Source organism: Coturnix japonica, chromosome 18 (assembly GCF_001577835.2).
Source record: "Coturnix japonica isolate 7356 chromosome 18, Coturnix japonica 2.1, whole genome shotgun sequence".
Taxonomy (NCBI): domain Eukaryota; kingdom Metazoa; phylum Chordata; class Aves; order Galliformes; family Phasianidae; genus Coturnix; species Coturnix japonica.
This window is the reverse complement of record NC_029533.1, coordinates 3,221,495-3,365,673: the sequence shown is the minus strand read 5'-3', so window position 1 is coordinate 3,365,673 and position 144,179 is coordinate 3,221,495. Positions and strand designations below refer to the sequence as shown.

The 144,179-nt window shown below is 49.8% G+C and overlaps 1 protein-coding gene across 3 annotated transcripts; it reads right to left on the bottom strand.

Moving 5' to 3' along the window:
- Positions 1 to 51,114: 51,114 nt before the first annotated feature.
- On the bottom strand, positions 51,115 to 140,628 carry SEPTIN9 (septin 9). 3 transcript variants are annotated; one of them, XM_015880018.2, is made up of 11 exons: positions 113,983 to 114,134; positions 84,145 to 84,804; positions 60,849 to 61,040; positions 59,281 to 59,409; positions 58,867 to 58,948; positions 58,215 to 58,352; positions 54,825 to 54,942; positions 54,021 to 54,116; positions 53,737 to 53,833; positions 52,968 to 53,019; positions 51,115 to 52,606 (listed from the first exon to the last, which is right to left on the bottom strand). In XM_015880018.2, the coding sequence occupies exons 1-11, from the start codon at positions 114,074 to 114,076 to the stop codon at positions 52,471 to 52,473; spliced, it is 1,794 nt and encodes a 597-aa protein (XP_015735504.1). In that variant the 5' UTR covers positions 114,077 to 114,134; the 3' UTR covers positions 51,115 to 52,470. The 3 variants fall into 3 exon arrangements, with proteins under 3 accessions (XP_015735504.1, XP_015735505.1, XP_015735503.1); XM_015880019.2 differs by lacking the exon at positions 113,983 to 114,134 and adding an exon at positions 96,341 to 96,497; XM_015880017.2 differs by lacking the exons at positions 51,115 to 52,606; positions 52,968 to 53,019; positions 53,737 to 53,833; ... (1 more) ...; positions 54,825 to 54,942; positions 113,983 to 114,134 and adding exons at positions 123,624 to 123,680; positions 140,217 to 140,628 and having other exon boundaries at positions 57,516 to 58,352.
- Between the last annotated feature and the right edge of the window lie 3,551 nt (positions 140,629 to 144,179).

Below are 144,179 nucleotides of genomic sequence, written 5' to 3'. Positions count from 1 at the left end.
TTCTGTCATTTCTTTAACAAGACTACTTGGTTACTCTTATGTTGAAAGAAAACCTGGACAAATTCCACAAAAATATCCTTTTTTGAGTCTCTAGTGTAACTGGCACCATAGCAATTCCCTTGTTTAGTACTGAAAGATCCAATGGAGAGAGGATACCAGGGTCCCCCTCCCCTCAGTACCCACCTCTCGTCCTATTGCTGCTACCTGGGAGCAGAGGCCAACCCCCATCTCACCACCACCTCCTGTCAGGGTGATGTTGAGTCTCCCCTTCTCCAGACTGACCCATATAATTCCCTCAGCTGCTTCCTATAAGATTTGTCCTCTCCAGACCCCTCACAGCTCCATTGCCCATCTCTGGACACATTCCAGAGCCTCAGTACCTTTCTTATAGTGAGGGGCCCAACACTGAACACAGTACTTGAGGTGCAGCCTCAGCAGTGCAGAGCACACAGGGACAATCACCTCCTGCTCTGCTGGCTGCACTGCTTCTGATACAAGCTCTTTTATTTGTATTTTCCTACCTCTTTCTTTTTGTAAGATGTAAAGAAGCATAGCAATGCTTCCTAAGCAGGTGATGTTGTGTACAAAATATTAATGCTGCTTATCCCTAAATTGATATTTCTTTGAAGACTTCCAATAAAGCCCAGTTCCTCCAGAGCCCTAACCATGACAAACGTCAATAAACGTTATGAGTCCCTGAGGCTGAATTTTAAAGGAGCATTAAAGATTAAAGAATGCACAGGTCAATTACTGAAACAAGCAAATGACTTTAGGAGTAATTACATATAATTTTGCCTTGTTTATTTTGCATTAGTTATAAGTGTCCATAATCCCATGTCCCCCCCCTGGGGTCTCTTATGGTTTGGGTTGAAAAATTCCTTCATCTCATTTGATTTTATGCACAGTTGCTAAGGCCAAAGAGTGGCTTTAAAAATGATGTTACGTTACGTCCTAGATAGATATCTCCAGTACTTCATGGATGAGGTTTATATTTGTGAGTCTCCTTGCTCACCTATATCTCTCTTGGCACAGCTCATCCCAATGCACGCCTCTTTACCTATGGGAATAGCCAGCCATGCCCATCCATTGGCCAAACCAAGGAGAACACCAAGCCCAGACCCAGCACAGTGAATCTGGAGGAACAGGCACTGCCAAACAGGGCCAGAAGGGCTCGTGTTGGGCTTCTCCCCATTCCTCATTTCTTTGTGATCTCAGATGGTAACGAGACAAGCAGACTATTTACATACCCCTTATGAAGCGCATTTGATGTTCAGGGCAGACTCAGCATCTCTCACGTTGCTGTGCTGCCTCTAAGATCATTTTACAGCATGCTTGCTTGTAAGAAGGGTAATAAAATAAAGTTTGGGGCGGGGGGCTGAGGAACACATTATGCAGGAATCCGGACCTCTCTGCAGCCAGCACTGAGAAGAAGCTCAGTAATGGACATGTCATAATCTTTCTGTGCCAGTTAATATACGTCCAGCCTTACACTGATGTTTTATTGCACTCCACACATTCAGCAGAAGCCCATTTCTTTTAAGTGATTTTGATAAGCTGATTGATGCAGCGCCTGTTTTTCTCATATGTGTGTGTTTGTAAGAACCCGTCTGCCTGATGCCATGGGCTTCTATCTAATAAAGGACCTATAATGTACTTATTTTCCTCGACCATGACTTTCCTCCACTTTCCCCTGCAATTTACTACTTTAGAGAAATTTAATCTGCTGCTGAAATTCACTGTATTATTAATGGAGAGTCGGTGCACAGCCTCACCGTAATTAAACTACACACCAAGAAAAAGAAATCTCAACGCACCCGGCGTTCAGAAAGCACTGAGGGTCTGCAGCCAAGATATGCAAAGCTGGGTGGAACAGCTCTGGCCCTGAAGTGCTGACACACGTACCAGCCTTGTGAACACCCCCCCAATAAATGGTTTGAGATTCCCAGGAATAAATAAATAAATGGATAAATAAAAGGATCCTCTCCTGTCTCATTTGGTGTCACTTGCGAGGCAACCTCCATGCAGTCAAAGGTTGGAAGGGTGAAAGTAGCATCTTCCACATAAAGCTAGGCAGAGCTTAGCATCAACACAGCCACCCATGCATCACACCCAGGAGCACAAACACTCTCACTGAATACTCAGAGGACACTGAAACAATGCTAAAACATGGCACCAAACTCAAGCAGGTGAAAGCTGAAAGTGTTACTGCTATAAATGGCCAATTGTCCCAATTTAGGTTGACAAAGGAAGATGTTGCATTACTGAAAGCAGCCTCCTGGCTGTAGAGTGGCTTCCTCTCCCTATTTATTCAGCAGGCTCCATCCCTGTGCTTCCCTCACTCATTGGGAAGATTTTGTAGAGTGTATTTGTGCGGGATGATTGACTACAGGGAGTCTTTGTTGTACTATCTGCTGTAATTATTTTAATTCAAACACATTCCCTTATAGGACTGACATCATAAACGCTGTTTTCTATAACAAATAGCTGTCAAGGCTGTCAAGCAGATCTGCTTACTGTTTTATATCATTACGATATTTAATTTCAACTCGGAGTACTTTGTCAAATGTTCTCAAGATTTCCTTTCCCTGGGAGCAGCTCAGGCAGACGCCTTCAGTTTCCAGCAGCTCACGTTGGAGGCTGAGGTCAGGGAGAGATGGAGGGAACTCACTGCAAGGCATACACATCCCATTGAGAACTCAGGGCCATTCCCAACTTCCCAGGGCCAAGTTGGATGGGCAGCCTGGTCTGGTGCCTGATGGAGTGGTTGACAGCCCTGCCTGTGGCTGGGGATTGGAATGGGAGGTCCCTTCCAACCCAAACCACTATAAGATGCTGAGATCCCTGCAGCATGTTGCCGTGTGAATGGGTGTTATTAACTGCCAGGCTGCCTTGGTTTTGCAACATGTTCAAACTCAACCCTTCTTAGCTATAAGATCACTGAGAACCCAGTCTATTATCAGGCTTTAAACAGGACCAGGAACCAATGGAAACAGGCTGCACTTAATTCCCAGCTCCTTCCTGTATTTCTCATTTATCTGACTTCCAGCCTTCCTCATTCAGTGAAAAGTCGCGGTTCAGAAACAAACACTTCAACATCCCCAAAGGAGAAAGGCTGTGGCATAACCCAGAGCACCACAACTGAATTCTGAGGGCATTTGAAGGCTTTGCCTTAGAGTGCAGCACGTTTTGCTCAGAAAAAGGCAATTTCCCATCTCTTTCTCATGCCTGCTCTCTTTCCTGACCCAAATACCTGGAAAGCAAGTGCTAGAAGCTCCCAGAAAGCCATTCCCCTGCTCCTCCTATGGGGCAGAACCCCAGTGGCAGCCAGCTGTGGGGCACACAGGGACCCCACATCCATCAAAAGGCCGAGGTGAACCATGTCCTCACCCTGCCCCTGCATTAACAACAAGAATTTGAGACAGTGGGTAAAGGAATGAGGAAAAGGAAGATAAACTCCAAAAGGAGGAAAGCAGCAGCACACTCCAGGTGCGCTGCACCAGCACAGAGAGAGGTGGTGCTGCTCCTCCTCCCCTCTCTCCTATTCTCTGTGCCTGCAGTGCTCTGCTCTACAATACTGTAACCTTGCATTCGAGCACAAAATAAATGCTATAACCATCAATAAATTTTACTGACTTTTCAGTGACCTTCACGAGGATGGGGAGAGCCACATCTCCCACCAAAGATGGAGCTGTAAATATTTTATCTGTGCAGTAAACACAGAGCCGACAGCAGCAGCTCACTCATGTCCCGGAGATGGGTCTGTGAGCATTGCTGCAGTGCTGAGCTGGAGATTTATCTGCTGTTTTGGGATGAACCTGGCCACGGAGGCAGAGCACCTTGAAGAAGCTGTCTTACTACATAGCAGCTTCATGTCACCCAGCAGGCTGTCACCTGGTCACAGAGCCATTCCCAGCCCTGCAGGACAGGCATAAAGTCTGGTACTCCACTGCAGAAGACGGGGTTTGGTGGCATGGAGGTGTTTCCCCAGATGCTGTAGTTTATGGCACTCAGGGATTGGCTTCTGCAAAGCCCAAGAACTGCTGGAAGTGAGGAGGGCAGCAGTAAGCCCGTTCATGACTGATCTCCCCTGTAATGGTGAGGGGCATCTCACAGAGCCAACCCAGCTCTGTGCCTTCAGAGAGGGCTCAGGGTTTCATTCTGTCCTGGAAATAGGGCTTCTTAGGGCCCCACCACCTCTCTGAAGGACAGCGCTTGAGCAGAAGGGTGCTGAGAGCACAGGACCCCAGAGAGATCCCAAATCCCCTCTATACCTTTGCTTTTCCCCACCACCACTCTGTGACCCGAAACCCTCTCACACACCATCCCACACTCAAGCACCAAACCTGGCCACACTGTTGTTCCATAATATTCCTTAAGGCAAAAACACATCTCCCAGACAATCCCCAAGGATATACCCCTTTGTTTTCCAGTGTCTGCTGCCAGGAGACTCTCACGTGAAATGCCTGCTGCGATAATTGCACTCAGAATCAACAAACCTCCCAGGGTGCAACCAACATCCTACACAGCTTCTCCAGCTCCATCACCCACTGCCAGGCTGGGAGCACTGGGAAACATCCCGAGGGATGCTGGGGAAAGAGGGGCTGCCCCCACCTCCTGTCCTCAGGTGTCCTTCCTTATTTTGCTGGCTGCTCCTTAGTAACCCAGCTTGCCCTGGCACAGCCCTGCTGCATGGGATCATCCTTCCCATTTACCCTGGGGAAAGATCCCAGCTCTCCCTCCTATTAAATACACCTCCAGCAGCATCAGAGATCAGGGCCAGCCCAGTCTTCCACCCCACGGAGCCTTTGCTTGGCAAGCATCAGCAAATAGTCCTGAGCCATTCCCCTGCGGACACAAAGCCACAACGCTCCCATAGATGTGCTTGGTGCAGTTGATAAAGGGTTAGCTCTGTTTGCAAAGGGTTAGTTTTGTCTGGCAAAGACTCCCAACCACCACCCCCATCCCGATTTATTTCTGCAATTGTAATTAAGGCCCTGACAAAGTGGTTTAGCTGCCTGAGTCTTTTGTTCAATTTATTGATTAGCTATTTCTCAGAAGTTCATTACCATCCAGAGGCTGGGAATTGGGAATTGGGTCTATGTGGTTTTTCAAGGCTTCATCTCTGCTTCAGATGATTAAATGCAGCCACAACACATCCATCCTGCATTGAACAGCTCTGCCCAAGGTCAAACATTCATGCAAAACAGGAGTGCATATCTGCATGTCTAAATATCATCTGCATGAATTTCCAAGAGGATGTTTTTAAAGCCTTCTCAGCAAGTAAGGAAAAAAAAAAAACCCACACATAAAAAACGAGGAGCAATGGAGGTAAGGCAGGTCAGATCTTAACGCTCTCAATACAGAATCCTTTAATTATAAACTAATACCTAATAGAAAAATAAAATCACAAGACCAACACTCTGCAAAGCAGGAACGGGGAAGGTAGGAAATGGGGACTGACACAACATAAGAAAAGCAACGCCTCGCCATGGCAGCAGGGAGCTGGAGATGGCACGGGATGAATGGGGAGAGCTTAGGGTTGGGAACTGGCCCAAAGCTCCACAGCAGAGATGAGCTCCAGTGGTGTCAGATGTACGACGCACTGCACAAAACCCAACAGTTTCTGCTGCTAATGTTGCCACTTGGAAGTGATAGAAGGCATGAAAGACCGCTGTGATGCCTGAAGGCATCGGGTATTTCCTGCAGAGCCACATGGTCCTGCAGAGCACATGGGGAATATCCCAATGATCCTCACACCACTCATGCCCAATAAAGTCACACCAACTTTCAAGGCTACAAAGAGAGCAGAAATTGAGGCAAAGGAGAAGAACAGAGGGTATAAATTCTGTTTATAAATATATGCAATGGGGACAAAGTAACCAGTTTGCATGCACAGCACTGCCCTGCTCCTCAAAGGATTGCCATAGGATCCTTCCCCTGCACAGTAAGAAGGCCAGGCACCAGCTTTGCTCACACTGAATACCCAGGCTGCCTTCCACAGCCCAGCAACGCAACACAGAGATGCAAGGAGCAAGCCCAGCCCTGGAGGCAGTAACATCCTCAGCAGCCATGTCCACACTGACCAATAACGCTCAGCTTTGGGTGCCAAGAAAGAAGGAGAGATAACAAACCCAATGAAGAAGTCACATGAATTTCTAGAGAAACAGCTTCTCATCTCAACACACTGCTTCTCTGATGTTGTGCTTTCCAAAAGTGCAAAAGTCCCTCTTAAATAAATATAATATGTATGAAATAAATAAAATCATTTTCACCTGAAGGATGGGAGATGAGCACTTGACTCATTTCAGTTTCTTTTCAACCAGATGCATTGTTTCCCTCCCCACTTAAAAACAAAACCAAATATCACCTATCAGCAGACAATACCATTTCCTGCTCCCCTTTTGAGTCACTGTTTGCAGCGCTGCAATTGCAGCCCCTGTGATGGGTGGAATCCCAGCTGGAGCACTAAAGAACCACACAGACCTTCATGCAGGGATAAAGTGCTGCTTATTGGTAACAAGGAAGGTGAAGCAGAGGCAGCAGTGCTTTTCTCCTCCACCTCCCAAGTCATCCTTTCTGAAGATTTTGTCTCCAATTTCCTCCCCTTGCCTTGGGGTCCCTTTCAAGGGATGTAATTGATATAGTCACTGAAAATAATGGAATTTATAGCCCGGACTCAACACTATAAATTTAGCTATTACATTCCTGATGGGAAAATGAAGAACAAAATGAATTGAGACAGAATATTTGTCTTAATAATTGTCTCTTCTCCGTGCTGTATGTGTTTAATACATCTGTGTGTATATACTTATGAACACAGACATACATACAACCATATTTAACAAAAAGGGTTATTTCCCCCTCCTCCCTTCTTAAATGACCACATCAGCAGGAGCACGTGGCCAGGCAGACAGCATTAAGAACCCATCTGCAGCAAAGCAACAAGGCAAATTTCCAATCCCAGAGCTCTTTGACGGTGGAAAGCCAAACCCTGTAGAACCCAGGCATGCTCTCAGCACACTGTTCTGTGTTACAAGAAGTAGGTAGTGGCTGCTTGAGGCTCTTTTACAGATTTATTTCATTCTTAGCCATCAACGCAAGAGCTGAGCCAGCACTGCTCTGCTCAGAGCCATCGCCTTGAGCCTCCAGTGAGGTTGATGGTTGGACTACGTGATCTCAGTGGTCTTTTCCAATCTTAATGATTCCTACTGAAGCTTCCCTTCTTTCCCCCCCTTTCCTCCTTTTCTGCCCACTCCAATGAGTGCTGCTTTGGGTTGGACCATAGTCACCTCCATCCCACCACCAAAACAAGGTACACGTCCAGGCTGCGATCATTTGTCATTTAGATAGGCCCTATGATATGAACCATGGCAAACACCGTAATGACTAATTTCAAACATTTATTACGATACTTGAGAGACTTGAAAGCTCTCCCTGCTCTTGATTTTAATAAATGCAGTCTTGAAGCAGCCGCTTATCAAAGTGACACAAATTGTGTGGTAAATAGATTATGGCACAGCTGAAATACTGGAAAATGAGATCAGAAATGCTACTATCTTCCATTTAAGGCTTTGCAAGATGCTCCGATCAAACAGATCCCAGAAAAGTGGCATGAGCAGAGCTGGCGGGATGGGAAGCAGCCAAAATGCCAGAGGATGAATGCAGGGCCAACCTGGCTGCTTATCGCTGCCTGTTTGTGAATGTGCCATTCCCTGCAGCAAAGGACTGGAGGAGAGATTCCAATGCTCCTTGAAGCCATCAATTCAGTGCCAAATGGAGACAGAGGAGAGGCCCCAGTAGAAAGGAGGTATCACAGCAGCACCAAGGCTTTCCTGTGCTGCTCTGTGCCCCCCCCATCACTGCCCTCATGGAATAAAACCAACACTAATCAAAACTCACCAACAGCACCAGAAAGGGAGATACGGTGTTCATCAACAGCGATTTCAATATGCAGATACACTAAAGCAGATTTCCCCCCTCCGAGTTCTAAAGTTTAAGGTGCGAGATGGGAGATGCTTCATTTTTAAATGAAGAAATTATATAAAAATTAAAAAAATTGATTTTTTTTTTAATCTTATAAGGATCCCCAATAGACATGGAGAGGAGATGTAGCACAGTCCCTGCTTTGCAGCCAGTCTCTGCTTTCTAGCCCAGCTGGTAAAGAAACTTAAGTGTGGAAGACTGGAAAAATAGACAGGAGAAGTGAGAACCTTTCACCACATGGGGATTCTCTTCACAACAGCTATTTGTTTCCAAGGTACCAAGAGAAAAGTAGCAGGTATCTGGCAATACAGGATTCTTCTACCAGTGTGGCAAACACCGTGTGTCATATCACAGCTGTATTTACAGCCCTCTCTTCCTACTGAAGCCACTACATCATGGTGAAACACAAAGCAAGCACTTCCAGCTCCAGCAGGATGGGAAGGGTGAGAACACAGGGTTCAACTTGGGGAATAAGAGCTGTCTATAGAGGCTCCATCAGCCATGGCAGATGCCTAAATTAGGAGCGCAGGCACCTAACTGAGATGATTTAAATCTGATGGAGAGAACAACCCCCACTCCGCTAATTTTGGAAGATCTTTGCCTAAATCCCCCAGGCAAAAACAATATATATATATATATTTTACCTCTTTACGGTCCATCCCTTTGAATAGATGCTGCCTAAGAATAAGGCTGCATGTTCTGAATATGCAAAGCAGGAATATTCCCCCATCAGATATTCCTTTGCTTTATTCAAATGATTGAAACTCCTGCTATGGTTCTTGCAAATCCAAGGAAATGTGTTTACAGTCTCATCAGCTGAAAAGAATTGGATTCCCACGTTGTGGCTCAGGGGATTTTCTGGGGTTTCTATCAAACACAGTGACTCTGGCAGCAGAAGGCCACTTTAATAAGCACCTATATTGCAGTTTCATGTTAGAATATGTCATTAAAAGGAAAAAAAATACACGTATTCTTAATCTCCCTTTAGGAAAAACTCCAGAAATCTGGGAGGAAAGCAAATAGATTTCTCCCAGTCACCCTAAGAACGCTGCTGTGTTTCTCACGCCCTGTTTGGGAACAGCACAGGTGAGGTACTCATGGCACAGGACCAGGCAGCTGAGCCCATTTAACACTTGACCTTCTGGCAAAGCCCTTCATTCCTAACTGATCAATGAGCATGAGAACAGGATCACATACACAGGATGTGCTCACCCCGAGCACTGGATATGCCTGAAGGACTGAGATTGAACCGGGCACACCAAGAGATGGCAAACAGCCCATTGCAGTGATGGGCTCATTCTCAGTCACTAAAAGAACCCACGTTCAGTGGGAATGACTGGAAAAAAAGGTGAGCTTTAGAATAAAACAGGGACCCATCTGATGCTGCAAAGCATCCCATGAGCACATTTTAAAGCTCAGCTTTGCTCCAGTTGCCCTCCTGCAGAGCACTGGCAGCCCCATCCCCTTCTCCCAGCATAGCACAGGGGCTGTTGCCATTTCTAGCTACACCATGCTGAGATTTTCACCCCACATTATAGGGCTTAAGGCCTTATAGAGGACTGATAATGAGCTTGGGCACACTGGTCGCTACATCTCCCCAGACACACCTCACTGCTTTGGGATCTCCTCTCAGGGTCAGGCTGGATGGAGCCCTGAGCACCACAGGAGCTGTGATTGTTCCTGCTCGCTGCAGCGGAGTTGGACTGGATAGCTTTTAAGATTCCCTTCCAACTCAAACAATCCTATGATTCTTCTATTCCACTTTATAGCCTGGAAACAGAGCAGGCATTTGGGGGGGGGGGGAACGACACAAACAACAGCTATTACCATGTTCATCCCCCCTCCTCTTCCCCCTTCTAGTTTTCTATTTAAGGTACCTTTGGCAGCAGCTCCCTACCGAGCAGCTCTCTGGCTGCCCGCTGCCATGCAGGGCTGCAGCCTGGGGCCGCCCACATGCAGGCAGCGACCCTGGCAGCAGCAATGGCTTTGGGATACGGAGAGATGCTCACACCAAGACGTAGCCATGGCAACGTGCTTGTGCAGAGCAGGAGGCATATCTGCCAAGGCTCAGAGATTTGCCATTTGATCGCACGGATTTCCATGCTCTGGATGCGATCACATCACACAAAATCCAGGTCAGGCTTGATGCCTTGAATAATTCTTTACCCTCAGGGGCACAGAACTGATGTAGGGAGCTGCGTCTCATAGAGGATGTGGTGGGATTAAGCAGATTAGCTTTCTGGCCAAAAATAAAGGTGAGCTGTGCAAATGGAAAGACACCCGCTTGGGTTTTTATGGCAGGGGAGGCTGCAGAGCCCCTGAGCTGTGCATTGCGATCCATGTCTCCTGGGGGGAGATGCAGGAAAGGCCCCAGAAGCAGGGCATGAGCCTTGAAATGAAAATCCCTTCCTGTCATCCTTGTCACCATTATTTGCAGATGGAGTAACCGTGCTCCCAAAAATCACAGCAGCAGTTCTGAGCTTTTTGCACGTGTTCATGTATGTGGCTGCAGCCCCACACTGCCCTCATCCCACGGGGCAGCCCCTCCTGCTAACCCCACAGAAACCGGGACCAACACAGAGCACAAATCGATGACAGAGGGACAAGCAAGGAGAACATGATGTCCTAAGAGAAAAAGGCAAAGAGAGAGGAAAAACCTCAAACTCTTCAGGACATTTGTAACAAAGCCTGGGACAAAAGAGTTCTCTCTGGGCTTTGCCCCTGGACCAGTTCTGCTCACCCTGAGGCATTTGCTCTGAGTCTGGCAAGAACATGAGGCTCAAGAACAAACAGCACGGAGCAAGCAAAGGGTGTGCTAAGCACTTGAATTCTGCAAACTCTAAGCCCTTCAACTGGGAGAAGGGAAGAAAGGATGCATGCCCCACTCAACCTCCCTCTCCCCACAGTACAGGGCAGGGCAGTGCCAAGGGAAAACACAGCCCTGCAGCAGAACTTCACCCTGGCTGCTGTTACCTGTGCGCTCACCTCTGCAGCATGGAGAGGATGTCTATGGGAGAACACCAAACCTGAGCAGAAATAGGAGTCTCTGAACCAGAGCTCATCTATGTCAGAAAAATATATCTTTTAAAGCTATGAGACCAGTGGCTGATTTCACATTTTGAAGGTTTTTTCCCCTCCCTTTTACGTTTACCAGCTTGAATCTGCTAGAAATCATAAAACATTCTCCACTCAATGCCTTTTAACAGCGTCCCCATCCTCCAGTAGCTCCCAGGCTTTAACCTTTTGAAAACAACAGGTCCTGAGACCTTGAGAAGAAAGGGCAGTGAGGCAGAGATCACCTCCATCAGAGCAGGGACAGGGAGGGAGGGGGGTGTACCCAAATAACACAAACCTTTTGGAGAGATTTAATTCACTCTCATGTCAGGTCCTTCCCTGCCCACCCCGCTTCTCTCTGAACCAGTCTCTTGCTTTTCACCTCTGTAGGTCTGAGCATGTGATAAACATGCCCTAATTATTTCCATCTTGCACAGCTGAGCCCTGCAGCCCTTCATTTCCTTACCTGAATGCTCTCGCTTCAAGTGGGTTATATACAACAAAGGCTTTCGAGCAGATTTGTTGTGCAGCGGAACCAGGGCAGCTCAAAGCTCCCTTTCCTTGGCACAGACTAATAAGGGATGGGAATTACGGAGACTTCTCACAGTCCAGAGGGCTGAAAGACTGAGGTAGGGAAGGAATAGGGTCACAGAGCCTCTCTCCTCACCACAGATTGCACAGGTACCACACTGGTTTGCAGAAATTAGGATTTACCTATAGCTGGTGCTGGGAGATGAAAGGCTTGGGCTGCATTGTGACTGCCTGAGCACAACCACAACATCCTGCACCAGTGCTGCTCTGCTCAGGGCAGGGTGCAGCAGAAGCAGCCATGTCCCATATTACCATGACACTGTGCTGCCCTACGAGTGCTCCAGCAAAGCCTCACTTTGCTCTGAGCCAAACAGGTCCCACAGAGCTGGGCAGTGCAGGAGTCACTGGTGCTTTGTATCATTTCTCAGTGTGCTTTTCCAAGTGATGAACTGCAGCGTGTCCAACCACAACTGCTGTCTCATTGTACAAGTGCAGAGCAGCACAAAGCCCCTGTAGTTGACACTGTCCCTGCTTGCACATGCAAACACAAAAGGCAACACAAGATAAGAAGAAGTGGTGGTCAGACATCAATGCCTCACTCCTTGCTGATAAAATATATCAGGGAAGACGTTCATATAAATTATCCATGTCTTTTAATCTGTATCCATATTAGGTACAGAACGCACAAAGACCAGACTGTTGGTCAGCACAACCCCTTCAAAATTCTCAGACTCTCAGTGTTCCTCAAAACCAGCTCCATCTGCCTTGCCTGCTTACACACAAACCTTCCACGACAACGCCCTGAGCCCTCCTATCTCCTCACTGAGATCTGTTTCCATCTCCTGAGGTGTCTGGGGATGGTGCACCAAGGACCTGGTTGGCAGCAAGGAGGTCCCATCCACACCTCAGGACAGGGATGGTCGTACATGGGGATGGCCATGCCTGGCCTTATCCAGCTCTTCCACAGTTCCTGTAGGGATCATCTGAGCTGTGCAGCTTTTAGTTTCTTTTTAAAACCCACCACCACCAGCTCCGCTTCCAGATCAACCCCCCCCCCCCTCCCCATGTCCCATTTCTCCCAACGTTAGGGAGTTTCTGCTGCATGGCTTGTAAGATCAAAAAGGTCGGCCAGGCTCTGGCTCAGCTCCATCTCCTCTTTGAAGCTCTAATTACTTTGCTAATTCTGAGCCCGGCATTAAGATGCTCTGAGCACACCTAAAGCCTTCCTCACAAAAATCAAGCTGCAAAATGTCTCCTCGGATCAAATCCCCAGTGAGAAACGCTCTAACCTCTCTCAGTAACCAAGAGTAGAGCTTGTCTAGTCATTTGCAATTAAGTTCCTGAGTTAATGAAGCTGCTTTAAAAAAAGAGAGAAAAAAAAAAAACCCTCAACAACCTCAGGTCAGTCTAATTAAGAAATGTTGTACCTTGCAGTCCCAGTGTATCTTGTGGCAAACAGCTGCACATGCTTTCAGCTCTGACAGCAGAATAAGTGTGATTATTTATTTATTACATGGATGTGGGGAAGCTTCAGGAGTACGAGCATTGTGCTGCAAGAGAGCTGGGAGTACAGGAGAAAAGAGATGACATTCAGTAATGAGAAGGTGGATACTGACCATATAGAACACTGTTTGGTAATGAATACTCAAGCATTGCTTTTTCTTTGAGATTAAAAGTACGCAATCAAATCAAGGCCAAAGCAGAGCTTGCCCTCAAGGAGAGACGGTTTGGAAGACAAATGCAATTATACCTTTGCTATTTGCAACGCTACAGGAAGCGATGAAGAGACCTCATGCAAAAAAGAGAGTTTGGAAACAACCACGCACTTGGAATTGAGTCACCCTCAGCTCTTCAGGACCCCACCTGCTTGCACAGAGCTGGGATCTCAGATCTCAAATGCCCGCTGTGCTGTAGGCATGTCACCAGTGGCCAGCATGCTGACCCCTGAGCTCACCCAACAAGCAGACAATGACAAAGCGTTAAGCAAAAGAAGTCATATTTGTGCCTAGTTTTCTTTTTTTAGCCAATTAGATCCATTTCACTATCTGCAGAGATGCTGAGGTTAGGGGGCAGCTGCCAGCACTGCTCATCTCAAGCAGTTATTAAAATTCTGCTCGTTAGTTGGGGAGGAAAGACGCATCTGAGTGACCCCACACTGCCAAGAACCCATCACATCACTTCCACATACAGAATCTCCCCACCAGAAAGAAAAGCAAAACAGATTGTCCATGGCCACAGTTAATGGAGGGGCACCTTGGGTTCCCCGTTAGAGCTTTCTTTGAACAAATATCCACAAAGGCACACAGCAATGCTGTACCATCAGAGCCATGAGCACTGACCGTGGACATTGGCTGGAGCCATTGGGTGGTGCTAGTGACAAATCACTGTGCTGCACTCAGATGGTGGCTAAACAACCCCACATCACAACTCTGGCCATCATAACCTTCAGCCAGAGTCGTCCTACAACCTGAGAGCTCAGGATGACTAGAATGACTGGCCTGTTTGCACAAAGGGGGCGGCAGGGGGAGGAGAACTGCAGGCAGAGGACGGGCTCCTAAAACCATGGGGGCTGGGAGAGAGGAGAAAAAAATAGTGGTTATATAGAGAGGACAAGCAGCTAAACGTGGGAAACAGGAGGGAAGAGGGGGAAAAACCTCTCAAGAGTATCCACTTCAGCCCTGAATTGCCTGGCTTTGTCTCTGCTCTGCACAATAGAAACGTACAGTAGCAACAGACAGATGCTGAGAGCCGGTTTGCTTCTCATCTGCAATTCCAAACACCCTGTCAGGAACAAATATTTGAAAAGACATCTTATCCAACCATTAACGGATCTAGTGGGGCGCTTTCTCTTTATTTTCCTTTACAAAAGAGAAATAACGCTGCATTCACTAGAGATGTTCAGGCGCAGGGATGCCAGCAGAGCCACCCAGGGATGGGCAAAGGGCTGAGGACAGCTATTGAGCTTAGAAGGTGCAGCTGGTGAACTGTGTGCTGTGCAGGGAAAGGAGGAGGGGGAAATAAAACCTCAGACAGCTGTATTTTTAACTGATCATGTGCTTGCTTCTGTTTCGTGAGATTTATTCCCTCATTAATCACTGCCCTCCCTTCATTCATGTTAAATATAAAAATGATTAGGAAAGATCCTCATCATGGTTAAAAAAATAATTAGCTGCTACATCATGTTGCACACATTCAGACAGAAAGGAGTGATTAAATTAGGAATATTAAAACCCCATTAATCTGTGCTCAACTTAAGCTCTGCTTGTTCATCTCACTGTGGCACTTATTATTTCTGACACTGAAAGATACTTGAATTACTCGCTGAAACAAGGTCACTATCAGAAAGATGTCAGGTCAGCAATTAGTCAAAGGTGGGAGAAGCTACCAGAGCTGAGCTGTGTTTGACATGCCACAACCGTGTCACCAAGTGTCCCATTCCCAGTGGCTCTTGGACGAGTGGGTCAACGCCAGGAGCACAGTGAGCGTGGGTCAGGAACAGGGATACCCAATGCACACTGCACCAGTTGTAGGCTGGATATTAGGAAGAAAATGCCACAGGTGGAGCCAAGTGCTTCATGGGAGATAACTTTGATGCACTTGCTGTATTTGCCCTCATTTAGAGGAAAGCAAACAAATTCTTATCCATAGATCTCCTCAAGCCTTTCTTAAGCACAACGTTGCAGTATGCAAACTATTTACTGTGTATTTCTACCAGCACTGACAGACTCACCTCTGAGCCTCTATAAAAAGGAAACAGATAATAAAACAGCTAACAAGCCGGCACTCTAATTGACAACACAGAAAGGAGGGGAAAGTGCTGCAACAGCCAGCAGAACTTTGGGGAAGCAGCGTATAATTAATCGAGGTGGGATTTCACCAAGATCCCCCAGTCTTACAAACAACACTGCAAGATATTTAATGACCACAGGTGAGGAGAGTCTTGGCTTTATCGCTCGTTTGAAACTAAGCTTGGAGAATATAAAGCGATCCAAAAAGCCGCAAGAAAACAAACCTCAAAACCCCACAAATACAAACAAATTGCCCCAAAAACGGTCTTTCCACTTTGCTTTTGGACACCCTGCAGCTCCACGTGCTGCAGAACCTTCTGGAGCGGGATGAACAGACCTGCACCATGCAAACCCTCCAGGAACTACTTGGGGAAGAATCGACATATATATCACTCCATTTCATTCCTACATCTCTATAGACGGATGCAGCTGGGATGGGAAGAACGCTGTGACTGAACCCACCTGGCAAGACCTCTGCTCTTCATGGATGCACTTAAAAACCTTTTCACACTAAAGTACAGCGCTCAGTATAGAGCGAGACAGAGCAAATCCACCTTTTACACAGGCCCTCTGTAGTTGTTAGCTTGGGTACTATGTTGCGTGCACATCATTGTTCTTGTTTCACCATTACAGCTTAAAAACCGAATACAATGTCCAAAATACCAATAGCTGGGAAGATTTTAAGAAGACTCCCAAATGATGGGAGTGCTATTGTGGCCAACAAGAGGTGAGCGAGCCCTCCCCAGCCCCGGGCTCTTTTAAGACACTCTTAAAACCCTGCCCTGGAGAAATAAAAGAGGCTTTGAATATAACCTGCCCTTGCACTTTGTACAGCACAGAGAGCAGCAGAACAGTGGGGAAAAGGACAGACATGATTGCTGGAGTCAAACAGAGAAAACTGCAGGTAAATACCAGCTAGGTGCAGCTCAAAAACCTCCCGAAGGCTGTGATGGCTCTGTGGGTAACGCCCAGGGAAGGGGTTGATGCATGCATGGGTCAAACAGAGCTGGAAAAGGCACAGCTAAATGCACGGTAACTCAATATCAGAGCCTTGCTGCTGGGACCGCGTGGCTGGGTGAGCTTTTGTACAGCTTTGGCACTTAAAATGGTGTTAGGAAATGAGGAGCGTTCCAGCTCTGTAGGAGCTCAGCCAGCACAATGAGTGGCATTTGTAGTGCCTCTTCCAGCATGCTGGCACAACAGCCTGCTGTGTATTCACACCACCATCCCATAGCAGGGATGGGGAGGCAGAAACCTGGAAGAGACGGGGGTTCAAAATGCCAGATCTGATGAGGAAGAAACCAGGTAGAGATGGACTCAGAAGATGGGGGGAAAAAAATGAATTAAAAAATATCCTTAAACAACCACACTGATGTTCCTCCTCTCTCTGCCTCCCAGCCCAGCTCTGTGTGATGCCAGACATCCCCACTGCCACCAGGCAGCCCTACAAGCAGAGCAGCTCACAGGGGTATATCTGGGAAGGGTGATCCTGGAGCAGTCGCACTGTGAGAACTTGGTGTTGCCAGGGAAACAGCTTACTGGGTGATGGAAGGAGCATTCTGGGCTTGTTGTTTTTCTCCTTGTTGGTTTTGCACCCTCACAGCATCAGCTAACAGCCCATCACCAGCCATGGCATCAGCCATGGGATGTGGGGTAACACACTGCAAAGTCTGGCACAGAGCGAGCAGGGAAGGGAAGGGTGCACATCAGAGCTAGAGGCAGCAAGCTTTCATCTTTAATAAGTAAAGAGCTGCCTAATGCTATCAAATGAGTCCTCATTAATCAATAATATGAAATCAGGCAGTATTCTTAATGACCACACCAGCCTTCAGGTCCAGCTCCATACAACCAAACACATCCCACACCCTGCTCTCTTACCCCAAAGAAAAGAAAGATCTTTGGCACCGTTCTCCCAGAACCTCTCCATCCTCTTTGCTTCACACTAATAGAGATGCCAGCACATTCACACTTCTCTGAATGTATTTCTCATGTTTAATCACAATGCTCAGCCTAAGCCTCAACAAAGTGCAAGTCCTCCATGGGGAGTTACCAGGGCTGGGAGCCGCACCAGCACGAGGAGACAGCAACATCTCCATCTGAGCAAGGGGAGCCTCGGGCAGCTTACTCCACTAGAAGTGCCTAAGAAAGGGCTAAGTCTCATTTCTCAGTCACATCCCAGTCTGATCCCTACAAAGCTTCCCATACTGTAAGCATGAAGGGGCTCTTCATGGAGATGCTCATGTGAGCACCCAGGCACCCTGCAGCACAGCAACCAGCTTGCACCTAGGTGGCCCTTTGCTAAATACCATCTGAGAGGGTAAAAGGATAGAATGGGGAAAATTCACCCATGTTTTCTGATGCCTTCCTTGCTGGAGAAAATCTTCCAGTTTTAATGATTTAGAATTTGCTATTCTGGGGTGTTGGTTAAATTGGAACACTTTTGAACAGGAGGCCACATTCAAGGGGATTTCTAAAGTGTTTCAGCTGGGGCCCCTCAAGGCATGGGAAAGGAAGCTCTCCAGGCTCCTTCAGCCGTCCCAGACACAGAAGTAGAGAGCAGTAACCTCCTCCCCCCCCCCAAACACAAACACCCAGCACACCGCAAGTGGCTCATCACGAGGCCCTGGGAAGGAGGTGACCACATCCTGGCAGCACTATGCAGACACTACAACAACAGGAAGGGACTGGGGGTGCGGGGTGAAACCCTCAGCACTGCAGGACGGGACAGGGAGGGGTAAGAGGATAAGAAGCAGCTCGGAGCCCCTCTAAGGAAATGCAGCTCTGGGAGGTCCTCCCAGCCACAGCTCAAGCAGATGCAAAGCAGCATCACCAGCTCTATGCCAATTCATTACCAAATATGCGATGTTCGTGCCATTGACTTTGCTCACGTCCCCCTCTGGATGGGCTCCTGCCCCCCCAGAAACACCAAACAGCGCAGATCATTCCCTCCGTAGCACAAAGCAGCTTCCCTCCCTCATCTGCTTTATCCCCCAACCGGAAGAGCTCCGTACTTTGGGGGAATCAAATTGCACTGGAATATTAACAGGAGAAGAAAAAAAAAAAGGCATTCCTCTCCCTCAGCTGCATGAACAACAGCTGTTGTTTTACAGCTCGCCAGGAGAGAGCAAGATGAACGTTCTTGTGGTGACTTTCATTTCTTGAGTTAAGACCTTCTCACCATAGAGGGAAACCCCAGGCAGGAGGACCCTGCAGCACATGGAGGGAGTCAAGTGCTCAGAGGGTGGAAGAACAGCAAAGCACACTGCCACCAAAACACTGACAGTAAATAAAGTAGTACTGAAGGATGAAGCATCCTAACACAAATCAACTTAGAGAGTATCAGTAGCATAGAATAACGGGATGGTTGGAGTTGGAAGGGACCCTAAAGGCCAGCTGGTCCCACCCCCTGCACTGAGCAGGGTCACCCACAGCTCCATCAGTGCTCACAGCCCATCCCCTGACCTTGGCTGGCTGCAGGGATGGGGCACCACCATCTCTCTGTGCAACCTGTGCCACTGCCTCAGCACAGATCTCAGGGCTCTGCAGAGCAGAGGAGATGACTCACCACATCTCACCCAGGCAGAGGTCCTGACATATTATTTATTTCCCTTCCTCAGGCCCAAATTTCTGAAATCAAGACTTTTATTAAACCCCAGCGCGGTGCAGATCACAGCCATAATTCTTCTTCCCCCCCCCCCACCTTCCCACCACAAATCCATTCAAAGTGAGTGACATTTGCAAAGTGTATTTTCACGGCCCTCCGTAATCCCTTCAGAATATTAAGACTGCATTACTTTGTCTTTGGTTACATTAACTTCAATTTTCCTTATGAGTAAGTATTTGGCTAAAAATTAATATAGTGAAGTTGAAAAGAATCTTATGATAGGAAAAAGACTAATTTCATCTCTGGCTGCTCAGATACCAGAGTACACTGGGGTTAATGTAATTAACTTACAATTTTAGCCTAGGTTGTGTACATACACTGAATCTCCCTGCTGGAAACAAGATTAGATTTTATTACACTATATATCCTGGTTATCTTCACCATGCCTCCAATATTACTTCCCTCAATGACTTCAAGGCTCTCTGCTGCAATGAAAATGCAGAACCATCTGGTTTTGAGCCCATGCAGTTTATTTAAGGATTTAATTAAATGCTCTAAATGGAGAGCTTCTTTGAATTAACATTTTAAATGTGACTTATTGCAGGTTTAATATTGTCTTAATGCCAACCTGGGAAACTCCATAGCCAAGTTGTTGACGTTTAAATTGAATTCATTTGGGTGGCTCCAGGGGGACTCATTAATTAATCTAAACAACTAATGGGGATTGGTTCTGACTTTTGATGAAGATTATTTACAGAGACAATTTGCAGTGAATAAAGAGTCACAGTAGGCAAATGTTTAATTGAATTTAAAAAAAAAAAAAAACAAAAAAAACAAGGGACATCTCATTGTGTTCAATATCAAGGATGCATCTTGTGAGCAAGCTTTGAAATATCAAGAAAGGGCCAATAGCTCGGAGCTTCGGAGCTGCACACTAATAACAAAGAGAATGGGTAATTACATTTGCCTGTGTAATTTAAAGCTGATAAGAGGACAACAGGTCCGTCTGGTTTACAGTGCACATAGAGCCTCTGACACAAAATATTCTGTGTTTTGATGACAAAGTTACCCCACTTGCTTTCACTTACGTACCAGAAAATGCCATTTTCCAGCCAATAACCAGCAGGAAAAACAGAGCCAAGCCCTCCCTGTTGCATTTGCAAACACCTGGGATAACTGCAAGGAGCTCAACAGAGCTGCCTTAATTTATAACAACTTAATTTCTAACATTTATTCTTTGATGATACTAACTTTGGCAGAGGCTATTTGTCCTTTGAGCACCCCATGAGCCCAGCAGTGACACTAAGATACGTGGCTGTGGCTTACAGGGAAGCAACAAAACATGACCTGCCTCTCTGTACTTCCATGCTCATCAAAGCAACTCATCCTTCAGTGTTTTTCACTGCTGTTGTCATTATCAAATCCCATCCCAAAGCCTGCAGTAAACCAGAGTTTCCCACCAGCATAATGCATTGTGGTGCTTGGTCTCCATTGCCCAGTGCTTCTCCCAAGTGACTTCTGCTCATAAAAAACTCCTTAAACTATAGCCTGGGAATGCCATCAGATCAGACAAAACCACTGTGACATCCTCATTGCAGAGCCCAGCCCAGCCATGATTTTACTTTCAGTAATATCACAAACCACGCCTGAAATGAAGAGCCTCCAAACTTCGTTTCTTTCAAGGCTGGACACATCCTGAATGCTAATTTAAGAGGCAATTGAGGGGGAGGGTACATTAAGAAAATGCACATAACCATTAAGCCAGGGAGACTAAAGCATCCTGCTTGGCTCAGCACTGCTGGATACTGTCTAGAGCATCGCCAGCTGCTCTCAGATACCTATAGTGGAGCTCTTTTATGCAAACACCTCCAGTAACAGCTTTTGTGGATCTGACAGCCAGAGTGGTTAAAAATTAGGCATTCAGTGGGTATCCAGTGGAGAGACATTGTACAGCACATCTGAAGAGGGGAGGTGCGCTCCGAGAGGAAACTCTGAATTGCCTGCAGGGGGAGGGGCTGCTCAGGCAGGCGGGACAGAGCCCAGCAGTGGGCAAAGCTGCTCAGTGAGGCATTGATCCCACATCCCACGGTCATTGGGGGCTGTGGCTCCAGGGAATGGGGTGGGCCGACAAGAAGAGGGTCACATCCCAAAAGCAGCAGCAGCAGCGAGCGTTCTGCAGGAGGAGGTGGTATTTTTCCTCATCATATCCCAGGATTTCATAAGGAATCCTACCTGCCTGAGTTTGACATGCACAGGATACAATGCAAGAGCTTCTCTTTCCAAGGCTGTTAAACAAAGCCAGACTTCCATGGACTCCTTATGGTTTGGGCACCAACCACTGAAAGCATCTGCCAAGGGGTGACCAGGTACATGGGCCAAAGAGCTGGTAGGTGTGGGGCTGCCACTTAGGTTATGACAACATAAAGTTCTAATCAAAATGTACACGTATGTCTTTGTATACACATATAAGATGTAATAACAGTGCATATGCATGTAGACAGAACTAAATCTGGAAGCAGGCTGAGAGAACACACATTTTTATCTGGCAGTTTCTTCTCTCATTCTCCTTTCCACTGTTTGGATTAAAATGCATCGTTTCCCCATCCTGCATGCAAATGGAATATAAACTGTAAAAGCGGAACATTTAAACAAATATTTGCTAGGGGGGTTTGTTTGTATTTGAACACTTGTCCTACACCAGAAGGAATCTGCAGACCACAGATAGAACACCTCCCCTTTGTTCCCCACAAAAAGGCAGCAGGGATGGAGATCTGGATGAGTGCAGGATCTCCTGCAGGACTCACACAAACCAATCTGCCTTGATCTGCTTCCGTATCTTACATCAAAGAGCTTCATGGAGAACTCATACCCATCCTGAAACTGAGTTCCAAGTCAAAAAACATCAGCCCATTCTGGTGCCTTTTCCATAATACATCTCAGCAATGATAAGGATTCATATTTGCAAAACAGGACATGCAGAAGGCATGGACACAATCAGTGCCAACTGCACAATTTAGTTATTCATTTAAAAAACAATTAATACAAGAGACTGACCTGTCTGTCATTGATCACCCAGCAGAGCCAGGATGGTGCTAAAGCCAGAGTTTCACACCATTAGCTAGAATATGAGATAATACCCCTATGGCGGGCTGCAGGCTTGTGAGGCATAACAAAGAGTCATGAATGGGACATCCAGCACTACCGAGATGTGTTTCAATAAGGCTAAGTAATAAGGCACATGCACATGGATGGACACTGATGAGACAGATGAGGCCGCATGCCTGCACACACTCAGGGTTTGTACATGGGATTTCCCCTTGCTTTCCTGACAAACACAAATTAATAGCACAGCAGATATCAACTGACTACTTATATCACTGCACATCAAGCAAGCAATCTACGTCCCAGATTGGCTTACAAACAACAAAATCACTGCATTCAATGCTGGGATGCAAGCAACAGAGCTGGCTCAGAGCTGCCTGGGTTGGAAGATGGGAAATTCCAACTAGAAAGGCCTTTTACATGCAGACATGGGATCTCATCACATCAGGTCCGTGGCAATGGTTTGATAACCAGGTTGCTGCAGGCTCCCTTTGCACCCTACCACACTGAGTTATGTAAGGCAACAGGTAAAAGAGAACATGACTAGTGTGTTTGTAGAGAAGCAAACTGAAGGGCAGGGAGGTGGAATTAGAAAGATGCAGCTCTAAGAAACAAAGCATGCCCATTATCCAGCAGAGTTCTCTACTTTCGGAGCCATACACATCACTTGGATTAATTTTTTGAGAGAAAACAGGCTGTCTCAACAGCCGCCTTATGGTCTCAGCAATGCGCTTCACAATTAGTCACTAAACTACCTTGATTTAATTATTCGAGGAGAATCTCACCGCTACTGATAACTGCTTAATTAAAAACACAACTTCAGAGCTATAAGAGAGTCACATTATGTTGGAGCTGAAAGAGGTTTCGGGCTGAAAGCAGTTGCTGTTCATTTTACCCAGCTCAATGTTCAACGCACTCAGAGTCTCAAGGATTTTAAGGGCGACTCAAACAACAAACAGCGCTCCTATGTTGGCTGTTCTTCAGAGCCAACACAACTTTAGTAAAACCTAATTAAGAGAAACGTCGCCACAGTGGAGTCAAAGAACAAGCAGCCATCCCATACAGATGGTGGGAACACCTCTCCAACACTCTCCATGTTGGAGACCTTTGCCTGAGGACAACAGCCCAACAGCCACTCCTTTGGGAGAGCCTCGATGTACCAACATGCCATTTCCTACATGGTTATTCCAAACCCTTCTCCTTTGCTGGGAGGTGCCAACTCCTTTGGTTTTTATGGGCTTTTAGGATAGCTGAAATTATACATGTATTTATATACAAAAAAGAAATAAATAAAAATAATAATAAAATATTAAATGACTGCCTTGTTGACTATTATCTTCCTGGTTTATTGTGTGCCCTCTCTCCCCTTCTCTTCCCGGAGAGACCAACCATCACATGAAAATGCTTTTCATCATCTGTAAAATTTGATGCCCAAAATAGCCCCACGGTTACCCTGGCAACTAGCATTTATTCCCCCCTCCCCCAACAGCTCCCCCTCCCTTTGCATATTGCTGCATATTTCTATCATCTCTTTCCAGGCACAGTTCATAAACACGGCTGCATAATAAAGAATGTTATCACCAATGACTTACAGCCCAGCTGCTGCAAATAAGATATGAAGTGGCAGGGAAATACAATTTCATGCAGCTAGGACAACAGATTGATTGGGTGCCCTTCAAATTTGATGCCACTTCTTTAAGTCTGTCCAAATTCAAAAAAAAAAGAAAGAAAAAAAAAGTTAGTTTCCCCACCTCCCCATCTTTCCATGGTAGCAACAGACAATAAAAGTGGGAGATAATTCACCAGGACACTCATTATGTCTGCAACAACCTTGCCCTGAGAGATTGACAATTTAAAGAGACGCGCTGCTTTTCTCCGCCACCTCCTCTACTTTTTCCCAAGCCACCCTCCTTCATCAGAAGTCTTATTCCTCCAGTTTTGTTGCCTGTTTAATTCAATTATCTTCCCTTTTGAGTTATTATTTCTGTCCCGATTGCTAGCCAGAATGTTCATATAGGCAGAGACAAACAAAATCCTTCATTTCATTGCTTCCATCTCCAAAATTTTATCCTTATTTGCATTCAGATATGAAAAACCTCCCATAGCGTTCCTATCAGAGATCACCTCCGCAAGGACAAGAGGTGTGCTTCTAAATCCTTCTTCTCCCTTGTCACTTCTGACAGCTCAGCCTTCAGTGACGAGGAGCTGCTTTTTGGGGGCTGGTCTGACCCTGCTGAGATCACCTGGTGGCACTGAGGTGCAACACAACACATCGAGGACCAGCAGGGCTGAGCTTTTGCACACACTGTGCTTCTGCTTGCACAAGAGAGAAATGGGTGCACACAGAGGCAAACTCTGCACATTGGTGTAGTGCAGAACTTTTTCTTCTCCCCACTCCCTCCACTGCTGTAGAGGCTCACTGGGTTTTTCTTCTGTTCAGGGAAGTCTTGCATCCCTGAGATGCTGCTCTTTCAGCTGCAAATTACTTTCCCCATGGGCTGTTCCTTCACACGTAAGGGATGCCTGGAAGGCTGGCAAGGATGATTTTGTACTGGGGATGCTGGCACTGGCCTTAGACACCCTGACAGTTGGAGGGTTCTGGAGCACAAGTCTTATGGGCAGTGACTGAGGGAACTGGGATGGCTCAATCTGAAGAATCACAGAATCACAAAATGACCCGGGTTGAAAGGGACCTCAAGAATCATGTAGTTCCAACCCCCCTGCCTGGCAGGGCCACCAAACATACACTTTTACTAGATCAGGTTACCCTGGGCCCCGTCCAACCTGGTCTTGAACACCTCCAAGGACGGGGCATCAGGGAGACTTTACTGTTCTCTACAACTCTCTGAAAAGAGGTTGTAATGAGGTAAAGGTTGGCCTCTGCTCCCAAGTAACAGCAATAGGAGGAGAGGAAATGGCCTAAAATTACACAAGGGGAAATTCAAGTTAGATATTACGTAAGATTTCTACTCAGAAAGAGCAGTGATGCACTGGCACAGGCTGCCCAGGGAGATGGCAGAGCCACCATCCCTGGAGACACTCAAGAAAAGGATGGATGTTGCATCAAGTGACACAGTCTAATGGTATGGTAGGGAAGGATGGATGGTTGGACTTGATGACAGTGGTCTTTTCAGCCTTAGTGATTCTATGACTGCCAAGAGTCAAGATGTGCTACAGGTGCATTGCTTGGAAATTTGCCGAAAAGAAAAATCTAGTTTGGTTCCTCTTAACAAGAAGATAGAGACCCATTGTAAGTGGCCTCTGGTTCTAAATCTTACCTAGGGTTACATAGCACCAGTCAACCAAATCAAACAGAGAGGGGTGAAATCACTCCTTGCAGAAGCTGTTCTCAAGTGCTGGGTGGTAGGGAAACCCTTCCCACCCACCATAATGTTTTTCCAACACTGAGTCCATTTGGAATAGGAAACTTTGTTTGTCTGATGCTTTAACCAACAAAGCCCTGACCTGCAGGCAGAGAAGCTGAAGGTGTGAGGACAACCATCTCCTTCATATACAGTGAAACTGAACTGAACCCTCCTTGCCCCTCAGCTCATCTTTTCACACCAAATTGCCACACTGGATCTCCAATGAGGTTTCAAAGCTCAGATCCATGCAATATTTAAGCGCTGGATCTGAGTTAAAGGAGTCTGTACTCATTGACCCCATGATGTTGTGATGTTTAAATGCACAGGATGTTTGCCAAGCAAAGCAGTTCAGAGCAGAATTACCGTTATTAAGATGAGAGATGAGGTTTTAAACTCCAAACTGCAGATCAGGAAAGTTAAAGCTGCTTTCAGCATCCATCTTAGAATATGCTCAGTGATGAAAAACCAAAGTCAGCTTTGAAGCAGCACCCACAGGTCACGAGATGAATGCTTAGGAGCAGAAGATACCAAAGAAAAGTTCTTATTTCTCTTTCTTTTCCATGTGGTACATTTAGTGAGAAAAATATAGAGTTAAGGAAAAGCGGAAAATACAAAAGGAGGAAACATTTTCACACGCTGATTTCTACCACCTCCTTCAAGGCACAAGCAGGTCTTTAATCTAAGGAGGGCCATTACTATGTCATTTCTCTGCCCTAAGTGGAGGCCAAGTTCAAGAGGACTCTACTCCTTTTAATTTCCTCTGGATAAAAGCACTGGGATACAGAATCCCATTTATCTTTCTTGCCTCAAGTAAATAAATTATAAAAAAACTTCGCATGTCCTATAAATACTCCATAATATAGAGGATCCAACACCACTTTGCTTTTTTTGCACCTAAAACCTTAAACCCTACTGACACCATAAAACACCAGCGCTCCGCATCCCATGATTGTTTCCCATAATCTAGGGGAGCATTAAAAGGGAGAAAAACTGTGCTGAAAAATGACATCTTATCTATTTCCTTCCTCCCTACCACCACTTCATGTTGCTGTCATCGCAGGTCAGACACCTGCTCCCCACGTTGTAATCTGCAGAAGTGATAAATGCTCGCGGGCAGTGATTACGAGTGGCCACATTCACTTGGTGTCAATCTGGAAGCCAGCACTGCGATGCTGTTGCTATTCTTTGCCCTGCCAATAGGGCAAGAAAAAAAAGGATGAAAAAAAAAAAAAAAGAGTATCTAATAACAGGAATTTTGCTCCTACCTTCTCCTGTCTGGAGGAGAGAGCTATTACCAGGACCAGGCTTTAACCAAGCCCCATATTGGAGAAGGGATGTTGCTTGAAATACTGTGGGGTAATCATGGAATCATTACAGCTGGAAGAGACCTCTGAGATCATCCATTCCAACCATCAGCCTACCACCAATATTGCCCACTAAACCGTGTCCAAAGGTTTACTATAAGGAAGATAATTTACGTGATCTGCAATCTCCTGGATTTGACTGTGACCTCCAGGAGGCTACGGATATATTTACAGAGGCAAGAGAGATGGGCAGCAAGCCAGATCACAACACAGCAAAACCTGACAAAGCACCATGGAGTTCTCAACACACCAGCCACAGGGTGGCCCCCATTGCCCCATCTTATTATTAGGCAGAATCATGCCATCCTCTTGGCAGAACTTGGATCATCTGGTGGGGTGAAACTGATCAAGGGAGAGGAACCTGGCTCCTCACATGCTGCCTTCCAACCAAGAATTGCTATTTTTTCAAGATATGGGGAAAATCTTGGGAGTCAGCACTCATGCAGGTAGAGAGGACACAGGCTTTGGAGTCATTAGTTACACTGTGGCTGCACATCACAAGTGTTTATAAATGTTTGTACACACACGTGCACCCTTTGTTCTGCCTGTGTGTGACAAAGAGAAGCTGGACTCTGCTCTCTCTCCCTCACCTGGGTTTGTTCTGCCCTTTCTGCTGCCTACATGGGATTTGATTGAATTAACTTAATTGGCAAATGTATTGTTCAGACAGCTGTGACAGAAGTGACTTGGTGCATTAGTCAGAAGGTTAAGGAGCTCATGGCACCTCCCAACACTTTTCTTTGCTGCCGGATACCTCAGTACCAACCAAATCATTGCATCTTCAAGACAGACATTTGTACACCATCCTTCCCCAGCACCACAGGCACTTGAAAAATACAACTGAATCTCATTCTTCGCATGCACAGGCATAGAGAGAGGAAATTTTCATAACCATTTTGATTCCTACTAACTGAAGCCAGCGTAAATCTCTGTCTTTTATGAATTTCACTTACATTTCGTGCCTGACTTGTGCATAAAACTTCCCCAGATTTACACAAGCTAACTCCATAAGTCATCCCCTTCCCAATCGGGCCCTATATCTTGATGACCTTTTAGAAACCAATGACTGCTTTCCTGTTGTTATCCATAATTGGAAAAGCACTGGAGATAAGAAAATTTATAGCACCGAGTGATCTACCTGCAAGAGACAATAAAGAACACCAGGGGGTGAAGGAAGGGGGAAGCAAAATCCCACGCAGAGAGAAGCACACAGCCATGCACTGCTCGGGCTGAACATCCTCTGCCCATACTAAATCTCTCTGCCCTCTCTCTGGACTGGGTAATCTCAGTGGTCTTCTCCAACCTTAACAATTCTATGGCATTAATCACCCTGCCATCAGTCACAGCAAAAGACACAGGAATCATCACATGTGATGGGAACACTGAAGTGCTCCTGGACATCACAGGACTCCTTCCTAGGAGGCCCCTTCCAACCCAAGCCATTCTATGATTCTAGGAGCAGAGCAACCAGGACCCCAGAGCACCATAGGGAACAGAAACAGGGACCCCTGTTCCAGATGGAGCTCTTTGTTAGGGTCTTTTCCAGCTTCCCTGCTCCGGTTCTGCTGAGTTCACTCAGTGCAAAGGAAGTCTCCTTCAGACATCTGTATTTTCGGGTTATTCATTATGAACTGATTAGTTCATCCCACAGTCACCCTGATCATATTCTTCCTATGTACTAACATCTCAATGAATGAGCAGTCAAGTAGAAAATGAATGCATTAGTGCCTGATTGTGTTACTAAGCTCTTGTAAATGCTAACGAGTGCAGCGGTGTTTAATTCATCCAAATAACAAACAGGTAGTTACAGAGTTAAACAGCACAGGCTTTCCAAACAGGAGTAAAACATCCAGAAAAATCTTAATAACTTTCACATTTAGCACTGAAATTAGCTATGGATGTGAGTGCTTGAGAATCCTTTTGTCCAAGTACAGAGACATTTCCCTGCTTGTATTTTTTCTCAGTTATGACACTGAACCTGCTGTTTTCATGCCCACTAGGGTAGAATTGATTACAAACCACCAGGTAATTAAGAACCAGGTAACAATTTGTATTCAAGCATGCTTGCTTTTTAGCAGAAATTTAGCTTAGAAAATTATTAGTATTATTATTTTTAATAACTCCATTGGATTTGCAATTTGCAACTCCATATGCAAGATACAGTTTCCAGTTCTGAGTGTTCCCCATCTTCAGCCTCAAGCAACCATGATGGTACATATGAAAAACAGAAGCCCAGAGCTTCTATTTTTGGTTGGTGTGCTGCCCTCTTAAAAGCAATGGATGCATTTTCTAGGCAGGGTGGCCACTCAGGAACTTTGTTCTCATTACACAGGCTGACTGCATGATCCAGAGAATAGCAGCTCTCTGGATCACAATGCATTCATCAAATCTTTATGAGCAATAGATTAAAAAGACTGGGAAATTTCCACACCGACCAAGCCTCAGGCTTGCCTTATTTCTCTGCCATAGAGCATCCCTTCTGCAAACAGGAGAGCCAGGCAGCCTGGGCACACACTGCTGCTGTACCCAGACCTACACATGCTCCTCACATTTCCAGGATATTTATTCACTGAGCTTTTCATTCATTTGAGCAGACAGGTGTGGGTTAGACAAGCAGCCAGAACCCTTGTGGGTCCAGGTTATACCACTCACCAGCTGGTTGCCATTAAAATATAATACAGCATTAGAGAAGCATTGTACTTCATCCTCAGGAAGAATCAGCTACAACACCAAAGATGCTTCAACAGCTGTCAGTGCATGCCTGGGCATCATCCCCCTCCACAGAACTGAACACTGGCCCTCCCTCCCCCTTGCAGAAGCCAAGTGTTGTACAAACCACATAGGCATGATGCTCCTCTGCTACTGCTCCAATATTGAATCAGTTTTTTGAGCAAAAGCCTCCAACATGGAGAATTAGCCTGCCTCTGTCTCAGAGGTGGGCAGTTCTCTTAAAGGCTGGCTGAGGAGATTTTTATTTCTTATGTCTGCTAAGCATCTAAGACTGGACTTGGTTGGGTAAAGATGACCAAACCCTGTGGCTATAGAGCTGTCCTACCATGAGCAGCAGGGCAACTTGGAACCAAGCACTCAAATCCCCCTAAGACGAGACCGTGTCAGAGCCTGCAAGAGGTGCCTATAACAACCTGAGCAGAGAAGACTGACTCATCCCATTATTTTCCCCAAGCACAGACTGTATCTGCTTGGCAACAGACCAAGAAAAATGACAGTATAAACTACCAGATCTCAGCAAATCTCTTCCTTGACTGCCCCTGCTGTTCATCTCCAAGAGACAGAGCTGGTTGTGCTGCTACCCCACAGGACAAGGTTCACTTTTTGGTCTAGATCTGCTTCCCTCATCCTCTTGAAAGGCAACGTGACAGAGGAGCTGGTCTTGTACAACACTATAAAACCTCTCAGTCAGAGAGAATCAGTGCTCTACATTCTTTTAAGGTCTCCCAAATCAGTTGGAAAGCCAAATAGGGTTCCAGATACGCCACCTCCTCAGTGTCTGGGGTACAACTAGTCTTGGAAATGGGGTGTTAGCACAGAGCAGGAGTAAAAAATTCCCCCTCAGCAGCATATTAGCCCTGATGTAAGGCTTGGTTTTGCACTTTGGGAATGTTTCCACTAAGAACCACAGTGAGAGTGTTACTCTTCTTATACAGCCCACAAAAGAGCCATTTAGTGATAATGACCCAACTTGGCTTTCTCCTGGAAACCTTTAATAGACTTCTGTATATTTCTGAGGTTTAAATGGATCTGGTAGAAAAACAGAGAGAGTAGTACATGATGTAGAGAAGCTGGGCTTGGTTTTCTGTACACACAATAAACCACCACTTTTTCTACACTTCTCTTATTGAGAGAAGTTCCAATTTTCTATCACATCTTTTCTCTTTCCCCTTACTGTTTCTCCTTCTATTTGGCTCATTTGCCATTTTTCCTTCCTGACTGAGAAGGGCAACAAGGTCTTGAAGCCTGTGTGAACAGTAACAGACCCCAGGGAAAGGAGGAGCAGAGCCCTCCATGTAAGCAGATGAAGGCAGCAGTGGATTAGCTATCTAAGAAATATTTGCCTTGCACAGAAACAAACAGCAGTGCCTACCTGGTAACTCCATAGTCCCAAGACTTACCCTGTACACAGGATAAGCCTCTCCATAGAAATTATCTTCTTCACACTAGGGAGGTAGTCCTGAGCCAGAGGAACAAATTCCCCCAAGAGTAGAGATAAGACCTCTCCTACAGCTGGCAACAACCAGGTTATCAAATATTTATGGTGATCAAAAGAGCAGGTGAATACATTCAACCCTGATGGGTTAGCATGAATATCAAACAACATGGGCCCAAGTACTCATTATTATGGGTTCCTGGCTTAATAAAACAGATTAGATATAAATAGAGGCATCTGTGGCAAATGAAACTAGGAGCTCTGCTCCTATACACAACTCTACCCATTGAGTGAACTTAACCTGAGAGCTGGAAGAAGCAGAACTGCTTCAGAGGAGAAACGTGTTTGGCAAACACATGGCTTACTCAACACATCCCACTTTCACCCCATGTGTGGAGAAGGGGAAGTCATGACTTTTGCTCTTGCACAGCGCTGAATTTCAGAGGCCAGCTCCCTGAGAGGAAACCTTCACAGCAATGAGAAACAAGGTTTTGTACACTGGAAAGCAAAGTTAAATGAACTGCTTTTAACAAAAGGAAAGCCTTGCCCTGCTTCACTGGAGTACAAAGCACAGGTCCAAGATACCTTATAAAATCTGCAGGATTTACCCAAAGCAGCTCCAAAAAGGAGTTTGGGACTGGTCAAAGTCATCAGAATAAAGGGCTTGAGCATTAACAGACTTCATAGACTTACAGAAAAAGACAGCATGGCATGAGAAACAAGAGACCCCAACACCACTGGGATTAACCTGTATAAATAATCTCTGCAAGTGTCTGTGCCCCTGTCTAGCTTTCAAGCAGCAGCAGATACTTGAGAGCTTTCTAAGCTCTCTAGTCCCTACACATTCCAGATCTGTTTTGGTTGGTTGGTGAGTTTTTGAATCAGATGAGAAGTCCTCCTGATGGCCACCAGACAGACCCAAAAACCACTTCTGCCTTGTCTATGAGCTGCTCAAAGTAGAAGTATAGAGCATTAGTCAAAGAAAAGAGCCGCATTTTCTTTGAAAGGAGCAAATGATTCAGTTCTTTGTTAGCAGCTACATCCAGTCTCCAACTTATGGTGTTACTTATGGCCTCCAAAAGACAACAAAGAGACAAGACAAAAACAAGTTAAGCTCTGTTAGTATGGGCAGCAAGCAAGGTTAACTTCACAACAGACCTTCTAGAGAGGTGCTCCTCATTAAGCCATCACCAAACAAGACCATGCAACTCCAAAAAACACACAGCTCCACATCCCCACAACAGTGCAAGCCTTCAGCAGAAGTGTTGGGGTGAGATTATGGGTCCACAGCCCCTACAGGAGGCAGCAGAAGCTCCATAGGGATGGCCAGGACACCAGAAAACCCTCAGTGAGATGGATGCTTTCAGCCTGTGTGTGGCAGTGGAGAGTCTCTATAGCACAGCACTTGCTGCTCCTCCCTGCATAAAAAGATGCCCAGACATCCCATAAGAACACCATAGGAGCTTTTATTTTTTATCCTTTTCAGAAGGAACTGTGGTGTCATCTTGCTTTATTTTTTGACATTGCAGCCTGCTGGCAGGAGGACTCTGTTGCCAGGGAAACTGCTGCAAAGGTGCACGGGGCTGCTGCCCACAGCAAGGCAGGGAAGTGCCTGCTGGCACCAGGAGCATCCACAGAAACTGCCCCAGGCAAGGATGCAGTGCAAGCAGTGCTGAGACAAGCAGCTGCTCCACCCCTCCCAGGTTCAGTGCTCACCCCTCACTCTCTTGCACACAGGGGACAATGGGGTGGAACAGCACCTATTTATTTGGATTATTATTTTTCCTAAAGGCAGCTCTATTCTTTCTTAAATTCCCTATTTAGATGGCTGCCATCAGTAGAATTATGGTTGCAATTTGCAATAATCAATTTGAAACCAGGGTTTGATTAGTTAATGCACTTGTAGTCAGTCTCTCCTAATTTGATCAGGAGGGGAGCGGGAGGGCTCCGTTTGCATGCTGCAGCTCTTATGGTGTGTGCACACAGCAAACCCATCCCTGCTCCTCACCTATCTCCACCAGGCTGCACACCCTGTTGCATTCCAGCAGTAGAACCAGCAGAAATTTGAATCATGCTACAGACAGAAGGATCCCAAGTCCCTCAGCTCCATAGCCAGCCCTATAACTTGCAAGGGATCAGCTAAAGACATCACAGGGATGGAGGGATAAAATAAGGATCAGCTGAGGGCATTCCAGCGCTTAGGAGTTATAGGGCTGGCTATGTGTCTCTTGTAGTCTTTCTTCACTCTTTTTCCCTTCCAACTCACACTATTCCCATTCCTTCTCTACCCACCTTTCCCCATCTCCAAAGTTCTGGGCTGTAATTCTCAGCACCATGTACCAAAGAAACCCCAGAGAGAAAGGCTGACACCCTACTAAGTGGGCAAGCTTACATACATTGCATTAAAAGGGGGAGGGGAAAAAAACCTCAACAAATCCATCTTTTTAAGGACTCTGTACATCCCACCTGCTTGCAGAGCATCCTTGGGAGAAATCTAGATGTTGCAATTGACATTACCTGGTGCAATAATTAGAAGCTGTATTTACAGCCATGATACCATTTTAATGCTGTTTTGCATCTGTTGTGCTTCCACTTAGAGAGCAAATGTAGTGGGGAACATCTGTTTTCCACTGCTATCTGATGTGACTGTCCCTGGCCAGTGATTTTACCTCCATTACAGTGGGCTTTAATTATTGCAATTACTGTCACAGAGCAATGTCCCTGCAGCAACAGGTACAAGGCCTGGCCCAGCTTTTCAAGCAGATGACATCGCCTAGCTCTGCTCTTTTTCTATTTCATTTATTCCGTGTGTTACTGCAGTGAGTGAAAGTCCTGAAGTAGATGCTGCCTCTGCTTTGCCTAGGGGTGCCATCATCAGCCCAAGAAGTACATTGCCCAGCAGCACCCACACCTGGGACTTCATACCCCACAGCCAAAGGGTTTCCACATTCATTGACATAGGAGGAGACTTGAGGCAGTTCATGTGTTTCTCAGGAGGCCCAGCAGGATGCATGGACTTTGAGGGTACCAGCAGGTCTCCAGGTCACACTGCACAATAGATCTCCTACCTCCTTCAAGGCATCTTCCTTAGCCCCATTTATTCGCCTTCGTACTCATGTAACCAGTAATTAGTCAAATCTGAGGTCACATTAAGCCCTGCCATAAGGCTACAACTGAAGCACAGCCCAGAGCTCCACCTGAACAAAGTCATGTGGTGACCTGAGCATCCCAGGCCAACTCTGCCATCAGCGCCCTCTCTCCCAGTACCTTCAGGAGTACTAAGAAGGAACAGCAGTGACCATGGAAAGCCATCCCCAGCTTTCTGACTGAGCATCTTGCAGCCCAGCTCCTCACTTCCTACTTTGCTTGTAGAAATAGTTATTGCAGAAGGGTTTCCCACCCAAACCAAAGCCAAAATCATTCTGATGGTTCCCAATAACCCCTTGCTCCAACATCAGTATGACAAAGGAAGTACAACCAGTGTTACCTACTAATATTGTCTGTCTGTAAATTTACAAGGCCTTTAACACAGTCTCGCACCACATCCTTATCTCCAAAGTGGAAAAACATGGATGTGAAGGCTGGAGCATTTGCTGGATAAGGAACTGGTTGGATGCCTTTAATTCAGTTTTATCTTCCTTAATGCACACCAAGAAATCCTCACCACCAGAGGGCTCCCACACCTCCTCTCACCCCTAGTTCCTACAAACTGCCCAAAGAGAGGTCTGGCTGAGAAAAGCACACTTATCTGTCACATTCAAACACTCCTGTGTGTTGGATTTAAGCCTGTGATCCCGTCTTACTGCATCACTGTGAGTCGAGCATCCTCCAGCCTAGCCCAGGGAGGATGGTCTAGAAAAACGGTATCAATACAGTCAAAGAGCAACTTCAAGTCAGCACAATGGCACTATATGGACACAGCCCCACTCATTTCTGAATGACAGAAACAATGCCATGCTATAAAAGCTGTTAGTAAACAGCAGCAGCTTGAAATCACACTGTGAAAACCATTCTGGCTGAGGGAAGTTAGGGTTACGCGGGTTTCTCCTTCCATCAAGCCAACAGAAGGCTCTTAGTTTATTTAGGTCAATTAATTTCAGCTTTCAAATTAAGTTCTCGTCTCATTTTACAGACAAGCTGTAAGCAAAGCATGAGAAAANTCCCGTCTCATCCCCACCCTCAGACACTTGCTCATCCTGCAGTACTGGCATTGATTCCGGTGGGGTTGATCCACGGGACAGTCCCGACCCCCCCGGCAGCTGTAACTCAGGTTTCGTCTCACGGATCGTTTAAAGAAGCTCTTACATCCCTCGCACGTTCTCTGCCCGTAGTGCCGCCCGCTCGCCCGGTCCCCGCACACCACGCACTGTCCTGCTCCTCCTCCTCCTCCTCCTCCTCCTCCTCCTGCCCCCCCCGGACCCCCTTGATCCGATGCTTTAGAGGGGGGTTGAGTGGGGTCCGGCCACGGAGAGGAGGTTAGAGACATAACGGGGGGTGTATGGGGAGGGTGGGGGGGGTAGGGGGTGAGGTCAGCTGAGGAGACCACGGCCCAGGATTTCTAGACTTAATTTAAACCCAAAGGGTAAGAAGAAAATTGAGATCAGGGAAGAACACAGAGCACCTCATGAGTGCTTCAATCCTTGCTGCTTCTCTGCTCTGTTCACTGAGCTCACAGGCTGGTAAAAGGCAGAAGGGAGCAGCGCAGAGGAAGCCATTTGTGGTACACAACAACACGTTTTATTGCTCTCACGCACCCAAGAATGATGCTTCATATTCTTGAGTGCCATCTACTGGCATTTTTATCTCTTTGCTATATATTAAACCCAACCCCAGTGTTGAAAGAGCAGTCAGGTTGCAGTCAAGCACTTGGAAGTAGAAAAATGCCAAAATCTGAGCTGTGCATCTAATCCTGACCCCATCCCCTTGCAGAGATCCATCAGAACAAGCTGCCTAACCATGGCCGCACACCACTTTCTGCATTAAAAAGCCCCATCCGCACACCAGATGGATGGTGCTCTCCTAATGAGCAGCTATTCAATATTTTGCTTTATCCTCATCACTCAACACATAGCTCCATGTCCTGTGCATGGCATGCTATTGAAGTCCTGCTCTAAATAATGAGCTATTAATTTTCTCCTGGGCTTTCCCAGCATTTATTATTGTAGTAACCGAGTGGTTTGCAAACATTAATTCGCCTTACAACAGCCCCACTAGGAAGGGTGGAATTATTCTCGTGCAGATGGGAGACCAAGGGACAGCCTCAGTGAAACCAGAAGGGATCGGTGTGGTGGGGTGCAGTTATTCAATAGGGATAGGGTTTGAACCCCCATTCTGCAGCCAGTACATCCATTCATTCTGCCCTAACAGAGGATTTCCCAGCTCACAATCACTATTTCCATTCTGTTTCACACACCCAGCAGAGCTACAAGACCTTTTCAAGGGGTAAAAATCATTATTATTATTATTTTCTGTATTCACAGACAGCAGCTCTGCTCGTTCGCATCATGACAACATTACATTTCCTCATTACTTTCCATCCCTTCCACCTTTTCAGACCTTATTTGCATTTTTGATCAGACCCGAACACTGAGGAGATGCCTGCAGGGATACAGCTGTAACAGTGCCCAGGTCTTTTTCCTGGGCTGAATCAATTAATTTGCACCTCTGGGAATAAGACAATTTTCCCCCCTGCAATATGTACAATCCTCCCCCCCCAGTTTCCATTGGTAAGAAAGGGGGAGAACCAGGCTTTGAAATGCAAAGTCATGTGTGTAAATCATCATATCCTACAGCAAGAGTTGCGTGCTGCCATCCCAGACGGACACACCTTACCTGGGCACAACGGACCACAACACTGACTTGTTCTGCTTATCCTCCCTGCAGGCCCACAGTGTTCAGCAACAGCCCTGTGGAAGATGCATGGGACTCTCAATGAGATCAAATCACCCCATGTCTGAGCATCAGGCCAGCCCCACCACCCAGCACCTTTCCATGTTTCAAGCTTCTATCTCAAGGCTGAAGGCTGCAAGATGCTTCACAACACCCCACTGCAAAATGAAACTCAGGGCATGGGCTGCCTGCAGGTGTGGGAAGCATTTTGCTGAGCTCAGGACCTCCAGCCCAACTTCTCCCTGTGCTGCTGCAACAGTCAGGGTTGTGTTTCATCCTCCATTAAGCCCCATCCCCCAGCAGCCTGCATGGGAGTACTTTCATTGACTGAAGTTCCTTCTGACCACATCCCTCAGTGCCACATCTCCTAAACACCCCATATGATGGTGACTCCATCACCTCCCTGGGCAGCTGTGCTGATGTCTCACTACTCCTTCTGAAGAGAAATCTCTCCCAGCACCCAGTCTGAACCTCTCCCAGCACAACTTCAGGCCCTCACCTCTCATCCTATCACCATTAACCAGGAGTAGAGACTGACCCCCACCTCACCACAACCTCCTTCAGGAAGGAATAGAGAGCAGTAAGGTCTCATCTTCCCCTGCTTCTCTCAACAAGAGATAAAACAAAACCAACATACCCCAGTTCTTCCTTGCAGGAGCAATCAGTCCTCACCCAACACAAACACTGAGAAGCTCTCCTCTACCTACTTTTGTAGTGAACAAATTAGTACACATCATTATGGGCTGGATGACTTTCAGCTGTGAATGCTGCTTGTTAACCTCACATGTTGGCCATTCCCTCTCTGCTGTTGCCTTTTTCCACTCCATGCCATGCTTCTTACATCACATCACAACCCCCATCTTCCAGCTGTGTCCCATGGGGACTGGATCCCCAATCCAAGGGGTTTGGCTTCCCAATCTCGGCTTCCACTTCCCATCCTTACAAACACATCCCAGCTATTTGGACTCTGTTTCTCCTGTAGATCTCTACATGACATTCTGCAGGTTCCTAGTTGGTTTTGGCTCCATGTCCTTGCACCATCTTCCTGGTGGCCAACAGAGGTGCTGGGGGCTGGGTCTGTGTGCCACAGTTTCCCTCTCACAAGGCAGCACAAACACACTTTGGAGGGGCAGTGACACCTCTGGGTGCAGCACAGCCTCCAACCTCGAGTAGAGCAAATCAAAGGGGAAGTTCCCCTTCTCAGACAAGGTCAGGGCACGCCACCTAGGTTGAACTCTGTAGAAAATAGTTAATTAATCTCTCTTGCCGTGGCCTAATTCTCTTTTCAACATGTGGCTGTCACTTCCCTGTCATCACAGCTGATTTACAATGGGGTTTAATTAAATCCTCTGTACATTATTCAGCATTCTCTGAAGACAACACCAAAGCAGCCAAGGGTATTTAAAATGTCACCTGCTGAGACGTATCATCTTCTTCTAAATAAATATGACAGTGATCAAACTTTGGCTAATTACAGTGACTTCGTTATTTGTTTGTATGTTTTAATATTTAATTGCTTTCGTGTTCACCCAATTACAAAGCAACAGCAAATAGAAATTAACTTTTTATCAGCGTGTTCCCAGCCCAGCTAATCAGCACTTCAAAGGCCAGGCACAATAGGAGGCCATCCAACCTGAGAGCGCTTTACAATATATTCTCTGCTGAATGGACCGTTCGATTAAATTAAGGCAGAATTGTGTTTGTCAGTGTATTCCCAGCTCCCACCCAGATTCCCTTTATGTGGTCGTTTATGGGCCTCGTTGTGGCATCCTTGCAGCAGGGCAGTAAATTGTTTGCATTGCTCCTGCCCTCGTTCAGGCAGTGCTGGTTGCAGCCTGAGGTAGTGGTGCTAGCTCTGCATCAGCTGAAACATGGAGAGCATCCCATTGCTATTGTGCTTGGATGTGCAATGGGTGCAGCTGCACTGGCTCCTGTTGCTTCCCTAGGAGGTCTGCATCCATTCTAGCAATTAGCAAGGGAAAACTGCAAAAAAACCCCAAACCTCAAGGGCACATAACCATCACAGTCAGGATGATTTCTGCAACCATCATAAAATCATTAAGGTTGGAAATCATGCCCACTAACCACATCCCTCATTCTGATATCCACCCTTTTCTTGAGCACCTCCAGGGATGGTGACCCCACCACCTTCCTGGGCAGCCTGTGCCAATGCCTGACCTGTCTGACCATTGACAGTGAACTACTGATATTGTCAGACATACAGTGTGGAATCAGAGAGGTTAAGCAAAGCTGGTTTCCCTCTGCATACCTCCTGATGAAGTGGAAACTTGCTGCAAAGAGTGATTTAGGGTCAAAGAAAACAGATAAATAGCATATCTGCCTAACATCAGGGGAGAAATACAGCCAGATAAACACATGCATAAATGACCCACATTAAGGAGAATTGATCTGTGTTGTATCAGTCCTGCTCTGCAAACAGCCAAGCCTTTTATTTACCACAGTAAAGGTCTGGACAAGAGATTGGAGGTTGTGCCTCAAACAAACACGGCTTTAGAAGCAGCCTATGCAATAATGATCATAACAAAGCACAATCTCCTCATTTTAAAACTGGAACTGAACAAATGATGCACACATTAACCCAGGTCATGGTTAGAGGAATTCACGAATTCCAGTGTGATCCTCCAAACCTCACCTTTCTGTCTCCTGGAGTTCATAGAACATCTCTCAATGACAACACAAAGAATAAAGAAATCATACATTTGCACAGCAGAAGACTGGAGCAGTTGGTAGACTCCTTGTTGCATGGGCCAGTGTCCCATAAGCAAGTAGTATGAAAAGGGAAAGACCCAAAGAGCCATGGGCAACTACCGGTTCTCAGGGCAATAGGAGGTGCTGCAGTGATTGCCATGCCTTGGTCTTACTTATTTATCCAGCACTACTGCAGTAAGATCATGGGAAAAAGAAAACATGACATAGACCTATTTCTCTAGGGGGGAGGTGGTTCATATCGGATTTGTGGGACAATTTCTTCTCCAAAAGAGTGGTGATGCAGTGGCACAGCTGCCCAGAGAGTGGTGGAGTCACCATCCCTGGAGGTGTTCAGGAACCATGGAGATGTGGCCCTGAGGGATGGTCAGCAGGCATGGTGGGATGGGTTGGGGATCTTACAGGTCTTGAATTGGAATTCTCAGTGTGGGGAAAAATGATACTGGGAAAAAGTACTTTTATCAGATGTTTTTATTAAAAAAAAACAACAAACCACAACGTTTTTCCCACTGAGAAACAACTCTGTGGTTAATTTAGGCTTATCTCATGAAATATTAAATGAACAAAGAAATGTGTTGGAAATACTTTGATTTTATTGAAATAAAATATATAATTTGACCCAAAATGCTTTTTCAGTTTTATTGGATCTCCGAGACTGGTTTCATTTGAGAAATCAAACATTGCAGAGCTTTTCATGCAAAAAGCAAATCTAAGTCCTGCCCAGCTTCAGTACCAACTTATTCACCATCTTGACTTACAATGGCTTTTGTTGTCATCATTTTTCTCCTGCAAAGTGATATCATTCATTAAAAGACAGACAAACCAGGCTCACCCCAAGGAGGAAGCTGAATAACTTTGATGGGCCCTTTGAAAGAGCTGAGTGATGAGCAAAGTGGCAGCGATGCAGAGGTTTGGGTTGGGAGGAGCCCAGAAGGAATCCAGAAATATGCGTGTGAAGGAAAACAGAAACTTTCTGCTTTGATGAAAAAAATCCAAGCATTTTGAAGTCTATGCACAAAGTCTACAGCAAAGTTTGCTGCCAGTGACATGAGAAGGGGCAGCTAAGGAAAAATAAACTTCCAGCTGGAAAGACACGTTCGGCATCACAGAAAAGTCACTTCTTTCTCAATAGAAAGAGGATGGGAAAAACCAGTCAAAGGGCTTCAAAGTGTTTAATTCTGAACAGATTCTTGAGATATCCAGCTTTCAATCGGGAAACTGAAAAGCAGAAAATGTCCCATTTTTCCTATCCAGCACTAGGAGCCATCGCTGAGAATGCCATAAGGAAACACAGGGAGCAGCTCTCATCCTATGGGAGAGATGGGGACAATGACTTCACAGCACTGTTGGGCCCTACCTAACATGGCCACGGGGCTTTTACATAGAAACATGCCATGCCTCTTAAGTTAATTCCCAGCAAAGCCCTGTTTTGAATCACTTTAGTATCGCTTGACAAAGAAACCGCTGGAGAAAGCTCTGAAGTCATCACCATTTCATCTTCCAGCACGGAGCTCTCCCATATACGCACACAGCTTGCAGGGAATTCATGTCCTCAGGCTTAAGCTAACTGCAAACTGAAACACAAAACCCCAGGCTCAGCCACAAAAGCCAGCTTGGACCAAACCAAAGGCTTCAGCTGGCACAGCACCTTCCCTTTGTGACTCGCTGGAATTTCAAATCATGATTTAATATCCACATCTGGGCCAAGAACAGTACCGATATTACTATTATTATTGTAGCTTGATCTTGAATGTTTTCCAGGGTGGCAAAGATATCTCCCACTCAATTTTATTGCTTAGTTCCTGCATTTTTCAGATCTAATAAATGGGGTGACCAAATCAAGGGCATATATCCAGATTTCTGAAGCTGCCATGTCATTGAAACATAGGAAATAATAACATGTATGCTGTGGATAGCATGAGAACTGTTCCCCTTGGCTCCCCATTTCTTTGTTCTTGGGCTTTTGATCCAGAGATATTAACTTTTGGACTGGGTCCTGGATCCCAGGATCACAGGGGCATCTCAGCTCTCATTCACCTAGAACCAAAATTCTAACCTTTGTGCTGCAGAGAAAGGTAAGGCTTTGAACTTTAGGAAGAAAAAATCAGTTGGGATGGTTTGGAAGAGATCCATTGGTGAAGTCCATAACTTGGAACAGCCCCAGGGACATGAGGGCAGTGACCTCCAGCACTGAGCTCCAGCAGTGCTCTGTGCCAAAGCTGTTTCAGAAAGAAAAGCTGCCAGGAAAACCAGAATCCACGACACAGAAAGGGACGGATCGCCCTCCAACACAAACAGAAAGAAATCAAAGCAAGCGCTTTGCATACAAGCCTTGAATTTGCAATTCTGATGCTCTAATAGGAAATGGCTCCCAACTGGGGGAGGGGTAGACAGGAAATATTACAGCTATGTTATTTTGTTACACTAATTGCCAATAATGGCACATACTAGGGTACAAACCACAGTCAATTCATTTTGAAAGCTATATAATAATGTTTAGGGTAAAGGAATTAATTTTTATAGCCGCTGAAGCAGATTTACTTGTACTGTAATGCAGATTTATTACAAATTAAATTTCCTAACTCAAAGTTGGAGAGGCTCAGCAGGACCTGAGGGGACACCCACCCTGTTGTATGAAGGAGCTTCATGCCTGTGGGCCATAGACCACTGTTAGCACAAGAGTTTGGATGTGCCCTACAGTATGAACATGAGCAGGCAAGATAGCATGACCGCACTGGGTGACTGCCATTCAGATAACTGCCTATGAAAGTTATTATTATTGGTTTTTAATACTTGTTTTATAGCTTTAAAAGTTAAAATTTCAGTGCTACAGGCTTTCTGTGTGAAAGAAACTTCATAAAGAAATCATAAAGTGGAAACTTTGATGTAAAGACAAGAAGATGCAGCCATTATTTTACAGAATAATTTCTGGTGTCAGTCACTGACTATGGCACATTTCAGACCACTCAGGATTTGGAGAGATGTTCATGGAACCAAAAGCAGAGATGGCCATGGATGAGGGAGCTGGACAGGGCAGGGAAGGGCCCTCATGCAATCCCAATAGGAACTTGGCATCACCATTTCCAATTACCAATTCCATTTCCAGTTACGGTGATGATGGATCAATGGTTGGACTGGATGATCTCAGTGATCTTTACCAACAGGAATGATTCTGTGATTCTACCACCCAATATCCAATAAGCTGAAATGTGGTTTTGTTATGATCAGTACCCATGATGGGCACACACCAGGATGCCTTTCAGGGTGCAGGACAAGGACTAGGCAGTTCCCAGCTTCTCATCTACAGCTTGGGAAAGGGGTCTCAGCTTACCAGCTCAACATGTGGCATTATGATGCCTTTAAAGAAATAAAAGCTTGTTCAGCCCAAGCTTTGCAATAGCTTCAGTGACAAGTGGCAGTGCAGCAGCTGAGAAGGGTGAGAGGGGCGCACAGCAGTGCTTACACATCAGCCCTGCACCAGCAGATGGATGGAGGCACCAAACAAAACCTACCCAAGTTCCTTGGGAGGCACAGACAGAGCTGGAGCTGCTCCAAACCTGGCTCAGGGATCTCCCTATGCACAGTGCTGCAGAGAACTGGAACAATCCTGCTCACATGTTGGCTCCTAATGACAGCCACAGAGATCCCATCACATTAAACCTCATCCTGGGAGAGGGATGCAGAGGGAGGAGAGTCATTAGCTCAGCCCGGGTGCCCTGCGAAGAGGAGGAGGAGTGGTTTCCTGTGATAATACTGCACAGGCTGAGCTCCCACCAATACCCTTCTGTGCTCCAGGATAAATGAGTCTTCCCTAATTCTTTCCCCACTGCAAATAAACAGACGGGGAGCCTACACCATGCGGCTTGTAGTGCCCTATTCATCACAGCATCCCGACTGTAGGTAGCAGTGATTACAGCTAATTATTGGCAATTACCTCCACTGAGCTGGCAGGTGTGTTTCCCCAGTAACTTTCAGCAGCTCCCAAATCTCTTTGACAGCTTCTCCACGCAGGAAGGAGGACGGCAGTGACTCCCCCTCTGCACTGCAGCCAGATTCTCCTCCCAAATCTCTCCCCATTGGGCATCATGGTACGATCAGAGATAACATGGGAAAAATACTCAACCCCATGAGACTGCAGCATCAGCGACACACCGACAGGTTGGTGGGAAGCTTTCTGCCTGGAACGACTCTTTCTGCCTTTTGCTCCTGTGATCAAGCCTGGATCCCTCCGCCCCTCCTTGAGTGCATCATTCAATTCATACAAAAACACAACAGAAAAGCACACACACAGCCAATGTTTTCCCGCATATAAAGTAACACGGCAGCGGGTGAGGGATGGATCCTTTGAGAAATTCTTATGCCAGCCTTCCCACTATAGTAATTTCATTCAGTCTTTGTAATTGTCTGATATTACATTGTTCCCTGCCGGAAGATTAATTAGCTAGTCTTACCCTCCAACATACCATCCCTCTGCAACCCTCAAAGAAGCTGGAGTGGTGCCAAGCTGTGTGGATTTGCTATTCGTGCTGGCAGCTGCTACCGCAGCCACGAAAGCCTCCTTTTGTCACCGAGTAGCAGTTGCTGTGCCAACTGACCCCCACGTCCCCAGCCCTCCCAAAGCCACCACTGAGGAGCTGGCCAAGGTTCAACATTATGGGCTAAAGGTTGGGAGAGAAGGGTGGGGGGAAGGGAAGAAATAAAACAACAGAGAAAATGCAAAAAAAAAATAGCAACACAACAAAACACCAAAAAGAAGAAATCAACACATAAAACACACACAACCCTGACCGCCCCCCACACCTCAGCCCTCCGCCTGGCATAATTACTCACGCTTGTTAAGCATGGCTGCATTGCGTATGCGAGTCACGCGGGCCGGGCGCATGTCGGTGATGCTGGCTGGCAGTGGGAAGGGCACGGCGGCACCGCGGGGACACCACGCCATGGGGGTCCATAACTGAAGGTCTGCAGCTTTTGTTCCCATCCTTTCTCCCTCTCTTCCTCCCTCCCCAGGCATGAGTATGAGTGGGTCTCCCTTAGCTCAATGGTGGTGCGCATGGATGGGATTTGGGTGCCTTCCCTTCCAACAGTGGGGGGAAAGTCCCTAAAAAATAGGGAGATGTCTCCATAGCCCAGTGCATAGCACAGCTCACACATACTGGTTTCCTGGCTGCTCTGCCCCAACCTTGTGGCTCAGCCACCCTGGACATGTCCTTGGCCACCATCCCCATCAGGGTCACAGTGCAAGGCAGCAAAGGTGCCCACAGATTGTGGCTAAGGGGCAAAAAGAAAGGAAAGGTGATCCCTGCAATGCACGTAGAGGAAGCTGTGAGCACAGAGGGCTGCACTCCACCTCCTGCACCAAAACCCCCAGATCACAGTGGGGTTGTGAGGAGGTTTTCTCAGCACAGGCTCTGCACCGGCACGTGGGAAACCAGCTTGGAATCAGTTGTTATGGGGCTGCAGGGAACAGTCCCAGACTGTGTGGGAGGCTCATTGAGCTCTGTGGGAAGGAAAAGTGGGCACCTCAGTGCCCATTTCACCAGCAGCCCCCCTCCCCGGGTGCTACGGAAACGGGAATTAAGCGATGATGAATGCGGTATTAATTAATTAAAAGAAAACGCGCACGAAGGAGGCGGGGGTCCTGGTGCCCAAGGAGGGGCCACCCTACCCTCATTGCTTGTTGGCTTTGCTCAGTGGGAGGCACTGGGACGAGTGGCAGCATTGGGATCCGGAGGGAACGGCTCCGTGCCGCCATCTTCTCTCGGCACAGAGACCGAATACGAAATCAATTTTGCACACCCCGAAATGGCCGCGCAGGAGGGGTCAGCAGAAGAGCTCAGAGCAGATGGCACCGCAGGGACTCTGCTGCCTGGGTTTGTGGATGGAGGCTGTTTACATGTGTGATGAGCTACAACGTTCAGCTTAAATAAAAAGATGAAGATGGCAAAATGCGGCATGTTGCTTTCATTTGCATCCTGCGCCCACCTCCACCACGTGCTCAGGTCTGGGAGCCCATCGCCTCCTCCTGTTGCAGGATACAGCAGTTCCAAATTCAATGGCAAAGCTCTTTCAACCTGCACCATCCTTCCCTCTGCCATTGTGTTAAACCCACTCTTCTTTCCTCCTGCTGCAGCGATAATCCCCCATGGCTGAGTACAAGGGCAGTTCATGGATCTTCTTCTCCCAGCTCTCACCCAGGGTACATTATTTACTCATCTTTCAACACTGACTTTTTCAACACTTTTCTTTTTTTTTTTTTTTCTTTAATTACTTGCATTTAAAATAAAAATGCCAACCTATGTGAGCGACTGCCCTCATTACAGTCCCAGTCCTCCAGCTAATTAATGTCTATTAGCTTTGGCTTATACCCCAGAATGCCTAAACCCAAAATACACAAGGCTGCCAAGTCACTTTGCAAACAATGCTTGCCTTGAAGAAGGCTGTGAGTTGGGTAATGCAGTAGTGTGCAATCTTACAATAATCTCTGGTTTCAAGGTGTCTTCAGAGAAGGAAAGCTACAACTTGGCCACCCCCAGGGAGATGGCTGGGAAACCAAAGTGGAAATCAGGAAGAAAGTAAAGAGAAAGAAGGCATCTCCAAGAGAAGGGAGGTATCACAATGGAAGAGAAGCAGCCAAAAGTCTAAGGACTGCTTGTTTAGCAAGGTCACAAATAAAGGACAAAGGAGCAGGCAGGGTGGGAAGGCTGGTTCAGTCCTGGCAGCATCCAAGAGTCAGCACTGCTGAAGGCTGCAGGTTTAATCTGATTAAAGAAAAAAAAAAAAAAAAAGGAAAAAGCCTTATGTAAACTTTATGCATAATTAACCTGAGAAAAGCACTTGCAGAAGATATTATTGAGGTTGTGAGAGCATTAGAGCCACAAAAACAACTCCATCGCTCTATGAAGAATGAGAACGTTCACTGCGAAATTATTTCAGTACTCACCTAATGAAAAGCATGAAGCCTGCTGCATCCCAACCAGGGTGGATTGCAGGTTACTTACATCTCCCTCCAGGGTTGAAAACCCTTGCAAAGATGCCCACGGGTTTCAAACACCCATAGACCCCTGTATAAACCATGCATTTCCTGTGCTTCCCCCTTCATTTCATACCACCATTGGGGTCTCATGGTACAGACACTGCTCAGATCCACCCATCTCCCCTGGCTGTGTTTGGGATCCCAAGCTCCGGAAGCTCCTTCTGATGCCATTGGTATAAAAGCCAAGTCTCCTGTTTGCCAATGCCTGTAACCGAACCACCCGTGGGCTCTGCCCTCCACTCAGCTCCTGGCCCGCTTACAGCCAGAGCAGCTGTTTCACATTTCCCAGTTTCAAACCTCGTGTTACATCAACGTCCCTCTTGCCAAAACTCCAGCAAGAAGTCAGCTCTGCAAACCATGTCAGAGTGCCCCTCCTCCCCAGGAGGATCCTGACCCAAACGTTTGAGGCTCCCTTTGGACAAAGCCAACAGCAGCTCTGCTCAGCAGCCCAGCACCCCATGGACTGCATGTGTGTGGGGTCACTGCAACACCCTGCATGATCCCAGACCCCACTGCTGCCTGCACGCCTTGCAGAGCCCCAGTGCTCTGCCCTTGCTTGCAGCTCTGTTGCTCCCCATGTATGCATCACCAGCCTCTGCCAGCAGCACCGCAGGGGCTCAGCCAGCACTCCAAAACAATAAAACACGGTTTCCAAATGCCTAATTTTACAGCTAATTTCATGGTATTTTGATGCTGTAAGCTTGAGATGCGTCTGCAGAAAGCAAGTATTTTAATAGGAGGCTACAAAGACCCCAAGAGCAATAAGAACACTGTCACAGAGCTCCCAATAAATACAATAGCAATGCAGAGCTTGCTCAGGGCCAGGTGAGATCTCAGGGCCAGCTAAAATCCACCTATGACAGAGAAGGGGTGGGGACACAGAGAGCACAGCACAAAACTGCTGCAGCTCACAGAGGTGCTGTCATTCACGGGGCACTTTTGCAACATGCATTAGCATCACTCACAAAGCCATTGGCCCTGCAGAGGATGCCCTTCATGTCAAACCCAACCTGCCCAGCTCCCAGCACAGGGACTCACTGGGATGGAAGTCCCTCATTACTGTGCACAGAGCCAGGAGGAGGCTGCAGATATACTACGAGCTCTTAGGAGGAAAAACATTACAGCATCTAAAGGCACTTTAAATGATTTAGATACAAACTTGCCTGTAATAAGACATCTATTTTGGTTAATCTCTTAGTTGCAAATCTTGAAACTCTTGAACCTGCCTCAGGCTACTGTCAGCAGCACTTCATTTAACACTGCTTATTGGGAATAACTGCTATTTCCCACTGTAACCTCCAAACCTCTTAAAGTCTCTCTTATTGCTTTGCCCAAACACACTTGCCTTGAGGATACAGCGGGTTTCTCTCACCCAGAGCTGTTACACTGATCTGAACATGCTGAATCAGAGCAGGCCAGGCTCAGCACACCATCCCCATGGTGGTTGGGAACGGCTCTTCTTTGAGTGCTCACTGGGGTTATGGGAGTGATGGCTGCTGTCTGATCACACATCACACACATATTGCAGGGGATGGGGATGTGCCTGGGGACAGCCTGCCCTGCCCTTGTCACCGTGCTTGGAACACCTTGCAGGCTCAGCATCACGGCAGTGGAGCTCAGTATCATTACTGCAGGGCTCAGCATCACAGCTGCAGGGCTCTTTGATCTCTTCTATTATTCTCTTTTAAGAGGATCCAGAGTAGTGTGGGTGTACACCCAGTGCCTGGTAGCAGTGGCCACCTGGATCTGATAACTGTGACCACCCATTGGTCTTCCAGGTGTGCACTGCAACAAGCACAGCTACGAGAGCCCTCCAAACACAGCCACAGTACTTAAAGCCATAGCATAGGGCATTCCAGAGTTCAGCCTGGGGAAATGGGCACCTCTGCAGCCCCAACTGCAGTGCTGCAGGCACAGCGCTCTGCTTGGGAGAAACCTGGCCAGGAACCAAGTGGGTTTTTCATCTCTCTACAGCAGTCCCACACCTTTTGCTGTTGAGGGCTTGGGGAACAGATACATGCACAAAAGATGGTTTCAGTAGGTATAAGAAGAGGGAATTTGGTCCATTACTGCATGCTGTGAGGTGTGTCTTTAAGCTTCAGTAAACTTTTGGAGTCCCTGGGCAGCTGGTAATGCGCCTTTGATGGAAGCATGACTTTTGAAATGGCGGTTTTTAGCTTAGCTGGGTAATGTTAATGAGAAAATACTGCGGGCTCCTGAATCCCAGACGTTAGAAATGAATTATTCTGTTTTCCTAAATGAAGCAACGCAGCGCAATGGTGAGAATCAGGAGCTGGCAGCCAAACGTGCAACTGAGCTGCAGCCTCAGACACACCATGTGCTGGGAGCAAACCCTGATGCTGTGGTTCTCAGAGCTGCGTGGGTCGGGGCAATGCAGGTAGGGATGGATGGACAAATTCTCCCTTCTGCTGCAGCCACGGAGCTGATCAAAGCCCCAGGCTGCCGACTGCAGCCCTGCAGCAATTAGAGCTCGGAAAGCCAATGCTGTGTCTGCTGCTGCACGGCGCAGTGAACATCAAAAGGAGCTCCCACGAGGATGGGTCCCACACGGCCATGTGCGGGTTTTGATGAGCACTATGGGTTGGTGTAGGAGATACAGATCTTCATCAGCACTACTCACACTGTGCAGGTGGGGCACCCCATGGGACGGTGCATCGGGCAGCTCATCCTAAAGGTTCATCCTAAATGCCCATCCCCTGAGCACCGCTGCTGGCTCCTGGGCCCTTATCCACGAGGTGGTGGTGATTACCCTCCAAGTAATTAGTTTTTCAATCAGGCAGACGTTTCAGGAACCACTCGCTATGAGCTGCTTTAATTATTGATGCTCCCTTTTATTCATATCATTTATAGCAGCTGGGTTAGGCGTGATGCTCGTGAGGCCAGGAGCAGCCCCAGCCCCTTCCTGGGCTTCCATCCCCTCTGGTATCACCTCAAAAACCCCAAAGCTCAGGGACTCCCCTCTACCCTTAGCATCAAAGCAAACAGAAGTGGGTGCCCATCACAGCGGTAATTAAACTCTCACTCATCTTCATTTCCCTCAGTTGCTGAAGCGAGGCCACTCAATAAGCCATTAGCACAAGGCCCTTTCTATCACTGGAGCATCATTAAGCACACGTACCCCAGAGACAACTGGAGACTGAAACATGGCCATGTAGTGCCTCCCACTCCCCCCCCCAACAGCCTCTTGTGGGATGCTCAGGGAGATTTCACTGCAAAGACCCTCCCTGAACTGAGGCCTTGCAGGAACCATCCCCACCTGCCCTTTCCTGCAGCAAGAGCTCATTCCAGTCTAACACCAGCTCAGCATTTGCCCCAGTGAAGCTCCTGCCCCAACCCAAGGAAAGCTGCAAAAAAGCAGCAGCAGCATAGAAAAAAAAAATGCTTTAAGAGAAAAGCTGCTGCAGATGCTTTGCCAGAAGTAAAGCCCACAGCCTGTGTTTGTAACTACAACTGTATGTCAATTACCACCCCCCACCCCTCTCCCCCCTTCGTCCCCCTGCCCCAAAGAGGTTGTTCTTGGGGTCTGGCTGTGGTTCCAGCTGTGAGGAGCTGGGGGTGAGCAGTGCCTGAGCCAAAGCAACCACAAAATCACAGCACATTGCTTGGAAATCCCCCGAAAGGCATCAGGCTGGGCTTAGCAACAGGGCTGGGAGCCAAGTGACAGCGTGCTGCTGGATGCCATGCACTGAATCATAGAATCACTGAGTGCTTTGGTTGGAAGGGACCTTTAAGATCGTCTAGTTCCAAGCCCCTGCTATAGGCAGGGACGCCTCCCTCTGCAACCCAGGTGCCAGCAGAAACCCAGGTCCCTAAAGATGTGCTGTACCTCACTGTAGGGAACCCAAACCCAACTCAAAGCAAGGTGCTTTCTGCCCTATTGGTTTGCATGCAGCTCAGGCTCCTTGGGGAGAAAAAATACAGCACACAAGTAGGATACCTACATAGGAAGCGCTGGGCATGGGACCCTGCTGCAGCCCTGTGGTGCTCTGGGGTCAGCAATGCATTCAGCCACCCCCCAGAAGGGGCATCCAGGACCTGCTCTCCCATCACTCTCAGCTCAGTTGGATCCACGTATCAAACCCCTGCCCCCCACCTCCAAGGAACGTCCCAACTGCAAACATCCGCATTCAAACCATTTATTTTGGGAAATACATAATTAAAAACTATTATAAATATAAAAAAAAAAAAAAAAAAAAAAAAAAAAAAAAAAAAAGGGACTAAATTTTCTCATAATGCTTATAACCCCCGAAAGGCCATCGTAACCATTGCGATACAGCTGGATGAAGTCTGCTCCTTTCATTATCGTATGTTCTTTTCTTGTTTTCCTTCCTTCCCCCCACCCCCTCCCCCCCATATAAAGACCCCAGGTTATGAGGCAGGAAGCAGCACAGCTCGCCTGGCCCAGCTTCCACAACTGGAAGGAACAGAATTTAAGCTGGTGTTTGCCTCACATGGGAGATTCCCCTCCACCTTTAAGTCTTTGTAACCCCAGGGTGTGCAGGAGCAGCTCCTAACCCTTCACTGAGCACGTGAGCATCCTGAGCTGCCTTTGCTCCCCTGCCCCATAGGGAGTGTGGGGTGGGCCATGCTGCCATTATTACACGCCAAAATAACAGGGCCTTTTGCATGAGGTTTCACCCAACACAGGAGAGCAGAGATGGATGGAGCTGACACTGGGAAGGGGGATGTAGGGCATGCAGCACTGCCCAGCAGACCCCAATGGGGTCCTCCTTCCTACAGGTCCATGGAAATACAGAGTGCATGGGGCAGAGCTGCAGGGCCGGGCTGCTCTCACGCACATGGGCATGCAGGGCTCAGGTAATGCGGGCACAGCCCCTTGCACAGGGCTATTCACATGGAGGAGTGAGTTATGGAGACATCACACACAGGGTGCAAAGGAATACGTTTAGAAAAATAACACCTAACGGCCTCCTCTGACTTAGGGAAAAGCCCACTATGATAAGAGTCAGGTAAGACAAACCTCCACTTCCCAGCAGTGCTTTGCAGAGGTGTTCCACTCTCAGCCTCTTCAAACACACTCTGAGCCTTCCGTGGAATAAAACACCCTACAGATTAAAAATAAATACACACGGGTCCACAGGAACCCAGCCATACCTACAGGCCAAGCCACGAGTGAGAGAGACGAGGAGTCTCTGCAAAGCACTGCAGGGTGGGAAAGCATTTTCCAGACACAACCCCCTGCCCCCACTCTGCACTATTGCAAGGTAACAGTCCTAAAGGCACTTCTCCCAGAGCCGGGCTGCTGCGAGGCAAGGTAACACCTGAATGCTCCCAGCTTATTGCATGTAGGCAGGGAAGAGGGCTGGGTCAGGGCTGGTGCTGCAGGGCTGCCAAGGAGGAGGGCAGGAGATGAGGATAGCACTGCCTTGCTGTCTTCACACCACCGTACCTTACTTTGCTTCTGGAGGGTACAATGACATGGAGCAACCCTTGCCTCCAATGGACGGAGAGGAAAAATGGCACAGACATAGGACAGAGGTCCTCAGCCTTTGGCAAACTGCCCTGGCTGCATGGCCACAGAGGGGGGCAGGAGACCCCCCCACCGCACCCCAGGACCCTGCAGCAGCTGCTGCCCTATGGCCCAAACCCATACAGCCCTATGGGTGGAGGCTCCTCCATCCCCTCCCAGGGCTGGGGGGGAGCAGGGCACGGGCACTCACCCCACTCTGTACAACATACGGTTATTTGGTCAGTTAACACTGGGGGGGGGGGGGTGGAGGAAGAGGGAAAGTGGTAGAGGATTTATATAAAAATAAAGGGAGAAGGGGGTAGAAATAGCGAGCGTGAGAGAGCAAAGGTCCTGGCTACAGAGCGAGACGGTTACATTTCGTTGGCCACCAGCTCTTTGTCGGTCACGCCATTGGAGAGCGAGCTCTGGCCCTCGTTCAGCCTCTTCACCCTGTAGGCTTCAAAGTGGATATTGCTGGTAATATCCTTTATGTTTTGCATGTGTGTCCTACGGGAAACAGAAACATGGGGTGGTCACATCTCATATAGGGCACAACACCCACACGGTGCCAACCTCGGCTGCCACCACACCCCCTGCTTTCCAACCCTCTCTCCAGCCTGTAAGTCCCCACTTGCACCCCTGGCTAATGGTACATCTTTAGGATGCAGGAGGAAAGTAAAGGAAGTTATGGGCAGCTGGGTCCAGTAGCCCCCTGTGGCCATAACCCATGGCATGGGGCCACCCCACTGAGGGCTGGAAGGGAAGCACGTAGGGATGGAGGAGCAAAGCAAAGCAGGGTTGCATCTGATGGGGTGAGCTCTGCCAACTTGTGAGTGAAGCCACAGGGACATGGCGCAGTCCTACCAACCTGATGAGGAGGTCCCGCAGGTAGGCAAACTCACAGTGTGTCGTGTTCTCCACTGGGAGGGAGAGAGAGAAACCCATCAGTGTACATCCATGGCATGAGTGTGACAACTGCCTGGGGCAGGAGGGTGCATTGGGCTTCACCGGTGCATACGGAGCTGGGACAGGGGCCTTTTTTCATTGTTTTTCCATGCAAACTTTGAAGAGAAGGCAGAAATGGCAGGACAACAAGTACCACTGCTCTGCAAGGTGCCCATGGGCACACCAGGTCCTTGTGTGGCATCTGCCGTCTGCACAGGGAGGCCCACGCTCAACCACTTCAAGCCCCATCAAACTTAAAGCTTCCAAGGATAGGGCAGCAGAGATTTAAAATACACCGATTTTCCTGGCAGCTTTGTTAAGCAATCCCTCAACAGGGGAATCCTATACAAAAAGGAATCATAAATGAGAGCAATCCCTGAAACGAAGGGGAGGAAGGCAGAGGGGTGTCACTGGAGATGTGTCAGTTGGCTGCCAGAAGGCAGGAGTAGGGAAACGTGGTGATGGATTGGAGCCAGGAGCCTTCAAATTACAATTTAAAATGGGAGAGGGGAAAAGAAGATGGAAGAATGAGATCCCACCACTAAATGCATGGAGGATTCACAGAATCATTGTAGAATTATTGAGGTTGGAAAAGACTAAGATCATCCAAGTCCAACCATAAGGATGGACCTTATCTCCTTCTGTCAAGGCAGGAGGTGGGTTCAGGAGGGAGGGAAGCAAGGACAAGCTACCTTCAATGGTGCCCCACTTGGTCTTCCTTCCCAGGATTCTCCTTCCATTAACCTGGTATTCCTGGTCACTGCCCACCACTGCAAATGGGATCATTTCCTGAAGACAGAGAAAAGCAAGGTTACTTTTTCCTTCTGAAAAAGCAGTCAGGAAATCAGGCTGCTGCTCAGCAAAGTCCTGAGCCGTGCTGTTCTCCTTTTGTTGTGAGAGGACCCTCATGCATCACCAGCATATGGAGCTGCAGACCCCCAGCCATTGATATCCAGCTGCAACGTTGTGCACTCACCCTGAATTTCTCATTCACGAGCCGATCTTCAGAATCTTCATCAAACTCCTTCTGGGGGTACACATCAATCCCATTGGCAAGGAGATCAGCCATGATCTGGGAGGGGAAGAGTAGAGGAACACATGAAAGGTTGGACAAAAGAGCTTCTCCCATCCCATCCCATCCCATCCCATCCCATCCCATCCCATCCCATCCCATCCCATCCCATCCCATCCCATGGCACAGCAATGCCCAGCAGCCAAACACTGATATCTTGGCTGGTCTTCCAGACCCAGCAATCCCCTCCATGCCCTACAGCCCTCAGCCATCCCCTGCACTGCACCAGGATATTTGGGCACGTGCAGTTCAGTGTGCATGCAGAGGAAAGAACACACACTGCTCCCATGCACTCAGTCAGCCCCTCCTCAGCTCCCCACCAACAGAATCAAGGGAATTTCATGCCTTGCTTCCCCACAAATGCAACACAGCTGACCTGAGCAGAGACACATTTGTGCCTGGTTGCAGCTGAGCACGTGGTGCTGCCCAGGAAGGCTTTTACAGCCTCTACGTGCACCACCGTCAGCCTCCCAAAATATAACAAACCAGCCTGAAAATAACAACAACAGCAACAAAGGAGGCAGGAGAAACAGGCCCTGAGGCCACGAGCTCAGAACTTATCCCCGCACTGACAAGATTCCAAGAGAAACACAAAGAAGAGTGAAGGCCGTTCCCTGCCGCATGGGATCGCTCAGCGCTGCAGCCGAGGAATGCCGGGCTGACAGCCAGCACTCAGCTCCCAACCTGCACAGCCCCCTGGCCCCTCACCCGCTGTTTGAAGTAGTCCCTCTCCTCCAGGGTCAGCGTGTCAGCCTTGGCGATCACAGGGACGATGTTGACCACTTTGCTCAGGCGTTTCATGAACTCAATGTCCAGCGGTCGGAGCCTGGAAAACACAGTAGAGGGATGTAGGACTCACATGAGGCTGTGCAAGAAACTGATGCTGCCCCATCTTCGTCCCTCAAGGCCATCCAGCAGCAAGGCACAGTCCATAGGGAGCTGCTCAGCTGCACCATGCCATTCCTGTGATCCTAAAACCCTCATGCATAGATCCCAGCTGCTCCCTGCCCAAACTCCTTCTCCCAGGAAGGACTGGTCACACCCTGCACAGCTCAGTACCAGCAGTGTGAGTACAAACCAGTTCCCAGCATAAGCTCAAGAGCCACAGATCACTATGGGCCCCAGAAAAGAAAAGACTTTGGCTATTTAAAAAGAAAGAAAGAAACACAAGGAAACCCCCATGGACACATCTAAGCAGACTGCTGCTGGCAAACATTGTTTGGAGCTCTGCATAATGTATTTCCCAGACCTCCAAGGAAGCAATGCACTTACGTTCCTTTCCCAGCAGAATGCTTTCCCCTCCTTTCTCTTTGCTGTTTTTCAAACAGTTTTTCCTCTTTAAAAGCCTCTTCCCCACTGAGGCTGTGTTCCTGCCTCTTTCATCAGAGCACAGCCTGGGATGCGCATGCAGCCCATGGATTCACAGCCCACCAGACATGTGAGATTCAGCCCAGCAGACCCCTCAGCCCTCCCCAGTACCAGCTGAGGAGCTGAGGCTGTTCCCAAGGCTCGGCTCACACGCGGACAGCAGTGATGCTAAATGGAAGCAGAGGGGACAGCTGCAGCACCACAGGGCAGCTCCCACCATGCTGCAGAGCAAAGTTCCCCAGTGTTTCCTCCCTGCACATCACATCCATGTAGAGCTGCTGCAAACCCCCCAGCCACAATTTCTGGGGAACCCCAAAGCCTCAGGCATTTAAAAGCAAGTGATGCTGGAAGTCATTGTTACTCATCTGAAGACACCAATGAGAATGAAGAGCTTAAGGAGATGATGAAAGAAGAGAGCCCAATCTGAACATCCACTAATTAACACTGCACAGACCCAGACAGACACAGTCAAGGTCACAATGGGGCAAGCCCAGGTCTAATTCATGCCAAACCCCTACTGCACAAAACCACCCAGCAATGCTGGCTGCCTCCTATCCCCTCTTGCTATGAGGCTGGGGACAGCAGAGTGCCTCTAAATGCCTTTATGGTAATAACAACCCAGTGAGAGCCGCAGCCATTTCCTTTCTGTTGTGCCCCAGATCAAACCAGCAGCAGGAAGCTGAGCTGTGCATGCAGCCACCCCAGCACCCTGACAAGGGGCCCATTTGTGGCTGCAGGTTGTCTGTCTCTCAGCACACGGCTCTGGCACACACACACAGAGCAGGGCTACGTTTCCAAGCCGGGTGGTGCTTCGCAGGGGTCACAGCCGAGAAATTTATTGGGTGGCAAAGAGTGCTGCTTGTACGGCTGCAGCCAAAAGCCGTGCCAGCAGGTTACTTAGCCTGTGCTAACATGGTTTTACGGGAGTGTTACAAGAAGGACAGGGTGTGTGCGAGCTAGATGGGTTGCAAATCCTGCCCTGACCTCCATAGGAGGGGAAAATTCTCCCTGGATTAACCCTTGAGGAAAACGGTAGGAGGTATGAGCCTGTGCTAAGCATAGTGTGAGCCCCTGTGCTGCAAACTGAGCACAGAGCCCTGATGCCAGAGCTGCACCACGGGCACATTGGGGTACCAGGCACGACTTGGGCTTCAAATGGGAGCAGAAGGGAAACCCAATGCTTGCTCAAGCTTTTGGAGAAAGTGATATTTCCCACAAACTCCTTGCACCCTATGGGGTTTGGCCCCTTTTTGCAGCCAACAGCTTCAATTGCTCTCAGCCTCTCTGTCCCTGGGCAGGAGGGGACATGAGCCGATGCTGGGGGTGGCACAGGGCAGGGCTGTTAGCACTAACTACAGCAAGGGCTGTGCACAGCTCAGCAACACCATCCTCCAACGGCTGGGCTAGCTGATATTGGAAACACATGTTTGCTGGAGAGAAAGAAGAAAAGCAGCTGAACCTCCGGCAATTACTGCTAGCCAGCAGTGAGAGAAACCAGAACGCACCGAGGGGCTCTGGTGGGGGACGGGGTGAAGCAAGCTCCATGGGGTGCTGCATGGGAAGCAGCCCCAAACCTCCCATTCACATCTGCTGCACGCTGTGCTCCCATGTCCACAGATGTGCAAGGGTTAAATGCCCAAAGTGATGAGAAAAAGACAAAGCACAGCTCATGCTGCAATACCCCGACCCGGTTTGCGGATAGGTCTCAAGATGAGCAGCGCCAACAGCCAGAAGGGCCCAACACATCATCCCCTCCTACATTTCCACTTCATCAGGGTGTAAAGAAAGAGCCCAAGCCCAGGGGGAGGCTCCTGCTCCCTCTCAGAGGCTGTGAGGTCCCTGCACAAGCTGTGCCTATTATACAAGAAGAGCATAGCTGCCCCATGCAGTCATTGTATTCCACTGAAAAGTGCATTTTTTTGTCTGCCCACCAACAGAAGCAAAACAAAACCTTTTTTTCCCCCCTTTTCTTCTTTTTTTTTTCTGTTGGAATCCATCTCTCCGTAAGGAAGAGGAAAAGGCCGACATGAATACAGTGCTGGTGGTTTGAGTTTACTTCTGAAATCAGACACAAAAATTTCCCCATGCAGACAAAGCCAGAAGTGGAAGGAATCGACTCAAATCAAAAGGAAGCTCGGGTCTCGCTTCGTGCTGCGATACTTTGAGCTGTGGCTTTCAAAACACCACAAGTGCCCCAGATTCTCAGTAAAGGCTCTGTGCCTTTAAAACAGAAAAGCAGGAGATGGAGATGGAGCCCTTTGATGCTGTTATTTGAGAAGTGCCAGAGACAGGAGAGCTCTGCACAGAGTAAACTGCATCCCACGTGCAGACTAATCAAACAACCCACAGAATGCCCTAAAAAGGGTTACGATGTTGGCTCCCTTGCTATGGCAGCACTTAGAAAAGTGGGGGAGCAGAAAAGCAAGTTCTCCTGTTTGCAGAGGCAATCATCCCATCGAATCCAAGAGCTCGCTGCCTGATGCCCACCCTCAGCTGAGCAAAGGTGATCAAAGGAAACCTGAATGAAAGCTTTCATGGCCTCACGAGAAGAGCAAACACTGCATTCTCTTTGGCTAAAGCAACTCCAGGTGCTCATGAAAGACTCTGAGCTCCTCCAAACACTTTAACAGAGCTCCATCTTTGGGGATGGGCTGCCCCAGGCAGTTGAGATGTGGGATCAGAGGCACAGAGGGGAGCATAGAGGGGCTGGAGCCCATGGTGTGTACGTACGAGTGGCCCGTGGGGGAGATGAAGTAGAGGCAGCAGTGCACCCTGGTGTCGGGGATCCGCTTCTTGCGGTTGATGTTGATCTCCTCCTGCAGGTACTTTTCATACTGGTCGTTGATGAACTTCATGATGGGCTGCCAGCTGCAGAGGCACAGACATGTGAGGTTGCAGTGTGCAAGTGAGAAGGACCCTGAGCCCTCCTGCTTCCTGAAAGCACCATCTACAGGGAAAGGGAGCAAAGGACAGCAGGGGGGATGTCCAAAAAGCCCCCATCCTCCCTGTCCCAGTGGGACCACAAAGGGGCTCAGGCACTCTGCATGCACACAGCACTGCCCAGCCAGCATCACATCCCACACAGACTCCAACTGTCCCAAAGACATGTGGCAGGGCTCTGGGCCACATGAGCAGGGTCTGGGGACCGGCTGTGCTGGCACACAGCTGCTCCTGGCACCAAACAAAGCCTGTTTCATGCCATAAACAGCAGGATGTTTATGGGTCTGCTTCGGTGCCAGGGAGCACCCACAGTGATCCCTCTGCTCTGCTCTGCATAGGGCAGGGGGAGCACAGGATGACAGCCCAGCCCCCAGCATCAAAGCAGGATGCCCCAGCATTGGCTGCCTTCTCTGTGCAGCAGCCTCATGCCCAGGCAGCTCACCAGTTCTCGTTGTTGATGTGGTCCCCAAAGCCAGGGGTGTCAATGACTGTCAGTTTCATGCGAACCCCTTTCTCTTCAATCTCTGAAATGGAGAGGAAAGCAGACAGTGTAAGCCAAGCATGCTCCAGCTATGTTTCCCCTTACAGCTTCCAGCAGGCACAAACCAGCCCTCTGAGGGGTCACAGCACTGCGTTTGCCCTGTATGCAGTCCCCCCAACTACTACCTCACTTGTTCCCTTCTCTCATAATGAAGCCAGTGCTGGAGAATAAAAGGAAAAGATGTGCTTTCCCAGCCCACTGAGCATCCCTGGATGCACCACGCCCATTTGGGCAGATGAGAGCAGAGGTTCAGCAGGACACAAAACACAGCAGGACCAAAAGCCAAAGCACCAGCTGGGATATGTGGAGCCTCACCGTGAGTGATGGATTTGATCTCAATGGTCTTGGGGATCCGCTCTTCAGAAGTTGGCTGTACAGATTTCCGGCTGATTTTGGATTTGAAGAGGGTGTTGATTAATGTGGATTTCCCCAAGCCGCTCTGACCTGGAAAGCAGCAGGACAAACCATCGTCAACACTGTGACATTTCCGGGCTATTTTTGCAGGGGACAGCAGATGGAGAAGCTGCCAGGACTCAGCCTGCACCAGAGCTGGTGTCAGGGCAGTGTTATTGAGGCAAAGCCCCTCCTTGCACTGCTGCATGTAGGGGAAAGCAGGGGGAGGACAGCAATGTGGTCACATACCAAGGAGCTCCTTCCTCTGCACGTGGCCTCTTGAACCACCACATACTCCCACGTCCTCCCCCAGCAGCTCTGTGAGCCTTTAGCAGGACAGGAATCCCAGCAGCAGCAATTCCAACACCCCAACCCTCTGCATTCACTGCAGTGCAGCACAGCACAGCACACACTGCTCACCAGCAGCCATCACCACCAGGTTGCAGAGGGGACACATGGAACAGTCTGGTCCAGGTGTTCCTGCACCAGCTGCTACCTCCCAGCTTCACCCAAGCACCCCTGGGCCCGCCATGGGCACAGCTCCCCCTGCACCCCTCCCCACGTCTGTTGGGAGAGATGCAGCTCAGCTTGTTGATGCTGCTACGAATTCCCCAGCTTGTAAACAGCCCTCTGGAGCTTGCCAAGGGAGGAACAATGCTTTCCAGCCAAAGGCTTCTCTACCACACACTGAGCACTGCCAAAGCAGAGCCCTTCTGATCAGCCCCCGGCATCTGCTGGGAGTGCAGGGGGAAACCTGGAACTGTTTGGCCAGGTTCACACAGAAAAATGTCTCAAGAACCTGCCCCAACTGGTTCTGCAGTGATAGGGTTTGCAGTGACCTCCCAGCCCACATCCCAGGCTGCCCTGAGAAGCTGTGGGTGGCTCATCCCTGGAGGTGCTCAAAGCCACGTTGGGTCAGCAACCCTGCTCATGGTAAGGGGGGTTGAGACTGGATGATCTTTGAGGTCACACGATCACAGAACAGTAAGAATTGAAAGGGACCTCTGTGGACCATCTAATCCAACCCTCTGTTAAAGCAAGCTCCCTAAAGTAGGTTGCAATCAACCCAACAGTATGTCCCTTCCAATAACAGTTGGTCCTTTCCAACCCAAGCCATTCTATAATTCATTCTATGATTCTACATCTTTCTCTGGCAAACCACTGCAGGGCCCAGGGAGCTGCTGTTACTCTCTACAAGGCTACAGAAACACCTGGCACCTCTAAGACCTCTGAGGTACTCCTAAAGGGAGTGATGCACCCCAACACAGCACTGGGATCTTGGGAAGTGCCAGGCTGTGTTTCATCCTAGCCATAATGACCACTGAATTTGCCCAGCACTCTGCAAGCAGCGCTCTCCCATATCAGAGACAGCGACATGGAGCTGAACTGCTGTTCCCAAGGGGTGGATGGAGAGGACAAACACTGTCACAGAATAAAACAAACAGCCTGTGGAGCACGCTGCAGGCAGCTGGCCTGACGGGAGCACTCACCCACAACCATGATGTTGAACTCGAAGCCTTGCTTCATGGCTTTCCGTCTCATCTGCTCCAGGATGGCATCGATCCCCACGTAGCCAAAGTCTGCAGCTGGTTTGTCCGGCCGTGCCGGTGCCGCCTGCTTGGGGCCAGCATCACGTACAGCGTCCGTCATGCCGGGCACAGGGCTGGGAATGGCCTCTGGACCTGGGGGGCAAAGGGAGAATGGTCAGAAGGGCTGAGCAGTGTGGAGCATTTGAAGGCTGAGCAGTGTGGGGCACGCAGCATCTTTGCCTGGAATCACCTCGAATTTAAGCTTGTATTTCTTAACCTACTGCATGCACCTCAATCTCTGCCCATGTTACCAAGCCTATGGAGCACAAGGATGCTGCCGATGCTGCCCAGCACTGGGAATCCCGCACCATGGGCAGAGCCCTACCAGGTCCCACCAGATCCCAGTGCAATGCTTTGAGCCAGACCCAGCACTGAGGAAGCCTTCAGCACAAGTGCAGAGCCCCACTGCAGCCCACTGAGAGCTGGAGAACAACACATCCACATCTAAATGGGTCGCACCAAGGAGCACCCACACAGTAGCAGACGTGTCACATTACTGCTCTAGTTCTGTTGTTATCTGTCAGGGGAAAAGCAAAGCCTTTGACTTGCTCCAGAAGCAGGGCACCTAGCTCAGTGCAGAGCATGCACATTACCAAAGTACTTCAGCACTGCAAAGAAGGCATATGTCTCTGGAGGCTGAGAGAGGAACAAATATACATCCGTAGTCTCATTTAACATGTTCATACAATAAGTCAGGGCCCCATCTCCTCTGGAATCTGCAGATGGGAAGCAGAGCCACCAGGAAGACACTACGAGGAGATGCATCCCCAGTACAAAGTGTGCACAAGCACGATGAGCACCACATCCCTGCATCCCAGACATATTGCTTTACTTTCTTTAAGCTTTCTGCAAAGGTCCTCATCCTGACTCATTAAAACAGCTTCTATCCTCACATTGGCCTCACCCCACTGTTATTTCTGGCTCTGATGAGGAGCTGCATGCTTTCCTCTGCAGCTGGGGCTGAGGGGCTTCCTCCAAACCAAGCCCCGGCTCTATGGGGCAGCAGCACTCATGTCCTGCAAGCACTGCACTCCTTGAACACTAAACATGAATAAAAAGTAAAAACAAACCCAGCACCAATCACCAACGCTGCTGGGGTGGCTCTGAGCCTTTTTTTCCACCCCCAGCCCTGCTGAAGAGCAACAAAGCAGCTGACACATGCGGCAACAATCTGCTCCTCCATCCAGCCTTGCATTCAGCACAGCTGGCATCACAATGCAAGCTGCTCCCGGAACAGATTGTAAGTCCAGCATGCCAGAGGTCCTTCCATAGGTCCTGAGTTGGCGCTGTTTCAAAGTAGCAAGGCCAAAAGTGGAAAAAAACCCCACATACCACTAAAAAATAAATCACATGGAAAGTATGTTGCCACCAGAAGCACAGGGTTTTGCAACTGCTCAGCACTGCGCTTGGGCAGCAGAACAGTAGGGTAACATACAGAGAGCACGGAGAGCCCTGGTTCTGCAGGACAGGATGCAGCCTGGGGACTGGCAGAGGAATTAAGTGACCCATAAAATCATTAAGGTTGGAAAAGACCTCTGAACAGCTCCAGGGTGGTGACCCCCCACTCCCTGGGCAGCTGTGCCACTGCATTACTGCACCCTACAGCCATGGGTGTGCACAGAGCCTTGCTACCATGCAGAAGGTGCTGCACCCTCCCCAAGTGCACAGCTGGGATATGCACACAAACCTGCTCCAGCCCCACGCAGGTGCTACGTGCTCTGCTCCAATGCACTGCAGAGGGGTCGTGACTCACCAGCTCACAGTGAGATAAAAGCCACAAAAGGATGCACATCACGTGTGGCTGTTTGCCACGCTGCCATCACCAAGGTGCACGCAGCCCACGCTGCTGCAGCTGGCCCAAAGGAAAAAGTAAGTGAAAGGCCAAACTGTCCCAGCATCTGGTTCCCGTTTCGGGAGAAGATAAATAAACATGTTGCAACTCGGAGGCTCCGCAGGACAACAGGGATGCACAGACACGAACTGCCCAGAGAACTCCCGAGGGAAATGTTGCAACCCACGCTCGTGCTCTCTTTCTTTTTCAGCTTCCCACCAAGGCAGCACTCCTGGGAGGAACAGATCTGCTCCTAACAAGAACCTGAGCATCCGGTCAGCTCCAAAGGGGCCGTGCCAGCCCCACCAGATGGGAGGAGTTCAGAAACACACACAGTGCTGTCAGGAGCACCACTGAGCCCCCAACAGCAGCCAGACCTCAACCACCACTGCTGCTCTGTAGCACAGCTGCTTCCTGGGGAAGCACTGGGCCTGCTCTGCTGATGCCCATGGGTAAACAAACATGAGGTGCATGGAAACTTGTGCACAAATGTCCTCTCTGCTGGGAAATTCCCTCCACGTGGGTACTGGAGATGCAGAGAGAGCAGAACACCAGCACAAACCAGCCCTCAGCTCCAGGGTGACTTCGGACAGCTGCTCCCAAGTTTATTTTGCCAAAGGCTCTGGGCTGTTGTACCATAATTAACATGCATCAGATGTGAGCCAAGCTCAACATCTGTGCAGCAGCCGCTGAGAAGCACCCCCAGGGCAAAGGGATGCAGTGAGAGGGACCCTCTGCAAAACGCCTTCGGGGAAGCAATGCTGGGAAGTGCCAGTGAGTATGAGAGAAGGCATCCAACTGCTCTGGGCTGCAGATGTTGTCCCAGGCATCCCAAACAGCAGCACCCAGCAGACAAAGATGCCGCACAGGGGTTTCTAGATTAGGGATAGCTCTCTTTCCTCTGTTCTAGGCTGGAAACATCACAGGCTGCCAGGTCAGTTGGATGGGTTAGCACAGTCAGTTGGACAGCCAATGGTTGTATATCAGTCAGCTGAGGGCGTGAAAACATCACAGCTTCCAGGCAGCTGAGCATCCACAGATGTTTCAAGAGAGTTGTGCAGCCCATCCAACCTTCCAGTGATGTGGAGCAACAATCCTCCAGAATTATGGCTGCTGGGTGTAACAGAGACATTTTTAGAAGCAAGGAGTGAATTTATAGCTCCCAGCCAGCCCCAGCAGATGGGCAGGACTGCAGCACATGCTGCTCAGGGGGATTTTCTACCTCATACACCAAACTTGCAAGCTCCCAGTGCTTTGGCATCTTTGGAGCACTGGGGAACAGCAGTTCCACAGGAGCCATGGAGCAGGGCAACATTCCCACTGACCTTCCCTTGGCACCACGCAGTCCCTCTGCATCCCTGACACTAGACACAGAAGCAGATGCATCCTATGCAGCACAATGCAAATCCACTTTGGTTTCTGAGGGAACAGGAGGCAGGAGCAGAGCCCTCATGGCACAGGGATTGTCCACAACCCACCTGTGCTGGCTTGGGCACACAAGGCACAGCACAGCATCCCCCACAGCCCCCACATGCACAGCCCTGGCAGCCGCATCCTACACAGCAGCATCAGCAGGCAGTTCCCAGGGGTCACTGATGCCATTTGATCGCAGCCACCCAAGCCATGCTGGCACAGCCATGCCTTGAGCTGTGGTCACCTGCTCTGTACCCTGGGCACCAGGTGACAGCATTGGGCTCATGGGGCCATCAGTGCTGGGGGTGCTGGCTCTAGCCCTGTGCAGGAGCTGGGTGTTGCTGCAGCTCAGCCATGCGCTCACCCTGGCAGCACAGTGCAGCACAGCCTTGTTTCTCCCACCACGTGAGGCCCACGCTGGGCTGACAGACAGGAAACCGCTCACAGAGACCTGCAGGGAGGAGTTGCAGCCTGGTGTCCTTTTTCCGTTAACAGGACAAACTTAAAAAGGAAAGAAAAGGTCAGAAAGACCCCCAGGGCTCACTCCAGTGGTCTCACCAATTGAATGTAGGGCTATGGATTGGGAACCCCATGCTCCATCGGGGTACCGATGGGGCACATCCCATGTGCAGGGGGCAGCCCGAGGCAGGCAAACTCTGCAGGATGCCCAAACCACCATCAGCCCCATGGAAGCACAGTGTGTGTCAGCACCAGTGGAGGGAGTATTAGTTTTGGCTGTACGTAAAGTTGCTGCCCCATAGCACAGGGGAGGGGACACCCCACAAGCTCCTACCGGGTGATGCTGCTCAGGGACACGGGGCCCTATAGACCCCAGAGTGAAAGGTGGGATTTCTGGGTCCCCACATCCCCCTCGCTGAGCTCTGTGCTCTGCAATGGAGCAGAGGCGCGGAGCTGCCCGACCCAGGAGCGCTGCGGGATGCTCCCAGTTGCAGCCTCACAGAAACGAGTTCTCATAGGGAAATTTACTCCCTGGTCGGCATTTTTTCTTCTTTTTTTCTTTCTTTCCTTTTCACAAAGACCAATTGTGTGCAGGCGCCCCGGAACACCGCGTTTCGGGACCAGGCTCAGCACGGGGGCTGCAGGCTTTCCCCTCCCACCCTTAGCCCGGATCCCGCCGCTCTGCATCCCGAACAACGCCAACAGTACCGGCACGGGGGCCGAGGAGGATGGGGAGGTGTTGAACAGCCGCTCTGCTCCCGTATGGAGCGAACCGGGGGCGGGCAGAGCCCTCTGGCCAACCTGGGCTGCCTGCTCCCCTCCACTAGCGGTCCCCGGGGCCGCCCCGTTGGCAGCGGAGTCTTCCTGGGGTCGCACCCCAAAAGACAACCCCACTCCACCCCAGCCCAACCCAGCTCAGCCCCGACCCGCTCCCCCCGCCCGGACACCGGCGACTCACCCGCGGCGGCTGAGGCTCCGGCAGCGCGCGGTTCCCCGCCTCCTCCTCTTCCTCCTCCCCCTGCCCTCCTCCTCCTCCTCCTTCTTACCCTGCCCTCCTGCTGCTTCCTCCTCCCCCATCACCCTTCCTCCCCCATTCCCCCTCCCCCCATATCACCCTTCCTCCCCCATTCCCCCTTCCCCCATATCACCCTTCCTCCCCCATCACCCTTCCTCCTCCTCCCTCTCCCTCCACAACCTCCCCTCGCCCCGGCCCCAACCATCCCTTAAAGGCTCCCACCTCCCTCTTCCCACTGAGTTCTGCCGGCTGCTCTCCATCTCCCAATCCCACGTTATTCCAAATCACGGTCCCCACGCAGCCCCATCCTGTGTGGGCTCGAGGTCCTCACCCATCCAGCAGAGCCCCACTCCTCCCAGACGCTTCGCCGTTCACCAAAACTTTATCTTTTACTCTCGGGCATCCTGAAACTCTCAGCAGATCTCAAACTCCATCATGCAGTGAGGGTAACGCTGCTCGCTCTGCAGCCCTCAGCCACCACCACAAAGACAGTGTGGGGCCAATGTGGTGTCTTGTGGTGACAAGACGGCTTTGATGCCCTGCTCAGGGCAGCCCCAGCGCAGGCATCTGCACCCTCAGGCTCAGTTGCTTTTTTAAGATCATGTCAGTGGAGCACAACAAAGATGTTATCTGTCTCTGTGAGCTCTTCCTGCCCCATATCTTACACATCTCCCATCTTACAGCAGTGTTCCAGCACCGCTCTCACAGCAGAGCTGGAGCTGTGTTGCTGGAGGGAGTGAGGGGCACAGATCCCCCTATAAACTGGGATTCTGATACCCTCTGGTTTTAGGATGCCTGTGTCCAGAGGAGAACCTGAAGATGTGTTAAGCAGGGTCACGCTTGCAGCCCTAGTACATAAAAGTGCCCCATTTCACAGCACAACATCCCTGGGCCATCTATTACCCATTAACATCTGATATACCCTTGTCCTTTCTTTTCCATCCCTAAAAGTAAGCAGCAGTAACATCACCAGACGCGCCCCCAGCCCTCCATGCCCAGAAGTAGAGACCTGCTGCCAGCATCAGGCCATCAGCATCCACATCACCCTCTGTGTCACCCCATCACTCTTCCTTACAACCACCAGTGCTGGCCCCTCTTCCCCCCATGCTGCCCCATACCCACAGGTCCTGCAGCCACTGGGCCAGGCTGGTGCTGCCCTGCTCCACCAAAGTGCCACAAATAACAGCTTTGAAGAAACCTCCACCCTAACACCAAGGCAGGAAATCCAGCCTCAATCTGCTTACACTGCAGCTGTGTGCAGCTTTCTGCTGGATTACACCACTTTTTTTTTTTATGACTTAAAAAAGCCTTAACCCCTATCAGTGGGCATTAAGGTTTTAATCTCCCTAATCTCCAGGAAAATCCAATGTGGGATGCCAGAGGAGGGTTTGCCCGAGGAGCAGCTGGGGCTCTATGCAGGTCCCTGCAGCCTTGCAAGGACAGGAATGGGATGCATGGCTGCAAAGCACACAGCTTCCAGTGGGAAGGAGGGATGCGCTCAGACACACATGGGTTTTGCACAGTGGCCACCCCCAGGATTTGTTATTCTAGGGGCACCTCTCCACTCCTGCATCATGAGCTGGGTGTGCAGGACAGGCTCATAAGGAAGGAAGCAGCCTTATCCCTGTGCTGCAGATGAAGACGAGGAGGACTGCCCAGGGTCACATACAGCAGAGCCAAGAACTGCAGCCAAACCTCTGGCTCAGCTTCTAACCACAAAGTCATTGTTTCTCTCATAAATAAAAAGAAAATGCTGGGTTAGGAGCAGTGCTGGTGAGGCCCTCTTGGTGTTGCAAGTGCTACCAAGGGATCTGAACAAACTGCAGCAAGTTTTGGGGCAAATCCCAACCATTGTCCTTCATCCTGCAGCACACAACCACCACGACCGCATGGCTCCATCCTACAGCCCCACCAGGCAGCTCACATCAAACCAGCAGAGCACAGGGCGCAGCAATGTCCTTCCCTGCAGAAACAATGACAAAACATTTCCAGTTTCGCTGCACTGCACCGATCCCCAGTTTGAAACACAGCAGCATTAGGGCTTAGGGAATCATTTTTATGGCCTTAATAGCGCAGCAGTGCCATCCACCTGCATGGCTCCCGTGACTTGGATGGATGCTGTGGGCTCTCAGCCACCTGGAAGTGCTGCCAGCTGTATTTAATCGCAGATCAATAGCGGTGGGGAAAGCACAGCCAGAGGCCTTGGGGAACACCAGCAAACTCAGTTGAAGCTGTGTGACTGAGAGAAGGGACGTGACCACCCTGATCAGAAAACTTAAATTTCTAATGCTGAAAGAGCCCTGCAGCCCGCAGTGCCCAGTGTCCTTTGTGGGGCAGTGCAGCTCTCCAGCCCCAAGGAAGGAAGGAAGGAAGGATAATTTTGCAGGCGTGCAGCTGGCACCACGTCCTTGCCTTGAGTCACCCCATGCTGCCTGTATCACCCCCAGCAGTGCCCTTCCCTCCTGCAGCTCACTCACAGGCTGCACTTGGGCAATCCATCATTTCCCAGTGGGGAATGGAGTTTGCTAGAAGGTCACTCCAGGGTCAGGAATGTTTGGAAAAAGCAGGAAAAAGAGATTTCTCCCAACATCCTCCTGCTTGCAGAGGAGCAATGTGCCAGCAATGTGCCAACCGGGACAGAGTGCACTCGGCATCTTCAAGGACAGTCATCCCAGCCATGTGCTGTGTGACCAGGGATAAGTTCCCTTGCCTGGCTGTGCACTTCCCCTTTTATTTCCCTTCAGAGGTAAAGAAGAAAGAATTTAGGGTACTGTAACTGTGGAAAGAAGGAAAACTCTGCTCTGGCTCCAGAGGGCTGGGGTCAGAAGGATAATTGGGTGCAGCTGCCTGGGACCAAGGGGGGGCTGCATCTCTTTGCTGTGGGCCAATTGCATCTTCACATTTAACAGAGCAATGGGAAAATGCAGCAGGCGTCTGTCACAGCCTGGCTGTCAGGAGCCTGCGAGTTGCTCTGGTGCCGGTTTGACTCAGTCCAGAGCCCTGATGGGGAAATCCCTGCTGTGCTCTTATCAGAGCTGCCTGATAACCAGTTTCGGGTCCCCCACAGCACGGAGCTGCCACAGCCATCTTTGCATGCACCAGAATGGGATGGGCTCTGCTGCTATTTGTCTTTTACAGAGATGTATGGAAGCAGACCTGAGAGGAGCAATGCAGTTGGATTGTCTTCCAAGCACTGCCTTAATAAAAATACCAATCCAACAAACACAAGCCCTGGGTGTGCAGCAGGAGATGCTGATGGACACCCCACCTGGAGTGTCAGGCCACCTCCACTGTAGCACAATCTGGAGACACACAGCCAGCATCCAACTTCCCCAACTACCTCCTGCCATCACACAGGAGAAGTCCCTGTTGCTTAGCAAAGCACCATTTATCCCTAGCTTTGTGTTGCCCCAGGATCAGAAAGGGTTAATGCACTGCAGCTGGGCCAGCAATACCCAGGACAAAGAGAGGCTTCATGCCACAGCGTCCCCAGTGCAGAACAAGGGGCCTTAATCCAATTCCCAAAGAAAATGTGGCTTTTACAGACCTGCTTTTTTTGAATCCGTGGCTAGTGGAAGCGGGGCGGGGGTGGGAAGGGGAATCACTTCTGCATGGGTTTGAGGAGAAGGCCCCTGCTCTGGGGACACAGAGTCACAGCCGTCTTGGCCTGGCCATGGCCCCAAGCACCCCCAGAGCTCAACATCATTTTCACATTATTTATCATGGAGCATCACTTTAGATGATGCAGGCACATGGGCTGCCAGACCACAGCAGTGACCAACAGACAAGCATTTCCAGCACCACCCAACCTTCACACCGAGACACTGCTGGAAGCAGATGGTGCTTCCACCCCAGGGATGCAAATCAGCCATCCCTGCATGCATCCCCCAGCACAGCAGGGCCAGCCACATCTCTGCAAAGAGTAGCATCTGCAGCCCAACCCCACTGCCAGGGCTCACTGCTTCACGCTGCACTGCTGCTGGGAGATGCTGCATGCCACATGCTTTGGGCAGGCAGCCCTCAGGCTTTGTTTTCAGCATTAACTCTTTCAGCTGCATTGCTGAGTTTAATAGCTGTGAGGTTCCACGCACCACTCACAAGCCCTGCAGCCACACAGGTATTTTGCTCTCAATACAAAAAAATCAAGCAACCTATCTACAAAAGCTTACACAGCTCTTGGAGCTGTTGGCTGCATGGTGTGCCATGTACTCTAGGTGTATTTTTCTGTTCCTGCCATGGGGCTGTGAGCAAGGCACAACATCCTGCATGGCTGCACTCCTGGATGCTGCATCCCACAGCCTGGAATCATATCTGCATGGGGTAACAGCACTTGTTGCTTCACATAACCACACAGGGCAGCTCACTTACAATCAGAATACGTGACCCAAAACTTGCCATGGAGCTTGTTGGAGGATGCTCCTGTGCTCCTCTGCTCAATGCAAGCCTTCCCTTGAGGCAGTGAGAGCAAATCCAGCACACAGTGCTCAGTTTGCTGGGGGCTGGATATCTGCAGGCTCCAAAGAGGGGCGAGCTATGATGACCTCGATGTGGGGAAAGGCAGCCACAGGCTCTGTCAGTGCCCTCTGGCCCTGACCAGCTGCACACAGGGCTCAGTGTGCTGCAAAGGCTGTGGCACCACACAGTGACAATGGCTTTGTTGGAGGCAGCCGGGGCAGGCAGCGCCTTCGCAGAGCCAGGGATGGAATTAGCCCCAGTGTGTCCAGTGCGGATGCTTCCTCCCTGGTGCTGTATGGATTCAGACAAGGGATGGGCTTACAAAGGAAAGTCTGGAGCTGTGCAGCACAAAGCATTTCCCATCTGAGGGCACAGGCAGGAGTAAAACCCCAAACTGCTGGGTGTGAAGGTGCTGGGTGACAACATGTACTTGGGGTACAGCAGAAAAGGAGCAATTCCTGTGGGCACCCAGCACACAACTTCATTTAGAAGCTCGCTGTATCCAGACCCCTGCCCAGAAACCTGAGCCTGAGCACTCCCCTTGTGCAGCTCCAACAAGCGGAGCAAGCTGCTGCTCTCCCAGGACCATTGTGCAAGCAGCTGTCCTGAGCGGCAGGAGAGGAATAAGGAGCTGTTGTTAAAATACTAACAAACAAAAACAGAAAGAAGGAAAAGCATCCCCTACTCTCTGGCTCTGTCAGTTCCCATTACCACAACACTCCCAAAAGGCAGAGCACGAGGCAGTGGTGAGCTCCATGGAGCCAGAAGCAATCCCAACCCCAGCAGGCAATACTGCATCAGCCCCTTCTCACTGCCCACATGGACACAGACCTGATCCCCCCGGGCTGGGGCAGGGCTCTCAACCTCAGTACAGACCCTTCTGTTGGGAGCCCCAGCTTGGCACCACCAGCACCTCAGGTCCCTCTGTACTGCAGGGCTGTGAAATTGTGGGCACAGCGTGGGGTTCTGGTCAGCCTGGAGCTGGGACCTAGAGGTGTTGGTGCTGCAAAATGAGCCCCCATTGGACTGGCATCCCTTGCACCATGCCCAGACTGCTGCAGCCCCACTTTGCCCCTATTGCCCTGCTGTGATTCCTTTCTGCCGCCTTCCTTCTCCAAGGTAAAACCTGAGCAGGTAGCACAGCCCCAAAACATGGGCAGGAGCAGCCTGATGCCCTCATGAAGCACGCACAGCCTTCCCCCTCAAAAAGCCTCAATGCAGGCCCTGACAAAGCTCTTCCCCGTGCTGCTGCCTGCGTTATACCCATGGTATTTTCCCTCACATCCCGCCCCCACTCAGCTCAGTGCTGCTCTCTCCGTGCCCTTTCACTTTGCCCTCCACTCATCCCAAGAGGATGCACAATCCCCACGTGCTGTGCATCCCTTAGCACAGCCCTTGGGTGCAGATTTCTGCTCCCTGAGGCCAGGGCAGCTCAAGCATAGCCTTACCCAGAAGGACTGGGAAGGGGGGAGGACACGCACTGCATGGGATGCTGCAGTGTGGCTCCCAGCCGCCCTCCGCCTCTGGAGCACGTGGACCCCCTGCCCCTGCAGCTCCCAAACTTCTCCAACTGCTGTCTGTGCCCTAACTTGAAAGGAAACCATGGCATGTCCTGGACAATGGGGAGCAAACCTGAGCACCCCAGTAGTGATCAGACACACAATTGTGTCAGCACAAACAGAGCTCTGCATCTCTGGCTGCCAAACAGCAACAACAGCATCTCCCCTTTGTGCAGCACTGTGATAGCAGCAAAAAGTGCAAAGGATGGCTGCGTGCTTCCTCATATAAGCAGCCAGTAGGATCCATGCAGCACCATGCAGCCTGCGTGGCACACAGCACCAGGAAATAGCTGCAACCTTTGGTTAATGGGGGGGAGGTGGGAGGGCTCTGCTGCTCAGCTCTTGGCTGTGTTTATACTGTGATTAATATCACCCCATGCACAGATACCAGATGTTCTCGGGGCAGGCTGGAGCGTATCCTACGTTACACCAAGATGGAATTTTCGGGCAACTTTCAGGGAGTGCTGAGGGTAGGAGCTAATGGAGTGCAGATTTTCACAGATGCATTTGAAGCTGTGGTTATCACACAGGCCAGCATCCCGAGTTGGTTGTGATACTATGAGCTACACTTGCTACAATCAAAGCCTCATTACTTTGTTGGTGAATTACTCCAGTTCCAACTGGGAAGATCTCAAATCCCAGTGCGTGGGCTGTGAGCACCGGGCTGGCTTCAGTCCTGCCTCCTGCCACTCCCCACTGCTCAGCACAAGGGGGGAACTGCTCACATGGAGCCACTGTGGGCTCTCTGTGGCCAAAAGGATTCCAGGGAGACAGGGGTGGTCAGGGGGAGCAGTCCCCAAAGCCCCCATTTCAGCTCCACAAGCAGCTTCCCCATGCCTGGCTGTGGCCAGGAGCACTGGGGTCACCAGTGTGGGTGTCCTAATTAGTTCCAGAGGGGTTTGGGCTTGGAAATTAAGCAGAAGCTAAGCTTGACTGTTGGAAGTGGCCATCCCAGCTCCTTGCAGGCCACACACTGCCGTACATGCAGCTGACTTCAATCATGGAGGTTTCTCCTGGCCAGATGCTGAGTACAAAGTGGTGGGATGTGTCTGTCCATGTTCAGGAGCAGAGGATCGTGCCCATCCCACCCAGCATCCCCCAGACATAATACCAAACTGATTATACAACTATGGACAGCTGCTATCACCACCAGGGCTCATGGCATACAAGTCAAACCAGAGGATAAGACAGAGTCCAGGGCAGAAAACTACAAGAGCAGCTGTGCCTTCTGCCATTCCCCAAAGGTCCTTTGTGCCCTGGAAATCCCAAATGCGGGAATCCCGAGGAGGCAGAACCTTGCAGCATTCAACTACACAAAACAGCAACGACAAAGAGCATTTCTCCTCCCTCCAACCTCACTCACCACCTCCAACGCAGAGTCGGGTGCTCGCTGCAGCCGGGCAGAGCAGAGCGGAGTGCAGCACAGTCACCGCAGGCGCTGGGGATGCCAGACCCCAAACCGTCACCCTTCTGCTTGTGCTGAAGCCGTGAGAGCTGTCTGACACCTCACGCTGCTCTGGCGGAGGCTGTCAGAGCAGGAAGGAAGAGTGATGTGGGCAGCCTGCCGGAAAGCCCCTGTTATAAAGGAGCCACTGAGTGAGACTCGCTCTGTCTCTCCTCCGGCTTTTCTCACAATGGCATTGTGCTGTGTGTACAAAACCATCGCTGAATCGTAAATTTACACCCAGAAACCAAAAGTAAAAGACCTTTGTTACTCACTTCATCGAGCAAAGGTTAAATCCAGCTAAATACATCAGCTTTTGTGGAAAGGAGGAGGGTTTGGCAGGCAGTGCAAGGAACAGGAACGTGGGAATTCCTCCTACGGTTTGGCAAAGCACTCTTCCTTCTGCATGGAAGCCCTCTGGGGTCTGTACAGCCTCTCTCCAAGAAAGCCCCTCACCAGTGCCCACAGGACTGAGAGGCAGGACCAAGACATGCTGTACTCTGCCAACCACAGTTGGTTGCCCGTGGGATATGTGATGGGCTCAATCACAATGTGAGCACCACTGGGACATTTTCCAGTCCCTTTTATTTTATCTAGGGGCATTATGAGCAGCAGGGAAGAGCATGAGATGGAGATCATGCCTGGCTCATGTTTTGATTTTGGGGTACCTTTGCAGGTGCTTGGCTCTGCTACAGATAACCCCCAGCTTTACAGCACCCACAAACCTAAGAGCAGCCCCTTCTTTCCGATCCAGTAAAAAGAGATCCTTTCACAGGGTTTGCTCAGAACAGCTCTCCCACACACAAACCCATCAGATACCAAAGGTCCCCTCTAGCTCCATGTCCCTTTCACACACAGACTGGTGGTTGACACTTGCTGCAGGCATGGGGTTGGGGATGCTCTGCATTGGCAGCCCCCAGGGTACCTTACGAGTACCTAATAAGAAAGAGTAGTGCCCAGTGCCCCACGGTCCTGTGCTCCCTCTCCTATCAGCTCCTCAAACCTCACCTCCCCAAGGCCAACCCTAAGCCCACAAACTCCACCATCCTGCTGAGCCCCTCTGCAACCTCAAATTCCTTCCTGAGGCCCAGACCTTGCTGACCTTCCACATCCCTGCAGCACCAGCACTACTCAGCCTCCACTCAGGCACAGGGCAAATCTGGACCATTTGTGGCCCAAAGGCAAAGCATTGTGGAGGGGCCCAAGAACAGACCCAGATGTGGAATTCGGGAGCATTCAGGCATGCCTGATGAGTAGCTCTGCCTCCCTGCAGCGGGGAGGGATAAGTGCTGCCCTCTGGCCCCTGTGCTTACTCTGCAGAGCATCTCCATGCGCTGTGTCCAAACCTTTCCCAGATGTCCCGAGCCCCTTGCAGCACTGTAGCCCTGCAGAGCCATGGGAAGGGGGGCATGGAGGGGAGGGCCCTGGGGGAACCCCAGAGGTCAGCCAGAAAGAAGAAAAATAAATCAATGGCACAGCAATTTACACAGCAATATTCCCTCCTTCCGGCAGCCCCGCATTCTCACTGCAGCTGCTCAGCAGAATGCAGCAACACCAAAGTGCCTCAATAGCTCCAAGAGTCTCCTGTAGAAGGACATTTCCTCTCCCTCTCAGTTCCCCATGGGAATCAACCTGGGGCTGTGGCACAAGGAACCACTTCAACTTCTTCCTCGAGGTTTTGCTTTGCATTATGCAAGAGTAGTGGACACTGCTGCTTTCACTCCTGCCCTGGGCACACGACTTTCAGCCATCTGACTGCTTTCAGGTTTAAACACAGCCTCAACTTCCCCTCCTCCAGACAGCCAAAGTGCTCCCCATCGGACTTCTGCTCCAGGCCCTTCTCAGCTCCATTGCTCCTCTCTGGACACACTCCAGGGTCTCAGAGTCTTTTCTGTGGTGAGGGGCCCAATACTGAACACAGCACTCAAAATGCAGCCTCATTAGTGCCCATACAGAGGGACGATCACCTCCTGCTCTGCTGGCTGTTCTGTTTCTGATGCAAGCTAGGATGCCATTGGCCTTCTTGGCCACTTCAACATGGAGCTGGCTCATGTTCAGCAGTTCATCAGCTTAAACCCCCAGATTCTTTTCCTCCCTGCAGCTTCCCAGCCACTCTGCCCTTAGTCTGTGGTGATGCACGGGGCTGTTGTGACACTTGGTCTCATTCAAGCTCATACAATTGTGCTCATCCCAATCTCATACACCTGTCCAGATCACCCAGAGCTGCACACCCAACATGGACTGCTGCTCTCGTTGCTCACAAACTCTCCCATTTCTTCTCCATCTCTTTGCATCCCTACCCTGCACGCACAACCGGGCAGCTGCTGTTCCCTGCCTGGCCAGATAGATGGTGCTCAGCCACACCAAGTAGGGAATTGCTGTGCTGGAAACAGTCACCACCTCTGACTAATGCAGTAACTCAGCCTTGGTTCTGCTGACAGATGCAGGAGGTCCCAGTACAGCCACAGAATGACTCAGATCCTCACCATCCTTCCCCTTTCACTTCAGGATCAGCAAACATTTCATCAAAAATCAGCACCTTTCTAATGGAGCAACATTCTGCCAATGCTTTTCTCCCCACAGAAGCCAAACTGAGCAGATCAGGGCATAGTTTGCCCACTTTTCCCTGCATGGCCCTCAGGTCCACTATCCAGATGTGGGACGTCCTGCATCACCCCATGCTGTCCCACCACCACTTTGGAGCCGGAAACTGCAGCCATTTCCTGCAGACACGGCTTAGCCCTGCAAATATTTGGGCCTCTGCAAATTGTTTGAAAACCAGATCTGGTAGCTGGAGCTGTGAAAGCAGAGGAGGGGTTTTTCTAGGGAGAATTCAGCCTGTGAAACCTACCCAGTGCCCTCTGCCACGGAGCAGCAACAGCGATAATAAAAGAGAAAAATCACTTTTGCGTGTCTAAAGATCAGAAGAAAAACAAACTGAATGTTCTCTGCCTGTCTGTGCCCCAAGGGACAGAGCAATGTTCTCCAGCACAGTCACAGCACCGTTCCCCCCTTGTCTCTGCAGCCACAACTGGAGGCTTCCCCAGCTCTGCTCTTCCAGCAGAATCCCAAACAATGGCTTTGGTTTTGTTCACTGTGGTAGCAGAGCATCCCATAGACTTGCTGTCCCCACCCAGCCAGGAAGCTGAGATAACCCCAAAGCTGCTCCTCCTGCTCCCCGAGGTGGAGGCAAGGCAAAGCCCCAGCTCCTGATCCACCCAGCTTGGCCTCTGCAAGACATTTCAGCCCAGGAAACAAAGCAATGAAGCAGAGGAAATCCCAGCACTCCCTCAGGGCTGTGCGGGAACCCTTCACCTCCCAACCCCAGGGCGCGAGCTCCTACGCTGCTAATTAACTTCCATTTGCTACCCAAAATAGGGCAGGGAGGATGGCTTCCAGTAGAACACCAGCAGCAGGGCAAGAGCTCACATTTCATCCCACTCCACAACATGGAGACCCAACACAAGCACCTATATTGCCTCTCCCATGGCCACATCCCAGCCCGTGCCCACAGCTGCCCCAGCCATCATCTTCGCTCTTCCAAGGCCATGAGAAGGGGCACACAGGGACCTCAGGGTGGGGGGTGATGATCCCAAGGAAAGGCTCAGCAGCAGCTGAACTTGGTCTTCCACTTCCACCCCCATTTTATCAGCGCATTGGGCTGCAGGAGGAAGTGAGTTCAGCCAGAGTTTGTCTAAACAATTATATTTTATCAGAAATGCTGCTCAGATAGACTCCATTTTTTTCTCAGGACAGATCTGGATAACTGCAAGGTAATCTCTATTCTCCTTCCTATCTGCACAAGATGGAAAGGGGAGGACATGGAGCAGAGCATCCCAAATTGCTCATCAATGCCGGCACCAGCAGCACCCATTGCTCACAAACCAGGAGCCAGCATCCATCCCTCCTATTTGCACACTTCCAAAGGTTGCCTTCCAAATCTCCCTTTTTCACCTCCAAATTACATGAGGGTTTTGGTTTTGGTTTTTTGGTTTTTTTTTTCCTGCTCTGATCTTTCAGCCTTATTGAGTGCACCTGGGTTCCTTTCCCAGGCTTTTCATTATAAGTTGAGAACTGACTTTCCCTCTGCTGCAGGCCTCAATGAGTCACGTAACTCCAGAGTGCTGGAGGAAAAAGCCTGGGGCTCTGGGGTACAGCACGGTGTCCTACATAGGGACATGGTGTGATCACAAAGGACTTCTCATCAGCCCTGAGCAGCTTTCTAATGCCCAAGGTTATCCAGGGAAAAGGAAAATAAATGACTATACACACGGGCTTCTGGAGAGCACCAGCTGATATTTAAATTGAGGGGAAAGCTGACCAAAGAGTATAGTGGACTTAAGGGGGGGGGGGGGGTTTTGATAAAGAAACCACCTGATATCCTCACTCTCCTCCTGGACAGCTGCAGGAGCTTTCTGCAAAACCACCCTATAATCTGTGCAGAGCAGCTGCTCTCCCTCTGCCTTCACAAGAAGGGCTCAGCCCAGTGTCATTTCTTGCATTGGAAGAAAGGACTCCTTGCAAGGACTGAACCCAAGCCCTCTTGCCACATTCACCTGCTTGTTATTACACAGATGAAACTGGAACAGGTAGAGAGATTCACCCAAGGTGATGAGCAAGCAAACTACAAGGGTAGGATCCTGACCATGCAGCCTCAAGCCATCTTCTCAACATTTTCCAGGCTCCCAGTTCCCAAACTTATTTAAACTACGGAAAGGAGTGAGTTGCCAAAGCTCCTAGCTTCAAAGGAGTGGGTTTATAGGGATCCACCCTGAATTCGTTTCCATGCACCAGAGCTTCAGAGAAGGGTTCAGAGGACACTACCACTTTGGTACAACAGTAAGAAGCTATTTAAGCGCTATGAGCTACAGTACAGCTGTAACTGAGAAAGCTGCTTTAAAGAGCTTACGCACTGTTAACTTTTATCACAGCCCTCCCCTCCTAGGCACCATACCCTCTGGGATTCCCATCTAATCCTCATTGGCTGAGGTCTCCCTAAATTAAACTTCTCTTTGAGGAAGGAATGTGTGTCCCATTCTGTGCACAGCAAGAGAGGTGCAAAGGGGAGAAAACAGAGCCTTCACACAAAGTTAAAGCACCATCGATAAGCATCACAGACAGCCTGACCTACACCCTTAAGTAAATGACTGTGCACAGAACACCCAGACCCAAGGGGAGCAGGTCTGCTGGGGCTGCAAAGCTCAGCTGGAAACAAGGGATTGGGGCATAGTCCTTTTTCTCCTCTATCACTCTCTCTCTGGAAACAATATATAAGGGGAAAATTCATCTTGCCGACATGGATGCTCAGCACATATGGACAGAACCACATGAACCACCGCGAGCGCTCCCTGCATAGCTCTCTCTCACCCACAAAGGAGTTCGGATCTCAGCTCCCACTAAATATTTCTGCACCCCTTGTGAACTGAAGCCAGGGGCTGTGCTGGAGCTGCACCATGGGAAGCCTCAGCAGATCCAGACCTTTGAGAACATCCAGGGGCTGCAGGGACCACCCAGCTTGTGCACAACCTGGATGCAGCCTCTTGAGCTGCACAGCCAGAGCATAAATCCAAGGTTCTGCTTGTATTTGCTAAAGCATCAACAGTCTTTGAACTTCAAGGTGTTGAAAGATGCTTTGTTATAGTAGTTTTTGAGCCCCGCTGTACAAATTGCCTTTGCTATGCAAAGAACAACCCACTGCTTCGACAGAAGAAACTGCAGGCAAAAGAAGTCAAGGAGGAGACAGCAAGCGAAAAACCCCATGCTGTCACTGCTGAGTTGGCACAGCAGCCTCATACAGCTTGTTAACATTGTTTGCTTTTCACAAATGCATAAACATCTGCAAACTTCTGTTTGTGAGATGCTCTGGAGCCGTCCCTTTGGTCCAGCCTCATCTCTCAGTATGTCTCCCACTGTCTTCATGCCGTGATATAGTGAAACAAGTCAACCAAGTGAGATATCTGTGCGTGACCCTACAGAAATCCAGGTAACTTCTACTCCCAGGCCTGCTCAGAAGATTAATGAAATAAAAGCCAATAAACCTGAAGGAAAGCAGCCCTCTCCCCAGGTCCCTCCTCTAAAAGCTGTAACAGATGGAAGAAAAACTGGGTCCAGTGGAGCCTGAGCACAGGCTGCAATCCAAGAAGAGCTGCTTCTTCCATTTATAGCCACATTCACTCCAACTTCATTGCAACATCTTGGACAATGCAAAAGTGTCTGTGGCTCTGTTTGTTTGCTGGAGGAGTAGAGAACACAGCTGGCTTGCTGTCAAGTTATCTCTTATGGTCACGACAATGTTTGATCTTCTCAAAACAAAGTAATCTCCATATAATCTCAATTCAGTTCCTCAATCCCTCTCACACAGTTTATAGCGCTGGCACCGTACCCAGCTTACGGTGTCCTCCAAGCAACTGGCCAACAGAAACATCTCAGGCTGGGACATAGATCTAGAAATAGTGTAGAAGAAAGCAATTCCCTGCAGAAGGTTCATTGCTGCTGCTACCACCTCCCCCAGCCAACAGGGAGAAGCTGCACAATGAGAGGCCAGCCCTTACTGTAAGAGATCAAAGCAAACTCTTTGCTTTATCTTGGTCAAGATATGGATTTTATTTGCCTTATCAGCCTGTAGGATGATTAACCCAAATGTGAGAAAGCTGGAGGATGCCAAAAAAGTTGTAGGGTGGGGAGTGTGTTCCAGAGCACAACCACTATGGGCTCCAGATGCACAGATACCACAAGATAAACACAGCAACCCTTCGGTCTGCTCTGTGCCTGACACCCACTGCCCCCAGTCAGGGCTGCACATCCAGCAGGGGGTTGGATGCAGCAGGAAGGGCCCTGCAGCTGCATGGGGCTTGCAGCCCAGACCCCACCAGGTAGTGGGACCAGCACTGCAGCATGATGCCGCCAGGCACAGCTGGTTGCTTTCTCCTGGGCCAGGAAGCTCACCCTCTATGTAGTCCCTGCAAGCTTCTAGGAGCAAATGTATGGATACACGGCCTCATGCACAGAGCCAGCTGAGAAGGGAAAGGGCTGTGATCAGGGTTGTTGATGCTCAGCAACCACAGTTTCACCCTCATCTGGCTTCAAAGACAACAGGGCAGAGCAGGGAAGGGGGAAGCGTCCCATTTCCGATGGGAATCCACTACTTCACATGATGAACCTCCACTGGTGAGATCACTGCTTTTCCTACAGGCCCTCAGGGACTTCCAGAGGGACAATGAATTCTCAGTTTGTTTGCATCTGTCTCCAGAGAAAATCCTAGATCCTCAATGGGTCTCGCATGGCAATGACCAGAGCTGAAGGCAACAGCAGCCCACTCATTTGGGAGCAACACCCTGATGGTCAAAGATGTACAGCAGATCAACAACCACATCACCCAGCCTTCTTCCTGCTCCAAATATGGCCCAAAATGAGACCAGATGAGCTGCCCCAGCTGCTCCCTGCACAGCCACAGACAGGGCATGCACTGCTGCCATCCCCGTGCAGGCACCCAGCACGTGGCCACGCATCCCTGCGATGGGACACAAGCATCCCTTCTGCACGCAGGCTCCTAATGTGCTCTCCATCCAAGTCCCTGCTCCTCCAGGACTCCATTTTTCCAGCTTATCTCATTTTTGGCACCTGCCCCGAGCACGTGGATTTGGACTCTGTGTTTCTCATTCAGCCTCTCCATTTGGTATCTCAGGCTACAGGCACTTTTTCTGTTAAAAATAATAACAACAGCAGCAAAAGAAGAAGAAAAAAAAAGACTACTCGTAATCTAGCCCAAATGTGTCAGCTGGTTTTAAGGAAACATTTCCCTGCAGCTTTAATCTCTTCATACAGTTAAATTGCTGTGCAGCTCAGGGAGCTGGAAATGATTACTCACTGTTGATCCGCACAGGCCTGGCCCCTTTATTGTGGCAAGGCTGCTGTGCTAGAGGTCCCTGGGTCCCTCCAAACCCCACCTCTGTGCTCAGCATTGTCCCTGCAGATCTACACCAAAAGGAAAGCTCCCTAATGACCAATGCAGGACATCTGGAGCCGTGCTCCTTGCAGTGCCCTCAGCAGACAGCAGTGAGTCCCCAGTTTTAGGAGGTGTCCTTCACAAGGAGTTCTGTGGATCAAAAAGTTTTCTCTCTCTGTCTCTTTTTTTTTTCCCCCTAAAGCCAATTCTAATAGAGCTTTTATATGAAAAATAAAGTTCTGAGGAGAAAGCTTGCCTTAGGCGTCCAGGCTGGAGGAAAAGATACTGTGGATAAATTGCATTGTTTCATTCTTCTCAAGTTCTTATGCTTTTCCTGCAGTAGCAGAGGGGAGTTTGCTGCTATCCCAGAGATCCTGGCACCCACACAGCTGTCCCATGGGGGCAGTGATGGGAGAAAACTCCAAATCAGCTGCACTCCCATGCGCATTTCAGAGCACTTTACCCATCACTGAGGATCAGACCGGAGATGTGCTTCATGCAGACATGGCTGTAACACAAGTCAAGCTTCTGCTTCAGGTGGCAGCTCCAAGCACTCACATCATCCACCCCCATCTACCTTTCTAGCTATAGCAATGTGAGGCCTGGGCAGTGAGACCATGGGCAGAAACCAGAAGGACCATCAGGTCAGAAGGGCTTCCACTCCTCATTCTGGATCCCTTAAACCCATCACTGCGATCTCAGAACCCCAGATACAAACAGGGACACATCTTGAGGAAGCAGAGATGGAGCAGAAAGTTGGCATGAAAAGCATGAACTCTTCGCTCTTCCCCCTCAACCACCACAGACTTGCAAGACACAAAGAACGACAGCAGAACAACATGTTTTCCCAGATGAATAAGCCACCATAGAGAGCAACACTCACTGAATTCATGAGCCCTCAAACAACAACAGCAAAGCTGTGAATTTTCCAACATGCCTCTGAAAACATGCTTCTGTGCCCAACAGAGCATGGAGCACAGCCAGCTCCACATTGGGTTGCTTGTGTCCCTTCTGTCATCAGCTCCACAAACTCAATGTTAAACCCTGCAAGAGAACAGGGGATGCACCTCAGGGAGCACAGGAGGAAGAGACAGAGAGGGCAGAAAGTGGTGGGAATGAATGTTTCTTGCTCCTGTGCCCCACCAGAGCTCCTCCTGCACTCCTCCCACCCTGAGAACCACTGCTTCCACCCGAATGAAGCTCAGTGTTGCAATCATTGCTTTCCTGGTTGGGGAGATGGCCTTCCTCCAGCCACCTCCTCTACGATGCAGGGTTCAGCACAAGAGAGCACAGCTGAGCCCAGCAGCTGGGGGCTGCGTGTCCTGGCATGGGGTTAGGGGCAGCTGGCACATCCCCAGTGCAGCTGCTTGTGTCAGAGCTGCAAGGCATGTGGTGCCGGGGTGTCTGCACCACAGGAGCACCCCATGGGTCAGAATGAGCAGGAGCTCCAAGCCTTTGCTATGCACAGAAGGGAGCAAATGTTTTCACCTGGGAGGTTGTGCTGGGGGTTGTGCAGAGCCACATCAGCAATGAGCCCGCATTCACCTGCTGGGCACCTTGAGGAGATGCCATCCCTGCCTGGTGAGCAATGGCCACAAGGTCTGGATGGGTGCGTGCATGAGCTGACCAGCAGGGAGAAGGAGCCAGAGCCCTTTCTGCTCCTTCAGCCTCTCTTCCTGTCTCTTTTTGGATGTACCCAGACTGAAAGCCCCTTTTGTACCAGCACCAGCCTGTCCTGCTCTGTAAGGCAGACCCCAGACAGCCGGGCTCTTTGCTAAAACCCATCCCCAGCAGCTGTCCTGAGTTTCTGGAGTCCTTTTTTGATGCATAGAGCCCTCCCTTTCCCCCCTGTGCAGCTGGGGTGTTCGGCAGCTCAGATTCTTCTGTTCTTAAAGTGCCCAGCTGCCTGACATTCAGAGCTCGGGGAGCTCACGGCAGCACAAACCCAGCAGGGTGAGGCCAGGCACAGGGCACAACAGGGGTCTTGGCACCTTCCTCATTGCTGCTGTGGATAAAACCCAGTAGAAAGACCCCGGCTGAGGCCACCACTGAACCCCAGCCATGCCCAGATGGAGCTGCACCAGCCTGCTGCCTACTGGAGCCTTCCATTCTCTCCATCCGTGCCCACAGTCAGAGAAAACCACCCCTGCATTACAGGTCTAACATCAGCTTCAGCACTGGACACCTTGTTTGATTCCAGACTGCACATACATACCAAAATCCCAAAACCCAGGAACAGATAACAGTTCCTGGGTAGGACCAATCTGAGACTGGCTGCATGCAGCAGCAATAGAGCTGGGGTACATGGCGGGGCAAAGCTTGGGCCAGTATTAGGTATGAGCCTACCCATGGCATTCAAGAACACAGAAACCAGTCTCCAGGGGTAAGCATGGAGTTCCCAGGGTCTCACTCTGGCACTACTCCCCACCACAGCCTCACAGAGGAGAAAGCAAGCATGTGATGAGGAATGGAAACATAATTAAAGGCTAAAAGAGAAAAATCTCTACAACATTAAGGAGGGTAAATGACGGCCAGTGGGGGAGGGAAGCTGGCTTTCATGTCTAATATGGGATTAATCGAAAACAAGATGCAGCTAATAGAAGGCAGGGCTCCAGTTTAATACTGGCTCTGATCCATGATGTTATTAGACTTTGGCTCCAGCAACCAGCAGGAAAAAAAAAACAACCACTCTGACTCCTGCTAATGAAGAGGCTGTTTCTGCCCCACAACTATAAACAACAACATTAAACAACAACCCATCACAACAACACCTCCAAAACCATCACATTTTCCAGCATGTCAGAGGCTTTCCGAGATGCTGCACAGGCAGGCGGGTCTGTGCTGGCAGAAGTGTCTTCTTCCGCAAGCATCCAAGCTTTTGGCATTTGCTCATTTTGCTTATTATAAGCTTGATAGCACGTCTTATTCCAACTGACAGCTCTTTCAGCCAACATAAAACCAAGTGTAACAGCCATCTATGTAGACACACGAGACAAGATGCAAGCTCAGCCCCCAATGCCATCACTGCTTGAGCTGGAAGCTCCAAGCTCCCAACCCACAGCGCAGCCATACTCACCTTCTTCTCTCTTTGGTGGGCTCTCCATCAGCACCGGTTGTGGCTTTGGCTCTGCCTGGGGAGGCTGTGGGGTCGGCACGTGCTCCATGCTCTCCACTTGCCGTGCCAGCGGGGCCGGCACCTCGGCAGCTTTGGCTACCTGAATTTCCACACGTTTGGTGGCCACGTCAGGCATGGGAGCGCTGGGTGGCTCCACTCTGCGCTGAGGCATCTCAGGGATCTTCGATGCTGGGGCGTCCGCCCGCCGCAGTCCCGGCTCCTGGGGTTTGCCGAGCGTGATCTCAGTCCTGCGTGGGGTGGGCTCCGGGGCTTTGTGCCCCAGCACATCTGCTCTTTTGAGGCCAAACCTCGACAACCCCGAAGTGGAGTTCTCCACCTGCTTGGATGAGATGTCAATGGAGATTTCTGTTCTTCTGGACACCGGCTCTGGTAGTTTGGGTCCGGAGTGCTCCACTCTCCTCAGAGGGGCCTTGGGGGATCGCTGGGCTGTGGGGTCTGCATGTCTGGCAGATGGCTCCGAGTTTCTGGCACCGAGTTCCTGAAACTTCTGTGTGGAGCTGGACACGGTGGACCTGAGGAGAGGGTTCGGGGTCCGTCTTTGTGGGGTGGAGGAATTTGAAGACTGATCTACCTCCTCGACCTCAAAAGATCTTTTCAGAGCTGAAAGAAATTAAGAGGAATTCAGAATTTAGTTACCAATTCATCTGAGCATCTCAAGAGACACCTCCAGAAACCTCCGGTAATGGGGTCCCAGTACCGCTCCTCTGCTCTGCCATGAGGATTCACAATCCCATTTAATACATGGGAGACAGAAGGACAGAGAAGCAGCAAACCCAGAAACAAAGCTGGAACGTGAGGCAGGAAATGCAGCCCCAGAAAGCCAGAGCAGCTCTCAGCCCAATGGGCTGCAGCTCCAAATGCTCCAAACGCTTCCCTTTCCCTCTCCCACCCCAAGGATAAACACCAGCTTCCCGCTGACTGCTGCCATCCAAATCCAAGTCCAGAATGTGAAAATCTCAGAATAGCATCAAACCCAAATAATGCTGCAAAAAAACAACCCAAAGGTGGCAGTCACAGAAACTCATATCCTTAAAATGGTCCTTGGAGATCATACAAGCCAAAGTTCTTGAAAAACAATAACATGAGACAACCCCCCCCCCCGCCCAGAGCAGGAAGGGGAAAGCTGGGAGGCCTGGATTCTATAGGCAAGGAAATCTGATGGACAACAGTCAGCCTCCATCCTCCAGGCAATGCTCCCTGCCCCACTGAAGGCTGAGCTCAGTTGTGCCACTCAACACAATGATCCCACCCATCCTTTCTACCAACAGCACACTGTGGCTGAGATTCAGTCCTTAAATGCAATGGTGGGATCACACAAGACACCAGGAACGCCAGGGAGACTCGAGAAGGGCTTTCCCTCCAGGCTCTCCTGGGTACCTCTTGTCTTGCAGCCAAGAGCTCCTGGGACATGCCGGGGTTTTGCCTTTTAGGGGGAATACCCAAAATCACTGTTCAGCCTCCAGCAGGGGAAGTGATGGGGAACAACAGTGTGCCTAGGACAGGCTGTGCCAGGGACATGACATGTAGGCAACCTGAGCATGAAAACCCCACACTGTCATTGGGGTACGGCACCCAACCAACTCATTTATACCTCCCTGGTGATCAACACCTGGGCACGGAGTCCCAGTCCAACTGCTCACCACAACCTCTAAGCCATGTCCCTAAGTAGAACCCCTATAGTTCATGAACACCTCCAGGGAAGGCAACTCCATCACCTCCCTGGGCAGCCTGTCCCAATGCCTCATCCTTCATTTCCACACATTCATGAGGAGCAGAGATCTGCATCTAACTCTCAGTTATCACACTCCAAGAACAATGAATCCATTTTAAACAGTCCCCAAGCCGAGAGTTAAACTGGCAGGTCCACAGCTCTCCAGCACCAAGCTCAGGCTCACCAGAACAGAGTTTTCCACCACTTCTTTTCCCTCTCACATCCCTAATAACACTTCAACCATTCTTCTCTCCAATCCCAGCTTCCAAACAACATGTAAGTCCAGCCCAGGCTGAGTTATGCAGGAAGGGGACATCAGCAGGGGATGGAGCACAGCCACAGCTCCCTGATGGTCGTGATCACAGTTCTAACCATGATGGGCAATTAAAGCCTGCTCATCACTCCTCCTGCCAGCCTATTCAGTTCCTTTTTATTTCCTTCAATAAAGGAGCCTAATTACCTAATGACAGATGTGTCTGCAGGAACAGACAGTTAAAGTAAATGCTCTCAATGAACCTGAGAGCAAAGGAAATATTGGCGAGCTTCTTTTCTTTGTAGACACCCCTCTGGAAATGTCCCTATGCCACGTGTTTGGGGGATTTCTTTTTGTATCAAAAGCTTGTTACCAAGTCAAACAGCCTTGCTGCTCTCCAGAGCTCATGCTCTGAATCACCTCTGCCATCTCAGCTCCTTTCTGTCCATCTGCCATCACCAAATGCAAGGATGGCACCAGTGATCATCAGTGGGGAACATACAGTCCTTTCTGTTGACCTCAAGCCCCTAAAAGTGCCCCAAGCTCAAGGCAAACTTGCCCACAGCCCTCAGCACAGCTCCTGGAACGCAGCCATCCCCTGCCTTTATCGGAGGGCTGGGCTGCATACAACACCCAGAAATGGCTTTTCTCCAAGTCTTTCTGGCCTCCCCTGCAAAAATGAGAAGAAGGTCAAAGCCCAGGCACAAAAAAGGTTCAGAAAGTTTAAGGAAGAGCTGCAAAGCTGTGATTAGGGTCTCAGAAGGCTGCTCAGTGGAGTCACCATCCCTGGAGATGTTCAAGAAGCATGGAGGTGTGGCACTAAGACACATGGGTAGTGGCCATGGTGGGGATGGGCTGGTGTCGGACTCAGTGATCTTAGAGATGATTCTAAGATAAACCATCCAAATACCATTTCCTATGCTCACACTGAGTGACAAGGGAGTACTTGGGTGCTGGGAAAATAACCCCCCTCCTCCTAGTAGGGCTGGAAATGGTTTGGACAACCTCTGACAGCAAAACAATGAGCCCTGGGCCCCTGTGGTGTTCCTGCTGCAGAGAAGACCCTGACCTGCCTGGAGGAGACAGCATGAGAGCTCGCCCACCTGCTGCTCCCTGGGGATGGGACATCCATCTCCTGCTCCTGCTTGCACAGGGATGTTGGTGTCTGGGTTGACCTCCAACAAATTTAGTCACTGCACTGTGTCTTGCCTGACCCAAGGTGCTGTGCTCCCACTTCTGAGCACAGGTGACCCTCACTGCACAGCTGGTTCTGGGATGCCACCTCCAGTGACAACAGTCCCCAGCATGGCCAGGGTTTTGCCCTGCTCAGCGTCACCTCACTCCAGCTCCTTGCACAGAAAAAAAGGACCTCAGAAAGCAAAACATCTCTCGAAAAAAAAAGAGAAAAGCTTAAAAATAGCCCGTCCTGCTCAGAGCTAAGAAAGGAAAGCAAACAACCTCTGTTCCACAGCACCGTCCTCCCAGCTTCCTGCATGGAACTGGCCTATTAGTGAAAACAACAGGAGCCCAAGGCCAGCACTGTGTGGTGGTGGGGCCTGTTGGCAGTGCCCAGGTCTCTCTGGGGCTCCATTGCCACATTGCCACAGCTGGAGGCTGAGCAGGGAGCTTGACAGCCGTGCTGCAGGGCTCTGCCCCTGCTAAGGCACCTTCCCGGGGACTTCTGGTGCTGGTATGGTCTCCCCAGCCCCACCATCCTCCTGCCAGCTGGTGCTGGAGGTAGCGGAGGTGGAAGCGAGCAGCACAGAGCATCGCCCTTCCTCCTCTTCCTCTTGGGGTGCCTGCACTGCGGGGAGTACACACACAGTGCTGTTGCCATTTCCACGTGTTTCCTTTTAACCAATTCTGACTCAATTCAGGCAACTCATGACTCAATCCATTGGACAACAGCAGCTCCACAAGCCAGAAATCCCCTAAAAGGAGGTGTTCAAGCTCTTCCTTTTGGATGCAAACCCAACCCTATCCATGACCCCATGCCCGAGCTGCAAACCACTTGCTGCCAACCCCTTTGTGAGGAAGCGGTGTGCTACAGGGACAGCTGGCAGACCAGCTCTGAGCAGCCCCAGCACTAATCCCTGCACATGGGGCAGTGTGGGCAGCACCTGCTGTGGGGCTCTGCTGGCAACTGCAGAAGCTCTGCATCCCCAGCCCCAAACTCAGCAGCCAAGCCTCTACCGAAGTGAATGCCAACACATGCATGTGCAGGGGCCTTCAGCACTTTGGAAAGTAATTGTATCCTCAGAAAATGTTTTGACACATGTAAGAAAGCAAATCTGTATTTCCAACATCAGGATTTCCTTTTGCTGCCTGTGCTTTCTCCTCACTCAGAGCTCTGTTCTGGAATAAGCACAGCCACGTCCTAGTGTTATGACACCCAGCCCTGAGCAGCGCCTGTATCTGCCACTGGGATGCTCAAGAGCAAGAAATGCATGAACTCACACCCTCGCCTTGGGCTTGAGCACTCCTTAAGCAAGACCAGGGTCAGGGAAGCAGCAAAGTGCACGTGTGTCAGTCAGTGCACTGTGCTGCGGCACTGGGGATGCTCACACTGTGCCCTCCCGGTCACGCTGCGGTCAGGCACCAGCGGTCAGAGCTGCTCTTCAGGGATCTTGCAGATTGGGATGGAGGTCTGATCTAAGTCCCAGCAGCGCATGCAGCAGCCAAGAGGTTCCCGAGGAGGCACAGACACAACTTTAATGCTCCTCCAGAAGGAAAGATCCCAGACATGGTGCTCCCAGGGGACACAAGGGGCTGCACAGCTCCTGCCCAAAGGCTCCTCATGTCTCTACGGGCGCTGGGAACTAGAAATGACACAGCTCCAGGCAGCACGTGGGAAGGAGCGGTCAGCAGAGCAACATCTGCTCCTTCTTTCCTCCCTCTTCCTTTTAAACAGAACACCCCAAGTAACAGGCAAGGGGATGCTTCACACAAGGAAACCTCTATGCACAGAGCTCTGGAGGAGACCAAAATAAACAGAGAGGGATGCTGGTTCCTCCAGGACCTGTGCTAGCTGCTCTGCAACGTGAGCCCTGGGCTCGCTGCTTCCCATTAAACATCCTCTGCCCCTCACATGGTTTCTGTAACCCAGGGGTTACATTTGCTTGCTTGCTTAAGCACTGAAAGCTTTCCTTGCGTTTTTAGACACATAAGAGCCTTATGGGAATAGGGCAGCCAGTCGTCCCGGCATTTCACACGATACAATGGTATCGTTTCAGAGCTCTGACTTTCTCTAAACTGCTACCAGATGGCGACCTCCTGTTCCCGGGGAGGAAAAAGGGGGAGGCAGCGGCCGCAGGTGTCAGCTTTCAGCAGTCCCCCCCCCCAAAAAAAACCCCACACATTAACTGTTCAGGGCCAGCAGAGCTGCCCATAGCCCTGTACTGGGCAGCAGGATGTTTCCTGTGTGGACTGAGCTCCAGCTCAGATGGTTCCCTGTGTCACCATGGGAACACCTGGAGTTGCACTGTAGTGCTGCTGACCTGAAAGCACCATCTCTGATGCTGATGGATGCAAGCATCCAAAGCAAAGGTGGATGCCCTATAGAATCATGAAATGGTTTGAGTTGGAAGGGACCCTTAAAGGTCATCCAGTCACAACATCCCTGCAATGAACAAGGTCATCAATCACAGAATCATTAAGGTTGGGAAATGTCTCTCAGATCACAAAGCCCAACCCCAGCCCACCCTCACTGTGCCCACCGACCACATCCCTCAGAGCCACATCTCCATAGCTCCCAAACACCTCTAGGGATGGTGACTCCCTCACCTCCTCAGACAGTTGTGCCACTGCATCACCACCCCTTCTGCAAAGAAATTCTTCCTAATATCCAACTTAACATCCTAATATCCAGCCTATCCAACATCTACAGCTCCATCAGGTGCACGGAGCCCCGTCCAGCCTGACCTTCAGCATATCCAGAGATGGGATGTTCACCACCTCTCTGAACAAATGAAAGGCATGAGATGCTACAGGAAGGAGCACAACATTCCTCGTGAACCCATAGGCCATATGGATGCTGTGTATAAACTCTAAAGCTTCTGTAGCAAGATGGGAAGGGAAATGTGCGATCTATATGGAACGATGATCTGCTGTTGTGAATGGTTTATGCACACAGATCCTTCTTTCAACTTCACAACAGCATCAGTAAGAAGTTCCTTAATAGATTTCATGGTCTGACACAGAGATTGCATGAAGGATAATGCTGGCACCACGCTGTCACCATGCAGTGCTTTGTGAACTGTGCAGCCCCTAACAAGAGCTGAATTATGGAGGAAATTTGTGGCTAAATGCAAGTCAGAGCTCTGACATGAGCAAAGCTGTTCAAGCAGCATTTTGCTCCTATTCAGCAGATTACAAAGAGAGCCTCAGACTGATGCAGCAAACCCAGCCATCCAGCAGCAGTGGAAGCATAACTGCAAAGTTGGAAGCAAGAATAGAAAAAAAATAATAAAATAATAATATCCACACACAGATTAAGTCAAAATCTCAAATTTCCAGACCCTATAATGGAGCTCTAGAAAGATTTTAGCTTGATTCTCTGTTACACTTTGGCTTATATAACCACTAACTCTCAGCAAAATGCTTCCAGATCACACCAGTATATTTTATATCCCTTATATTCATTGCGTGTCCATACAGACAGCCCCATGCAGCACAGAGTGTACCCCGTACCCCACAGGCTGCGTTACTGGCTCTGAACTGCTCTCTGTACAGCTTTTGCCTCCGGTCTGTGCTCCAGTTTCCTTTCATAAAGGGAGAGAGAAGCAGGAAATAAATCTTCTCTGCCTCCCGGGGGACAGAGCAGATTTGGTTTAGTTCACTAATGTTTCCAAAATGCTTTACAATTACTGCCTAGAAGGCAAAATGATGACGCAGATGGACTCGCAGACCCCATATCAGCCTCAGCACTGATTTGCAGGCTACCCTTGCTATGAAGGGTTAAGATTAAGCATGGCCCCTGCACAGCTGGGTTGAGGAAACCATAGCACTGAGCTGCTGGGCCAGACACCTTTGGAGATGAGTCACAGGTCCCAGCTCTGGGCACTCAAACGGACGTCAGAGAGACTCTGGTGGGCGAAGAGCTTCAGTGACAGGGGGCTGGGTGATAAGTGATTCAATCATTAAGTGATTCAATCCCAGCTTGATAATATGATGGGTGGAGTTGCAACATGCTGGCTCCAACACCACTGAGAAAGATAAACGAGTAGAAGTGGTGAGAGGAGGGGGTCGTCTGTGTGGGCAGTGCCTGATGTGTCATACAACTGCCCTTCCAGCAGCAGGAGGACAGCTGGGGAGCGTGGATACTAGGAAAAAACTCCACTGAGAAAGTGGTGATGCAGCAGCACAGCTGCCCAGGGAGGTGGTGGGGTCACCATCCCTAGAGGTGCTCCAGAACCATGGAGATGTGGCACTGGGGGACATGGTCATGGTGGGGGTGGGTTGAGGTTGGACTTGGTGATCTTAGTGGTCTTTTGCAGCCTTAATGATTCTATGGAAAGAGAATATCTCAACATGGACCAGCTCTGAGTTCTAGCCAATGCCTGCAGCTACCCAAGGAGCAGCAGCACTCATGGATATGTCCCCAGCACACCACCTAACTCAGATGCAGGGACCAGGTAGTGTTGCCAACCATGGTTCCTCACCTTGGGACACACAAAGAGCCGAGAGACAGCCTGGATGTCCCCAGGAGCCCCAAGGGCTGAGCTCCGGCCAGCAGCCTCGCAAAGCAATCACGGTAAAAGCCTGAGTCACAGCACCAGGAGATGAGAACTCTCATCAATCTGGGGAAGCTTTTTGGAATAAGCCGAGGACAGCAGAAAGCCTCCTGGCTGCCCAAGGGCTGCTCCTAACCATGCCCTTTGTGTGGGGAGGGAGCAGGGACACTGCTACAGCAATGGGTGTGAGCTGCCAGTGCTCCATGAGTAAAGTCTTCAAATAAGCTCACCCCCAACTTGTCATCATTGGCTGTCTTCCTGTCCTGCCTGTATCGGTGAGGAAGGTGCACTGCAAAGTGCACTGCAGAACAGGGAGGGAGGTCAAGAAAGGAAACAAGCCTTGCAATGGTACTGCCTAGAGACATTGCCTTAAATATCAAATATCAGAGTTAAAAACATGAATATCTGGAGTGACTATTGACTTTCCATTATTGCCTTTGGATTTCTGACAAGTCCCAGTGCAGGCTATTCGTGGAGCTGCCTGGGCTCTGGCTCCAGGGAAAAGGCACAGAGCAGTAACCCACAAAGCAGGAATGAAAGCAGCACCCAACAGTGCGGCTGTAGGACAAGGGAGGCAGCAGCGTTCACACTGCAGTGAGCATTTGTTAGCCAAGAGATGTAGGCACAGTCCCTCAAATGCAGTGAGCACTTGGAAGAGGATGCTGCATGCGCACCAAGACCTGGAGGAACCCAGGCACCAGCATAACGTGGGCACAGCCAAAGTTGTATCCTGGCCCAGGTGCAAAGACTCACCCATGGTCTGATCATAAGGGAATCTTTCAAAGGGAAGGGACAGTGTGACACTTTAAGATGGCTCTTAATTGCACATTGAGAGCTCGCCAGTAACACCAGCACTGGAAGACAACACAGAGCCAAGGACACTCTGCTCTGTGCTGCAGTGGTTGCCCATCCCTAAGGACACACAGCCCAGCCCTCCCTGCATCTGATGGCTGTAAACACTGATCTCTGGGCGATGCTACATTCTACCATGGGCCAAAGACTCTCCCCAGAGCCCAGCTCACGTGGACAGAGAGATCCGCATCCCGTGCTTCTCTTTTCCCACTCCCTCCTAACCTCTGTATTCCCAAGGAACTAAATATACATGGGGAAAAAACAACACACAACTGCAAATCTTTGCTGCTGCATCCAGGCAGAGGTGATTTTTCCATTTGGCACATGAAAGAGCACTTGTGCTGGAGACAACATGGCTCCTGACTTCCACCAGTACTCTCTGAACCTCTGCATGAAGTGCTGAGTTGGCAGGGAGCTCCCATCCACCTGACTGGGGCACAGATATGTGGATGGGAAGAAGAGAAAAGAGAGAAAACTCTCAGCAAAGCTTAACCCAGAGCTGCAAGGACATCTGGGAGCAACGCAGTCATAAGCAGATGGAGATGAAGGAGGGTCAGATAGGATTGGCCACAGCATGAGGTTTTAGGGACAGCCCAGGAAATATAACAATTGGTGTCCAGGAGCTTCATTTCACTCCTAGGGCAGCAATGATCTGAAATACGATCTGAAAAAGTTTTTGCATTTCCTTTTCCAGGCATTGAGCCTCGCACACCATTCGTCACACAGCCCCATGAGATCTCACCATGAAGGCCCACAGAGAGGGAGGGACGCATAGGGAAACACGAGCCATCCCCTCCCTGGGCTCCACATGGGACTGCACTCAAGGCACATCACCCACATAGTGCTGTGACCATCCCTCTGCTGCTGCTAATATTAGCATTGGGGCAGCAGCTGTGCAGCAGGGCCACCCCCTCAGGCTGCTCGGTGCTGTCAGAGCTGCAGCCTCTGTGTTCTACCCAGGTTCCAGCCATGAAGTTGCCTCCAACCCCACCGTGATTTTGGCAGCTGCAGCCCCACAGGGCTGTTGTTTGCTGATTGTATCCGCTAGGAAATGTTGCATTTCAACATCGTTACAAAGGAACAGATTTGGTGTTAACTGACAGCGCCGGCAAAGAGCTTGGCATTGCTTGCTGTGAGCCATTTCCAGCACAAAGAGCCTCAACTCCCTGCTGGCTGTGCTCTACAAGGGATGATGGGCTCTTCTCCCTACATAGCAGGTCCTTATGCACACCATGGGATGCAGGAGGATCACACCAACCAAAACCTATGAGCAGGGTGCACTCCCCTCTGTACTGTCCCACCAGAAGGGCTGCAGACCCACACCTCACCATTGCTCAGTTCAAGTGGGATAAGGACGGTTTATAACATTCACATACAACACATGGTGTGCCACAACCCAGACATGACTGCTGCAGGCCTCCAGTCCCACTGCTGACAGGTACAGGGCTCAGGCAGAACTGAACTGGCAGTACTGCTGAAGATCTGCCAACATCCATAAACCCAGAGCTGCAATGTTCTGCAAACACTGGCAAACTGCAAAGACCTCGTGCTGCTCTCCTCCAGATAAAGCATGGAAACTCCTGCCAGTCAAAGAAATGGGTTCAGTGCCTGTGCTGAGGAACCTGGTGGATATGGAGGTGCCTGGATGTGGTCACCCCCATCACATGCAGGACACAGCCTGCTGTGCTGTGTTCCCCCTCATACATTGATTTGACTTGTAAGCTGGACTAGTTATCCCTCCCTACTCCAAAAGGGCCCCTGCACCCTCCATAGAGCTGAGGGTGTCAGCTCCAGCCCACAGCCCAGCCCCTAAACCACTGCCTGCTGTAACCCAGCAGTCTCAGGCACCTGTGGGGTAGAGATGCTGGGAGAGAAGCATGCAGGGACAAAGTGATTCAGGAGCACAGAGGGCTCTGGCTGCCAGCAATCCAGTGTCGCAGCCGCATGGTAATTTTGGCTGATCCTTCCTGCTTGGCTGCAGGTTGAGATATTCACCTGACAGACTTGAATACTGCATCTACAGCCCTGCAGGCCAAAACCTAATTGCCCTGCTCTTGGGAAGCTGCTGTGCAACCCAGAGAATTAATTAAATTGAGAAACATGGCCTGGATCCCTGCTGAAGGGCAAGGCTCCTGCAGCCTCTCCATGTCATAGTGAAGGGACCACACAGCCCCAGGGACTGAGGAAGGGCACAACAGTGCCACTGAAGGACGCATACAGCTCAGAGCAAGCAGCCTCAGGGCTCCCTGGGGTTTCTCATTCCTTAGGGATTTAAATGCAATGGAGGTAGGCTGTGACCACACCAACACTTGGGGAAGCTCCCAAGCCCCTGGAGGGCACTCACAGACTCACCCACGAGCCCAGTGCCACAAACCCACGGTGTGTTAGAGCTGCTCCATGCCCCAATTCCCTTTCCCCCAGCCCTGCTGCAGGATGTGGCTTCCCTCAGCTTCCCTCTCACCCTCCGCCCCCACTCTGGCTGCAGAAGGGAGCCCAGAGGCTGCACAGAGGGGGCACAGATGGGGCTGCAGCTCGGGGTGACAGCACCACAAAGCCCAGGACAGCCCGCCGAGCCCCCAGCCCTGCCACCCATTTCCTGCCCGACCTGGAAGAGGAACCGAGGGGTTTTAGGCTTCCCAGCAGGAAAAACAATACTTTGCTCCTTCGCAGAATGCAAGAATGAGTTCACCAGGAGGCGGTGAAGTTCTCTCAGCCTATAGCAGCACACACGGCCGCTGGATAAGCTTTCATCACAGCCCCCACATCTCTACTATTCCTTTTTTTTTTTCTTCCTTCTAAAAACCGCTGCACGGAGCTGAGTTTGGGGCACTGCCAGGACACTGAGTGTGGGGACGCTGCAGCTTTTCCAAAGCCCTGCTCGGGGAGATGAGCTCCCCCCTTTCAATGGCTGCATCAGAGATATCCTCAAAGCCTATCTGGAACCACAAGCCCCGTGGGCAGCAGCACAATTCCCACTTGCTTATGTTCTCCTCCCTTCACTGGAAAGCCAGCGGGCACCCAGGGGAAGGCATTCATCTATCCCTCCAAGCACGGGCTGCAAGGGGACCCCCGGCACCGAACCGCGCAGCGCCGTCGGGCAGTTGGAGCTCTGCCACCCGACAAACGCAAAGCTTTCTAAAGCAGCTCCCGCTAGGGATATCTTTGAAACTTGGGTTCATTATCCACTTCACGGCTACTTTGAGGCTGTGCTTTTATCCAAAATCTGGGAACTCACAGAATGGCTGGTGCCTGAGGATTCACAAACTTTTCGCTGCGTCACAGACTCGTTTTAAGGCTGAAAAACTGCGTAAACCAACTCGAAAAAAAAAGCAGCAGAGAAAAGCGTCCCGTACGATCCTACGCTAGTAGATAGGGGCGAGTCCGCTCCAAACAAAAGAGCTGGGGCAGCGCCTCGCCCACCTCTATCCCGCACACTGGGGCGGGGGGGGGGGGGGGGGGGGGCGGATGCGGGCGGCGGTCGGGGATCCCCCACCCGCACTTCACTTTTACGGTCACCCACAGCCCCACAACATTTCGCTCACTCTCCCCCCCCCCCACACACACACAGCTCCGCAGCCCCCTACCCACCTTCGAAGTCCGAGATGATGCCCTCCAGGTGCGCGTTGACGGCCGGGTCGGCCATAGCGGGGCCGGGCGCTGAGCGCTGCCGCCGCCGATGCGGCCGAATGAATGGCGGAGGGCGAGCGGCAGCCGCCGCCTCCCGCGGCCCCGGGCCCGCAGCAGCGCCCCGGCCCCGCCCGGCCCGGCCCCGCCCGCCCCCTCCGCACACTGGCTGCCGCCCCGCGCCCGTCACCGCGCCGCGCCCCGAGCAGAACCGTGCCGGGACTGAGGGTACGGAGCGCAGCGATGGGTCGAGGTAAGAGCGGGGTCCCGGACAGGTGCGCTGCGGAGATCCCCTCCAACCTCAGCAACACCCTCAGTCTGTCTTCCCTGGGGTGCCTCACCAAGCCGGACTGATGAGCTGATGCTCTTAGTGAGCTCAACTCGGTTCCATAATTGCAACTCTCCACTCCTTGTATTTAAGGGGGAAATCTTTTATCCAGAGGCGGTGAGGCCCCGGCACTGGCCACAGCTGTGATGCCCCATCCCTGGAGGTGCCCGAGGACATGGAGGGGGCCTGGGCAGCCCAAGCTGTGGGCAGCCAGCCCATGGCAGGAGTTGGAACTGGGTGTTCTATAAAGTCCCCTCCAAACCACCATTTCGGGTGAACCATAAAGAAAAGTTATGCAAAACAGCGGTGCTGCTTATGTCTATTTCTGCAGCACGTTTCATCACTTCTGCTGTACTTTCAACTGTACAGCCTTCCCACTTCCAAACACCACAGCCTTCCCAATAGCACATGTGACCCAGAACACGAAACCAATAGCACCGATTTCCCAGGCTCCAAAAACTGCAGAGTAATAATAATAATAATAATAAAGCTGAGCTGAGAGCACTCCTGACCTAGATTTTACATACACTTAATAGCTTGAGGTTTTAATATATTACTTTAAAACATAAAAACTGCTTAGCTAGTCTGGAGAATGCATCTTTAATATAGAAGTATTGAGTTCTAAAGGTAAGGGCAGTGGTTTTCCTCCTCCTCTTCATAAAGAGCACTCTGCTCTTTCACTGTGCACGCACTTAGCCATGGCAGAAAGCAACACACCACAACAGTGTGCAGAGCAGCACACTCTGCACCTCTGTGCAGTTGCAAGCACGGAAATATCAATGCCTCATCGTGTGATGCAGTGTCTGTACAGACAGCAGCTCTGGGCTTCCTAAAGGAGAGCACAAGATCCAGCCTGGGCTGGGCTGAGCCTGCAGCTCCCATAGTGCCAGGTCCATGCTGGTCCCACGGTGCCCATTGCTGGCTGACCACACTGCTAGTATTGATTTTCAACAGAAAGAGGTTTTCTTTCTCTCTTGTCAAGCGCAAAGCCGCATCCGCAATCCATTCCAAGCAAGCAGAGATGTAGATGTCAATACTTCACCTTAGTTACTCTGCAAAGCAAACAGCTGCTGTGGTAGAAATAGGCGATGGGTCCCTTTGCTGGAGCTGCACTACTGAGATTGGGTTATTAAGGATCATTGATCCCTGGTTCACTGTCATTCAGAGTGAGTGTAAAATGGGGGGAAAAAAAAGGCAAAATAAGGTCAGTGCAAGGAAGAACCAAGCAGCATATTTGTAATGTTCAGAGCCTGCCCACCTCTACAAACCCCATGAGGTTCAGCAGCAGGCCCAGTGCTGGAGATGGGTGGGCCTCTCTGCACTACATCATGTAGGGAACAGTGAGGGTCTGTGATGGGATCCACCAGAGGCAATGAGAAGTGAAGCACAGGAAGAACAAGAATGACTGTGTGGTTGATTTGGAGCAGTGTGTGTCCCAGTGAAAAGGGTCAGCCTTAGAAAGATGTGAGGAAGCTCAGAGCTCTTCTGCAGAAGAGTTTGGGCACTTTGCGTTAGTGCCTGTGTTGCTCCTTATTTCCTAAGGATGGACGACACTATCGCCATGGATCCAACTTGTGCTGCTAATGAAGGTTTTATGAACCAACAGACCTGGAGAAGAGCCCCAAGAAGCATGAAATCCTGACCATAGGAGTCCATGTTCATTAAGACCAGCTGCCTGAAGGGGAAGGGTTGCACCCACATGCACCTACAGCACGGAAAGGGGGGAGTGAGACGGAAAAGTACAGCAATGAATAACAAGAATATCCAGAGTTCTTGCAGTAAATATTTGAAGCAGGAAGGTATGTAAACAGCTCACCCCAGTGCACAGCGCCCCTTGGGAGCTCAGCATACCCTTCTCTCTCCTTTCTTCACTTTTATCTGGCTCAGATACTGTCAGGATTTTATGGATCCAAAAAATCACTTTCCTATCCAGGCCACAGCTAAGAACCAAATCCCAGGTCATTGAGTTTGCTAGCTACATCCTGAACCCAAGAGCTTGATGTTGTGTTGCTCCAATAAAGTCAGGCACCCAGCCCAGAGGGATGGAGCACCACTGGTTCATTGCACTTTGTGTCTGGAGCTCCTCATCAGCATCAGGCTGGATATTAGCAGAAATTTCTTCTTGGGAAGAGTGGTGATGCACTGGTACAGGCTGCCCAGGGAGGCAGGGGGGCCACTGTCCCTAGAGGTATCCAGAACAGGGTAGATGTCACAGTGGTGTGGTTAGCAGTATGGTGGTGATGGGCTGACAGCTGGTCTAGATGCTGTTGTACAAACCATTGGCTGGAGGAGGGTGATAAAAATGGCTTTGCTCACAGTGTGACAGCAACTTGTGTCCTACACAGCCCACATCACTGCAGGCACCAGCTGCCCAGCCCTTCTCTCCATCATCTCTCAGCCCTTCCGATGCGCCGTCAGCTTCCTGCAAAGTTGCTTTGCTGGCCCCCAAGTGGTTTCCTGTCCCTGAAAACGCAGCTGATGAGATCTGCAGGTCGATGACTTGTAGATACCCAGCTGAAAGCAGCACGATGCCATGAGAGCTGGCAGAAACCTGGGCTCTTGTCACCACCTCTGTCCTGATGCTGGGTCTGGGGAACCACAATGCCCATCCATGCAGAAAAGACCTAGAAAGTCACCTCAAGGAGAAAAAGCCTCAAGAGAGAGAACATCCTATGGAAATAGAAGGCATCAGCATTAGAAGGACCCTCACCAAGACAGGCTGAGGCAGAAAGGGGACTTTCCTACCCACTCATATTAATTAGCACTGTGAAGCCTGCTTGCAGGCTGCTACAAAAGCATTATTTCTGGCAGATTTTCTCCCTCTTACAAGTCAGGGTTTTTTCTAAGCAGCTCTTATCAGACCCACAATCTGCTGCAGTCATGAGCGTCAGACCCGGTGAGACGAGGTGCCATGAGTCACTGTGGCTGCAAGAACCAAATGATCCGGCTCACAACAGCAAGTCATTCATCCCCAGCATCTTCCTCTTCCACCTCCTCCTTTAATTAGCAAACAGAATTCTTCACGAGTCTGGCTGCTTCTAATGAAACGCTATGAGAATTACTGACCAAAAGTACTGTGTAGTTGGTTCATAACAGTATTCAGCTGCTCCCAGTGTTTCTATTGAAAACCCAATGCCTTTTCTTGCTGCCCATGGTGGATGTGCCCCTTACCCAGCTTGCGGCTGCTGACACACATGCAGTACCAGTGCAGGATAACTGCATATGTGCAGCAATAAAGGCGCAGCAACCCATATAAAGCCCGTTTTGAAGGTGAGGGAAATGAGAAGTCACATTGTTCTGAGAAAGAAGATGTTTAAAAAAGAGAGAAAAAAAGAGAAAAATTGGGGGGAGGGGGATAAGAAAATAGAGAAAAACTAAAAAGAGGAGAAAGGAAAAAGCTGTAGAGATCCTTATAGGTCCCTTCCAAGTTGGGATATTCTGTGATTCTATGAACACCATTTTAAAGGTGGGGAAACTGAGGCTCACAGCATCCACCTCCCTAAGTGAGAATGCTGCAGGAGGACGGGGCCAGGCCTGGGAGGTACCAGTGATGGGACTGTGAGAATGGACAGGAAACACAGACACCGTTCCCATCACCTCTGCCTGTGCTTTCATGTGGATGACGCGTGATCCCAGCCCTGCTGATGACGCAGGAAGTGTCATGAAAAATGCTCTTTCCCAGATTCAGACCCTTCCTGCTTCCAATGCAGTAGGAAGCAGAGAGAGGACGGCTGTATTTCAGTGCTGGTCACACATCTCTTCCTTTGGAAGGAAACCTGCATCATGGGAAAGGCTTAAAACAGGTTTGCTGATTTGAGGCTGCTGGGCAATTGGCCGGTTTGCTGGGTGGAGGAAATGCAGCCAGACCTCATCCCCTGGAGCACAAAAAGAGCTGAGAGACATTGGAGGCTGGAAAACAGGAATGGGTGAAACCTGGAAGAGGGACTGAAGGACAGTACCTAAAGGCTTTCAATGCTCTTTGCTCACGAAAGGAGTGAAGCCATCAGCACACTGTGGGTCCCAGCACGGCCACAAGCTACCAACAAGATGCAGTGAGAGCACTCCTGAGATGCAGCAAATTAGGTACTTTCAGCAGCAAAGGGGAAATTGCTGATCTCAGGTCATCCTGGGTACACAGCCCCAATAGAAACAAGCAGCAGGGGGAGGGGGGACAGAACATGGGGTGTCACTGCTGGAAACATCACTGGTGGATGCACCGTGGGCAGAGATTGCTGTTGCCAGGGGAACAAAAACACTGAATCCAAAGCCAACCCCTGGTGATGGTGTAAGCAGGTCAGTAAGAGCTGCAGGCTGGAAATGAGAAGATATTAACAGCCAGTGATGGAAGCAATGATGGGACTTCCATGATATGAAAGTACAAAAAGCCATGCAGGTGTCAAGGTGGGGCACTGCTGCTCGTTGGAGAATGCAGTGTGATGCAGCGGGGCAATGAGGGGTTGTGGGCTGTCCCCAATGCAGCAGACAGGGAATGGGAAGGGAAACATGGCTCATGTTGGTTAAAGGACAAAGGATGCCTTCATGGGAAGCATGCTCTATCCCTGAGAACACCCAAGGTCAGTTTGGATAGAGCTCTGAGCACCTGATCAGGTGTCTCTGTTCACTGCAGGGAGTGAGATCAGACTGCCTTCAAGACTCCTTTCTAACTCAAACCATTCTATGAATCATGTCCGACTGAACCTCAGGCAGCAAAAGAGCCCCAACCCATCACCTTTGCTCTTTTCATTCATTTTCAAGTTAGACCCTCTTAAGAAAATGGGAAATGCAGTCTTTTAGACTCCAAGCAGAAAACCTGCATAACCCAGTTCTTAAATATGGGCTTAACTCTTGTGGCACAGCACATTTCCAACTGCAAAGCCCTTGCGCAGGGCTGCAGGGGAAATTGTAGTGCCCACTCCCAGCACTGGGCAGCCCTCAGCCACTTCCACCACATGGTGGTTACATGGGAAAAGGGGGAGATGAGCTTCAGCTGGGACTTCAAGCTCCTCATTCCTGAAAATTTCCCATTAATTCCTAATTAGGAACTCAGCACCCAGGACATCAGTCCTGTGCATTGCAGCCAGGCTCTTCTGTAACCATGGCATGCTCTGTGAGCACACGTACCTCTGCTTCTTTCAGCTGCCTGCTTACAACCTTTTCAACCCCAAACTTTCCAGCCATATACACCAGCTAATGGCAGGAAACTTGCTTTTCTTAATACTTCTCCCATGCTTCCCAATGGGTTGTTTCCAGCAGCTCCCACTCCCTGCACCAGCCCCCACTTACTTCTCCTGGCTCTGAGATATTTCAAGCACGCAATGAAATCCACAGCAGCACAAAAGCCCTAAAAACTCACAGCAGTGGTCCAGGAAGCACCACGGATCAGGCTGCAGGGCAGCAGCAGCCCCTCTTCTCCCTTTTTACCATCAAAGATTTTATCATTATTATTCTTTGTGGACAGAAAGCAGCTCAATAAGAACAATTCCCACAGCAGCCGCAGCCCCACACCCACTCTGCTTCCTCCGGGAGCTCCTGCACGGCACTGAGACAGGGAAGGAAACGAGGGCAGGCAGAGGGGAGTGAAGGGAAAACCAACATCACTTTCCTTTGAAAATGATGTGGAACAGCCGCTGATCCCCCTGGGAGCACACAGCACCAGCAGCCCCAGAGCTGTAGTGGAGATACAGTGATCCACAATCACAATGCACTGACCACTCTTGTTCTTCCAGCCAGGAGTGATGGAGGTGGGGCACAAGGACCCCTGCAAAACCACTGTAAAACCTCCTCCCTCCCCTCCACTGGGATGAGAATTGTTGCTGATGCCCATCCTGTGTCAACCCTGCAGTTGATGCTAATGGGTGGCTGGGGGACCTCCATCACCACCACTGCAAGAATTGCTCAGTGCAGACAGTTCAGCCGTGGGCACACACAAAATTAGGTAAGATCAGCTCATAGCAAACTCCTGGGCTAGGGGAGTGCAAATGGGAAAGAGGGCTCACTCATCCCAGAGTACCCAAAGCTGGACCAGCTGCCTGCAGCAAGACCATGAGTGTGGGCAGAGTCTGTCTTTGCTTTAAATCTAATTGCCCTCCCTTCTGCTGGGGGACACAGAGACAGTCAGCATGGAGCTGTGGCCAGGGCAGGACACTTAGTGCTTCCTCAATGATGCCAGCCCCAGCACTGTATTCCCCATGGCAACTAGCACACACAGGTGGGAGAAATGGGGGATTTCAGCCTCCATGAGGAAGGATCCAAAAACAGCACAGAGATCTGCTGCAGGGCAGGCCAAAAGCAGCCTTCTGCCTCTCAGTGTTTGCCCTAGATGGAAAGGGGCCTGGGGGCTGAGCACCAGCTCAGTGAGGTGGCACACAGCCAGCCTGGAGCAGGGAGGGGAACAGTGTGAGAGGGGGAGCAGCTCCTCACAGCCAAACCCCCAGCAGAGGGATGGGAAGGTTCTGAGCTGGGGGCCCAGGGCTGGGGCAGGCTGGAGGCTCTCCAGCAGTACATTGCCATTTGGACACGCACCTGGGCAGGATGGGATGGCTGCGGGTGTCAGCTCCCATTTGGCTCCATGAGGTGTTGTCACAATGTGAACTCTGGACAGGAAAAGGCTCTGTCCATCCGCTGCAAGGTCCAGTCCTGCCCAGGGCTGGGCAGGCTCCAGTGCAGTGACACTACAGGGCTGTGTTATCTCCACCAGCACACTGTCCAAACTCTGCTCACACCCCTGACACCAGCAGGGAAAAGGGAGTGGGTCCAAATGCCTCTTCCCGTGAATTGTGGCTGCTGCTATCACACCCAGAAATGAATCAGACAATGAGATCCTGGGATACCTGCATACCACATCACCTCTGTCTGTAAGCTGAAAGGATGCTGTTATTCCAAGACATGTAATAATGGGGCAGACCAATTCAGATAACTTATATACTAAAACAAGGGGAAAAACGGCCAGAGCTTCACTTTGCTTCTGCAGACCTTCTGAAAACACTTCAAGGGATGGAACAGCTCTCCTACAAGGACAGGCTGAGACTGATGGGGCTGTTCAGTCTGGAGAAGAGCTGGGAGAGATGAGTGGCCTCCCATTACCTCAAGGGCAGCAAGAAGAGAGAAGGGGGACACACTCTTTAGCAGAGTCTTGTGACAGGACAAGGGGAAATGGTTTCCAGCTAAAAAAAGGGCAGATTTACACTGGATGTAAGGAAGAAGTTTTTACACCACAGGCAGTGGCACAGGTTGCCCAGAGAAGCAGTGGTGCCCCATCCCTGCAGACAGCCAAGGTCAGGGGATGGGCTGTGAGCACTGATGGAGCTGTGGGTGTCCCTGCTCAGTGCAGGGGGTGTGACCAGATGACCCTTAGGGGTTCCTTCCAACTCCAACCAATCTATGGTTCTATGACTATTGGGACAAAAAAGTGCCCAGCTGGTCACCACCAGTCTGCAGGCAGAGTTAAGACACACAGAAATCAGAGCTCTGGGCCAGAGATGGGTCTGGCCACACAGGATTCCTCCTTCACCGCCTCAGGAGAGCTTCTGGCAGAGCAGCAAAAGAAACATTTAGTAAAGCTACAGACTCACTTGGAAAATCTTGAGGACGATGAGCTATTTTGCAGCCAAGCTTCATATAAACACGTTGATAACGATGTCAGCATTGGGGCTGGTGATGAATATGGCTGCACAGCAACAACAGCCCTCTCTGTCTGCTCCAAGAAAGCCTCTTTCTTGCCATGCACATGTTTAATCCATGATCGGTGTCCGCTGCCAGCCACATTCACACCTCAATCCGCTCACCTCATATATCTGCTACATATTCCCTGATTAGTTGGATCACAAGCAGAAACGTACAACTCGCTTGCAAATCCTGCTCTGTTATGCGCTGCCTGTGCTTTGCAGAAGCCTCCAACTTGTCCACACCTGGACATGATGAGGATACTAATTTAGCCTGAGGTTGTGACAGCATCCCAGGTCAGATGTGACCAAAAGCTTTGGTGTTTGCAGCTTTAGGAGCCCCATCTGACTTTAAGTCCTATTTCTGCACTTGATTTGGAGGATGCAGCTGCACCCTGAAGCCAATTTGGGCAGAGAGCCCACGGGACATCCCAGCACCAAAGCCACCATCACCTCTTGCCCACAGAAACCCCACTGCACAACTGCTCCCTGCACCATGTCCTGACACCAACACCATCCTAGCAGAGATGTCAGCAGAAGATGAACTCCTTTAAACACTCTTAGGAAGATGCTTTGCTAAGTTCATAGAAACAGCCACTGCTGCTCAGTTGCAACCACCACCCTCCATCCTGCAGACACACCGGTCAGCCACAACCTGCCATGGTTCTCATGGCCATCCCTGAGTAACAATTAACGTTTTATTAAAACCATGGAGCAAGTACTCCAAAGCATAATGAGTGTTCATGCTGCTTTCCACAGCTGGGATCTGTACAAGCCCTGCAAAGCCTCCCCTACCCGCTTGCAAGGCACAAAAGCGTGGGAGTCGAACAAGGATCAGTATTATCCACTAAACCACAGGATGAGCTTGCAGGAACTGGCAGCCTGGATGGCTTCCAGCAGCTAAAGAAGGCAATAGTCCAGCCCCGTTCTCGCACGCCAGAAATGCCGAGTATCTGTGTTCTTAAGAATGTGAAGACAAGCCGTCCCCATCCCCATCCCATCCCCATCCCATCTCCCCCAGCACACCCCTCGCAGTGCTAGCAAACAATTCTCTCTATTTTCCTGAATTAGGCATTTAAAGGGACGTTACAGGCAGTGCTTTCCTTCTATGTCTAGCAGCCTTTAGCTAATAAGGAGAAGAGCTGGCAAAACTCAAGGAAGGCTGGCAAGGAATAAAGCGAAATAAAAAGCTCATCTTGTAAGGAGACAGCAAGCGGGACTGGGCACAAGCCCTAAGGAGAGGCACGGCCAGGGTCTGTTGGGAAGGACTCATTGCTCTGTGTGTAAGAAGGATGAGTAATGGGCTGAATAGGGCTTCTTGTAGCCAGAACTGTCCCAAACGAGACACAGTAAAGGTGTCCTTGCTGGCTCAGCTTCCTGCACAGCTCCCAAAGCTGGGGACCTTTTTGCATGTCTCATAGTTTACAAGACTATAACTATCTTTCAGCCACATTGAAAGCCAGATGGGACTGCCTATCTTCTTCCCATCACCAGGGCTCCCCCAGCCCACACTAGCACCTGAGGATGAGTTTCCTGCCACAGCAGTCAGACCTGTTATGCACACAGGGTGTGCTTGGTCTGCACTCCACTTGGGTGCCTCTCACTGCCGGGTCACTGGGACAGTCAGGCATCGCCCAGCAGCCTGACAGAGCCAAGGGTCACAGTTTAGTGTTGTGGACAACAAAATCTCTAAGCCTGGTAATCAAAACAGCCCTAGATGTATTATCTGTGCTGTGTTGCCTTTCCCTTCCGATCTTCACACCCAGATCTGGGAGTTCCTCGCAGCCAAGCCTGCTTGGAGCCAGAGCTTTCTCAGCTTGAGAGCCAAAAAGAGCCCCTGAGGATTACAGCCCATTGCTCTATTTGTTGTCAGAAAAGCACAGTGTGTCAAACATCCCTAGAAGGGCAAGGGGCCATTATTTATGACCCAGATTTATTGTCACCCTCCTTCCCCAGGGCCCCTGGAAACACATTCCATGTCTCAGAGTGCCCTGGTTTTGAGGCAAGCCCACAGAACGCAGATCCTCGAAGCCCACGTCCTGCTTCCCCGCTCCACCCAGCCCTGGGAGCTCCCAGAGGTGGGGCATCCTTCTCTGCCTGCCAGCATAGAGATAAACACCACTCCTACACTTCCAAGGAGAGGAAAAGCCTGAGCATGGTGCCTTTGGTCCATACAAAATGAAAAAGAGGGCTGTGATGGGGGTGTTTTAGGTGGCTGAAGTGATATACAGGCTTGCATGAAAGCTCTCCTACCCACACATTCACCACAGCCTCAGCCAGCAGTGCGTTTATTTCTATTTCTTTGCATCTCGGCAGGGAGATGCTAAACTGGTAGTTGTTTAAAATACACTAGTTTGGAGGAGCAGAGCTTTGAAGTTCAACTCATCACACAATGTGAATTCCTCCAGTTCAGACAGCTTCTGCCCTCTGAAGCTATCCCTGGTTTTACACCACTGTGCCCTAAGGGCTTTAAGCCAGAAGCTGTAAAATGCGATGGTAAAAGCTTTCACTTTGGATACATTCGTACGTCAACAGCCAGCACTTCTTATTTCATGGGAAAATCCATCAGCCAGAATGTCCTGAGCACAGCCAAGGTGCCTTTGAATGGGACTTCTGACACAGAACCGGATTTCCCATTACTGGCATTGCACAATGCTTGATTCTATCAGGGCACAGAGCGGTTCCAACGAGGAACAGAGCACCAGTGGCTGTCCAGAGAGCTGCAGCCTTGCATGAGGGAACCCCAGGAGGAAAAGTGGTGAGTTGCTGTGCTTGGGTGGTTACTTAGTGCCGCTGTCTGCACACTGCTCACACTCCCTGAGTATCTGCATCACCCTAAAGGCAGAGCAAAACTCCCCCCTGCAGGGGGCTCCTTGTGGAGCTGGAGAGCAGAGCTCTTCCAGCAATGGATCGGGGTCTGAGCTCTGCTGGGAGGAAACGAGAGGAGTGGGAGGAGGGCACCAAGCCAAAAAAGGGAGAGTTCATCGAGAGCCCCACTCCTACTGCTGCAAAGCACTCCGATGCTCGTCCTGCCTCTCACATCTGGTTTTCCCAATAAACGTACTCCATCTTTCCATCCCCCAGCTCAGAGTAGCCTGAAGCTGCTCCCATCCCTTCAGCCTCCATGACCAAACTCTCCCCACACTGTCCACTCTTAGTTGTCTCCTTCCTCCACACCTGAGCATGCTCAGCTCCTCATCTGTGTGCCAGGCAAGATTAGGTTTCTTCTCCAACTGCAGGCAAAGGGCCTCATTTCTGAGCTGCCCCCAGACCCCGCAGGCAGAGAAGTTTCCCTTTTCCCAAAATACAGTCTTAATGGTATGGACATAGCCCTATGTAGTGTTGGTGTGGTTGACAATGGTGCATCCACAGCAGCTGCCATAGATCTACACATAGCTCCTAGGCAAGGAAGCAGCAACAGAAGTGAGCACAGGACACCAGAAGTTACCCAGAAGTCTTACCCAGTTTGGGAACTGACTATGGGATAAAAGGCCATGGGTGTCCCCAGGGGCAAAGGGACATAAGCTGGACTCCAGTACAGCCCTTCTGCAGGGATCCAGGCACTGCTGCAGTGCTCATCCCCTGTGTATGGGGCAGTGTGGAGGGAAGGGTTTCCTGGTCTGTGGCCAACACTGCTGTTCCTCCCGTGAAGGATATTGCCTTCCCCAGGGTGTGTTTCATTTCAGAGCACGAGACACACAATTAATTTCCACAGTTCACTTTCTCTCTCCACCCATGGGGGATTTGTAAAGTTTTCTGGAAAACAAAATACCCCAAACACAACCATCTATCTGCTCCCCAACCCTGACAGTTTCCAGGAGGGCCATTCCCTGAAAAGCAGCTGCCAATATGGGTGGCAACAAGGCCCTTTTAGGCAGCCAAATTTGGCTGTGAGCAGTTCTCTCCTTGAATTGCACAAAACGGTAAAGAAATGTTAGATATTTTATATACTGAATCCCTCCTGCATCAGTGCCCAGCAGTTCATCTAATCTAAGATTCTCTGCTTTGCTCCTACCCCATACACCACGAAACACAAGCCCTCCTGGTGAATATTTCTACAAGCTTTGCTCACTCAATTTCCCTTTGACCTCACGGAGGCAAGAGAAGGCATGAGGAAAAGGGCAGCAAGAAAGCAAAGCCATGATGCTGTAGGGTCAGGGGAAGGAGACTAAGGGTAAGAAATTCAGGCACTCTGCCTGCTCCTTCTTTGCCCACCAGAAGAACTTCAAGTCCAACAGGAATAAATTCCATATCCTTGTTCTTTGGCCCATGCTTCCCAGCATGGATGAAAAGATGGGCCTGGTAGGAAGGATTCATGACTGCAGCCCAACACACCGCTACTGCTGAGCCCCACAGCTCAGACCAGCCCCAGCCATTGTCCCCACTCCATGAGGAGCCCCATCCTTGCCCCCCACAGGGGTGCCAGCACCTCAAATTCCCAGCTAAGAGCTGGGAAGCCCTCAGAGCCGTTTAGAAGAGGATGGTGAAGTGCTGGTCTACCTCACATTCCACACGGGAAGCTGGAGCTCACGCGTTAAAGGATTTACACAAGGACACGAAGACATTTAGCAGACGAGCAGGATCCCAAACCCAGCTCCCAGCCGCCACAACATCACTCCCTTCTGCTTCAGCTTTAATCCTGACCCACTCTGGGTCCCGCCGGTCCACGGCCACCGCAGCGCAGCCCACACCGCCACCTAACGGCCCCGAGCAGGGCACAGCGGACGGCTGCCACCCTAAGAGCGTGTCCCGGCGACGCGGGGACCAGGACAGTGCCCTTGGATTGAAGGGGCTGTGCCAAGGGGGGAGCTGGGGCTGGAGGCTCTGGGATGAGCCCTGGAGCACGTCCAGAGAGCGGCAATGGAGCTATGAAGGGTCTGGAGCATATTTCCTATGGGCAGAGGCTGAGGGAATGAGATGGGCTTAGTCTGAAGAAGAGGAGGCACAGGGGAAACCTCATCCCTCCCTGCAGCTCCCTGACAGGAGGTTAAATGGCCTCTTCTCTAAGGAAAATGTAATCAAGTAAATAGGTCTCTGCACTGGGAAGTAGGAGATATGTGCAACCCTCAGCAGTTCCCTTCATCTCAGTACAGAGCATCAGGACCTTGTCTCCAGGTCAGTACTCCAACCAGATCCAGGCTCAATTCAGCAGCGCTGTAGCAACACCAGGAACGGAGCCATTCTCACAGAGCACTCCCAGCTCAGCACTGCCTGGCCCCAACATCTTGCTCATGCCAGCCACTGCACCAGCATCACAACTCAGAACCCACAACGTGTAACCCTGGGCAGAAAAAGAAACTAACAAAAAGCATGTCCTGCACTTACAGAAAGGAAATCTCACCAATCTCACATCCCAGGAACCACGCTTATCTCTCCAAGCATCCGGTTCCCTGGATCCCAGAATTCACTCCAAGCACTTCTGCTTTCGTTTATGAGGTATCTGGCAGTGATGGAGTCACAAAATTGACACAGAGCTGTTCATGTAGCACCAGCTTCACATGGACATGGATCAGGCTTAGCAAAAAATAAAATAAAATCCTCTTTCAGGCTTACTGCATGATTATTGCTTGTAAAACTAATTCATTTTCTTTACCTGCAAAGCTGTTTCCATTCACCGCCAGCCACAAGGCAGACACCCAAAGATCCTTCCCCAAAATCCCAAGGCAGTGGGAGCACAAGTGTGTTTTCCAATGGGTACACAGAAAATCAGGGGCAGAGCAAGTTGGACTCCATGACTCCTGTGGGTTCCTTCCAACTCAAGATATTCCATGAAGCTCTAAAATCCAGCCCTATGAAATCTTGACCTGAGTTTTCTCAGGTCTCAAACCAGCCCTATAATGGTATCACTGCTCCCTAACAAGCAATTCTATGCATTAGTTACACCACTCAAGCACCACGCGGAGAAGCCAACAGGACAAAGATATTGTGCTTCTGAGCTCATTAAGGCAACAGAAGACATGTGTTGACCCAGACATACTTCCCTAACTACGTACTTGCTTCTACTCAGCATTGTGGTATGCTGGACCTTGGAAGAGCCCTGACTTGCATGAGAACCGTCCTCCCTCAGCCTGGCAGCATGGGAATTGTGCTGCTGGAGGCTGTGAGCCATCCTGGGGAGCACGGGGTAGGGCAGCTCTTGCACAGGGTCAGGCACACTCAGCAGTGTGTACCTTGTTACTGCACAGCCAGGAGGGAGGTGTGCCACAGCGGGCTTATATTTAATAGGGATGAGCAGTGATTCCAGCAAATGTAAAGCAGACATCAGGAAATGGATAATGTTTCATACCTTGACGTGCCTCAGACAACAGCGGGAATGCACGCACCGGCCAGGAGGGAGCAGGCAGCCAGGAACAAGCTGGGAGCAGCACAGAGCATGCTGCAAACAGCAGTGACAATGCTGCAGGTGGTTTTAGGAGCACATAGCAGCCGGGGACAGCATCCCACAGCACATGCAGCAAACTACACGCATTGGTGCTATGCAGGAATAGGAGCAGCACCAAAAATCTTGAAGCAAAAAAGGTAGCTGAAGTGAGCAGAAGCAACACCAACCCTGCTGTCCTGCTTCCTGCTTTGTAAAGACTCACCTTGATAGAAGATAAAATAGCACATTCTCTTCTAATGACCATTGTATTGGACCTTTCCTTTCCTTCTGCCCAGGCATGTGGAACATCCCACGCTGCCCTGAGGACCACTAGAGGTGCTCTGTCCTCTCCTGCATTTGGTCTGAGAGCTGCTTTCTGCCATGCTGCTCTGACCAACTATGTGTGCAGCAACATATGCACCGTGTTACACTGTATACACACACACACATATGTGTCAAACATACATATGTATCCACAGGTGGTACTTTGCTTAATCAAAATGATCATCAGTAGGATTTATAACACTCCACCTGTTCAGGATTTGAGCAGATTTCTCACAGCATGCACAGCTCTCCCAGCCTGCTTCAGGCCCTGCCTAGCACATCATTGCAATCAGGTGTTGCAATCACTACTAGTCACTTCCATGGGCTATTGTAAGGGCAGCATTAATAATTTACCTAGGATATGGCACTTCCTTTCCTATGCACTCATCCCTATATCAACACAGCAACCAGACTCTTCCTTTTCTTTAATGAAGAAGAAAAGAGCCCCGTGGCACTAACAGTTAAGGCTTTGTAGAAAGTTGTGGGCTAATGAAAACAGCCATCTGCTGGGGAAAGCTGCCCCCAGCCGAGCAGCACCCCGCTGCCACCAGAGCCATCTGGAAAGGCAGAGAGCAGGATCAGATGTGAGCGGGATTGCAGCCTCCGAGCACAGCTGTCCGGTCCCAAACCATGGGAGCAGGATGCCTGGAAACTCATTTTTGTCTTTTTAAGCAGTATTAGCTTGTGGAAATGTGTGTGATGGGGGTTAACCGGTTTGAAAGGAAAGATCAGGTTATATGAGATATGTTTGCGACATGTGCAACTCAAAGGTACCACCAGAGCCTACTGCCTTGCTACGGGGACAAGGAAACCTCACTGCCATGGAGCAGCTCCAACATCACCCCCTGCACTCAGTGCCTTCACCCCGAGAGCTTGTTGTCAGCATGGGATGCTGGACCAGGGACACTGCTCCTCTCCAGGAAAGCCTGAGCCGTCTTTGTACAGAGGAGACCCCATGGGACGTGCTGAGCTCCAGCAGCTGTGGGAAAACAGCCCTCAAAGAGGAGAAAAGCCCAATTCCCACCCGCCCCGAGGTGCCCTCACCCCATCCGGCAGCAATACAGTCAGCTCAAGAGTCAGCTCTTCCCACCCACAGCAGAATACTAATTAAAAGCATGTTCAGAGCCAGAGCAGTGACGAATGCAGCCCCCAGCACTGCACAAATCTGCTTTCATCTGAGTCATGTTTCGGTTTAATCACTGAGGTCAGAGTGCTGCTGCACTGGGGGCAGTTCCACCCCGGCCATGGGGTGCGAGGAGCACCTTCTGAATGGGGCAAGCTGTAGCCTGTTCCTCTTCTCCCCAGTGACAGTACACATTTTGCACAAAGAACCTCATTAAAGTTATTTCCTATGCCCCCATGAACGGGATTCACATTCTCTGCAGCCCCTCTGCTGCTGCCATGCTGAGGATCTTCCTCCACACGTCTCCCTCAGCCCCTCCAGATCAGGACAGACAGGAACAGCCCTACTTTCCCCATCCCCCTATCCCGTATTTCATGCTGAGCCACACATCAGGAACGGTGCTGAGACAGCTGGAACAGCTCTCCCATCCTGCAGGGCACAGCAGCCATGTGCCCATCCCGTGCCAAGCCCTATGGGCACAGTGCCTTAGTGTAAGGGCTGGTCATGCTCAGCTACGCCTGCCCCTATACCTGCCCACAGCCCTGCTGGTGCCACACCTGCAGCACTCACAGAAAACCTGTTTCCAGCAAGGGACAGAGAAATATGTATGTGCTTGGATGTAGGCAATTTACAAACATCACTCGTGACCTCAAGGATGAGCATAAGCATCACTGCACAGACATGCTCACCTTAGATCTTCCTACCCTCTGCTGCTGCACTCCTGGGAGCAGCGACAGGCAGCCCGGACACGAGGGCTCATACTGTGTGAAGCAGCTGAAAGGTGAGAGAGACCCACCTTCACTGCACCTCTGTAACAAAGGACCCCAGATCACACCACCACCCCAGCGATCAGTCTTTCTGTAAAGCCCCCATAGGGGAACCAGGGCTGCAGGGAGACCACAGCAGGAGGTGTGTGAGGTCAAACTGCAATGGGACCAAACCCACCCTGCTGCCCCCCAATCCCCACATCCCTGCACACAGCAGCTGAGGGCTTCCCAGCCTGCAGCACTGCCTCTGCCCCAGGAGCAGCTCTCAGGAATGCTTTGAGGTGGTCTCAAACCAGAGGAGAAAGCGTGAACAAGAGAGATGAGGGACAAGGATGCATCACCCACACTATGCAGAAGTGGTGAGGAGCAGCGGGTGCTCCCACAGGCAAGTGCCTTCCCTGAGACCCTCCACATATACCGAGAATTGGGCCCTGCAGCTCTGCCTGGGGGTTGGCCATGGCAGCAGCTTTCTCTGGCCACAGTTTCACTCCGCCCTGGATGAGCGTTTCCTCTCATCCCTGTGGTTTCCCTTTAGCAGTGATGCCCAGCAACTGGTTGGGAACGCCCAGCAGCAGGCTGGTGCCCGCCAGCTGTGCAAGGAGCACGGACACCCACAGTGACATCCCGCTGGGGCTCCCAGCTCCAATCCCTGCCCCTCACCTTCCCTCCATGGTTCCATGCACGGAGCCTCGCAGTGCACCCTGCCCCATCTCCCTGTGCAAGGAGCAAAAGGTTACAGTCGTGGCCACCCTGGACATGCTGCAGAAGCAGTTTGCTGAGACACCGATGCACCCAGGAGCGCATTTTGGAAGCGCTCAGACATGCACCAGGATTTGCACAGGAGTGACTCACTCCTCTTTCAATTCCCTCCATCCATGCCCTCCCCAGCGCCCCAGGCTCCACCAGGTGAGCAGCAGCATCAGCAGCAGGATGCCTGGCAGCAGCTGGGGCCACATCCATCCCAGCCGGGCAGGCGGCAGCACAGGGCAGGCAGAGAGCTCAACCACAGCACACAGCCACACACACGCACTCAGGAGCCAACCTTCAGGGCAGAAATGCGTCTCCATGCCAAGAGCTCGGCGCTTTTCCTCCCTCTTCCCGACTGGCAGCTCGGAGCTAACAGGCTCAGCATTCATCCCCCCGCGCCGCGCGGCACATGGGAACAGAGGAGGGGGGTGGGGGGGAGGTGGAAGAGAGAAACTCAAATGAGATCCAGACTCAGAGAGCAGTTTCTTTTTTCCCCCACTCGCTCCCCCCCTGGTTTCTGCTGGAACCACCTTCTGTCTGGAGGGCTCAGGAGGGAAGGGAAAAAAAAGGGGGGGTGGGTAGGGGGAAAAGGCAAAAAGGAAATGTTGCAAAAAATAAATAAATAATGGAATATGCTGAACGTGCTCCGGAGCGGGGCTGCTGCTCCTCCTAAAGTGCAGAAGCTGCTGGAAAGGTAGGAAGGGCAGAGGCAGAATAGAAGGTATTAAAGATCGATTGCCTACCTGAAATCCGGTCCCTCTCCATTACTACAGGATATATTTAGCATCCGCGTGTCACGGCCGTCCCTTTTTTCGGTGGCGTCCCCTTCTTTCACCCACTCTCCCTCCCTCCTTGCCTTGCCTCCTCCTCCTCCAAAAAAAGCTCTTTGTCTGGTCTAATTTCTTCAATCTGTTGCAATCATGAATGCATCCAAATTACCACATTTCCATGTGCTGATCATATGTTTGTGCTCCAAACTGAAGTAGCTTTGTCTCTTTGAAATGAAAAGAAAGAGGAAGGGAGGAAGAGAAAGGAGGAAGAAGGAGGAAAAAGGGGGTGCATGACCCCAAAATCCTGGAACTCCCCGAAATACTCCACCAGGCACAGGAAGAATGGAAATCCCAAGTCCTCTGTGAAACAGTCTTAAAGCCACAGCTCGTGAGTGTCGGGGGGAGCACTCCGCTCACCGCAGCTCTGTTAATATCCACCAGGAGATGCTTAGGGAACTTGGCTCCTCGCAATAACAGCGCCAACAACTCATCCAGCGTCTCCAACCTCTCCCCGCTTCCCCAGCCTGATTTTGCTGCTATTTCCTCTATCCCCTCCTCCTTCCTTGGCGAGAGCGTTTGCGAAGAGCAAAGCTCCTGCGCGTTCCCTCCACCCTGCCAGGTCTGAAGTTTCGATTCATGCATAAACTATTCGGCTGATGAAGGCTGACTTCACTCCCGGCACAGCACCACGGGCTGCTGCTCTCTGCACATGTTGACCCTCCCCTGCAGCCGCCGGAGAGCTTCACGCCTGCTCCTGGCGAGGATTCCCTGCTCTGCCTTGGCAGTTCCCTCTGCTCAGCCTCGACGGAGGGATGTGATGGGCCGGCCTTGCGGAAACTTCCACTTGGATATCGGCCAGGGCAGGCAGCAGGTCTATGGCTGCAACACAGGGATGCCTGTGCTCCCTGTCTCCAACCTTTGGGCACACAGTGGGGATGCCCCCCTCCAACTAACCCTGGGGGGTCACCACTGTTCCTCTGTGCCCCCCAAATGCAGGGATGCAGCAGATGTCCCCCTAAGTGCAACACAGAGCTGCTGTGGCAGATGGGGAGCACTGAGCAGCGGAGCTGACTGCCCACAGCCACCCCCCGTGCCACCCACTGCAAGTGCCTATTGACATCCTGCAGCCTGAGTCACTCAGCCAGATGCAAGGGCACAGCCTCTGTCCCCAGAGCCAGCAGAAAAGCCAGCTGCAGCCCTCAGTCCCTTGCTGGGACATTGGAGCTCAAAGTCTGCACCTATTTTGTACTGCTTTCCAGTGGCAATGTGAGAAAACACAGCAATCACGCGTGTTTTCCCATGGAGAAGATGATGGAGCATCGTTGTCAACAGAGGGAGAAACAAAGCACATGCCAAATGGCATCTGGGAAGCAGTACAGTCAAGCCAGCAGCAACCCTACAGATAGAAAAAGCTGAAGTGGAGGAAGCTCTGGGATGCTCCATGTCTTAGGAAAGTTCTAATCCCCAGCGGTCAGAGCTTGAGTTATTTGCTAGGCAGGAAGGCTTAGATTCCTTCCCAAATTCCTGCTCTTTCCCTATTAATGCTTTGCATGTTCCTCCTACCAGTGCCCAAGGCACTAAAGAGGGGACAATGAGCAAAACTTTCCCATGCAGAGCCCAAAACCACACTTCCTGCCCAAGACTGTGAAGGTGCCCAACACAAAGCAGGAGCCCAAGGGAGCTGCTGACCCGGTACAGCACAAAACCCAGACCTCTGCATTCACCACCATCCACAGCCTTCATGGCTGTGTGCCTTATGCCATAAGCAGGCTGACGCTGCAGAGGAAGGGAAAAACTCAGGAAGTACCAAGAAAGGAAGAAGGTGAATGGAAAGGAAGAAGGGATGGGCAGCACACATGCTTCAGCCAGGGGATTTTAACCCATTGAGAACCATGTGATCAGGAGCGGAGACTGGCACGAGACACCCAGTGAAGTGAATTCTGATGATGATTAACGAACCTCAGCTTTCATCTCATAAAACCTCAGGGTGGATGCTCTCATCTCAAGCGAATTTTGCAGATTCCCTTTAAAGGTGCAGCCATGCCACTCCGCAGCATAGCACTTGGGGCTGGTAGGAACTGCAGGCTCCGGCAGCAGCATATAACCCAGCCCTCCTGCTGAGTGAGCTGGGAAGGCCTAGTGCTGCAAGTCAGTGCAGGGAGCAGAGTCTCAAAGTGCACTGACAGTGGTGCCAGAGAGCTGCAGGGCCTAGAGGGGCAGGGAAACAAGGTGCGATAGGTTCCTCACCACTCAGATTTCATTTAGAGATGAGGAAACACAGGTCTGAGCTCAAACAGTATAACACATCTTGCCCCATCCCGTGCATACTAGGGAGGAGTGTATCTTTAAGAAGAGCCCTGCTCCAGCTCTCCTCTGTGCTGGCTCTCAATCTCTCTGCCTGAAAGCTTCAAACTGCCGGAAATCCCGAGCATATCCTCCCTGGGCTCTCTGCTTGTGCTTTAACACTCATGTGCTGAAGTATTAATAGCAGCTGGCAGTGCAGAGTGAAAGGCGAGGCGAGGCAGGAGGGCTGCTCTCTCCCTCCTGATGCACGTTAACTCTTCCAGGATCCTCAACAGATGCTGACCTGCTTGAATTGCTTGCTGCCATTGGCCCAGCCCCAGAGAGCACTGAATGCTTCATAGAAGCACAGAATGGTTGGAGTTGGAAGACCTAAAGACCATCTGGTCCCAACCCCTGCAATGAGCAGGGACACCCACAGCTCCATCAGTGCTCACAGCCCATCCCTTGACCTTGGCTGTCTGCAGGGATGGGGCATCACCACCTCCCTGGGCAACCTGTACCACTTCCTCACTGCCCATGGCATAAAAGCCTCATCCTTACATCCAGTCTAAATCTGCTCTCTTTTAGTTTGCAGTCATTTTCCCTTGTCCTATCACACAGACTTTGCTAAAGACTCTGTCCCATTCTCTCTTACAGCCCTCCCTGAGATACTGAAGGCCACTCTCATCTCTCCCCAGAGCCCTTCCTTCTCCAGGCTGCACAACCCCAGCCCTCAGCCAGTCCATCCCTGGGAACATTTTGGAGCCCTCCTCTGGATGCACTTTAACAGATCCAAGTCTCTTCTGTGCTGAGGACTCTACATCTGTACGCAGTGCTCCAGGTGAGGTCTCTCAGCACAGAGAAGAGGTGCAGATCACCTTCCTGACCTGCTGACCAGGTCTCTGTGCTCCATACTTTCATCTCCAAGCTTGTATGGATAGAGGAGGTTGCTGCGACCCAGAGAAGAGCTGTGCTCCTGTCCTGCACATAATGGGATAAATATAGCAAGGAGCAAATTGGTGCTCTCTGCCCAAGGCACAATTAGAGGTTTTGGGAAATGCCAGACACCGCCGGATGTGCGGCTGAGGAGGCTCACGACACGCCTGTGGTGTAGCCAGGGCTGGGGGAATTCGCCTCTGCCCATGTGATGAGGGACACCGCGATGGAGGGGAAGAGGGAAAGCGGAGCAGCCATGAGCTCTGCCAACACGCCCAAGGGCAATTTGCAAATTGACGTTTCAGCAACAAAAAAGATGAGGAAGAAAAACACCACGAGGAGATGCACATATCCGATGGAGAGAAACGTGACCACACACAGCAACGTAAGTAGCCAGCACTGCAGGAGTTAGCACACCCCAACCAGGCCAAGGCACACCAGTCCTCCTTCAGTTCCAGTAATTAAGGCATCACTATACCTTAACTCTCAGCTGCGCTCCCTCCTGCATTCTAACTAATGCACATCTCCACTTGGAGCACATGGCATCCCCACAGGACCACCCCAGGCAGCTCCACGTGTCTGCATTATGCAAGCACAGGACGTGTGTCTGTGCAGCAAACCAAGCACCTGAGCCCAGAGGCGCTTTCACACTTAAACTTCTTGCTGCCTTGGGTTTGGCTTTCCTGCAGACACACCTTCATGGCGCTGCGCTGCTGCAGGAGGGATTCTCCAGGCTGACCTGGCTTCACCCTTTGCTGCTTGCTCAGGATGAGGATGGAGAGGACACGTGTCACCAGGCTTGTCACCAGGAGCCTGAGGAAACGAGCAGTGTGTGTGCATGGGGACACTCGCTGGCATGGAGAGCTGCACAGCTGGTGTGCCCTGTGTGGGGCAGGGAACAAAGAGGGACAGAGACCGCCTGAAGAAATGTGTATGACCTCATGTAGGGACACATCCAACACAACCAGGCTGCAGACACAAGTCCTGGGTTAACCCTTCTGCAGACCTACCAAGGTGAAAGGCGCAGTCTGTGTTGAAAATATCACAGCACAGAGAGGTGTGTTCCCCCAGCTCACAGCAGCAGACTGCACTCACAGCTTGGTCATAGAATCATAAGGTTGGAAAGGACCTATAAGATCATCTAGTCCAACTGTCCTCCTATTACTATTGCTACCACAAGCCACCAAATCCTATCTCATAGCTCCTTACCCAGACAATGCCAATAGGAAACCACAGGAGGATTCAGCAAGGCTGGGATAAACTGAAGGTCTGGATGAAGCCTAGTGCAGAAGCTCTCAGTTCAACCTGCTCAGGCACCATAGTATCACAGAATAGCTCAGACTGAAAGAGACCTCAAAGACCATCTAGTTCCAACCCCCTGCCATGGGCAGGACTGCCAGCCACTAGATCAAGCACCAGATCAGGCTGCCCAGGGCCCCATCCAACCTGGTCTTGGGCACCTCCAGGGATGGGGAACCATGGCTGTACACAGAGGGCTGTGCTGTGCTCACGCCTGAGCTGCAGGAGGGATATGCCAGTTCTGGCAGTATTTCCCTGGGGAAAAACAGCTCAGGAGACCTAATGGTTTTTATAGCACTCTGAATTAGCTTACATAACTGTAATCAAGCACGCCTGGCTAGGGAGCCCCTGGCTTTTGGTAATTCTTTTATTGCCACTATTTTGGTTCACCTTCTAAAGCTGCTCTCTCGAACAATGAGCACAGAGAGAGGCCAAGGGACTAAACAAAGAGATGGAAACGGCACAATCTATTGCCATATTTACCTTAAACTCATTACAAGCATTTGAAATCCTCACTGCAACATCTGACCTCATCAGGGTTCACAAATTTGGGATGCCCAATTGAATCTTGTGCCCACAGCCCCCCACCAGGACACACAGCTTCCCATTTCAGTGCCCCAAAAGGACTGCCAATGTCGTGGGCAATGCAAACAGTGCTGCCTACAGCATCTCTGCTTCTCTGCCTCCCTCTGTGAAATGGGAATGTCAATTCATGTCAAAGGGAAATCACCAGGCTTAAGCAGGGGAAGGCAAAATGAGAAGAAATAAGAAGTATCTGTTCAACAGCTCTGATAAGGAGTCACACAGAGACACTGCCCCTGGCTGGCTGATAATGAAGGAATCATGGCTCTTTTCTGGCACTGCCAAAGCCCTTCAGCAAGTGCCTGTTTAATTACACAGCCCTGAAGTAAGAGCTGTGCTGGAGCTTGGCACCACTTAAAGGGTGGACAAGGGGCTCAAGATGACCCAAAATCCAAGCAGCCTGATATGACTATAAGGCCTGGAGAGAGTCCCAACAGAAGTATTTAAACAACATTAAACCAACTGCTTTGATGATGGGTTTCATGACATCAATGAGTGCCCCCTTTATAATGCAACCCAGATAGCTGGCCTTGAGCTTTATGCCTCTCTAAATTATGCTTCCAAAAAGCCCCGAGACAAGCTGCGGTTGATTCCCAGCCAGCTGCTGACACTGCAGGACGAGGCTGCACCGCCTGCCTGGGATGGGAGCACGGCTGCAGCTGCCCTGGCAGCCTGCCCCTGCCCTGCTCCATACAGCCCAGCAGCAAGACAAAGGCTGAAACAGGAAAGCAGAGGCACCTGTCCCCCTCCTCTCCCTTTGGGGTTTTTCACAAACAAAGCACCTGACCTGAAATAGCAGAGGTGCAAGAGCAGCGCAATGGGATGGCATCCTACTCCCTCCTACATCTACCTGCACAGAAGGGATGTGGTGGTTCAGTTAAATCAATAAATATACATTTCTTCCGACCTTCCTATAATTGCATCTACAATGGGGAGTTCTTTCCTCATAGCAAAACCCAAATTGCAGCTTGGAAGAGAATCAAAGTCCAGAGCTCAGCTGGCAGCTGGGAGGAACCTGATGCTGATACCTTCCACTCCAGCTGCTCCAGGGCTGTTCTCTACTACTTTGGAACACAGCTCTGCTCCGGATGGCAAATGTCAGCAAATATTTCTCTCTTTCAAACCCATCATGTACAGCTATAGGAAAATGAAGTGGGAGTAACTTCCCCAACACACAGTTCTTACCCTTGCAGAAATATTACCCTAAGCTACCAAAAATCAGATGATGGCGACATTTTAGAGGCCAACACTGCACTCTGACAGAGCCCTTCATAAAGGGCTTCCCAATTCCCTCTCTCTGTCTGTTTCCAATTGCACATTGAACAGAGCCTCTGAACCACTCACAAAACTCAGCCTCATCAGCAGACTCTCATGGCTCAATTGCGGGGCGACAGTGCCAAACCCCATCACTTTCCCAGCCCAGTTCTGGCTGAAGGCTGCACCCCAGGACAGCACTGCTCCCCATAGGGAGCTGGAGCCCTGCAGCCAGACCACCCCAAAGAAACTATAGTTCCCTGTAGTCCCATGGGGACACTGGTTCCTTCAAGAAGCCTGTTTCCTATTCTAAAATAGGCTCTCTCAGACAGTCTGATAGCCACCAGCTCTCCACTGACCACCAAGAAACCCAGATGTGTCCCCACCACAGTGGCTTACCCAGGACTACACAGAAGTCCTGCACGAAACAAAATCTGAAGCTCTAAACTCTCAGACTTGCTGCTCCCTGAGCTGGATGCCAAGCCACACAACTGCCTTCAAAATAACAAGAAAAACCAAGAGGAATCATGGAATATGGTTCCCAAAAAGAAGCCAATGCCAGATTTGGGGTCCCAATGTCACTGTGTGACCCAGGGATATGCATGGTCTGTGGATGACAGTGCAGCTATCTGAATCCCAAGAGCCAGTGGCTATGGAAATGCATGTCATCCCTTTCTTTGTTTAGGGTGGCAAAGAGCCCAAAACAACCCCCTTCTGTGATGCTTCATTTACAGCCACTGCTCAGTCATCCCAGTCCCAATTTATCTTGCATAGGAATAAAAGCTTCTGGGTACAGGGCCAGATGTGCAGAGGGGAAAATCTGGATCCGAAACAAGGGGAAATTGAGTTGCAGTTATACAGAGTCATAAATATTTACTGCAATGTAAAATGGAGCACGGAGTTGCTCATTTGATTTTAACTTAAAATAAAATAAATTAAAAGATCTCTCACCAAAAAAAGAGGAAAAGTATATAATTAGAGCCTAAAGAAAACAAGATTGAATAAGTTGTGCTGTGTCTTCCAATTTAGATTCTCCACACTTGAGTTACCCTTGGAGCTGTACCAATTCCCCTTTCTGTCCTTGGACATATGGATAGGAAAATATGCGACGCGAGGGCTACAACTGCAGTTTTGTTGTTGCACACGCAGAAGATAAACATGCAGTTCAGTTCAAACTCACAGCTCTGCACCAGTGGCCATGTTTTGAGGTAGTTTTTGTCACTGCACTGCAGCTCAGCTCCCTGCTCCTGCTGCCATCAGCACCCAGACCAATACTGACTCCACGTGATTTATTACACAATGCATATTTCCAGCTATCCAATGTCAGTTTGTGGCCATAATCCTAGTCAGACCGCAATTACATCCACTGATACATCAATCTCAGTGCTCTGCAACTGTGAGGCTCCAGAGCTGCAAGGACCACATCACAGTGTGCCATGCTCCCTGTCCCCAGGTCTGTACCATACCTGCAATACCTCTGGGCCTGTCCCTACTTCAGATGAAGGCCAGCCAGACAGTGTCATAGCTTCCAAAGCCCTTAAGTGCACCCTAAACCAGATGCTTGTGACTAATCCCCATCCCACATGTGCTCATGCCCCGATACAGCAGAATGTTGAGGTCAGTGCTCCAGGAAAGCTTCTGAGGGTGGCTTTCTCCTCCCCCCAGCACAAAGGGAAAAGCTGACAACAACTGTTTGGATAAATCCATCTGGGAGCTGAGACAGGATATGAGGGCTGAGAAGATGAATTGAAATAGCAAACAGAACCCACAGGGAGCAACTGCTAGTGACAGAGACTGAGGGAATGGGAGCGGATGGAAACCCCAACCTCAACATGGGCAGTGCTGGGCATGGAGCAGGCAAGCAGGGTTTTCTTCAAGCAGAGGTGAGCAGCAGCACCCCACGGAAAATGATGGGGTGATGCCAGAGGGGAGGCTATACCTCAGGTTGGATATTGGGAACAATTTCTTCCTGAAAAGAGTGGTGAAGCATCAGCACACACTGCCCAGAGGTGTGGTGGAATGACCATCACTGGAGGTGTCCAAGAACCACAGAGAAGTGGCACTGAGGGATATGGTCAGTGGGCATGATGGGGTGGGCTGATGGCTGCAGTTGGTGAGCTGAAAGGTCTTTCCCAACTTTAGTGATTCTATGCACTCTGTGCAGCCCAACAGGCACACAAACTGCAGAGCTGATGGACTCAGGTGCTCCCAATCACAGCAGCTGCTCTGCTGCATTCCCAGAGGCTGCAAACACCTTCCAGAAGGAACCCCTCCCACCTGCTTCCTTCTGAATCAGAAACAGCTTCAGAAACATTATGCTGCAATTAGGAGTGTAAATTTAGTCATAAGCACGTATAATCCATAAATCTCCTCATCCAATAAAAAATAATAGCTAAAGAGAGGAAGAACGAGACGCTAATTACTAAAGCTATATTTCAACCTCGGGCCATTCCTGCTTTCTGTTACCTGCTGTCAGACCCCTGGAACTGAGATGGGCTTTTCTAATTATTCTCTCTGGATCCATTATTCAGTAAGTAATTAATCTTTTATTTTACACTGCTCTCTCTTTTCACAGTTATTTTATATATACTGCACTCTTTTATATAAATGCTGCTCTGCCTCTACAGCATGGAGAACACAGCATTTATCAGCAGCCTTCACTGAATAGGAGGCAGGAGCTGCATTTTCCAGGGGTTACTCCTTCCATTCTCCCAACCCGTTTGTTGTTAAATGGTTGGTTGCATTTGTTGTTGGTTGGTTTTGTTTTTTATTGGATGAGGAAGTTTCAATAAGAAAGAACCATGCAACTCACTGGGGCTGGTCTGGTCACTGAGCCTGCGCAGTCTCCCACTGGAGGTCCGGGTGATCCCTAAAGCAAGAAGGTTTGCATGAGCCAAGGGACGCATGTGAACACAACATGTGCATAAGTTTCTCTTTCTTAAGCACAACAGAAGTGGGAAGGAAAGGAATACACGCACTGAGCCCTCAATGTGGGATGCTGTGTTCTGGAATGACCCCAAAAACTGTAATTTACCCATACAGACATTTCCCTCTGGGGGTTCTGCAGGAGGAGAAGGAGCTCCAGGCTCCTTCCATCATCTCAGCACAGCGATGTGAGCTGGTGGCCTCCAGAATGCAGTAGCCATGTGGACTCCTAGCTCAGCCCTAATTCTGCCAGGTCAAACCAATGTTTTTAATAGGAATTTCCACTTTGCAAATGGCCAAAAGTCTCCCTGTGATGGTGTCATATAATCGCAAGTGATAGACTTTAAAACAAGTATCTTCTCACCAACATGTTGGACAAGAAGGATTAAAATAGCATCAAAATAAGCTGCGACATACCCCCCTGTTGCAGTATGTAACATCGCCTCAATCACATACACCTTGCCAGCTGCAGGAGTTTGCGTCATACACAAAAGAGGGAAAGAAAGTATAAAAGGCAGGAAAACATCCATAGCAGTGGGCCTGGGATGGAGGGAGGGAAGGGAAAAGCACTGCCTGGCAACTCGACATGGAAAAAATGCCTCACGCTCAGAAACTTCTGCTTGTGTGTATGCATATGTGTGTGTATTTTCTCCCTGCCTTCCCTCTTTTAACATAAAAAGCCTCTGTGTCTATGAAGCCACACGGCTGAACCGCAGGGCTGCTCCTGGGGAGCTACGGTGGCATGGGGCAGCCCTGGGTGCTGTGCTGCTCTGCACATCACTCAGCCCACACTGCCCATTACTGACACAGAGACAAGGGCTCATGATCTATAATCAGCATTAAAGCTTTTAACCAGTGTCGTATTTTTTCTTAATCACTCCACCCTCAAATGTCCATTTCTGCTCTGGCAAAGGAGGAAAAGGCACAATTCCTGTGCACAGAGAGGCAGCATCTCTGCCTCATACGTGCACACGCAAGATGCTGCACTGAAATCTGCCTTTAGAAACTGCTCAGAACCCAGAGAAAACCATCCCTGACTGGTGACACACTGAGGAAGGCAGATACACAACCATGCTGAGCTGGTTAAATACATCCTTTCATGTTCAAAGGTTTTATCCAGTCTGCGGCAAAGCAGGATGGAAGCGGAGCAAGGAGCTTACAAGCTTGGACAGGATTGCACATAGGAAATGGGCTTCATTCCCTTCAGCAGTGGAAAAACACACACATGGGTTGGAGCGTCCGTGAGGCACCACTGCAGCACCCATGCATGGCTGAGCAGCACCTCTGGGCAAACACTGCTGGTAGGCTTGTCAATGCCCTGTCAGAACTATCTGCAGTCTTTTTATATACATAAGCAAAAAGGTGAGCAAGATGAACTGATCTGTATTGGAGATGGGATTAGAAGGAAGTTTTTCCGACAGCTGTTGCTCCAACCTTTGCGTCACACAGTATTAATAATAGATAATAACACATAATAATCCCCTTCCAATGGAAGGGGAGCAAAGAAGCAATTCATCCAGCCTGTCCAACACCTCAGCAACAGTTCTGGAAGGAGGAAGCAACACCATGCAGCCCCAGACCATGATGCCTCATGGCCCCTCCACCAAGAGAGCATCCAGACAGCCCTGGAAAGCCAATAATAAGCAACATGGAATGCTGGCAGGCAAGCAAGACAGAAGTTCTGTCAAAAAACGAGAAAGCAATAGCTAAAAATATGCTGCTCTGAACAGGCTGCCAGGAAGCCAGTGATGTGGGCAGGACTGGAGCATCAGCACACCAACAGCATTCCAGGGTTATCTCTATTTATAGTGTGGGAGCAGCAGGCTGAGCCCCACTTTGGGGCCATGGGGCTATGAGATGAAAATGTTTTCCACCCCAGACACAGTGTCTATGAACCTCGCCTCTTAACGCTGTTCAAGTGCCCTCAGGCCATCCTATACATTTAATGTAGTGCACTGGACTAAGAAACATAATGAAATGTGCTGTATTTGGTTGAAATTTGGAATGCTTTCAGTGGAATGACTTCAAACTGAAAGAGTCCAACAGTTAAAACAGATCCATCCAAGAACTGTTCATTCAGCCCAGCAGATGTGTGACAGCAACACAGCACCATAACTTTCTCAGAGTTCAGCCTCACCTTGGCTTAGAGGCTGAAGAAGTAGGTTTTCACATTGATCATCAAGGACTAATCTCCCCCAGACCTGCAGGCTGGGACCATCAGGCACATCTGGTGCACAGCAGCAATGCAGGCACACTGGGTTGAATAGTGCTGATGTTGGACACCACAGCTCTGTGTTGCACATCACAGCTCAATGCAAAACACTGTGGTCTAGTGCTGGACATCACAGTCCAATGCTGGACCTTACAGCCCAACATTGGACATCACAGCCCAATGTCTGCATTGCAGTCAGTGCACACAGCCTGGAGTTACTGGAGCAGCAGGTGACAGAGAGGAGCTGGGAACCACGAGGGAAGGGCATCTGTTAGCAGATACCAAATGTCTCTGTTGCTTCAAGCCCAGCTCCAGTGAACCACACAATTACAGCCTCAGTTCCATTCACTTGAAATCCACTTGCAACATTAACCTCAAAAGAAGTGTGTAAAAAAAAAGAAAAGAAAGAAATTCATGCTTATGTCCAAAACTAATCAGAAACACACAGCAAAGAATAAAAGACACTTTGCTAGTTCCTGTGTAATAGAGCTTCTTTCCAAAGAAGTGGAGCACAGTTAGACAAAGACTTCATCCCCTGTGCATGGACTCATTATGAATCAAACGCTTTCAGCAGCAATTTGAACTCCTCAGGTTTGGAGCACAGCTGCACCCAGGGGTGAAGGTTACCCCACAGGAAAGGGATCAGACCCTTCTCAGCACAGCTATAAGTACCTGGGTGCACCAAGGCTGAGCATTGCTAAATGGCCCATTCGGACAGAGCTGGGCTAGGCTAGCCAGCAGTGCTAATTGGTACAGCATCATTAACACAAGCAGGGTGGTGAGTTCACAGACAGAATCTTGCCCAAGGATTACAGATAATCCTCAAGGAAACCACAGGAAAATTGACATTAGCAAGATGCGGCTATTCCTACCATGTTATACCCCCAGCAGAAGCCAAATACATTCTAACACTAAAAAATGCTCCAAAATCTTTCTCTAACAATAAGAGGCAGCAGCAATTAAGCCACAGTTTTTCCCAGGTCAGAATGATTTCCCAAAGCCCAGAGCTCAACAAGGGTCAGGGGGGAAGGTCCTGCATGCAATGGATGGTAGCACATCAGCCTTTGATCAAACTCAGGCATGGATTCAAGTTTTTAGCTCTAACCATAGTAGTTCCCAGGCTTTCAATTAACACATCCATAGAGATCAAGGCTGGAAAAGAAGAGCTTAAAATCACCTTGACTGACCCACAAAACCCACAGCATATCTTTCCATCTTGAATCGTGCCCAGCTGACCTTGCTTCAACCAAGAGTTGGCTTTTCAGAGATATTCAGCCTGTATGTCAAGACTGAAACTCTGGAACAAGCCAAGCTGCTTTGTGATTAAAATCCTTCCAACAGCACAGGGTCCACGGGTCTCTGTTCTGAGGTGAGCAGTCTCATCTCTGAGCACTCAGTTGATAGAAATATCATTTCACCGCTGTGTGTGATGGCCTGTTCTTTGTTACCCACAAATTCCTAAACAGCTGATAGTCATTGAGAGATATGCTGGACAACCATGAAAGCACAGAAAAATTAGCACAAGCAGTTTTTTTTCTTATGAAAAAAGCATGTTAGTCATCATCTGTGGTCCTTCTGGCTGGAGTATTCCAGTAATCCAACAGGGCAGCGGAAAGGACGCCACGTCACCACACTGACATATCAGATGATTTGCACAAATACATATTTATAATGCAAGAACCAGCACATTGGAAGGGACAGGCAAGAATGGGTCTGTTATGTGTGCTGTCCATTTTGCTTGTTTATGCAGTTCTTTTCTGTAGAAGAAGGAAGGAACAGAAAAGCATTCTTGAGAAGCCACGCTGACTGGGAAGGGACCTTGGATCCACTGACAAGTCTAAAATCACTTCCAGTTCACTGTTGAGGTTAACCAGATTTCCAAAGAGATGTTCCTCTAAATTTAACCTGTCTTCACCACTATCCTCACATGCAAACAGCATTAAGCTTCTGAAACCCAACAGAGCGGAGCAGCAGGACCTAAGAAGCACCACAGTGTCCTCATGGTCTTTTTGCTAAATGAGTGGGTTTTGTAAGGCTGGCTCAGGGCTTGCAAAGCCATCACAAGAGCTGCTTGGATCTGATCCCACTCATTTCTGTAGAACCTGCAGCATCCCTGCAGAGACAGGAAAGGGGGAAGGCACCACAACTCATTCAAGCTGTGGCTTTGCTCAAAGAAGGAAATAATCAAACTCCTACAGCTGCCACCACAGCTTCTGCAAGTTAGAAATGTGTTAGTTAATGATTAGCATTAATAGCACAGGAGTACCCAAGTGCCTGAATGGTTTAGGGATAGGGCATGGCACACAAAGCACTGTGCAAACAGAGGATAAAACAAAATGATCTCTGCTCAGCCCTTTCCCTTTGCGTTCCAAAAAAACCCCAAGCATTTACAGCATTCAGACCCACGCGTGCACCAAATCTTCCCAGGTTCATCTGGCAATAGCCATGGATTAGCTGGAGAAAACCACTGTCAGATTTAAAAGAGGGGAAAGGAATTTTAAAACTGCAATGTGGTATTTCCATATGGAACAAATACTCCCCAGACGCCCCGCTGCTCTCCTCCCTGCTCCCACAGGCTCTGACCACGCAGGACTCCTGGTGCAAGCTTCCCAACCCAGCATCTGGCTCTCTGCTGTGCTCTGACACTCTGCACAGCTTTATCACACCAAGCAGCGGTATGTTATTTCAAAGGGAGGGGAAAAGGAAATCATCCTTACTTAGATTTTTCAATCCCCTTCTTGCCACTTCTTCACAATCTCAGCAAAACGTAGATTTTACTTTTCAGTGTGCATGCTGCTTTCCTCCTCTTATTTCAGACATTCAGAAATCAGAAGGTTCTGCCTCACAGGGTGCTCCTTCAACGAGCATCCCTGGCTTCATCGTCACAGCCCTGCAAGCCTAGGGCTGCCATCAGGATGCAATACAGACCCCTTCTGTTTGCCAGGCTCTGAAAGGCAAATGTTGATTTTTCCCAGAGAGTGATGGGAGCGCATGAAGGAGAAAAGGCAAGAACAAAGAGGTGGCAGCTCACCAAAGTGCTGCTGCCAACATAGGGCAGAGGTGACCCATAGGGCTTCTGGGCCAGTGGGACACCCACAGCAGAGCTGTGCATTGCCCAACCTTAACCAACATCCGCTGGATCACAGATGGAGGAAATGAGGGGCAGCCTCTATAACATCCTGACAAAAGAAACCAGCTTACAAGGCAGCTCTGAGTGAGAAGTTTAAGCACAGATTGTAGCTTGGAACATCAAGCATTTATATGATCCTCACCAGCAACCTCACTGTACACTGACATCCTTCCCCTTTACAAGGAGTTGCCCCTGGAAGCACCAGCACCACAAGGAGCCAGGGACCCCTGGACCATGACTTGCTGCACGTAACTTTCCTCCTCCACATATCCTCCTCTCTGCCTGGATAACGAGGTGTCAAACACATTCCTCTGCTCACAGGAGCAGGAAGGATACATTATATAATGGTTTTACATTTTAGTGCTTGAGTCATACTTGACGGTACAGCTATCTATAGCCTGCAGAACTAATGTCCACTGTCCTTAAATGTCTGGGAAGGAGGGAAATTACAATTTGAGACTACCATGGAGCCCTACATCCATATAATTGAGGGTTTTTTTCCCCTATAAAATCCATCCAGAAGTAGCCAAGGCAATCCTATCTCATAAGCTAGTAACATTCTTCAAATGTTTTCCCCTTGTATCTTACAATTATATTTAATAGTGCCTACAGTGGGGAAATTGGACTAGAAGAGAACCTCAGCCCATTTTTAGGAAGTATTGGAGTGCCTAATATCGTGGATCAGCTTACACTGGAGTTTGCAAAAGTTCCTTTACAAACTGTAGTGAGACTCCATCTCTAACCTGAGTGCATCCTAAAACAATGATGCTGCATTTACAGCACCCTCTTCCACGTCAGAGGAACTTATGGAAGGACAGAGCAGCCTTAAGTCAGCTCTCAAGCAGCTCAGGGCTGTGTGGGTTCCTGCAGCTGCCAGCAAGGAGAAGGATTCTATAGGGAAAGGTAGAGCACCTGACACCTCAACATGGCTCAGCCCTGGTGAGAGGCTGTGAAATCACTCCTGGCACAGGTGGAAGCCATTTCAAGACATGGAGCACTGCCTGCAGCCTCCAAGGAAGTGTTTCTCTCTTACAAGAGGGCTCACACAAAGAGGCACAAAGCCCATTCTGTGGGTCTTGCTGAAAGGCAGCATTGTGCAGGGCCAGCTCGGTTCATCAGAGCCAGGCAGCAGAGGTTGGGGCAGAAACCAAAATTCCTTCCGTGAGTCGCTCACCGCAGAGATACAGATTTTCAGCCTCTACTATGAAATCCCTCACCAAAAATGCAACTGCTGCTACCCGTGTAACACAGATATACGTGTACATCCAGGATGGAGATGGACTCTGGGTCACAGTGGGTTCTCTCTGGGCCCATCTGCAATTATGGAACACCCCAGACCAAGCACGCCCCATAGAATCATGACTTGGGGACTTGCCAGGCCCCCCAGCAGCACAAGGGAGGCTTCCAGGCATGGTGAGGCATGCGGACTTGCACCATGAGTCACAACACATGCTGTGTAACCTGCCATGGATCAGGCTGGATGGTTTTCAGGCATTTTGAGATACTGAGTAGGGTTGGAGAGGAGATACAGGTTAAACTGAAGGAGCTGAATGATCCAGTCTGATCCCCCTCTACCTTTAGGAACAGGAAAATATACTTCATTTTCCTCTCCCTTGCCTGACATCTGTGGAGATGACTCCAGGAGGCCCTCTCTGCAGGAGCTGTGTGGTACAGCCTCATCCATCCTACCCAGAGCTGCCCCAGCTCACTGCCAGGTGGGACCTCCCCACCAGCCATGGCTGAAGGACCAACATGGGGCCAAGGGAGGATGCTCGGGGGTTGGAATTCCACCCTTATCTCCAGGGGCTGAGATCATGGGTGGAAAATATTTCTGTGTTGTCTCAGCCTGTTTCCTGCTGGCATCCCTCTCCACAAAAGCACCTCTTTGTGAAGAGTTTCAGAGCCAGAGAATAATGTTCATTGGTACAGACTAAACATATTGACCATTTTTGAGGCCCTGGCTCTGTAATGGTGCTTATCCTTAATGTGACACAGCTGTTCCCTAAACAGCTCCATCACAGCCAGGTCTGCAGGATCAGCCCCAGCACCCAGCCCCAGGTGACACAAAGCTGTCATCTCCCACATGGTTTGTAGCCACGTGCTTTGGGCTGGGGATTGTCTATGCAGAAAGGATGTCTGCTAGGATTAGCATGACGAGCAGAGGTTTCAAGGCTAGGATCTGAGCCTCAGGCAGCACCTGCTGAGCACTTAGACATAACACATTCAAGAGCCCCAGACATCCCCCATAGGGAGAATGATGCACTGCAGTGAGTGATTCACCTCCGTCCCAAGATGCTGTGGAAGATGGGGTGGTTTATCTGACAGCCCCTGGCACAGACCTGCTTTTAGATACCTCTTTGAACTAAAGCAAAACTTAATTGCACCTTGAATTTTCCTGGCCTTGGTCCTCTGTAATATGGGATATTAGCTCTTTTCTAGCTTTAAATCGATATAAGAAAGACTGAAAGCTTACATTTACAGTGATAAGCTCAGCTTGGGTTCTCTGCACAGTCATCAGAGAAGAAGCAGGAGATCTGATTATGCCCCACAAACTGAATGAAGCAACTTATTTCTTTGCAGCTCATTTTTCTTAGCAACAGAGCAGGTAAAATAGTATTTCTTACACAGAATCTGCGAGGTGCCTCCCCCAGCCTGGGGAGTGCAGGGAAAACGCAATGCTCAGCCACAGTGCTCAAGCCCCCCAGTGAGTGCAGCCTCTGCCAGGGCAGCCCCATCCCTGCCTGGGGGGGTAGCATCACAAATCAGACCCCAAGTTTCCATCTGTAACCTCCAGGGCAATGGGCATCTGCCACCAGCAGCTTATTCCATAAGAAGTGGAATTAAAAACAAACAGAAAACCAGCTGAACCAGTGTTTAATCTTACAAAGATTATTATTACATGATTTGAAAAGCAGAGCTTCCAGAACATAGAGCTTTGTTTGGTTGTCTTATTTTGCCCATAATCTATAGGCATCCGGGCTTGGATGCTTCCAGGATGCTCCGTGGGACTCTGCCAAGGCAGTTTTTAATCTAAAGTTTGATCTCCCAGCTGTGTTTTGACCGAGGGATACAACATTCATTCACCATCTGAAATGTGAAATACAGTGCTATAAAGGATGAAGAAGATCCCACGCTGGGATGAAATGCCGCTACGTTAGACAGTATTAGAATTCAGCTTAATCCCAACACACTGGATTGCTCCCATCAGATGATGCTTCCAGAGCCTTCACCATCACTTAGCACAGGGACTATAGGCAAGCATTCCCAACTGACCAGGGCTAGCATGCAGAGGGGCTGCGATCTGGCTGACAAGCATTAAAAGCCCTACGTCCTCTACGTGTGCTCTGAGCATACAAGGGAAGCTCTGAGGACAGCCCTACAAACTGCTCATTGCTCTTCTGCATCGTGTGGGAAAGGTGAATTCCTGGGCAGTTGTTTAACCCCGCAATGAAGTGTGTTCAAAGAGCAGAAATCAATGAACACCTTCCTGCTCCAGAGAACTCCAACTACCTCACCAGCAGATCTGTGACACTTGTAACAAAACAGAAAAACGATTCAGATACTACATGAATAGCTCTTATCTTAAATCACAGAATCATTTAGGTTGGAAAAGACCACTAAGGTCATTGAGTCCAGGTGTAAATCCAGAGTATATCCAAGAGCTCTTCCTGCATCCACTCAGTACAATACAGTACAACTTTTGGCTATTCACATTCATTCCAGCATGCCTCTCTGAAGACACTGTTTGCCTTTGCTGTTGATGTTTTTTCCTGCATCCTTACAGAATTTTATGCTTTCTCCTTTTCCTGCCCCAGAGCTGACCAGGTTTGGCCAAGAAGCCCCCAGAACCTGTGGTTCATTTCTTGACCCCATCTCCTCTATCTCCACTGCAGAAACAACAGACAGAGGGGCTTCACACACTTACATGGGACAGGGAATGAGGACACTTCACTTTCAGCCAGGACTAAGGCTGGGTTTTCCTCTTGAGGCTGTGGCTACATCTCAGATTAACCTTCCAGCTCCTCCCAGCACACAGAGCCGCTATAGCTTTGCTACAAACCATGCCAAGAGCAGCCCACAAACTTTCTACCAGGGAATGGGAGCACTTTGTAAAAGAGTCTAATACATTTGCCTGTTATAATAAGCACCTGTACTTTGCTGTAGGCCACGGCACTCCTGTGTTTATAATCACGACCCAAAGGACATAAAAGACCCAGTGAGATCTGAGCATTAATCCAGGCTCCAGACAGATTATGAAACAACTTTTTACCATTGCTTTTCCACCACAAAGAAAGCACAGGGCTTTTGCTTTCCTATGATTATCCTTAAAAATGTAACAAAACCAAACAAAAAAAACCACCACACAGTTCTGCCATCCTCCTCTCTCCTCGCCTACCCACATTGCCCCCAAAGCATTACTTATCCCCAAAAGCATTGCATATATCAAAGCCTGACTGGCTGATGCCACTATCCAGGACAGCAGCTGGCACGTGCTGGAGCCCATGGTGAGGGCTGGAGCTTTTGCAGATGCACTGAACACAGAATGGCTGAGCTCATCCCTCACCACACGAGCTAAAAAAAATTCAGCTGTCAGTTTATTTCACATCACCGTTCAGGGCTTTATCTGACAAAAATCCACTCCAGGAAATAAATCACAGCCTCGTGCTACAGCTGCCAAGCAGGAAGGGGAAGACCACCCAAGCCATGACATCCCCCTACAACCGCACCACACCAGCAACCTTCCCCTGCTCAGATGTGGGACCTGCCAACCAAAGCATCTCACTTGTCAATGCAGCAATTTGAGGAATTGTTTACAGATGCACATGTAGCTGAATGACAATTAGCTCATTGGGACAATTAGCTCCAGTAATGTCAGCCCTCTGGGCTGCGTGAGCCTGAACTATACAGTCAATAGTCAGCAGTTCTGAGAGTTATAAGCTATCAACTGGAAGAAACACAAAAGATAGGTGTTAGAAATGCAAGGGCAGAATGCAGCAGGCTTGGTGCTGCTTGGGCACAATTCAACCTTACATGACAGTTTTACACCCAGTCTGATAAAAGTTGCTCTCTTAAACACATGGAGGCAGGACACCAAAGATTAAACCTCTTCATGTGGCAGTCAGAGCTGTAAGAGCACAGAGAGGTCTGATTTTTAAGGATTTCCCAGCAATTGAGCTTACATAAAAGCGAGGCACCACACGTGGCTCCTTTTATTGTCAGAGCACTGATGATCAGTGAGGACAGAGATTCCCCAAAGCAAAGCAGAGGGCAGGGAGGATGATGCCCATTCAGGACTGTCATGTTTCCAAGCCGCAAGTGAACTTCTATGAGGGCAATGAGTAATAAGTCATCCTCACTTGAGTTGAAAATAATAAAAAAATATTACTTTTAATTTAAAAGGCAACTCATGCCAGAAGGAAAACTGAAACGGAGCATCAGAAAGCAAAGCCCCAGAGCATGGCAGCCTAGGGACAGCACCGCTGCACACTGTGCTGGTGTAGGGCACTCACTCTGCAGGCTCACACATGCTCTGCACACCCACATCTGCGCCTCTCCTACATGCAAACCAAAGCCTGCAGCCGTGCTAGCTCACAGTTTTCAACAGCCTTAAACCCACCTGAATAAATCTCCACAACCTCCCATGGTCTATATAACACACGCAGGTCCCTTGTCCTAACTTGTAACCCCCCGAGATCTGTTATTCTTCTCTATCTATACGTGTCCAGACATTGCAGCTCAGCCACTGAGTCATTCAACAGTAATGGCTGAGGGCACCTTGTACTCATTTCCTTTGTTTATTCTGTGCATTATATAAAGCCATAGGCAATCCCCATTTCCCTTGATAACATCAAAAACAAACTTGCACCCAGGGGCTGCTCAGGAGGACAGGGCTCCTACTTGCACTCAGCATTCTTTGGCATCACTGCTGCAGCCTGCAAAGGGACGTGGCTCTGGGCACACTGAGGAGACAGCAGCCGCCAGCACCCATTGAGATCAGCCTTGTTCCTGCTGGGAACCAGAGGAACAAATCTGTTCTGCTTTGTCCCCAGTCTCCAGAATAACAGTACTCCCACACCAGGAAATTATGGACTATCTGCAGCATTACTGTGACCTTTTTAATTTCCATTATGCTTTTGACTCCTCCCTCTACACTCCTTCTCTAAACAAATCTCCAAGCTGCACGAACTGTTTCCTGTAAATAATACTCATCTGACATGGACAAGGAAAAAACATAATAAGAAAAGCCTTTTGCTACTGGTTCCAGCTTGCAACAGCCCCACAGCTCAACTTCGACCCAGGCCCAAACCCTGAAGGCAGTGCAGTGCTTGAAGGAAACAGAGGGAACTCAATGTTCAGTGTTAAAGGGTGAACAGTAACTTCCCAGTGAGCCCCTTCTGCTTGGCCTTCAGCTGCTTTCCCACCACTGGACAAACTTACCTTCCCCTCCTCCTGGTACCATCACACACCAGTGCTGTCCTCTGCTCTAGAAGCATCTCTGCATGTCTGGAACCTCACTGAGCTCTGGGAAAGGTTATCTCACATATGTGATCATGAACATTGCATTGTAAGCACAAAGCCAGGAATTCCTTTTGGGTTTGTGCAGGATCCAGATGCCCCACGCAGCACTGATTCCCTCTCTATAACATAACATAACATATTTAAAGAGTGTTTTGAGCTCATTGCAAAGCCAGTGTGGGAATACGCTGATTCAACAGAGCAGCACTACCTCCCTCCCACCGCAGCACTGCTCTCAGCACACAGCTGCTTGTAGGTAAAGAGGTGATACAGCCAGAGCTGAAACCACGGGGCCAGCAGGAGATAATGTCCAAGTTGTGCTTGAAATGGATGGGGAGTTGGGGAGCACAAGGTTTCCTCGCTCTGCACTGCACATCTTGGCCTTCCTTACTCCAGTTTGCCATAAGATTTCCTATCAGGCACGAGGATGTTTTGCTACCTGAAGCAACACTCCATTACTGCCCTCACATGCCAGCCAGATCTGGCAGTGGCAGAGCACCCAACCCAACAAATCCTGCCCATACTGCCACCCCCCACAGCATGGAACTGCCACTGGAGAACCTTCTTCCTAACAGTATTACACCAGTCAGCATAGGCTATCAGAGACACTACTGCCAAGCAGCAAGGTGATTCAGCAGGGACAGTGCAGCCATTGGTACAGTGTGATGGATTGAATGGCAAAAATATAAGTGAAGGATCCTGGGGGATAAATCCAGCAGGCAGAATGTATAAACACGACTGGGACCAGGGCTGTTGTTTACTGGTTGGAAAGTGTGAGCATGGAGTAATTGGTGATGCAGATCCTGAAACAATAAGCAAGTGTTTGCCATACAGAAACTGGATCGTGCCTGTTTTCTCTTTTGTTTGGGGATTTATACAAGGATGGGAGGCTGTGGCCATTGGATATCAACTAGCTTTCATATGGGTCACATTTATGGCTTCTAATCTATACAGCTGAGCAAGCCAACTTGCATCCTGAAATAGGGTACAAAGCCCTTTGTGCACCAGCCTCCTGCTATTCTTGGGTTATCAATAAACAAGTTCATTCTGTAACCCTTATTTTCCTTCCTGTCACTTCAATAACACAAGGTATCACAATGCCCTCACAAAACCAAGTAAAGCAGAACCTTAGGGAGAGCGCCTGGACTGGTAGAGGCAATACTTGCACTGAATTCAGGTTTAGAACATTAAGTTTGAATGGGCGCAGCCTGAGGATCCAGTTCCTGTGGCTGACTGGGAATCCTTGAGACAGTCATTTATTTTAGTGATAGCTTCTTGGCCCAGCAATGCAGGTTTGGAGGATCAGGAACTAGCTGTAGTTAAGCTCAAGGAAATGGCTTTTTTTTTCCTCTGTTTTTCCATACCTCAAAACAAAATATTTCATATTTCTGTTAAAAATGACAATTTTAATTAAACGAATGCTTTTGTTGGATCCAAACTTTACCTTTTTCCTCTCGCTGTTTTACTGACCCTCCCACAGTGGGTCATCCAGACAGAGTACCAGGTAGCTCAGGGGACAGTGGGTCCGGCTCAAGGGAGAACAATGGGGCTCTGCAAACACTGTGTCATCAACTGCCACACCTCACAGCTTTTATGACAGCAGGGTTAAAAACCAGTGACAGAATTACACTGGGTCTCTCTCAATGGGTATCAGCCTGGAAAAGATCCTAACCCTAATGATCAGGTCACCATTCTGATACTCTTTGAGTTTCCTCCCTATAGCCTTAGCTCATAATGAGGAGTCATTTCTCTATATGTGCCTTAGCATTATATGAGGATTCTATAGCTGAGGTGAGACACAACCACATGTGATGGTTCTGGAGGTGCCCTAACTAGTGTAATCCCTATTTCATTGTGTACCAACAACTTACAGACCTGAAACTGCAAGCAATCCTTGGCCAAAACAATTTGTACCATCCATGAAAACAACTGTAAAGAAATCCTTTGTCACGAATCCTGACTGTTTCTTCCCTGGCATTGCTATAGAGCTTAAGAAATGGAAAACGAGAATCCAGCAACCCTTTTAAAATGGTATTTCAAGACAACAAAAATATCTCTGCAGAAACTCTCCTTAAGGATCCGAATTAACAGACATTCCAGAAGAAAACATTTAAGAGTTGGCCTCAACAGTGGTTATTTCTCAGTTTTAACTTGCTGTGTAAAATCTCCTTTTTGCCCTCCTCCTGCCAGGAAGTTCCAGGAAAACAGCACTGCTGGGCTGAGCTGCAATGCCTGCAGCTATGGCACAAAGGTCTGAACCTCCCTTTACTGGTAAGAGGCAAAGCATCTGCAGGCAAGCTGCAGCCCAGCCATGCCTATGTGGCATGTACTGAAAAGTGGTAGCGGATTGGTAGTGATTTCCTCTGAAGGTCTTCAGAAAAGGGAAAACTTGCCTCCTGGAGTGAGGAACAACCTGGTAACAGAATGATGTGCTAACAGAGGGCAGAGCTGGAGCTTCAGCCCTGAGAACTGAAGCCTTCCAGACTGACCGGGTCCATCTTACTTTACCCAGACAGGTGGTGGATACCCCATCCCTGCAGACACCCAAGGTCAGGCTGGATGGGGTTTTGAGCTCCTGCTTAAGATGTGGGTGTCCCTGCTCACTGCAGGGAGGTTGGACCAGATAGCCTTTAAGAGGCCCATCCAATACAAACCATTCTATGATTCTATATTAAACTGTAACACATGGAAGATGTGAGAGAAGTGCTCCCTAACCTCAAAAACAATTTAAAAGCAGCTAATTATCCCAGCTTTGGTGAAAAGCAAAGCAATGTATTTCTAGCCTGTCAAGGGCTGTCAGCAGTGCAGCCTTTAACTGACTACTAGTTACTTGTCTGTCATCTCCAAGATTTCTCTTTCAGTAGAAAGCCCAGAGGCTCAACAGCACTTTATGCTCATCTCTTAGAAAAAAAGTAGCTTGGATTCCAATGAAATTTCCTGAAGGAAGTCAGCACTGCTGATCCCCCATGTATGAACCCATCAGGTGGACAGGACACTCAGGGCTGGCTCTGCCCAGCACGTTGCTGGCTGCCCTCCAAAGCCTTCCCAGCATGGTAAGTGACTCACCCAGCGCCTTCCTTCCCTGTGAGTCAAGAGAGGTGAGAGCCCAGTTCACCACTACTGAAGGCAGAGCCTTCACAACACTCGCAAGGGCTGCGTGTGCTTTTTCCAAAGGTTAGTGGTGACCACAGTGCAGTGATGCAATTCTTCCCTTCTTTTTTCCATAAGCGGCTGCTACGTGCCACCAATCAAAACCCCACACAAACAGAGTTTCCAAAATATAACTGCAGTTCCTTTTGAATTAACGGCACTGGTCAGATGTTGATTGATCTTAATTTTTACAACACTGTACTGACATGGAGGCAAACACTGCCCAGAGATGCATCACTCATATCAGAGGCTTCACAGGGCCACAGTTTCACCCCAGCAGTCAGCCCAAAGCAAACAGAATGCTTCAGGATCATGCAACCTCCTCTGCAGGGAACCCTAATTTCAGGTCCTTACATCCCCCGGTTGCCCCCCTCCAGGTCCTCTTAGCCACTATATGCACTTAAGGATGTAGGTGCCAACTGTATTTAATTAATACCAACTGTAATCAATGAATACTGTTGTTAACATGTTGTAAAGTCTTCTGTTGTTCCTGGCATACGCACCCTAACAAAATCTCCCTGGCAGACCATTCAGTGACTCTAGTAAGAGAAACACACACAAGAGAAATGTCTCTGATCCATTTAGCAGCAACCAGGTGGCATCAAAGGGAGATTCTCTGAGCACAGAAAACCAACAGAACCTGCTGAGTCCTACTGGCTGCTGCATGACCGCAGGGGCTCTCAGCATAGAGGCTGCCCAGACAGATGGCTCAGGACAGAGGCCAGCATGGACTGTGTCCCCAAAGTCACCAGAGTGAAGCCAGGGCAGAAGCAGACCTACAGAGAAGCCATGGGCAAGAAGCTGAAGCTGAGCAGCACAGCCATATATTGCACCTGGAGGAGCCACTGGTGGGCACCAAAGCACATGGGGTGATGGATCTGTCACAGGGCATAGATTCACATCGTCACATAGCACCCATCTCTCAGTCTGCCAGCAAAGTTTCAGAGGAAGCTCAGAGAAAAGCTGTTGGCTGTGGTTACCTGCTCGTGAGCTGCCAGGGAGGAAGAAGACTGACTGAGCCTGCAGAAGCCAAAAGCACAGAGCCTTCACCCTGCAAAAGGAGGCTGCAAAGCTGGAGAAGAGAGAACTGCGCTGTATTTGGAGCCCCAGTTCTCCTATGTGGGGGTTTGCCCTGAAGGCAGTTGGAATCACAAGCAGTGCCACCGTCCTGTTTTAATTCCAAGCTGCAGATCAGCACCGAGCCTGCCCTGTGTAGGCAAAAATGTCCTCCAAACAAGCTGCATGCCACCAAGGCTGGCACAAGCTGCCACCCTAGATTTGTTCTACTTGTTAAAGACCTTTCCATCGGTCAGCAGGTTCTGTTTACACACAGAAAACTTGTTCCATTCTCCACTACAGAACCACTCAGAGGGAAAGGTGCTGGTTCAAGTTGTACTTCTGTTTTGAAACCTTTTTCTTATCCCAGTCCAGACATAAAAGGAGAGAGCCAAGAGGAGAGGGCTGCAGCTCACCTGAGTACGTCGATTTCCTCATGCTGTACCTCCGGGCTGCTCATAGGAACGTAGTGTGGTCACAGCTCTGTCCTTGTGTCGATGCAGGCACAGACAGGGAGAGGACACACACAGTGCCACATCCACATGTGTAGTTGCAGCGGAGGGGCAGCGCGGTGCTCCCATTAATTAGTACACACCTTTCCTAATCTTGCACACAGTTCTGGGCTGTTCCAACTCTCCTGGCATGTATGGGGGTAGAGCAGGGCACAGCCTCCCTGGTGGCTGTACTTGATCACCTTGGAAAACAAATGGGAGCTGTGGGTTACTGCTGCCAACCTCTAGCGCTGGAAAAGCCACTGCTGTCAGTTAGTGTGGCAATGGGAGGAAAGGGAATTTCGTGCCTCCAGCCCGGCACACCCCACAGCTTTGACTCGGCCCTTCACTGCCAAAACAGCTCTGATCAGTGCTGCTCTGCAGCCCGGCTGATTCTAGTTCAAAGTGCATTATTGGCCCAGCAGCACCCGGCAGTGTAAACATCTCTTTCCTCTTTCTGTCTAGCTGTAAAGGGCCCATTCAAGGCTGCAAGCTGAGAGAAACTCTCATGCAAGCTCATGCCTTTGGGAGAGATACGTGGGAGCCCCATATGGAATAAGCAGTTCCCAAGGGATATGGCATACCCCTGACACCAGGCTGTTATTGGGGAGGGGACTCAGCATGCAGCTCTGTCAGCAGAGCAGGAATGTGCCAGGTCACTCCCCTGTGAAATCCCCTCAGACAATTAGTTACATGAATGCAATAAAGCTGAGGGCATTATGAACACAGGCAGCAAGAGAAAGTAAAGATTCGCTGTGAGTAAAGGTACACTGAAGTGCAGAAAGAAGGGCTGAGCAATTGCTACTGAGATTTCCATCACCTGCTGGACGACTCACCCACAGAAAGGTGCAGAGCACAGGTCCCATCCACATGAGAAACATCACTAGACTCAGGCAGGACTTGAGCACAAAGGGATTTCTGCCTGCTTTTTGGCTTTTGGACTTCTCTGCAGTAGGAGAAAAACCACTCAACGCCTCAGCCCTAATGCTGGCATCCTACAGGAGCAGAGCAGGTGAGCAGGACTGTGAGGGTATGACTCCATCTGTATTTGCTACCATTCTCAGCTGTAGATCATTGCTTTGACAGTACAAATAAATAAATAGATAAATAAATAAATATTATCTGAAGGTCTCTTGGTTATTTCAAACAATATCTGAGCACAAGCTGAGATCACTGGGGCAATCAGTGCTGGCTTCACAGCAGCAACTCTGTTTTATCACTGCAACACTATGGTCTCCAGCAAGGAGATCTTAAGAAAATGCCCTGTCATCAAGAAAACTTTTAGAACCAAAGCTTTGTTGCTTAAGTAAACGTATATCCAAACCCATGGTAACAATACATGATTCTTTTCACAAGTACTTTTGAAATTGTTAGTCACAATCCATGGAGGAGAAACAATGCACAATGGCTTGCCCTGCCTCACACACCAAGCAAAGGCAGAGCCAGGGGCAGAACCCACTCCCAGCACTCATCCTGTTGCTCTGTTCTTGGATGTGTGCCTGATTAAGTGTACAATTATGTGTGCACACACATGCAACTCAGTGCATGATCACACACGTGTGCCTACTGCTGAGCGGTGCTATCAGAGCTGCAATGCAGGCACAGCCATCTGATCAGCCCGGCTGCACAAACACAAACCACAAATTGTGCAGCCAGCCCTTCTGCTGCGGGGCCAAACAAACACGATGAGACAGAAAATGGCTGGAAGGATTTCTCCTGAAATATCACCCAACAAAGGATCCTTTTCTTTGGCTGCCTGGGCCTCAGAACTACCGAGAGAATCAGTACTTCAGCTCAGAAAGGCAGGTTAATGTTTAATGCAACACAGAGCCCACAGGCCTCAAATAGGTAAGGCATTTGTAGCTTTTCTTCTATTTCGTAAGATTAGTGAGGGAATTTATTGTTCCTGAAAGCAACAGATTCAGGCTGCTGGCTCAGCCCAGCTACAGCACAGACAGGTACCACTGAGCCTCCTGCACCAGCCCTGCAGGACAGCCCCACTCTGAGCTGGTGTCCATGTCAACTTGTACCTATGTCCTTCCCCAGCCTCTGTAGGAACCCCCTCTGTACCACACATCCCACTGTGGCACTCCCACACAAGCACGGTTCTTGTTGTCAGAGGCTGCACCAGCCTCATTCATTTCTGTCTAGCAACACCCTGCTTCATGCACATGCACTACCCAAATGCGCTGAAGCTGCAGCTGCTGAGCTACCCCAGCTGTGACACCCTCCCCAGCTGACACATCTCATGGCTTTGCCTGCAGCACACATGTTGTAGCTTCACAGCAGGCATGAAAGGCATTTTCTGTGAGCAGAATGTGCTGTCTCTCCCCCAGTAGCATCCTCCAGGCAAGCACGTTTCCCAGCATGTGGGGGTCCTGCACTGAGATATGCAATCTCCCAAGCTAAACATCATGCAGTGAGCAGAGGAGTGAGAGCTGAGCACCGCCAGCTCTGGGGCAGCAAGCCAGGAGCTCAGCAAAGGGTCAGAGAGAGGGAGAGACCAGGGGAGACAGCAGCACCAAGCAATTCATAGTGCAACCAGGAGCTCAGAAAGGAGGAAAGAGTGGGCACCTGGGGAAAAAGAAAATAGAATCCTTTGGACTAGAATGAAGTTGGACATAAGGGTATGCTGAGCTGTGCAACTGCCTCTTCAACTGATTCATCATTCAATCGAGTTTCCCATCTTGCAAAAGAGGAGGAAAGCTGAGTTTTCCCAGGGCGTGGGGAGGCTGAGTGTTGCTCAGTGCTGCCCTGGGGCTTCCAGGCATTGCTGGTAGGCAAAAGGTACTGCTATAGCCGAGCAGAGCTCCCCAGGTGATCAGCAATGAGAAGGCAGAATTTATGCTGCGGAGACCTGCGGTGAGCACAGAGCAGGGCTGAGGCCTCTCTTTGGGGAACAGCATCTGAGTGATTTAGAGGTGGAAACTCAGGTGCTGGGGCTATAAACCACCCACATCTCCTCCAGCTCTGTTTGTTTTATATATGATCCTCCCAGCAACGTTCTCCTGCCCAATTGCTCTTTTCTGTCTGTATGACTAGGAGAGAGAATGCAAAGTTTTCCACCCTGCTCTCTGCCAGCATCCCATCCTCCCCAGCACAGGGAGGCAGCAGCACAGCATCCAGGTTATCTAAGCAGAAGTTACAGCTCAGGGCTGATTTATTATTATTTAGCATTGCAATTGGAGGAAAACGAGGCCTGTCAGTTCCGAACTTTGAGTTGGTCTCTTTCAACCTCCCCTGATCTTTGAGGAGGTGATAGAAATCAGCTCCATAAGCAAAGTTTCTGATAGTGTTCCTGGAAAATACAGGTTTTGCAGAGCACAGCACTTGGAATGTCTCGCAGAGTGATGGGCAGTGACCTGGAACTGCCATGCCTGTCGTTCCCACACCTGGGGGTAATCCAACACAGTTCACATCCACAGAGTCCTGGCACACACTTCACATTCAGAACCCTGGTTTTCAGGCTTGCAAAGAGGAAATTAAGGAAAAGAGTTATGAAGTACATTTGGGGTGATGACTAATGGCAATAGGGCAGCAAGATGTGCCTGAGAGGAGCTCACACAGATGGAGCTCACACAGATGGAGATCACACACGGATGGAGAATCTCTTATTTAAAATTACATCTAACATTTTGTCTGGACCCATGTAAATGAAGAAGCAAACAAAGCCCATCTACCTGTCCCATGGTACAAGGTAGTGTTCACCAACTAGTCCACATGTGTACAAACGTGTGTAAACCCAGCCTAGAGAGAATAAATGTAAAGAACAGAAAGGACATGAGCTATTGCCAGGGAGCACAGCTCAGATATTGCCATATTCCAGTCCTCAGTCACTTTGACCTGGATTTATTGCAGCTTCCTCTCTGCCTGCACCACAGTAAGAGG

Coding starts and splice junctions, on each gene's coding strand:
- SEPTIN9 (XM_015880018.2), bottom strand. CDS start 114,076: ATGAATGCTGAGCCTGTTAGCTCCGAGCTGCCAGTCGGGAAGAGGGAG. Junction 53,834..54,020: donor TCGTGAATGAGAAATTCAGG/GTGAGTGCACAA, acceptor CTCTGTCTTCAG/GAAATGATCCCATTTGCAGT. Junction 52,607..52,967: donor CTGCGGGACCTCCTCATCAG/GTTGGTAGGACT, acceptor TGTTTCCCGTAG/GACACACATGCAAAACATAA.